Raw genomic sequence first — 114,950 nt, forward strand, 5'->3', positions numbered from 1 at the left:
GGCATGAGCTTAGTCCTTTTTTTTTTTTTTTTTTTTTAGTTTTTTTTGAGACAGAGTCTCACGCTATTGCCCAGGCTGGAATGCAGTGGCGCAATTTCAGCTCACTGCAAACTCCGCTTCCCAGGTTAAAGCAATTCTCCTGCCTCAGCCTCCCAAGTAGCTGAGATTATAGGCACCTGCCACCACGCCCGGCTAATTTTTTTTGGATTTTTAGTAGAGACGGGGGTTTCACCATGTTAGCCAGGATGGTCTCGATCTCCTGACCTCGTGAGCTGCCCGCCTCGGCCTCCCAAAGTGCTGGGATTACAGGCGTGAGCCACCGTGCCTGGCCAAGTTTGGTCCTCTTTTAACCCCACTGTGCCTCAGTGTCCTCTCGGGTGAGATGGGTGTGGTCCCACCTGCCTTCCTCCTGGAGCCTGGCTGGCCCAAGCAGGAGGCGGCGGCGCTCAACCGGCCTCCAAGCATCTGACGCCACATGAGACTCACCAGCTTATTTTTGTTTCTGGGTACTGGTCACACGACCTGCTCACCGGCTCCTTGCTCCCAGACCTTGCGCTCACCAGCACTGCCACCCACGAGGGCAGCATCATCACCTCCCAGTTACCTCCAAATCATCCCCCCAGCACCGCAGCCAGCTCAGAATGATTTGTTCTGTCGAGAGAGGGGCCTATCAATTATTTCTCTGGAGCAGCCCAGGGCCTTCCAGATGCCCAGGAGGGTCTGTGTCCCAGCTTTCCAGAGAAGGAGACAGTAAAACAGATAGCAATACCTGCGGGCACCCTGGACTGGCCCTGACCAACATTCCCCTTCCCGTGCCTGCCACCCTACAAAGCCCCAAAATCACTTACTTTTTTTTTTCTTTTTTTGAGATGGAGCCTTGCTCTGTCACCCAGGTTAGAGGGCAGTGGCGCGATCTCGGCTCACTGCAACCTCCACCTCCTGGGTTCACTGCCTCAGCCTCCCGAGTAGCTGGGACTACAGGCGCCTACCACCATGCCCAGCTTATTTTTGTATTTTTAGTGGAGACGGGGTTTCACCATATTCGCCAGGCTGGTCTCGAACTCCTGATCTTGTGATCCGCCCGCATCGGCCTCCCCAAGTGCTGGGATTATAGGCGTGAGCCACCGCACCCGGCCCAAAATCACTTTCTGATGCAACACCTTGTCCAACCTCCAAAGCCACCCTGAGGTGCACCTATGTCATGGCCCAGGAGACTGAGGTTCAGAGAGGGAAAGCCACTTGCCCAGGGTTACACAGCTCACCAGGATCTTGACTCCCAACACAGTGACTCCCCTACTCCCGTCCTCACACACGGACCTTCCCCTACTCTTGAGGGGGCTTTCCTGCCAGCACCCACACCCACCTGACCACCCGAAGACCCTGGTCAGAGGCTTCCCTGCCAGCAAACCCTCCTACTCCAGGCAAAGCATCAGGAAATGAGAAATGCCTTTTTTTTTTTTTTTTTTTTTTTTGCCTCTCTTACCCAGGCTGGAGTGCAGTGGCGCAATCTTGGCTCACTGCAACCTCCTCCTCCCCGGTTCAAGTGATTCTCATCCCTCAGCCTCCCTAGTATATGCGACCACAGATGCACGCTACCACACCAGGCTAATTTTGATATCTTTAGTAGAGACAGGGTTTCACCATGTTGGCCAGGCTAGTGTCGAACTCCTGGCCTCAAGTGATCTGCCTATCTCGGCCTCCCAAAGTGCTGGGATTTCAGGAGTGAGCCACCACACCCAGCTGAGAAAGGCCTTCTTTTTACCAAAAGTTCAGAAGCCCTACCACATTGGTTCCAGGTGTGACTTGGGCCCAAACTGCAAACCTCAGGCCCATCTGAGTCTTTCAGGGAGGACCGAATCCCATAGCAACAGGAAGAGCCGCGGCGCCAAGTTTTTCAGGGGGCCAGAGCATGTGCACAGAGGAGCCACAAGCACAGACGGCCGTTTGCACACCTGCAAGCCGTGGTGGGCACACAGGTAACTCCGAGAATCTACATGGGAAACCCAGCTAGACACACACCGACGTCAGCCAACCTGAGCCGCGCAGGAAGGAGTGGCCATGCCAGCTCCAGACTGGCCTGGCTGGAAGATCAGCAGGACGTGAGAGGCAAGCTCTAAAAATAGCCACCTCCTGGGACAATCGCTTGAGTCCAGGAGTTTGAGACCAGCCTGGGAAACACGGCAAAACCCCGTCTCTACAAAACATTTTAAAAAATTAGTTGGGCCTGGTGGTGCATGCCTGTGGTCCCAGCTACTAGGGAGGCTGAGATGGGAGGATTGCTTTAGCCCTGCAAGTGGAGGCTGTGGTGAGCTATGATTGCATCACTGCATTCCAGCCTGGAAGACACAGAAAGACCCTGTCGCTCGCTCGCTCGATCTCACACACACACACGAAAACACAGCCACCTCCCAGTGAAGACCGGAGAATGGTGTGACAGGCTCCAAGCTGGGCATGAGACTGTCCAGGTCCCTCCGTCCCTCGACCCAGATATAGTTCTCGGGCGTCCAGGGCATGACATCTGCCCAGACAGCATTTCCTCTCAAGGACCCTTGTGGCCACATGTGTCTCAGTGGGTCATTCAGGAAAACCCCGGTCCCCACTGTCAGCTGCCACCCGACAGTCCTTCCATCCTGCCAGGTCATTTCTGCACAAGACCACTCCTCACATAGAACCAGAGCTGCATGTGAGCCCTGGGGGTACCCACGGGGAGGGAGCTGCCGTTAGTGGGGGTCAGCTTCCCAGCAGCCTCTGGCACTCATCGACCCATCCATGCTCCAAAAAGGAGACCCCCAAATGGAGGTTCCTCGCTGTCCTTTAGGTCCTGCCCCAGTGTGTCCCCCTCCTCTGCTAATTGCAGTCATGACAGCAGCCAACAGGTCCTGTGCCTGCCTCCTCCAAGCCACACATGGAGCCTCATGGGGAAACTGAGGCTCAGACGTTAAGTGACTTGGCCCTGGTGACACAGCTGGTGGGCAGCGGGGCCTGGTTTCAAAGCCACGGTTCACATTGGAACCCTAGCTGCTCCTGGAGCAGGGATGTTCTGATGGGAGACAGAGGGCAGGACGTCTCCTCTCCCAGAGCACCCATGTTCCAGCCCTGCTGCTATTAATACCATGGGTAAACTCAGACGCTTCTCCTTCCTCCTCCCCTTGCCTTTTTTTGTCCAAAGACCGGAAAAGAGCAGGTCCACATCCCCCCCATCCCCCCGACCCCAGGGAGGGTCGGCCACTCTGAGCAACAAGGGCCACCAGGTTGGCCCAGTAACCAGGTATCCAAGGTTAGGCTGCCCTAAACCGCGCAGCTCCGGGCACTCATTCTCCCCCATCTGACCACGCAGATGCCCGGCCTTCGGGCAAGAAACCACGCTCTGATTCTCGCTATTCTGAATGCGCTTTGCAAAACCTCCCAGCAGCTGCATCGAGCTATTCATTAGCTGAGAGCCGAGACTTTCAGGCGGAACCAGACGGACGGTTTTGGGGTTTCTCACCTCTCAGTTTCCATTCGCTAGGAGGGGAAACCGAGGGCTTAGACCACAGGGTTAGTGACCTCCGGGCCAGACCCTTGGCTTCCTGTTCTCTCTCCTCACCTGCGAACCCCAAACTCCTCTGCCAAGTGTTTCCCTCCCGTGATGGGCGCAGAAAGGACGCACGTCCCTGCCCTCCCCGGCCCTTTGTAAAGTTTGCCATTTCTCGGTCCCTCCTCCCTCGCTTTTCTGGTTTTGAGACCTGTCTTACTTCCCTGCAGGGGTAAATATCCACCGTCTTCTCCCTCAGTCTCCTCGGTGAGGAAGCCTTCTCCCTCCCCGGCACATACACAGGCTTGGGGGAGCCCGGGGCGCCACGACATTCTCTGCGCCCTGGAGGCTCCCTGGGGACGTCCCGCACCCTCCTGGCTCGCCCCAGCCCGGAAGCGCCTTCTTTGGGGCGCCTGACTCTGGATTCCCGACCCGTCCCCAGGTTGCTCCCATCGGGAAGCGAGCAGGTCGCCCCGGCCTGGGAGGACGGCGGGGAGGGGGCGCGTAGCCCTTCCCTGGCCCGGCCTTCTCTGTGCGGGACGTGCCGGAGCTGTGCCGACCCCGGCGCGGCGCTGCACCAAACCCTCGCCAAGTGCGCCCTTCGCGTCTCCGCGGTCCCTGCGCGCTCGTAGCCGCCGCCGCCCGGGCGTCCTCGGGGCTTGCTGCGAGGGCCGGGCCGGCCCCGGAGCTGCCCCTGCTCACCCGCCCCGGCACGGAGGTCCCTCTCCGTCCCCCGCCCCCGAGTCTTCTCCGCGCGCCCTCCCGTACCTCGCAGTCCCGCGTCCGCCGGAGCCTGCAGAGGCCGCGCCGGGCACCGAGCCCCGGGCAGCAGCGTGGGCAGCTCGGCCTGGCCCGGGAGGATCGGGAGGTCCCGGTGACGTCAGCGCGCGGGGCAGGGACCGAGGCGGGCTGGACTGGGGCCGGTGTGGGGCTGCGAGTGGGACAGGAGGGCCACACCCCTCCTGGCGCTCAGTGTCCTGCCCCACTCCCTCCAGCTGCCCGCGGTGCAGCTCATGTGGGCCCCTCCAGCCTCCCAGAAACACCTGGGCAGGGGGCCCTAGAGCCTAAAGCCAAGCAGGTGAGGGAGGTCAGTCAGCCGGGGCCAGTTCATGCCTCCCCAGGTGAGAGGAGTAAACCAGGCTACCCGGCAAGGCGCCAGGTGAGGAGGTGAACCTGGCCACCAGTTAAGGCCCCAGGTGACCAGGTGAGAGGGGTGAACCAGGCCACCAGGAGAGTCCTCAGGTGAGAGGGGTGAACCAGGCCTCCAGGAGAGGCCCCAGGTGAGAGAGGTGAACCAGGACTCCAGGAGAGGCCCCAAGTGAGAGGGGTGAACCAGCACCGCCAGGAGAGGCCCCAGGTGAGAGGGGTGAACCAGGACTCCAGGAGAGGCCCAGGTGAGAGAGGTGAACCAGCGCCGCCAGGAGAGGCCCCAGGTGAGATGAGTGAACCAGCACCACCAGGAGAGGCCCCAGGTGAGAGAGGTGAACCAGCACCACCAGGAGAGGCCCCAGGTGAGATGAGTGAACCAGGCTGCCAGGTTAGTCCCATGGTCAGTGGCCCTGAGGATGGGCGCCTTGCTCTGCCCTGACCAGCTGTGAGCGCAGCCCTGGCCCTGTGCCAGCCACCAGGAGATGGAAAGGACTCTAAGTGTGGGAGGCCGGCAGGACAGCTCCAGACAGAGGCCAGAGGCTTTTTCCTCAGACTGCCCTTTTCCTCTCTGCAAACCCCCCCAGTGCCAGCTTCCCTCAGGCAGCCTCCCACCAGCTCTGCTTCACTGTGCAGAAATGCCCCCCACGCCCTCAGCAGCGCCCCACAGATGGCTGAGAGATTCGTCACCATCATCCCACACCAGTGCAAAGAATTTTTTTTTTTTTTTTAGCTGGAGTCTCACTCTGTTGCCCAGGCTGGAGTGCAATGGTGCAATCTCGGCTCACTGCAACCTCTGCCTCCCAGGTTCAAGTGATTCTTCTGCCTCAGCCTCCCGAGTAGCAGAGATTACAGGCGCCCACCACCATGTCCAGTTAATTTTTGTATTTTTAGTAGAGACGGGGTTTCACCTTCTTGACCAGGCTGGTCTTGAACTTCTGACCTCATAATCCACCCACCTCGGCCTCTCAAAGTGCTGGGAGTACAGGCATGAGACACCACGCCCAGCCACGAGGAATTGTTTTAAGCCTCAAGAAATAACAACACAGCTGGACTCGGTGGCTCATGCTTGTAATCCGAGCACTTTGGGAGGCTGAGGCAGACAGATCACAAGGTCGGGAGTTCGAGACCAGCCTGTCCAATATGGTCAAACCCCGTCTGTACTAAAAATACAAAAATTAGCCTGGTGCGGTGGCGGGTGCTTGTAGTCCCAGCTACTACTCTGGAGGCTGAGGCAGGAGAATCACTTGAACCTGGGAGGCAGGGGTTACAGTGAGCCGAGATTGTGCCACTGCACTCCAACCTGGGCGACAAAGCAAGATTCTGTTTCAAAAAAAAAAGAGAGAGAGAGAAAGAAACAACAACACAATACTAGGTGTCCAGTGTGCAAAATTTGGAAAATTATGAAAAATAAAAACAAAAAGAAGACCCCATAAGCCAATTTATGTAGAGGTAACCTCTCTTACCTTCTTGTCAGACATCCTTCTGATCCCCTTTTCCACCTCATTGAAATATATTTTTTAAAAACATTTTTTGGCCAGGTGCAGTGACTCACACCTGTAATCCCAGCACTTTGGGAGGCTGAGGTGTGCGGATCACAAGGTCAGGAGATTGAGACCATCCTGGCTAACACGGTGAAACTCCGTCTCTACTAAAAAATACAAAAAATTGGCCGGGCGCGGTGGCTCAAGCCTGTAATCCCAGCACTTTGGGAGGCCGAGACGGGCGGATCATGAGGTCAGGAGATCGAGACCATCCTGGCTAACACGGTGAAACCCCGTCTCTACTAAAAAAAAAAACTACAAAAAACTAGCTGGGCGAAATGGCGGGCGCCTGTAGTCCCAGCTACCCGGGAGGCTGAGGCAGGAGAATGGCGTGAACCCGGGAGGCGGAGCTTACAGTGAGCTGAGATCCGGCCACTGCACTCCAGCCTGGGCGACAGAGCGAGACTCCGTCTCAACAACAACAACAACAAAAATACAAAAAATTAGCCAGACGTGGTGGCAGGCGCCTGTAGTCCCAGCTACTTGGGAGGCTGAGGCAGGAGAATGGCATGAACCTGGGAGGTGGAGCTTGCAGTGAACCGAGATCATGCCACTGCACTCCAGCCCAGGTGACACAGGGCTCATAAAGAAATAAATAAATAAATAAAAATTTTTTGAGACAGGATCTTGCTTTGTTGCCCAGGCTGGAATGCAGTGGTACAAACGTGAGTCACTGCAGCCTCGACCTCCTAGACTCCAGCAATCCTCTTCCCTCAGCCTCCTGAGTAGCTGAGACTACAGGTACATGCCATCACACCTGGCTAATTTTTGAAACTTTTATGTAGGGATGGGATCTTGCTATGTTGCTCAGGCTGGTCTCAAACTCCTGGGCTCAAGTGACCCTCCCAGCTCGGTCGCCCAAAATGTTGAGATCACAGGCATGAGCCACCATGCCCAGCCTAAATACATATTTTAAGGGATTCACACCACATACTGCGTTCTACAGGCAGTCCGTGACTTCACACCCATCAATAGCCAGAAGTCCGTCTCCACATCCTGATGGTCTGCGCTGGACTCCGTGTCATGAATCTGTCACCTGGTTTAGGACATTCTGGTTTCTCCTGGTGTCTCACTAGCATATATCACTGTGATAAATGATATTGTTTTTACGGATGTTTGCACAGGTATCTGGTTCCCCCTACCTCAGGATAAATTCCTACAAATAGATTCTGGCTCACAAAGCTGCACTTTTTGACACGTGTTGCCGTGGGGGGATTTTCCAGGTTATTTCTGTTGGGGATGGAGAACTCAGAACCTGAGAAAAGATGAATTTTGTTTGTTCGTTTGTTTTTGAGATGGAGTCTCACTCTGTCACCCGGACTGGGGTGCAATGGCACAATCTCTGCTCACTACAACTTCCACTTCCCTGGTTCAAGTGATTCTCCTGCCTCAGCCTCCCGAGTAGCTGCAATTACAGGTGCCAGCCACCACGTCCAACTAATTTTTGCATTTTTAGGAAGGACACGGTTTCATCATGTTGGCCAGGCTGGTCTCGAACCCCTGGCCTCAAATGATCCACCCGCCTTGGCCTCCCAAAGTGCTGGGATTACAGGCGTGAGCCACCAAGCCTGACCTGAATGTTCTGTCCTAAAACTGCTTATTACAAAGAAATTGTGGAATACCCTTCTCCGGCCCCCCATGCCCCTCCCTGAATAGCTACAGGGATGGGAGCCACCGGAAAAGGGAGCATGTGTTGAGCCCGGAGTGGCAGTTCCTCCTCTGTCTGTTGGGTCAGCCCAGGAGACTGGAAGCCCAGATGAGTAGGGTCCCTCCTGGGTGCCCCAAGGTGGGTGGTGCCATGCCCAGTGCCAGGGTCCCTGGAACATAGAGGCAGCCTGCTGATGACCTGGCCTCTGCCAGCCAAGGCTTCAGGCAGCCAACGCACTGTCCACACTGCACCAGTGACACACTGGTCTCCATACCAGCAGACTGCACACCCCTTTCTGTTTGAAGCTACCTGGTCAGAGTCTATTCTAGAAAGAGGCAGTGATATGGGGACCCCTGTCCTTTCAGCGATGAACAAAGAGGGCTGCCCCCACCTTTGTCCCCATCACCATCCTCTGACCCGGGCACACCTGGGGTTAAAAGATAGCCGTGGTAGGGGAAGGGATAGCATTAGGAGATATACCTAATGTAAATGATGAGTTAATGGGTGCAGCACACCAACATGGCACATGTGTACATATGTAACAAAGCTGCACATTGTGCACATGTACCCTAGAACTTAAAGTATAATAAAAAAAAAAAAAAGAGAGCCGTGTGGCCTGGGGAAGCTGCTTCATCTTGCCCTGCCTCAGTTTCTCCAGGGTGGGTTAAATAGTGGCCCCCAAAAGATGTGCCTACTTGCACCCTCAGAATGGGACCTTATTTGGAAACTGAGTCTTTGCAGATATGGTTAAAGTAAGGATCTCACGATGAGGTCATCCTGGGTCGGAGTCAGGGTGGGCCCTAAATCCAACACAAGTGACCTTATAAGAGACAGAAAGAGGTTCCTCATTGGAGGAACGAGACAATGTAAAAAATAATGACTTTTTTTTTTTTTTTTTTTGAGATGGAGTCTCACTGTCACCCAGGCTGGAGTGCAATGGCATGATCTTGGCTCACCGCAACCTCTGCCTGCCTCAGTGCTTCTCCTGCCTCAGTCTCCTGAGTAGCTGGGATTACAGGAGCCCACCACCAAGCCCAGCTAACTTTTGTATTTTCAGTAGAGACGGGGTTTCACTGTGTTGGTCAGGCTGGTCTTAAACTCCTGACCTCAAGTGATTCACCTGCCTCGGCCTCCCAAAGTGCTGGGATTACAAGCATGAGCCACCACACCCAGCCAACAATGTTTTTAAAAGAGAGAGAAAGAGGCTGGGCGAGGTGGCTCACACCTGTAATCTCCAACACTTTGGAAGGCTGAGGCAGGAGGATCACTTGAGCCCAGGAGTTGGAGACCAGCCTGGGCAGCATCTCTACAAAAAATTGTAAAAAACAGACAGAAAGTAGAAGACACAGAGACACAGAGGAGAAGGTGGAGATGGGAGTGGTGCAGCCACAAGCCAAGGACACCTGGAGCCTCCAGAAGCGGGAATAGGCAGGAAGGACCTTCCCCTGGAACCCTGTGCAGAAGTTCGGCCCTGCCCCAGCCTTGACTTCAGATCTCTGCCCTCCAGAATTGACAGTCATTGTGGGCTGTTTGAAGCCACATAGCTGTGGTCATTTGTCACAGCAGCTGCAGGAAACTCATCCACATTGGAAAACAGGAAAATGCTTCACACAGGTTTTATAAGGATGAGGAAAACTCTCGCAGGGCCTTGGCACACGGAGTCCTAGGAAGCAGCAGCTGCTCACTCAGCAAACTCGAGCCCCTGCGTGTGCTGGGCGCGGGGCCGCGGGGGACAGGGGCTTGGCCTCTCTGCAGCTCAGCCCTGCTCCAAGGCCAGCAGGCAAGAGTGCAGGCAGACAGCGCTGTGGGGACAGAGGAGGACGGCGCTGAGGCTGACTTCACCACACAGCAAGATGAGCCGGGGTCGAGGGCAGAGATGGGGGCATGCCAGGTGGAAGGAACCGTGCGAGCAGAGGCCTGCCTGTCAGAATGTGTGCCGGGCTCTGGGCAAAGACAGGTGCAGGAAGTGGGTCAGGGCCAGGGGAGCAGGAGAAGAGATGAGGCCGCATCTGAGAAGGGGGGTTGCTGAGGGCCAGGGGCTGGGGGGTGAAGGGGCTCGGAACACAAGCAGGGGAGCCCTGCATGGCTCCAGCAGGGGTTTCCATAGCCTGACACTGAGGTCTCCTGGGTGCAGCAGGTGACGTCCAGGTAGGAGGCAAAGGGGTCTGAATCCCGGCCCAGGCAGGATTCACGGGGCCAGACCCCAGCACTGCCTGTGGCACTTGGGGTGCCCTAGCACAGAGTATAGTCAAGGCCTCCTCCCTGCTATGGGCTCCCTGCCTGTGCCTCAGTTTCCCCAGGCCTCCCTGGAGCTGTCACTGTAGCACTGTAGGAACGCAAAGCAAAGCTAAGGACCCTCCTATCGGCCTGAGGCCTCCTGGGCAGCCATTCTTCAAGGGACCATGTGCTGGGGGCCCACCTGGTGTCACCTCGTGCTGGACACAAGACCCTGACCCCTGGAACTGCAGTACCTGCCCCCCACCCTGTCCTGGGGTAGCTGGGGACCCTCTCAGGCCTGAGGGGAGGACCGGAGCTCCCCAGCACGAGGAGCATGCCACTGCAGGGTTGGGGCCAAGCAGGGCGAGCTCCCAGACAGGCTCAGCTGGCCCTGGCCCTGGCCCAGCCTCCCCGTGCCCAGCCTGTGAGGCCACCCTTTGAGCTTCTGGATTAGTATTCACGCCGGGTCCCCAGCTCTGAAAGTCCTTGTTCCCTCCGGAGAGCAGCCAGGGCGGCTGGGGCTAGGGGGATGCTCAGTGCAAAGTGACAGCCCCAGCCATACACTGGGGCCCTTAGCCCGCTCCCCCAGGACCCTTTCTCCACTGTTGGGGCTGTCCATGGGCTCCGCCAAGGCTGGGGGACTGGGAGGGAGGCCCATCTGTCCATTTCTCTGTCTGTCTCTCTCTCTGTTTGTGTCTCTGTCTGTCTCTGTCTCTTGGGGTTCTTGGTCTCTCTCTGTCACCAACTCCCTCCTCCCTCCATCCCTGTCTCCTGTCCTCTCGTGCTGCGTGCAGTCAGGGTCCCGGAGTAACTCCATGTGTAGTTTCTCCAATAGGGGAAGACACACGGGCCAGGCACATGGCAGCGAATCTCCCGTGACATCTCCCTGCACCACCCGTCCCTGGCGGGGTCTGTCTTGACTCTGAGCTGCCTGCAGACCTCCCCACAGCCCCCACAGTTAGACCCTAACAACAAGAATAACAAAGGCTTAGCTGGGCGTGGTGGCTCACGCCTGTAATCCCAGCACTTTGAGGCAGAGGCGGGCAGATCTCTTGGGCCCAGGAGTTTGAGAGCAGCCTGGACAACATAGCAAGACCCACCCGCATCTGTACAAAAAATTTTTAAAAATTAGCCGGACATGGTGGCATGCACCTGGGAGGCTGAGGTGGGAGGATCACCTGAGGCCGGGGAGGTCAAGACTGCTATGAGCCATGATTGCACCACTGCACTCCAGCCTGGGCAAGAGTGAGACCCCATCTCAAAAAATAATACTAATAAATAACAAAAGCTATGTTGATGGTGCCCATGGTCAGGCGCACGCTGGTCAGGCCAGCTTGGGGTTTTCGGGCCTGAGTGGCACCGAGCTCAACCGTGTCCCCGCTCCAGCCCTGTGTCCTCAACTCTGAAACGTGGTTCTAAGATGGATGGGATTTGCCACAAGGGGGCATCCATGGGAAGGGACGCAAACAGTTGGTACTCAGGGTCCTGGAAGGTTTCTGACCTGGAGGCTGCCCTGCCCGGCACCTGTGGGTCACACTGCTTTGGCAGATGCAGGGATCCTGAAGGCCTGGTGTCTGGTGATTTGGCCGGGCGCCCACCCAAGGCCACACTACGGACCATGGAAACCCCCTCGGAGTCCTCAGATGTGCCTGGCCCCTGGCTTGGCCAGCAAGGTCGCCAGGGAGGCCCAGCATCCCTCGGGGTCGCACCCTGGGAAGGAGCCTCCAGGGAGTGCGTGGGCTGCGCTGGGCCGGTCCATGAGGCGCGTGAGGGGCCCCAGCTCTGCAGCCAGAACCCACGGCCGAACCCACGGCCCAGCGGCTTCGTCCAAGTGGCCAGAGCTGGCCTGAAGCAGCCGAGACCTTCCTGAGCCATCACCTCTGCCTCCCACACACCCGGAGCTTGGGTCGGGGGTGAAAAGGAGGAGGGAGCCCCTACTCCTTGGGCGTCTCCAGCAACCCCAGCCGCAGAGGGGATCTTGGGTAGCGAGGAATAGTCGGGGTGCCCAGGACACGCCCGGCTCCCTCTTGAGGCTTCGCTGCCTGGGGCCACTGCGTGTCTGGACTCCTGGAGGAACCTGAAGAAGCCCTGTAGAAGCCGGGGTCTCCAGTGCCTGCTGCGGTGCACACCCGCCCAGCCTGGCAGGGCTCAGGGAGCCTGTGGGGCCGGAGACCCAGGCAGGTCCCCAGAGAGCCAAGTGCCTATTAATGGGAGCTCCGGAAGCAGCCCCCTGGTGAGACAGCTCTGGGGGTGCCACGAGCACCCAGACCTTCTCAGTGCCTCCCATCCCAGGAAACCATATCATCCCGGCCCTGCCCTCCTCCTCCAAGTGCCACTGTCACCAAGGAGCATCTAGTAAACCTCCAAAATCTCTCTCAACTGCCCGCCCCACCCAGGCCGGCTACAGACTCCCCGGCCTTCACACACCCCTTTCCAAGCCACTTGCCCCCAACAGGAAGCCTTTCAAAGACCATGTCTCACCACTGCCAGCTGTCAGCTGCGTCCCTCGGCGCTGTCTGCCCCAGCCTCACATCCCTAGTTCCTACCTCCGGAGTTCCTCTGCCTATGAGGCCCCCTGCACCCCCAGCTGGGCCTCCTCAAGTCGGATGAAGCCCCAGCCTCCTTCAGGGCCATGGCCCCTCACCACCTCTCCCGGGCTCCAGACTCCGTCCTTTCTTCCCTGGCCTCCTGGCCTTTGCCCGGGCTGTGCCCTCCGCCTGGAGCAGCGGCCTGGATGCCTTCCACCCCATGTTTAGGCTTCAGGCCCCACGGCTGCCTCTTCCCAGAACCCTCCCGGCACGCACTTTGACGACTCTCACAAGTACCTGTTCAGCGTCAGCCTTCGCCCAGGAGTACAGGCTGGGGACGAGGGCAGCGGCCGCCTCTGCCGGTCCTGTCAGCACCTAGTGCGATGTCCAGGCCACCGTGGGTGCTCAACCCGGGCGGCTGTGCTGCCGCAGGTCACAGCACCAATCAGACACCCCCATCCCCACACACACCCTGCACCGGCCCACACGGCCATCACACTCGGAGCACACACACTCATGCGGCTGCACTGTTGGTACACGCACAGGCGCACACACCCACACGCACAGGCGCACACGTGGGGGCATGCACGCTGGGGTGCCCTGACCTCCCCGCACGCCCTCCTGCAGCCGCCCCGGCCTCTGTCCTCACGCGTGTCACACACAGCCGGGCGTGCTTGCTCACGCCGTCCCGAGACGTGGTTCCAGCCGGCGCCCGGAGCTCGATCAGGAGAGCTGCTGTTGGCCGCCTCTCCCTGCCAGCGTTTGCCAAGCGGTTTCCATGACGACACATCTTGGCTCCGACAGGAACCAAGGAGTGTGGGGAAGAGGGTCCCCACGGAGGGGGCGAGGCGAGGCAGGAGGTCTCTGCGTCTTCAGGCTCCCGGCAGGCATGGGGGACTCCACAAGTGCAGACACCCCCCCAACCCCAAGGAGGCGGCTCTGGGATGGTCCCTCTGGGCTGCCTGGCACAGGAACTGACTTAGGTCACTCAGTCATTCAACAAACTTTCTGGAAGAGCCACTCTGTGCTCGCAGCTGGGGCTGCGATGCCGCCCAAGACATGGGCTCGCAAGAGGCTCAGAGTCGAATCCTGAGGTTAAACTGACGTCCCCGTCACCCCACTGAGGGTCCCATCTAGCAGGTTGGCCCGTGGCTCCCTGAGCCCCATGGCCCACCAAGCACCTTCTCAAAGTGGGGCTCCCCTCTGTGGTAGATCAATTACAAACATGACCCCAATGTCCCACTCCTTCCTGAATCACCATGCCCTTTGCCGTGTGACTTTGCCCCAACTCCTACCATAGAGGTGGCATCTACTTCCCCATCCTTCAATCTGAGCCTGTCTTATGACTTGCTGTGGCCAGTAAAAGGTGACAGCAATGACATTCCCAGCTCTGAGCTTAAACCTCCAGGGACATGTGTGCCTCGTCTGCTCTCTCCGACTCCTGCTATTGCACAAGAACGAGCTGGGCTGCTTTGCAGGAAGGCAAGAGGGCGATGGAGCCTGGGTCACCCTAGCTGAGGCCATCCGGGACTAGCTAGCTAGCTCCCAGCCGCCCACAGATGTGCGAGTGAGCCCAGCCAGAACTAGCCAGGCCCAGCAAGGAGCAGCAGTACTGCCTGGCCCTTCTTTAATACTAAGGAAATGTGAAGTCATGTGTTTGGAGCTATTTGTTACTCAGCACTAGCTAACTGATACCCCTCTCTCCAGGGCCCTGGCCAGCAGCTGCCCCACCTCAGCACAGGCCAGAGGCTCTAGAAGTTCCCAGGGGTGCTGAGAACCAGGCCATGGGGAGGGCTGGATTCCACTGGCTAACAGTGCCAGAGGGTGCCGAGGGCAGAGCTTGTGGGAGGGGGTTCCCATGTCAAGTCCGTGGCAGGAGCTACTGAAGCAGAAGCATGACTCTCCACTGCCTTTCTTTGTCTTGGTTTTTCCCCCTGTGAAATGGGCCCATCACCCTGTCCTGTCTCATGGGGCTGCCTGGTAAGGTAATGTGTGTGGCAGCTGGATGCGGATCAACTATGTGTCAGCGCTGGGCTGCAACCTAGGGATAGAGGCCCATTGCTGCCTTCTAGGGACCCACAACTGAGAAGGTGACATCACTAATCCCAGCTCACAGACTGGAAACAGTGGGGAGAGGAGGGCGGCTTGCCTGAGGCCCAGGACACACAGAAGCAGGTGGGCGTGGCCACAAGCCCCAGCTGGGTCTGAGCTGGTCGTTATCTTCATGTTTTTCTCCCCGTGATCACCTTTTTGGAAATATTATACTTCCTGAGATAACTGCACTTATGAGGTAATGATTGGTACAAGTTTATAGTCTCTCTTTTTTTTTTTTTTTTTTGAGATGGAGTCTTGCTCTGTTGCCCAGGCTGGAGTGCACTGGCGCGATCTCGGTTCACTGCAAGCTCCGCCTCCCGGGTTTAGGCCATTCTCCTGCCTCAGCCTCCCAAGTAGCTGGGACTACAGGCGCCCACCACTGTACCTAGCTAATTTTTTGTATTTTTTAGTAGAGACGGGGTTTCACCGTGTTAGCCAGGATGGTCTCGATCTCCTGACCTCGTGATCCGCCCGTCTCGGCCTCCCAAAGTGCTGGGATTACAGGCATGAGCCACCGCGCCCCGTCTTTTTTATTTGTTTGTTTTGAGACAGTGTCATTCTTTCACCCAGGCTGGAGTGCAGTGGCACGATCTCGGCTCACTGCAACCTCTGCCTCCTAGGTTAAAGCAATTCTCCTGCCTCAGCCTCCTGAGTTGCTGGGATTATAGCCACCACGCCCAGCTAACTTTTATATTTTTAGCAGAAACGGGTTTCACCATGTTGGCCAGGCTGGTCTTGAACTCCTGACTTCAAGTGATCCACCCGCCTTGGCCTCTCAAAATGCTGCGATTACAGGCATGAGCCACTGTGCCCGGCTCACTCCTTTTTTTTTTTTTTTTTTTTTTTTTGAGACAGAGTCTCACTTTGTTGCCAGGATAGAGTACAGTGGTATGATTTTGGCTCACTGTAAACTCTGCCTCCCAGATTCGAGTGATTCTCCTGCCTCAGCTTCCCGAGTAGCTGTGATTATAGGCGCCCGCCAATATGCCCAGCTAATTTTTGTATTTTTAGTAGAAATGGGGTTTCAGCATATTGGCCAGGCTAGTCTCGAACTCCTGACCTCAAGTGATCCACCCGCCTTGGCCTCTCAAAATACTGGGATTACAGGTGTGAGCTACTGCGCCCGGCTCACTCCGTTTTTTTGAGACAGAGTCTCACTCTGTTGCTAGGATAGAGTACAGTGGTGCAATTTTGGCTCACTGTAACCTCTGCCTCCCAGATTCAAGTGATTCTCCTGCCTCAGCCTCCCGAGCAGCTGGGATTACAGGCACCTGCCACCATGCCCAGATAATTTTTGTATTTTTAGTAGACGGGGTCTCACCATGTTGGCCAGGCTGGTCTTGAACTCCTGGGCTCAAGAGATCTGCCCCCCTCAGCCTCCCAAAGTGCTGAGGTTATAGGCGTGAGCCACTGCACCAGGCCCTGCAGTCTCTTTTCACCAGGCACGGTGGTTCGGCGTTACTGCCCGGGCCCTGCAGTCTCTCTTCACCAGGCACAGTGGTTCGGCGGCCCGGGGCCTGCAGTCTCTCTTCGCCAGGCGCGGTGGTTCGGCGTTACCGCCCGGGCCCTGCAGTCTCTTTTTGCCAGGCAAGGTGGTTCGGCGTTACCACCTGGGGGGCAGCTGATCCGCACTGTTTCCCCCGCTCTGAGTTCCCCCAGGCCAGAGCTGAGAGCCAGGCTCACCAGATCCCTGCAGGAGGACCTGGTATCTGAGTCCAATTTTCCTCCAGCACGAGGCCTGGCATTTAGTTACCTGCTATCTTGTCAGCTGTTCAGTGTTCTTGGCCTTTGGATATTTCACCCGGCGTGTTTCTTTTTTTTTTTTTTTTTTGAGACGGAGTCTTGCTCTGTCACCTGGGCTGGAGTGCAGTGGCCGGATCTCAGCTCACTGCAAGCTCTGCCTCCCGGGTTCACGCCATTCTCCTGCCTCAGCCTCCGGAGTAGCTGGGACTACAGGCGCCCGCTACCTCGCCCTGCTAGTTTTTTGTATTTTTTAGTAGAGACGGGGTTTCACCGGGTTAGCCAGGATGGTCTCGATCTCCTGACCTCGTGATCCGCCCGCCTCGGCCTCCCAAAGTGCTGGGATTACAGGCTTGAGCCACCGCGCCCGGCCTCACCCGGCGTGTTTCATTGTCTTCAGGGAAATGGCTGGTCCAGGCACCCAGCCTGCTGTCACCGGTAAGGGACATGTGCCCTGAGATGGGGCTGAGGTCACTGCTGCACCCTGGTGGGGCACACCAGCCCACGGCTGTGCCGCCCAGGAGGTGCCCTTCTGTCGGAGGGCATTTGTCAAAACCAGCAATGGTTCTCATTCTGTGGCCTCGTGGGGTCAAGAGGAGAGAAGTCAGGGCCAGTCCTGCCCAAAATGGGGAGTATTATAGAAAACCTTTCCTACCTTAAACTGAAAACCTAAAGGACTACACTCTTAGGGTAAGAATGAATCGGAATTAGCCCTGCTCCCTCCACAAGAAAGACACTTGGTGCTAAGAGAAGCAAAAAGAAAAAGTTCCTGAGAAGTTAGGGCAACAGGTCTTCTCCAGCACAGATTTGAGGCACTCAATGCGTTGTTTTGACACAGGGTATCTCTCTGTCACCCAGGCTGGAGCACGGTGGCGTGATCATGGCTCACTGCAGCCTCGAACTCCTGGGCTCAAGCAATCCTCCCACCTCAGCCTCCCAAGTAGCTGGAACTTCAGGTGCATACCACCATGCCCAGCTAATTAAAAAGAAAAGAAATACACCAGGTGCAGTGGCTCACACCTGTAATTCCAGCACTTTGAAAAGCCACGGCAGGTGGATCACCTGAGATTAGTTCGAGACCAGCCTGGCCAACCTGGTGAGACCTGGTCTCTACTAAAAATACAAAAATTAGCCAGGTGTGGTGGTGGGTGCCTGTAATCCCAGCTATTGGGGAGGCTGAGGCAGAACTGCTTGAACCCAGGAGGTGGAGATTGCAGTAAGCCGAGATCACACTACTGCACTCCAGCCTGGGCAACAAGAGTGAGACTCTGTCTCAAAACAAAAAAAAATGTGTAAAGATCGGGTCTTTCTATGTTGTCCAGGCTATTCTCAAACTCCTGGCCTTAAACAATCCTCCTACCTCAGCCTCCCAAAGTGCTGGGATTACAGGCATGAGCCACCGTGCCCAGACCTTTGAGGGGCTAGTATGTTTGGTTTACAGTGGCCTCCAGTGGGTAGTGCCCCAAATTACTCCTCCCTAGTGGACTCTACCTTCATCCTAGGCCTCAAAGAATCTCTCCATCAACATTTTTCAAAGCCAGTGAGCAGCACATAAAGATGACTAAGAACACAGGGAAACAGGGCACCATGAGTGACCTGCACAGGCTTCAGACACGAGGACGGTTGTGCACTGTGCCAGACACGGGTGGTTGTGTGCTGTGACCGACACTGGCCAGGTGGTCCTGTTGACTTGTTTCCAGGCACCCGGCCTAACCACAGTCCCCACGATCCTTCATAGCTGGACACAGCCACACGGCTCAAGTCTGGACAATGGAATGTGGGTGATGATGACAGAAGCAACCTCCAGTCCCAGCCCATAATAAACTCTCAAAGAAGTTAGTTAAAGGAGGGCCAAGTGCAGTACCTCATGCCTGTAATCCCAGCACTTTGGGAGGCAGAGACAGGTGGATGACCTGAGGTCAGGAGTTAGAGGCCAGCCTGGCCAACATGGCAAAACTCCATCTCTATTAAAAATACAAAAATTAGCCAGGTGTGGTGGCATGTACCTGTAATCCCAACTACTCGGGAGGCTGAGGCAGGAGAATCACTTGAACCCAGGAGGCAGAGATTGTCATGAGCTGAGATTGTGCCACTGCACTCCAGCCTAGGTGACACAGTGAGACACTGTCTCAAAAAAAAAAAAAAAAAAAAAAAAGAGGAAAGGGGGAAGAGGAGATGAGAGGAGGAAGAGAGAAAGAGAGAATATCTGAAAGGATAGTGGCTAAGAATTTTCCAGAACTGATGAAAACTACTAATCCACAGATTTAAGAATCCTAGTGAATTCCAAGCGGACCAAATAAAAAGAAACTCTCACCTACACAAGATAGTAAAATTGCTAAACACCAAGAACAATTAAAAAAAAAAAATCTTAAAAGCAGCCAGAGGAAAAAGAGAGTTACTTTGAAAGAACAGACGTTAGACTGACAGCCAAACTCTTGAACACAGCGACAGAAGTCAGGGGACGCTGGGATGTGCTGAACAAACCAACGCACTACAAGAGAGTAACTGCCTAGCTGGATGTGGTGTGGTGGCTCACGCCTGTAATCCCAGCACTTATGGAGTGCTAGGAGAATCACTTGAGGCCAGGCTGGTCTCGAACTCCTGACCTCAGGTGATCCGCCCACCTTAGCCTCCCAAAGTGCTGGAATTACAGGCGTGAGCCACTGCGCCCGGCCCCCAGGAATAACTTTAACCAAAGAGGTGAAAGATCTGTACACTGGAAACTGTTAAGACACCAATTTAAATAAACTGAAGAGGACACAAATAAATGGAAAGATATCCCATGTTCATGGATGAGAATGACAAATTTTTTTTCTTTTTTTGAGACAGAGTCTCGCTCTGTCACCCAGGTTGGAGGGCAGTGGCGTGATCTCTGCTCACTGCAAGCTCCGCCTCCCAGGTTCATGCCATTCTCCTGCCTCAGCCTCCCAAGTAGCTGGGACTACAGGCGCCCACCACCATGCCTACACCCGGCTATTTTTTTGTATTTTTAGTAGAGAAGGGGCTTCACTGTGTTAGCCATGACGGTCTCGATCACCTGACCTCATGATCCACCCACCTCAGCCTCCCAAAGTGCTGGGATTACAGGTGTGCACCACTGTGCCCGGCGACTAATATTTTTTAAATGTCTATACTACCCAAAGTGCTCTACAGCCTCAATGCAATTCCTATCAAAATTCCAATGGCATTTTTCACAGAAGTTGAAAAAACAATCCTAAAATTCATATGGAACCACAAAAGACCCCAGAGCCAAAGTAATTTTGAAAAGAACAAAGCTGGTGGCATCACATTACTTGCCTTCAAAGTATACTACAAAGTTAGAGTAAGCAAAACAGTATGGTACTGGCATACCAACAGACACACAGACCAGTGGAACAGAACAGAGTATAGAAATAAACCCTCATGATTAGTCTTTGACAAGGGTGCCAAGAATACACAGTGGGTAAAGGATAGTCCCTTTAATAAGAGAGGACCAAACTACTCAGGAGGCTGAGGCAGGAGAATCGGTCGAACCCGGGTGGCAGAGGTTGCAGTGGGCTAAGATTGCGCCATCGCACTCCAGCCTGGACAACAGAGCGAGACTCTGTCTCAGTAAATAAATAGGTAAATAAATAAGAGGACCTAGGGAGACTATCTCTACAAAGATCTTAAAAATTAGTTGGGTGTGGTGGCATGCACCTATAGTCCCAGTTACTTGGGAGGCTGAGGCAGGCAGATGGCTTGAGCCCAGGAAGTTGAAGCTGCAGTGAACTGACCATGCTACTGCACTCCAGCCTGGGCCACAGAGCAAGATCCCATCTGTAAAACAAACTAAAACATCACTGGGCGCAGTGGCTCATGCCTATAATCCCAGCACTTTGGGAGGCCAAGGCAGGCAAATTACTTGAGCTCAGGAGTTCGAGAGCAGCCTGGGCAACATGGTGAGATTTTGTCTCTACAAAAAAAATACCCCAAAAAAGTAGCCAAGCATGGTGACCTGTGACTGTAGTCCCAGCTACTTGGGAGGCTGAAGTGGGAGGATCACTTGAGCCTGGGATGTACAGGCTAGTGAGCTGAGATTGCATCACTGCACTGCAGCCTGGGGGACAGATCAAGACTCGAAAGAAGAAAGAAAAGAAAGAAAAGAAAAGAAAAGAAAAGAAAAGTAAAGAAAAAGAAAGGAAAGAAAGAAAGAAATAAAAAAAATAAATTGGCCGGGCGCAGTGGCTCACGCCTGTAATCCCAGCACTTTGGGAGGCTGAGGTAGGCGGATCACCTGAGGTCAGGAGTTCGAGACCAGCCTGGCTAACAGGGTGAAACCCCATTTCTACTAAAAATACAAAAAATTAGCCAGGCATGGTGGCGTGTGCCTGTAATCCCAGCTACTTGGGAGGCTGAGGCAGGAGAATCGCTTGAACCCAAGAGGCAGAGGTTGCAGTGAGCCAAGATCATGCCACTGCACTCCAGCTTAGGCAACAAGAGCGAAACTCCATGTCAAAAGAAAGAAAGAGAGAGAGAGAAAGAAAGAAAGAGAGAGAAAGAAAGGAAAAGAGAGAAAAAGAAAAAGAAAGAAAGGAAAGAAAGAAAGAAGGGAGAGAAGGAAGGGAAGGGAAGGAAAGGGAAGGGAAGGGAAGGGAGAAAGGGAGGAAGAGAGGAAGGGAGAAAAGGAGGAAGGAAGGAAGGGAGGAAGGGAGGGAGGAAGGAAGGAAGGAAGGAGAGAGAAAGTGCTGGGAAAACTGGATATCTACATGTGAATGAATGAAACTGGACCCTTGTCTCAGATCATTATTACTAAATTAACTCAAAATGGACTAAAGACTTCAATGCCATTTATTTTGAGTAGAAAATAAGTCATTTCTTTAATACATCAAAATGTGGGATTTCTTGACCTTGCTTCTCGTCCTGGCTTCCCCAGAGGATCCACTGGGCTGGGCTGGAGCCCTGGGGATGGCAGTGTCCCACGGAAGGACGTGGCACTGCCTTCCTCAGTCCTGAACCCCAGTGGCAGAATCTGGTTCTACTTAGTAGCAGTCAGCCTCATCCCCCTGCAGGAAGCCCCCTGTGGCCAGCATGTCCTGCAGGAGGGACTGGGGGCTCTTCTGCACGTGGTCGCTGCTCTCTGCCAGTGTGCTCCGCAGGCCCTCCAGGTCTAGGGACCTGAGCATGGCCAGCACAGCCTCAGGCTCCTGGTCCCCTGGGGGTTGGGCGTGCTCACCTGCCCGGCACCTCGGCAGGGCGGCCTCCACTGAGGCGGTGTTGGAGCCACCCCCGGCCTCCCGCAGGCTGCTGTAGGAAGCAATCTTGTCCCTCAGGAAGAGGAGGAGGTCACAGGACTTCTGCGCCACGGGGCGGTCGCAGTCAAACAAGGCAGAAAAGGCGAAGTCGAAGAGCCCCACGTGGCAGAAAGCCCTCAGTGCCTCGGTAAGTGGCCGGGCTGGGGCCACCTCGGGTAGGGCCACGGCATAGGGGCAGTGGGTACGTGGCGGCCCCAACGTCTGGCCCAGGAACACCAATGCCAGCTCCAGGCCCTGGGTGCGGACCTCCCAGTCCAGGTCCCGGCTTGCCGCCCGCAGCACAGTGGCCACAAACTGTTCCGTGTCCTGGGCCGCGTCGGCGTGGCCGTCCCGCAGCCACTCAGTGAAGACTTGCATGACCGCCCTCCGTGGGAAGCCCTCCGAGTCTACGGACAGGATGTGCAGGAGCTCCGGGAACAGGCTCTGGGGGACAGGGAGCGGGTGGGAATGGTCGGTGGGGCGGCAGGAGTGGGGCTCCCACAACAGGACCCCAGGGGCATCAGTGGGGCTGGCCCCGGACATGGGCAGTCTAGGGCCACACCCCACTCTGGCACCTTCCCGTGCTACGCGGTGAGCACACTGCCCTCCAATCCTGTTTACCCATCTGTCAAATGAAAGTAACCATGTCTAAGTGGAGGGGTGCTGGGGAGACCAGGCGAAGAGCACAGGCCTCATGCCCAGCAGAGCCCCAGGGCCTCGGCAGTCACTCCCACAGGTGCTGCCCACAGCAGCAGCTGCTCCCTCGGTGGATGCTGGCCGCTCACCCCCCCGCAAGCAGTCGAGCACACACGATGGCCAGGTGGGAGCTGCTGGCTAAGGAACCCGCCACCTCCTACCTTCTGGGCCTCTGCGTGCTCAGGGCTGGCAGGGGCTGGCAGCTAAGAAACCCAGCACTTCCTACCTGCCGGGCCTCTGCGTGCTCAGGGCTGGTGGGGGCGTGCAGGCCCCGGCTGGAAAGCTGCCCCGTGGCGGTCACTGCGCTCGCTCGGACGTAACTCTCAGGGTCCTGGAGGAGCTGCCGGGCCAGCTCAGGCACCTCTGAAGCCAGGAGGGCGCATCTGAAGTCGGCCTGTCCTGGGGGTCGAAGTGGCCACATGCAGCTGTGAGCGAGAGCCGAGCCTTGCCACCTCGGCCTCTGCCTCCACCCCCTTGTGGGCAGCCAACGTGGCCCAAGTTTCTAGAGCCAGCAAGAGGCTGCTGGTGCACCCCGGCTCAGTGAGCCCCCAACAGGCGGGAAGGCAGCTCCTCCATCTGCCAGCACTCACCTCCCCAGTGCCTGCTTAGCTGGGTCAGGAACTCGAGGGCGGAGTCCCTCACCTCCCAGCAGGGGTGGCACAGGCGTTTCTGCAGCACAGGGAACAGCTCTAGGGCGGGAAAGGGCAGGTCAGGGCGACCTTGGGGCCAGGCTCACCCTGCCCTCGGAGCCAGCTGAGCCTTTCCACCCAGTCCCTGCTGCCTCCACCCCTGCGACTCCAGCTCCGTTCACCCGTGAGGGGCTGCATTACCTCTGAGGAACTGTGGGATGAGGGGGCCAAGATCAGAGCAGCCGGGGGTCTTGGGTGAGCTCAGGAGCCACCTGAGTGTGGCCTGGAAGGCCTTCTTCAGAACCTGGAGCAGACAGGGCGGGCTGTAGGGCCACGAGAGGCGGAGGAGCAAGCCGTCTGCCTGTCCTTCTCACCTTCATCTGTGCTGCCCCCACTCCAGGGACAGAGATGGGGACAGGAAGTAGAGAGAGAGAAGGGTACACTGGGCTTCCTTCTTTTTTAGAGACAGGGTCTCACTGTGTCACCCAGGCTGGACTGCAGTGCTGTAATCACAGATCCCTGCAGCCTCCACCTCCCGGGCTCAAACAATCCTCCTGCCTCAGCCTTATGAGTAGCTGGGGCTAGAGGCACACATCACCACGCCCGGCTAATTTTTGCAGTCAAATGCTCTACTCCTGAGCTACACCCCGGGGCTAATTTTTGTATTTTTTTGTAGAGATGGGATCTTGCTATGTTGCCCAGGCTGGACTCAAAGTCCTGGGCTCCACGGATCCTCCCATAGCACAGTAATCACAGCTCTGAGCCCCACACCCCTCCTGGGCTGATTTTAATAAGGCAGAATCTGCTGCGGAACCGGCTTCCCAGACTGTGAGCAGGAGGAGGCGGCGGCAGCCCCCACCAGAAGACCCACCACCCAGGCAGCGGGATTTCTGCATCAAAACATGACCAATGACGCAGGGCACTTTTCCTTAGGATCTCAGGAGGCCCTGGGCCCTTCCTCCAAAGCTGTCCACTGTCTGCTCAGTGGCAGATGGCACAAGGTCTGTACCCGCCAGGGCCCAGCTCCGCGAGGGGCTGTGGAGTGGGCACGTTCACAAACGGCGCTTAGGAGAACCCAGAGCCCACGCCCAGGGCCGTCCTGGTACCACTTCATTTCCCTTGTCCAGAATTCCCTGCAGGCCGCCTGGCCAGCGCCCCTGCTCCCCACGGCCCCACACACCCCTGCACGCTGATGTATCTTCACCAACAAGAGGCCCTGGGCCCGACGCATGCAGCCACCTGCATCATGAAGCTCCCTGAGCAGTGCCTCTGTGGCCCTGTGTGAAGGCCCCGTCCCCAGGGGCCCGCATGGGGCCAGGGTGGAGTGGGGGGTGGGTCCCACTGCCTCTGCCTCCCTCTCCTCGTTCCCTATCCGTACCGTGGGGCTGGAGCCGGGGCTCTCGAGGCACTCCAGGAGGACAGCAAGCGCCTGCGTCACCAACTCCTGGGGGCCTGAGACAGAGGTGAGCGGATAAACCACCCCCACCTCCACCCCAGGGCCTTCCCCATCAACTCTGGGAAGGAGCAGGACAAGGCCTCATCCGCCAGCTGAAACCTCCTGCACGGCCCTGCCCCCCTCAGCCCCCGCCCCAGAGAAGAAACACAGAGGGACAGCAATTCCCAGGCGCCTCCGAGCAGAAAAGAGAGTGGGGGATCGGGTTTCGCCCAACGGCCAAAGCCGTACAGAACACACTCACCTGTCCCCTCTGACAGCGTCCCCAGGAAGTCGAGGGCTGCTCGCTGTACCCGGACGCAGCCCGCCAGGGTCCCACAGAGGTGGCCCCCCACACTGGAGGCGGGGGCAGCCGAGCCATCGCAGAGCCGCAGGACAGTCACTGCAGCCTCCAGCAGGGACGCCTGGGGCCACGGCGAGGGGCGCTGGGGCTGCGAGGGAGGGGAGCGTTAGCCAAGGTTGCGGTCCCACTGCTGACGTGGATGCAGGGGCGCTGGGGCTTTGAGGCGTGTGGGGCGGGGGACATCAGCCAGGGTTGTGATCCCACGGCCAGCGTGGACGCGGGGGCGCTGGGGCTGCGAGGGGTGCGGGGCGTCAGCCCAGGTTGCGGTCCCACTGCCGGCGCGGATGCTGCCGGGCCGCATGAGGGCGGGGCCGCACCTACCAGAGGCTGCAGCTCCTCCAGGTGAGCCAGGGTGCGGCACAGGAGGCCCGCGCAGGACGACTTGGAGGCCAGGAGTGCGTCCACCGTCGTGGCGTCGTCTGCCGTCCCGTCCAGCAAGCCTGCCAGGAAAGAGCTCCCTTAGAGAGCACTTCAGCCTCCCCACGGTCACCAGCCACCCCCCGGCCACCACTCGCAGCAGAGGCCAGGACCCGGGTGCAGAGCAGCGGCCCACCAGGGATGATGGCCACGTCCCCGGTCCCCTTTCCCCTTAGTGGGAAGCCTGGGTGTGACTAAAGTGGGGTGGGGGTGGTGAGTCTGATACTCCCATCCATCTCCCCTCCCCCAGCTGCAAGGACCCAGGTTCCGCCCTCCCAGCCCTCTCTGAGCGGGCGTACCTGGGGGTCCGGGGGCCTGAACTGTGGCCTTCAGGACACAGGCCAGGGGCTGGAGGAGGACCTGGAAAGCCTGGGTCCTCAGTGCCTGTGGGCTGGAGACAAACACGCAGTAAGCGCCGTGACCCTGGCCGCGAGGCAAGCTGGCTGTGCTAACATCCCCAGCAAGCCTGGGGCAAACCAGGGAGGGGATTGGGACACCTCGCCAAGAAACAGTTTCTCTGCAGGCCACTGGCCAGGGGATGCCATGGGACAGAGAGTGGCAGGGAGACAGACCTGACCAAGGAGATGGACCTGACACTCCCAATGTCCTTAGGGGCAGACACCGAGGGACCTCCAGGAAGGCCCGGCCATGCACCCAGAGAGAGGGGCAGTGCCCGCTCAGGGGGACAGGGACGGGGTGCCCCCAGCCTCCTGGGTGTCCCCAGGTGTGCATAGCGCCCACTTTGTAGGAGGGACCTGCCCTCATGTCTGGGTCCAGGTGGGGGCAGTGCCCGCTCAGGGGGACAGGGACAGGGTACCCCCAGCCTCCTGGGTGTCCCCAGGTGTGCAGTGTCTACTCTGTGGGAGGAACCTGCCCTCACATCTGGGCCCAGGTGGGGGCAGTGTCCCCACAGTGCATTCCTGCAAGGCTGGGTCTGCTCCTCCGTCCTCCCCCCATCTATTCTCCTAAACATTCGGAGACCCGGAGCTCAGAGCCGGGCTTTTTTTTTTTTTTTTTTTTTTTTGAGACGGAGTCTCGCTCTGTCGCCCGGGCTGGAGTGCAGTGGCCAGATCTCAGCTCACTGCAAGCTCTGCCTCCCGGGTTTCCGCCATTCTCCTGCCTCAGCCTCCTGAGTAGCTGGGACTACAGGCGCCCGCCACCTCGCCCGGCTAGTTTTTTTGTATTTTTTAGTAGAGACGGGGTTTCACCGTGTTAGCCAGGATGGTCTCGATCTCCAGACCTCGTGATCCGCACGTCTCGGCCTCCCAAAGTGCTGGGATTACAGGCTTGAGCCACCGCGCCCGACAGCTGGGCTTTCATGGTCCCCTTGGGCCCTTTGGGCAGCGGGTCCTGAGGTCACTTCCACCCCTAATGTGAGCCTACCTAGAACCCTGGCAGGCCATCCACGGCCTTCCCACCTGTCCTGACCCAGGCACTGCTGTTCCACCGCCCCCAGGCCCCCCACCTGCATGGTGTGCGTGCTGGGGAGCTCCAGCACCCCCAACCAAGGCTGCGGTGGGGGACAGGTGGGAGGGCAGCGGAGCGCAGGGCCTGGGCAGGACCATCCCGCTCTGGGCAGAGCAGCTCTGGCCATCCTTCTCACCTCTGGGGATCTCACAGAGCTTTTGTCTGAAACAATTATTCTGTTGCTAAAGATCCTGCAGAAGCCGCCAGCCCACACAACTGCCACGCGCAACCCACGCACGGCCCAATCACACCCCACACGGCCGCCTGACTGTCCCTGGTTTCTGGAACTCCCGTCTTGAGGGCTGCGCTCTCAACCTCCCTGCCTGCCCTGGCTCCCAACACCCGCCTCGGCACGAAACGCACCCCAGGCCATACCAGTGCTCGAGCTTCAGGATCCCCAAAGCCAGGGGTCCCACGTGGGTGGGGCCCAGGCAGCTCAGAGCCTGCGCCAGCATCTCCCACAGGCCGCCATCAGAAGAACTGAACACAGGAGAACTGCAGGGAGACCCCAGAGAGAGAAATTATTCCCCCATCCCCTAAAACCCCATTCGAGGCCTGGCTGAGACTGCCACGGCCCCAGCGCTGAAGGCGCCCAGCCCAGGACAGGCCTTTCCCCACGAGGGTTCCAGGGTCACCCCAGTGCCGCTTCACTGCAGGCCACATCCTCAGATAGTCTCTGGCTGCCAGTGGGACATGCCTGGGCATCATCCGAGGAAAACAATTGCCCACCCAGGCCCCCCAGCTGCGTCCCGGGGGCCTGACCGAGCCACACGGAGAAGCAGATCCACGAGCGAGTGTGCGGCAGGGATGGGGTCTCTCTCCAGCAGACAGGCCACGCGGGGACTCAGCCGCACCCACAGGGCTTCCGTCCAGGGGCTCTGGCAGCGCCCGAAGGTCGTGGTCAGGACGTTCAGGGCCTGAGTGACCTTGGGGGTGGCCGTGGAGCACAAGGACTCCTCCACGTGATCCGTGATCTTCTGGGCACACGCGGGCCAGTCATCCCCCTGCAGGCAGGGGTGCCCCTCGGCTCCACCTCGCATGGACAAAGCCAGGACATGTACCAGGAGCTGACTGGCCGCCGAGGCCACAAACAGGCTGGAGTCTCCCTGTAGGGAGAAGATGGTGTCGACTGCACCTGGGCAGGGGATGGGGGAAGACAGGAAAAAGGGGATGAGCCTCAATAGAGCCAGGGGAGGCAGACAGCAACCTTAATCCAGGACTCCAGGGTCTCAGGGAAGATGCAAAGAGCAGAGGGCACCCCAAGACGCCCCCAAATGCCCCTCCACTCAAAAGCAAAAGAGAACAGGAACGGAAGCTCCCTGGAGACAAGCACCTCCCCCAAGCTGAGCGTTAAACACACACAGCTTGTGATGCTTCCCAATTCGTTCCTTGTTGTTTTTTGTTCTTGCTGTTGTTGTTGTTTTGAGAAGGAGTCTCATTCTGTCGCCCAGGCCGGAGTACAATGGTGCAATCTTGGCTCACTGCAACTTCCACCTCCCAGGTTCAAGCCATTCTCCCACCTCAGCCTTCCAAGTAGCTGGGATTACAGGCACCTGCCATCATGCCCGGCTAATTTTTGTATTTTTAGTAGAGACGGGGTTTCACCATGTTGGCCAGGCTGGTCTTGAACTCCTGACCTCAGGTGATCCACCTGCCTCGGCCTCCCAAAGTACTGAGATTACAGGCGTGAGCCACTGTGCCCAGCCTTGTTTCTTGTGTTTTGAGACACAGTCTTGCTCTGTCGCCTAAGCTGGAGTGCAGTGGCTCAACCACTGCTCACTGCAGCCTCGACCTCCTGGGCTCAAGGGATCCTCTTGCTTCAGCCTCCTGAGTAGCCAGGACTATAGCCATGCGCCACCATGCCTGGCTCCCAAATAGTTTCAAAGACTGAGTCCTCACAGCTGATCTGTAAATGGCTGAGAAAGCCGCCTCGCCTCCTAGGGTCTGACTTGCAAACCAGAGGACACTGGACAGCAGTACTGTCACGGTGCATTCTTCACAACAACTCTGGTCTATGCGATTGTCTGGTCAACAATCGCATAGACCAGACGCTCAGATTCAGCAAGGTGCAGTGACTCCCCTGGGGTCACACAGGCAGGATGAGGAATGGGGTGGGGTGTGGGCGCACTCACCGTGGTCGGCCAGGAAGCGCAGGGCGCTGGGGTGCTGTGCCAGGGAGCGGAGGCCCTGGATCCAGCCGCTGCGCACGGTGGGGACGGCCCAGGCTGCTCGGCCGAGGGGTCCTGCCTCCCCAAAGAGCCCTGGTAGCAACTCCCCCTGCTGGGAAGCAAAAAATAGAGGTGAAGGGGGGCCGGGCGCGGTGACTCACGCCTGTAATCCCAGCACTTTGGGAGGCTGAGGAGGGCATATCACGAGGTCAGGAGTTCAAGACCAGCCTGACCAACATGCTGAAACCCCGTCTCTACTAGAAATACAAAAATCTGCCGGGTGTGTTGGCACACACCTGTAATCCCAGCTACTCAGAAGGCTGAGGCAGGAGAATTGCTTGAACCTGGGAGGCGGAGGTTGCAGTGAGCCAAGATCATGCCACTGCACACCAGCCTGGGCAACAGAGCGAGACTCCGTCTCAAAAAACCAAACAAAAAAGAGGTTAGGGGACCTGGCAGGTTTCCAGGGATGTGGAGCAAAGCAGAGATGGGTTTTCAGTTTTCCAGGGCTGGTGGAGGCACTTTTGGAGGACACTTTCATGTATGTATGTATGTATGTATTTATTAACAGTCTCACTCTGTTGCCCAGGCTGGAGTGCAGTGGCACAATCTCGGCTCACTGCAACCTCTGCCTCCCGGGCTCAAGCGATTCTCCTGTCTTAGCCTCCCAAGTAGCTGGCATTACAGGTGCCCCCACCACACCCAGCTAATTTTTGCATTTTTAGTAAAGACAGGGCTTTACCATGTTGGTCAGGCTGGTCTCGAACTCCTGACCTCAGGTGATCCGCCTGCCTCAGCCTCCCAACGTGCTGGGATTACAGGCATGAGCCACCGCGCCCGGTCTGGAGGGCACTTTCCTACCAGCTGCTAACAGACAAGGGCCCCCGGATTCACTGTACAGCAGCGCCCTAGGACATCGTGGACAGTCTGTCCTGCAGCACGATGGTGCCTGGGTGGGCTGCTAGGGAGTCTGCAGGTGCTTAATTGGGGGGCACCATGAATGGCAAGCTAACGGTACTGGATGTGCCTCCGAGCAACCTGGCGAGGGCCTGTGGGGCACCAAGAGAAGCTGTCGTGCTAGACGGGAAAGGGCCCTGAAGCTCACACCAGGCATCACCTGACAGACTCAGCGCTGCCTGTTTGGAGCTGGAAGACACGGCTCTGGAGGGCTCTCGAGCTCTCATGCCTTGTTGCTACGTAGAAATTCTTGGCTGGGAGCAGTGGCTCACGACTATACCCCAACACTTTGGGAGGCCGAGGCAGGAGGATCATTTGAGGCCAGAAGTTTGAGACCAGCCTGGGCAACATAGTGAGACCCCATCTCTACCAAAGATAAAAAATAGTTAGTCAGGTGCATGCACCTGTGGACCCAGCTACTCGGGAGGCTGAATGGGGAGGGTCACTTGAGCCCAGGAGGTCAAGGCTGCAGTGAGCTGCCACTGCACTCCAGCCTGGGCGACAAAGCAGGATTCTGTCTCTAAAAAACAAAACAAAAAAAAGGCCGCGTGTGGTGGCTCACGCCTGCAATCCCAGCATTTTGGGAGGCCGTGGGAGGCCGAGGCAGACGGATCACTTGAGGTCAGGAGTTTGTGACCAGCCTGGCCAAAATGGTGAAACTCTGTCTCTACTAAAAATACAAAAATTAGCTGGGCGTGGTGGCAGGTGCCTGTAGTCCCAGATACTTGGGAGGCTGAGGCAGGAGAATAGCTTGAACCTGGAAGGTGGAGACTGCAGTTAGCTGAGTTTGAGCCACTGCACTCCAGTCTGGGGTCTCAAAAAATAGTAATAAAATAAAAAATAAATAAAATTAGTTAATTTTTAAAAAAAGACATTCTCATTAGTCATTCATTCATTTGTAGGCTGGGTCGCTGGAGGTGCAGGATGTGCGGTCTCGTTTGGTCCTCATGACAATCCCATGGCGCGGCTACAACTTCCATCTCCGTCCTAGGAAGAGACGGAGGCCACGGCGCGGATATGACCCCCATCTCCGTCCTAGGGAGGAGCGGAGGCTTGCGGCCGTGGGCAAGGTCAGACAGCTGATCAGAGCTGGGAGCCAATCCCAGTCATCTTATTCCAAAAAACCTCAACTTCTTAGCCCCAGCATCACTCCGGGAGAATTTTTCAAAGGGGGCTACAGTCAGGGGTAAAATCATGCAGTTCTAGCGAGGACACAAGATCAGGGCAGGCTGCTGGGACTTGGGATGGTGATAGCTACAAATGCCCCACCTGGCTGCGGGAGGAGAAGGTTGCCCACCTCTCCACGGGACACTCAGGTGGGAGGCCCCAGGCTCACCTGAAGATACTGGAAGCAGTTTTCCTGGGCTGCGAAGGTGCCTGCCAGGCGCAGTGAGAAGGAGAGGACCCCGGGACTCAGGTCCTGGACTTTCAGCACATGGGACAGCAGCTCCACCAGGCAGGGGTGCCCCTGCAGCAGCACAAGACTGGACTCTGTGGGGACAGCCCAGCCCAGGGGTTACCAGGGGCACAGCACCAGGTGTCCCCCTGGATGACCGCTCTTCTCCTAGCAATTCCCAGACCCTTTTCTTGCAGGGTGTTAGATTTAGGGATCCAACTGGGAAAAAAATATCTGCAACAAATACGGCAAATGACTCATAATTTTAATTCGGTAAGGGCAGAAAAACTAGAAAGCCAACATCTTAACAACAGGTGAAAGGCGGAACATTTTCACCTTTCACAACAGGTGAATGGCCAGAAATGCTGAAAAAATGTCCTGCCTCACTGACAGTGAAAAAGAAATACAAATCAAAGTGAAAGACCAGGCTGGGCGCAGTGGCTCACGCCTGTAATCCCAGTACTTTTAGGAGGCCGAGGCGGGTGGTCACTTGAGCTCAGGAGTTCGAGACCAGCCTGGCTAATATGACGAAGCCCTGTCTCTACTAAAAATACAAAAAATTAGCCAGGTGTGGTGGCTCATGCCTGTAGTCCCAGCTAATCGGGAGGCTGAGGCAGGAGAATCGCTTGAATCCAGGAGGCAGAGGTTGCAGTGAGCCGAGATTGCGTCACTGCACACCGCACACCCCAGCCTGGGTGACGGAGCGAGACTCTATTCCAAAAAAATAAAATAAAACAAAAAGTGGAAGAGCATTTTCACCTTTCAAATTGGTACTTTTCCTTAGCGCTCTGTGCAAGGAGGTACAATGGAACAGGCATTCCTCTCTAGACGTGGCATCCTGTATTTCTATACCTAGCTACACTACTGCTTAAAAGCACCAGTGGCGAAAAAGATATTTTGAGGCAAAGGCTGGGAGAGTTTCCCAGTGAGAGGCTCTTGCAGAAATAATGTGGTTCAGTAAGGAGAGTGAGGAGCATGCAGAGGAGGAGAACCAGGCCAGGACTCAAAAAGCACTGAGTCCACCTGAATCAGCACCGCAGGCTGGGCGAGGTGATCATACCTGTAGTCCCAGCACTTTGGAAGGCCAAGGCAGGAGGATCACTTGAGCCCAGGAGTTCAAGACCAGCCTGGGCAACATAGCAAGACCCTGTCTCTACAAAAAAAATAAAATAAAATAAAATAAAAATTCGCCTGGAGTGGTGGCACACATCTGTAGTCCCAGTTACTCAGGAGGCTGAGACGGAAGGATCGCTTGAGCCCAGGAGTTCGAGGCTGCAGTGAGCTATGACTGCATCACTGTACTACAGCCTGGGCAACAGAGGGAGACCCTGTCTCTTAAAAAAAAAAAAAAAAAAAAAAAAAAAGGCGGGGCATGGTGGCTCATGTCTGTAATCCCAGCACTTTGGGAGGCTGAGGCAGGCAGATCACGAGGTCAGGAGATTGAGACCATCCTGACAAACACGGTGAAACTCTGCCTCTACTAAAATATAAAAAATTAGCCGGGTGTGGTGGTGTGCGCTTGTAGTCCCAGGTACTCAGAAGGCTGAGGCAGGAGAATTGCTTGAACTTGGGAGGTGGAGGTTGCAGTGAGCCAAGATTGCACCATTGCACTGCAGCCTGGTGACAGGGCAAGACTCTGCCTCAAAAAAAAAAAAAAACCCACTGAGTTCAAAACTAAAAAATCATTGTTGAAGGTTTTGAAACAAAATAGAATTAAAATAGTAAACAACAATAACAGAAGCTTGTGATGGCCTGAAGGTCAAGTGCTCTGAGATCCTTCAGTTGCCTGGGTAGAGAATGGAAAGTCTAATTAACTTCAGACTTTTTTAAAAAATCCAGTTCTCATGTTAAAAATATAAGGGTAACCACTAAGAACATAAATAAGCCTGTGGTCCCAGCATCTTGAGAAGCCGAGGTGGGCAGAACACCTGAGCCCAGGAGTTCAAGACCAGGTTGGGCAACACAGGAAGATCTTCTCTCTATAAAAATTCACTGGGAGGCCGGGCGCGGTGGCTCAAGCCTGTAATCCCAGCACTTTGGGAGGCCAAGATGGGCGGATCACGAGGTCAGGAAATCGAGATCATCCTGGCTAACACTGTGAAACCCCGTCTCTACTAAAAAAATACAAAAAACTAACTGGGCATGGTGGCGGGCGCCTGTAGTCCCAGCTGCTCGGGAGACTGAGGCAGGAGAATGGCGTAAACCCGGGAGGCAGAGCTTGCAGTGAGCTGAGATCCGGCCACTGCACTCCAGCCTGGGCAACAGAGCAAGACCTCGTCTCAAAAAAAAAATTCGCTGGGCGTGGGGGCACGCATCTGTAGTCCCATTTATACTGGAAGCTGAGACAGGAAGATCGCCTGAGCCCAGGAGGTCAAGGCTGCAGTGAGCCATGATTACACCACTGTCCTCTAGCCTGGACAACAGCGCAAGAACTTGTCTAAAAAAAAGAACATAAATGGAATGTATAACTTCAAAACCAGAAGAGGAAAGATTTAAAAAAAAAAAAAAAAGCTTTATCAATCTGATGGAGGGCAGAAAAGGAGGATAAAGGCACAAAGATAAGGCACAGGAAATTAAAAAATACAAAAGAATTCAAATCTAACAGTCGCCTCGACAAATTAAAGAGATCAAACTCATCTGTTAAAAGAAAGAGTTGCTGAGATTAAATTAAACACTGAAAATGAGCAATGTGGTGTTTCTAAAAGCAATAAAATGCAACAAAGGGAAAGGCTGGGAGCAGGAGAGAAAAAGACACAGTAGGCAAAGTCTAACTTTAAAGAAGCTGGTGTAGCAACAGTCATAGCAAACAAAATGGGCTGTAAAGCAAAAAGCAGTATTCACTCAGAAGAAAGTTCACTGATCATACAGAAAAGTTCCAGAAAGACACAACATTCCTACATCTAGGTATATCTAACCTAACGTCAAAACGTGTAAAGCAGCCTCAGCAACGTGGTGAAACCGTCTCCGCAAAAAAATACAAAAAATTCGCTGGGTGTGCTGGTGTGTCCCTGCAGTCCCAGCCATCCAGGAGGCTGGGATGGGAGGATCACTTGAGCCCTGGAAGTTGAGGCTACAGTGAGCCGTGATCACGCCACTGCACACTAGCCTGGGTGACAAAGCGAGACCCTGTCTCCAAAAAAAAAAAAAAAAAAAAAGCCAGGCACAGTGGCTCACATCTGTAATCCCAGTGAGAGGCTGAGGCGGGCAGACTGCTTGAGCCCAGGAGTTTGACACCAGCCTGGGCAACACAGTGAAATCCCGTCACTACAAAAAATACAAAAACTTAGCCGGGCATGGTGGTGGGCTCCTGTGGTCTCCGCTATTAGGGAGGCTGAGGTGGGAGAATCATCTGAGCCCAAGAAGTCGAGGCTGCAGTAAGCTGAGATCATGCCACTGTACTCCAGCCTGGACAATAGAGCAAGACTCCATCTCAAAAAAAGAAAAAGAAAAAAATATGTAAAGCAAAAACAAGGATGCAACTCAAAGAAAAGTCATGAATCCATGATCTTGGTGTAAGCTTTTTACACACCTCTCAGAAGCAAGCAAACAAATTAGCAAGAACATAGCAGGTTTGAACTAATGAACAAGTGTGGAAACTACACTCTTTCCATCAAGTACAGCGCAGGAGAAATGACAGAGGCTGGGAGGGAGGAGGAAACAGGAACTCACTGTGAATCCAGACTCGGTTTCTTTAGGAGAACAAAATTCGATTGTGCTGATGATTCCAGAGCCCTATAAATTTACTAAGAACTGCTGAATTGATACCATTCATTTATTTATTTTGTCTTTTTCTCATGTCAGACAGGTCACATACCGACATCATACCACGGTTCCACGGTGCCACATCTCACACATGCACCTGAACACTCAATTATCATGCTTAGGCTGGGTGCGGTGGCTCTCCACTGTAATCCCAGCACTTTGGGAGGCCAAGGTGGAGGGATCACCTGAGGTCAGGAGTTGGAGACCAGCCTGGCCAACATGGTGAAGTCCCATCTCTACTAAAAATATAAAAATTGGCCGGGCGTGGTGGCATGTGCCTGTAATCCCAGGTACTCAGGAGGCTGAGGCAGGAGAATCAGTTGAATCCAGGAAGCGGAGGTTGCAGTGAGCCAAGATCGTGCCACTGTACCCCAGCCTGGGCAACAGAGCAAGACTTGGTCTCAAAAAAAAAAAAAATTATCATGCTTACAAACTACAGAAGGATCTGGTACATGTTAAGTGGGTGAATTGCAGGGTATGCAAATTATATCTCAATAAAGCTACTGAAAAATACGTCTTAAAATGTGAATACAGGCCGGGCATGGTGGCCCGCTCCTGTAATCCCAGCACTTTGGCAAGCCCAGGCGGGAAGACTGCTTGAACCCAGGAGTTCTAAGCCGCCTGGGCAAGATGGTGAGACCTCATCTCTATGAGGAAAAAAAAAAAAAAAAAAAAGCTGGGTCTGGTACACACCTGTGATCCCAGCAACTCAAGAGAATGAGGCAGGCAGACTGCTTGAGCCCAGGAGGTCGAGGCTGCAATGGGCTGTGATCACACCATTGCACTCCAGCCTGGGTGACGGAAAAACCCTGGCTCAAAAAAAAAAAAAAAAAAAACAAGAAAGAAGAAAGTAAAGGAAAACTGACTACAAATTAGGCCACAGTTGAAGACCTTCAAATACCAAAACATCAAACTCATACAGTGAAATCTCTAGAACACTGAGAAAACTCGCCTGGGTCCTATGTCTCAATAAAAGTCTCAATAGCTATAAAGATTCAAAACATACATTTTCTAACCTCCATAAAATACATTAAAAATCAATAATAAAAAGACTGGAGAAATCCACATTTTGAAACTAAATGATACTCTTTTAAATAACTTGTGGGTGGAAAAAAATCAGAATGAAAAGCATGAAATACTTAGAACTAAATTACAACCAAAATACTGCATAGTAAAACTTGTAAGATGTTGCTAAAGTCATACTTTTAGAGCAACGCACTCTTAAATATATATACACACATACATATATACACATACATACACACATACATATATACACACACACATATATATATGTTTTTTTTTTTTTCTTTTTTTTGAGACAGAGTCTCACTCCATTGCCTAGGCTGGAGTGCAGTGGCGTTATCTCGGCTCACTGCAACCTCTACCTCCCAGGTTCAAGTGATTCTCCTGCCTCAGCCTCCCGAGTAGCTGGAATTACAGGCATGGACCACCATGTCAGGCTAATTCTTGTATTTTAGTAGAGATGGGGTTTCACCATGTTAGCCAGGCTGGTTGCCAACTCCTGACCTCAAGTGATCTACCTGCCTCAGCCTCCCAAAGTGCTGGGATTACAGGCATGAACCACCGTGCCTGGCCTTAAATGTATGTATTAGAAAACAAGGAAGACCCAGATATTTAGCTCAAAAGAGGGTAAACGGCACTTTGGGAAGCAGAGGCAGGTGACCGCCTGAGCCCAGGAGATCGAAAACAGCTTGGGCAATACAGTGAGACCCCATCCTAAAAAAAAAAAAAATACAACATAATTTAAAAATAAAATGAGTAAAAGAACAGGGTAAACCAAAAAAAGGAAGAATAGAAGAAATTAAAAACATGCGGTCCATCCCAACGCAATGATCAACCATGAGAATAAACATTTCCACACACAAATATTTATGTAAAAGGAAAGCCATGATGACACTATTTTTTTTTTTGAAACGGAGTCCATTCTCAGTCGCTCAGGCTGGAGTGCAGTGGTGCGATCTCAGCTCACTGCAACCTCCGCCTCCTGGGTTCAAGCCATTCTCCCCTCAGCCTCGTGGGTAGCTGGGATTACAGCGCATGCCACCATGCCTGGCTAATTTTTATATTTTTAGTGGAGACAAGGTCTCACTATGTTGGCCAGGCTGGTCTTGAACTCCTGACTTCAAATGACCTGCCTGCCTTGGGTGAGCCACCGTGCTGGACCTATGACACTACTTAAAATGATGAAAAATGAGAAATATAAACATCTAATAATAACAGTGGAGGGATTCAATGAATTATGGTCCACTCCTACAGCAAATAACATGTAGTCAATAACATTAACATATTACGTGGAGAAAACACTCACTATGATGGCAAGAGAGAAAGCAAGACACCAAAATTATATTTACGGTATGACCTCATTTTCTTCCCAGAAAAATACAGCTTTATCATGTGTTATGAAAAAGGCTGGGAGGAAATTAAAGGGTTGATGGTTTAATTTTCCTCTTTACTCTTTTGTTCATGTTTTAAAGAACATGAATTCTTTTTTTTTTTTTTTTGAGACAGGGTCTCTATCACCCAGGTCCGAGTGCAGTGGCACAATCATAGCTCACTGCAACCTCTACCTTCCGGGCTCAAAGGATCCTCCCATCTCAGCCTCCAGAGTAGCTGAGACTACAGGTGCGCCACCAGGCCCAGCTAATTTTTGTTATTTTTTTTTTTGAGATGAGGTCTCGCTATGTTGGACCTGGCTGGTCTCGAACTCCTGGACTTAAGCAATCCGCTTACCTCAGCCTCCCAAAGTGCTGGGATTATAGGTGTGAGCCACTGCATCCAACCCCTACTTTCATAATCAGAAAGAAAACAAACCTGATGTCTTAAACACACTAAATACAATGAGAACAACAATAAAATAAGTTTGTTCACGCCTTCCACAGAACTGAACCTTGGGATGCCCTGATCGTGGCTGAACTGGCTGACTTGCAAGCTCTAACTCTCCAGATAATTCTCTCGGGCTTCATCTTGACTTGCCCTCAGTCTGCCACAGATAATCTTTAGGAAGTGAAGGAAAGACATCTGATTTGCAGTTTCTGCCCTTCTTCCAGGACAGGGGAGTCCCCACCCGGTCCCTGCTCCCTGTCCCAGGCTCTGCGTCTGGTCTCTGGATAGACAGTAAACAGCAGCACCACCTCCTTACCTCCTTCAGTGACAGTTTTAAACCAGTCCAGCAGCTTCTCCAAACAGGTGTCATCTGCCACCGGCTGCCTGGGATCTACCAGAACAGCACAGAGAGCCGGGAGCAGCCGGGAGCATTCGGGGTCCATGGTGAGGCCGCAGTCCCTGCAAAGGCAATGTGAGAGCCAAACCTCAATGCCCACTGCAGATCCAGCTCGTTCTAGTCACAGCAGCCCGCCATGCCTGCTCAGGCCTGGGAAGAGGCCCCAGAACTTTCATCTCAGACCAGGAGAACCATGATCCCCAGACCAGAAGTCTGTTCTGCAGGGACGGATCAAAGCTTTAGTCTAGGTGGGGCCCCGAGCGCTGGTGCCGGGGCTGAAAGGGGCAGATGAGAGTCTGGCTGAAACCACTAGGCCTCCGGAGCTGAAAGTCTGTCACCCTTGGGCTTTGGTGCAGTAGGGGCAGCAGCGTGGTGCTGGCCCAGGCTGCAGGTGGGCCAGAGTCAGGGGCATCTTTGAGTTCCGGGGTCAGCCATGTGTGCAGGGGGATATCTATCCATGCCCCAGGGCCAGTCGGGGCTGGAAAGTGTCTGTCCCTCCCAACGTCAAGTGGTGGCTGCATTTGAGGTCCAAAAGCCAGCAAGGGGGTGCGGAGGGGAAGGGGCGACTGTCCGTGTGTCTGTCCCTCCCAGAGTTAGTGGTGGCTGCATCTGACGTCCTGCAACCGGCGGGGGGAGGGGGTTCGGCGGGGTGCGGGGGGCCCGGCGGGGTGCGGAGGGGAAGGGGCGCCTGTCCCTCCCAGGACGGGGTGTGCATCCGTGCGTCCGGCCTCGGGGGGTGGGCGGGGTGGTCAGTGGCTCTGTCTGACCGGGGCATCGTCTGCCAATGCCCGGGGAGGCTGCGTCCCGGGAAGAGGAACCCTCTCAACACTTTGGAGTCGGTTTTGGCCGCGGGAGCCAGGCCCGAGTGTCCAGAAAGGGCGCCAGACCAGGCGGCCACAGTCGGGCTGGGAAGCGAGCGTAGGTCGCGTACACCCCGGGCTGGGCTGCTTCCTGGCCCTCCCGCCCCCTCGGCCGGGCCTTGACCTCCGCACGCCTGGCTACCGCTACCGCGACCCCCCAGACTCCGCGCGCCTCACCGCTTGGTTCCGTCCTCCGCTGCAACCACCCCTTCCCCAAGGCTCCGCCTCCGGACTGTGCCACCTGCCAAGCTCAGAGGAGGCGGAGGACGGAGACGGCTGGCGTGGGGAACCGAGATAGCTCTCCTGGAGCCCCCTCTGGAAGTCTTGAGGGCTCACACTTGAAGGAAGGAGTTCAAGCTGAGAGGGACAGGCAGGCGCCAAGCCGGTCGCTCCGACTGATCACCCCCGCCAGGCACCCGGTGGTACATGCCGAGCATCCGGTGGGTGGGCGGGGCGTCCCGGGGGCGGGGATCGCTGAGGAAGGCGCGGCGTTGTGTCCGGAGGGGCGGGGCCTCGCCTGCAGGGGCGCCCTGTGTGTGCATCCGCCCGAGCGAGAAAACCACGTGCTGGAGAGAAGCGTCCTGATCTATGCACCAAAGCCCTTGGTTATTTGGCTTAAGGTTCTCAAATAAGGTCCTCCGCGGCCGCCCTGTGGCTCATGCCTGTAATCCCAGCCCTTTAGGAGGCGCAGTTGGGACGATTGCTTGAAGTCAGGAGTTAAGACCAACCTAGGCAACAAAGCGAGACCCTATCTCTTACAAGTGAAAAAAAAAAAAAAAAAAAAAGAAGGCGGGCGTGGTGGCTCACGCCTGTAATCCCAGAACTTTGGGAGGCCTAGGCGGGCGGATCACGAGGTCAGGGGTTCGAGACCAGCCTGGCCAACATGGTGAAACCCCGTCTCTACTAAAGATACAAAAATTAGCCGGGCGTGGAGGCGCGTGCCTGTAATACCAGCTACTTGGGAGGCTGAGGCAGGAGAATCGCTTGAACCCGGGAGGCGGAGGTTGCAGTGAGCCGAGATGGTGCCACTGCACCCAGCCTGGGCTACAGGATGAGACTCCGTCTCAAAAAAATAAAAAGAAAAGAAAGTCAGCCAGACGTGGTAGCACGCGCCTGTGGTCCCAGCTACTCCAGAGGCTGAGGCGGGAGGATCGCTTGAGCCCACAAGTTCAAGGCTGCAGTGAGCTGTGATCCTACCACCGCACTCCAACCTGGGCAACAGAGCAAGACGCTGTATTTTAAAAAAGCAAACAAGCAGAAAAATTAGGTCCAAAAAATTGAGTTCAAAACACCAACTGTGTGTTCTAGAATCTCAAAGCCAGTGGATAGAAAAGGCTCATGTTCCCAAAGCATTGTTTTATAGCAAGATTGTTGGGAGCAAACACCAGAAGTATTTAGGAAACAAAGCAGAATTCCTATGGATATTAAAATTAAAAAACTTAAAAGCACTGACTTTGCTGGGTCAACTTGTTTTATATTATTTATTTATTTATTTATGGAGACAGAGCGTCACTCTTTTTGCCCAGACTGGAGTGCAATGGCTCAATCTCAGCTCACTGCAACCTTCACCTCCTGGGTTCAAGCAATTCTCCTGCCTCAGCCTCCCGAGTAGCCGGGATTACAGGCGCCCGCCACCATGCCTGGCTAATTTTGTGTTTTTAGCAGAGACAGGGTTTCACCATTTGGCCAGACTGGTCTTGAACTCCTGACTTTAGGTGATCCGCCCACCTAGGCCTCCCAGAGTGTTGGGACTACGGGCGTGAGCCAGCGTGCCCAGCCATGCTGGGTAACCTTGGAAAAGCAACTTCCCTGACCCTTGCATGCCCTCCGCACACACACACACACACACACATACATCCTTAGAACTACATGGGTGAAAAGGTTTGAAATGCACGATTATCTTCCCTGAAATTTGGTTCCTCATTGTGAAATGAGATACTAATATTCACCCAGTTAGGTAATTGTGGAGAAAAGGAAACTTACAATAACACTGTGCTAAGTGCTTTACTTACTGTAAACTTGTATGATTCTACAGCAACTGTAGGAGAGTACCACTACCAGCCCATCAGATGAGGAAACTGAGGCACAGAGAGGCTAACTCATAAGACCTTACAGCTAGTGGGCTGGCATAGCTTGGATTTGAACCGAAGAGTAGTCTGGTTCCAGATTTGAATACTGTATTGTACAGGTCCACAATTTTTTTTTTTTTTGAGATGGAGTCTCACTCTGATATCCAGGCTGGAGTGCAGTAGTGCCATCTCAGCTCACAGCAACATCCACCTCCCAGGTTCAAGCAATTCTCCTGTCTCAGCCTCCCGAGTAGCTGGGACTACAGGCACCCACCACCCCTGGCTAATTTTTGTATTTTTGGTAGAGACGGGGTTTTACCATATTGGTCAGGCTGGTCTCAAACTCTTGACCTCAGGTGATCCACCCGCCTTGACCTCCCAAAGTGCTGGGATTATGGGCATGGGCCTCCGCACCCGGCCCAGGTCCACAATTTCTTATCTCAAACTTTTGGGGACAAATGTTTTTTCAGACTTCACAACTGTTCAGATTTTAGAAATGTGACGTGGTGGCCGGGCGCAGTGGCTCACGCCTGTAATCCCAGCACTTTGGGAGGCTGAGGCGGGTGGATCATGAGGTCAGGAAATCGAGACCATCCTGGCTAACATGGTGAAACCCTGTCTGTACTAAAAATACAAAAAATTAGCCGGGTGTGGTGGCGGGCGCCTGTAGTCTCAGCTACTGGGGAGGCTGAGGCAGGAGAATGGCGTGAAGCAGGGAGGCGGAGGTTGCAGTCAGCCGAGACCGCGCCACTGCACTCCTGCACTCCAGCCTGGACGAGAGAGTGAGACTCCATCTCAAAAAAAAAAAAGAAATGTGACATGGCACATGTACATTAAATATGAGATTATCAGCAGGGTGTGACACATACCCCATAATTAAACGTATTAATAGTTATTCAGGGCCAGGTGCAGTGGCTCATGCCTGTAATCCAAGCACTTTGGGAGGCAGAGGTGGGCGAATCACAAGGTCAAGAGAGCGAGACCACCCTGGCCAAGGTGGTGAAACCCCGTCTCTACTAAAAATACAAAAATTAGCTGGGCGTGGTGGCATGCACCTGTAGTCCCAGGTACTCGGGTAGCTGAGGCAGGAGAATCGCTTGAACCCAGGAGGCAGAGGTTGCAGTGAGCAGAGATCGCACCACTGCACTCCAGCCTGAGCCACAGAGCAACACCCTGTCAAAAAAAAGAAGTTATTCAGTGAAACTCACTCATGTACACCCCGTGGGATAAATAAGCACTATAAATAGCCTCAGCTCAGCGTTTTCTTCCCGGAGAGTTGAGGTTAGGACTGGTCTGGCCTTCCAATAAGTTGTGAAAGCCTTTTGGCAGTGTATGGAATTCAGAATCACAGATGAAAGGTCATAGATAGGCACGGCTCTATAATTAGGTAAGAGAAGGGCAAGAAGTTTGCGAAGCCCAAGGGTGGGAGAATGGCAAGAGGAGCTTATGCACAGGGAGCACAGAGAGCAAAGCGCCTGGATGAGACCCTGAAAGCAAACAAAAGTTTATTATGTGTGTTTGATTGAGGCAGGGTCTTGCTCTGTCGCCCAGGCTAGACTGCAGTGGTGCGATCATAGCTCACTGCAGCCTCGACCTCCTGGGCTCCAAGCGAGCCTCCCACCTCAGCCTCCCAAGGAGCTAGGACTGTAGGATGCACCACCATGCCTGGCATTTTATTTTTATTTTATTATTTTTCGAGAGACGGGGTCTCGCGACATTGCCCAGGCTGGTATTAAACTCCTGGGCTCAGTTGAATCTCCCGCCTCAGGATCCCAAAGTGTTGGGATTACAGGCGCGAGCCACAGTTCCCGGCCGCTTTTTCTCCCCCACTCTCAGCCCCGCGCTCCGTCCCGGGAACTCCGGGAGCTCTCCTGGTCGGCCGGCCGGCGCCCGCGGACTCTGCGCACGCGCATGGTCGCCCCAGGGGGAAGCGCAGGTTGCATACGGGCCCCGCGGGTCGGCGGCCTGGTTGCCATGGCAGCGGGGTCGCGGGCCGGCGCCAGGGAAGGCCCCGAAGCTGCGGGCTGCCAGGGCTGCCCGCGGAGCCCCAGACCCGGACGCCGGATCCCGCAGCCCTGAGGGGCGGTCGGGCAGCGCCGCCACCATGTTCCTGGGCACCGGGGAGCCGGCCTCGGAGACGGTAAGAACGGGCAAGGGGGCGGCCCCGGGCGGGCGTCCGCGAGGCCTCGGCTCGTCCCCGTCGCCCGCAGCCCCGGGGCCCCCCGCGGTGGCCGGTCAGGGGCGTGAGGACGGGACGCACGGCCGGGTGACAGCCGCCATTATTGTTACCGCACAAGAGCGCGCTGCAGGCCCCGCGCCGCCTGCAGCCTCGCCCGCGCCCGCCTTCGCAGAGGCCGCCGCTTCCAGGAAGCTTTCCGGGAAGCCGCGCCATCGCCTCTGGGCGCCTGTGAGTCGGCGGCCCGCCGGTGACGGAGCTCACGGTGTAAGTGCCTCCGGGCACCCCCAATTCAAGGCCAGATCCACGGATCCCGTGTAGCCCCAAGCCGTCGGGGTGGGAGGGAGGCAGCCCCAAGGTCTGGGGACCCCCGCTTGGTCAGAGGAGGCTTCCTGGAGGAGGGTGATGCCCGATGTACTCCCCAGGGCTAGGGTGCACGAGCCCTCGGTTAGTTCCTTTGCCCGGTAAACACCTACTGTGTGTTAGAGACACGGGAATAAGCTGCATTCCAGTGGGGGGGAGGGGGGAATCAGAGGAACAAGGTGATAAACAGGTAATTAAGATCGTGTCCGAAAGTGAGAAGTGCTGGGCAGAAAATGAAACAGGCCCATATGGCCGAGAGCCGTGGCTCAGGCAGGTAGTCCCTGCACTCTGGGAAGCCGAGGTGGGAGGATCACTTGAGGCCAAGAGTTCCAGACCAGCCTGGGCAACGTAGCAAGACCCCATCTCTACAAAAAACCATCACATTAGCCGAGCTGTGGTGGTGCCTGCTTGTAGTCCCAGCTACTCAGGAGGCTGAGGTGAGAGGATCACTTGAGCCCAGGAGGTGGAGACTACCCTGAACTGTGATCATACCATGGCCCTCCAGCCTGGGCGACAGAGTGAGGCCCTGTATCAAAAAAAAAAAAAAAAAAAGAAGAAAGAAAGAAAGCCCGTTGGGACGCGAGCAAGGGCAGTGAACGGAAGATGGGCATGAGCCTGATTATGGGGAGTCCTGCTGGCCATGCAGGGAATTTGGATTTTATTGGAGAAACAGAGGAAACCTTTGGAAGCACATTGAGGGAACTGTGCTCACCTTGTTTCCTCCTAAGGAGACCACAGGGCTCAGCACGGGTGCACCCGCAGTAGCAGCTTGGTGCTGCTGGCCCATTTGGAGTAGCTGAAGTTGCCTGCTTTTTCCCCAAGGCACCACTTCCAGTCTCAGCTGGAGGGCCTGTCTACACTGGCCTTCAGTTACTGCTTCTTCAACTTTAAGAACAGAACTGCTTGTTGTGATTATAAAAATATTTCGTGCGTATTATTTATTTATTATTATTCTTTTAAGACAGAGTCTCTTGGCCGGGCGTAATGGCTCGTGCCTGTAATCCCAGCACTTTGGGAGGCCGAGGCGGGCGCATCACGAAGTCAGGAGATCAAGACCATCCTAGCTAACACGGTGAAACCCTTCTCTACTGAAAATATAAAAAATTAGCCGAGCGTGGTGGCCGGCGCCTGTAATCCCAGCTACTTGGGAGGCTGAGGCAGGAGAATGGTGTGAACCTGGGAGGCAGAGCTTGCAGTGAGCCGAGATCGCGCCACTGCACTCCAGCCTGCCAACAGAGACTCCGTCTCAAAAAAAAAAAAAAAAAAGACCAAGTCTGGCTCTGCCACCCAGGCTGGAGTGCCGTGGTGCCGTCTCCAATCACTGCAACCTCCGTCTCCCATGTTCAAGCAATTCGCATGCCTCAGCCTCCCTTGTAGCTGGGACTACAGGCCCCCACCACCACACCCGGCTAATTTTTGTATTTTTAGTAGAGATGGGGTTTCACTGTGTTGGTCAGGCTGGTCTCTAACTCCTGACCTCAGGTAATCCACCCGCCTTGGCCTCCCGAAGTGTTGGAATTACAGGCATGAGCCTTTGCTCCCGGCGCTATGTAGATCTTTAATTTCTTTCAACAATGGTTTATATTTTTCAATATACAAAGCCTATGCTTTTGTTAAATTTATTCCTAAGCATTTTATGTTGTTTGATGTTATTGTATATTGAATTTTCTTAACTTCATTTCAGCTTATTTACTGCTTGTATATACAATAATATTTTTATATGAATCTTATATCCTGCAAACTTGCTGAACTCATTTATTATGTTTACTAGTTTTTTAGTAGATTCATTAGGATTTTCTATGTATAAAATCATGTTGTCTGTGAAGAGATAGTTTTACTTCTTTCTTTTCAATCTGAATGCATTTTATTTACTTTTCTCGCATTAATGTCCTGGCTAGAGACTCAAGTATAATTGGAATTGAAGTGATGAGAAAGGACAGCCTTGTCTTGCTGCTATTAGAAGGGAAACATTCCATCTTTCTCCATTAAATATTGTGTTGCACTGGATTTTTGTAGATGCCATTTATTAGGTTGAGGAAATTCTCTTCATCGATGATTGAGTATCTTTATCATGAATGAATGTTAGATTTTGTCAAATGTACCTTCTATATCTTTTAGAAAATCATATGATTCTTTTTCTTCATTCTATTAATATGGTATATTGACTGATTTTTGTATGTGAAACCAATCTTTTGTTCTTGGTCTTGGGGGGTGGTATGTGTGTATGTGTGTGCGTGTATACATATATACCATGACCAATTGGGGGTGTGTATGTGTGTGCGTGTATACATATATACCATGACCAATTGGGGGTGTGTATGTGTGTGCGTGTATACATATATACCATGACCAATTGGGGGTGTGTATGTGTGTGCGTGTATACATATATACCATGACCAATTGGGGGTGTGTATGTGTGTGCGTGTATATATATATACCATGACCAATTGGGGGTGTGTATGTGTGTGCGTGTATATATATATGTATATTCCTTTTCATGCCTACTAGCATTTTGTTGAGGATTTTTGCAACTGTATTCATAAAGAGTGTTGGTCTGTAATGTTCTTTTCTTGTGATATTTCTTTGTCTGCCTTTGGTATCAGGGTAATATAGGTCTCATAGAATGAATTGGGGAGCGTTCCCTTCTTTTCTGTTTTTTAGAAGAGTTTGTGAAGGATTGGTGTTAATTTCTCTTTAAATGTTTGATAGAATTCATCAATGAGACCATGTGGTTCTGGGATTTTCTTGATTTCTATAAGGTCAGTAGTGAGGCCCCTCTTTTTTTCCCCCCCTGTATTTTGGTAATTTCGTGTCTTTGGGTTTTTTTCTTGGCTAAAGTTTTGTCGGTTTTGTTGATCTTTTCAAAGAACCAACTTTTGGCTTCGTTGATTTTTCTGTTGTTTCTATTCTGTATTTCATTTATTCACTAATTTTTATTCCTTTTACTTCATTTGAGTTTAGTTTTCTGTCTTCTGGTTCTAAAGGTAGAAGTTTAGATTATTGGATTATTGCCTTGAGATCTTTTTTTTTTTTAATATAGGCATTTACAGTTCCAAATTGCCCTCTAAACACAGCTTTTGTGTTTTGATTACTTGTTTTTGTTTTTCAGAGACAGAACCTCACTGTGTTGTCGGTGCTAGAGAGCAGTGGGACAATCACAGCTCCCTGCAGCCTCAAACTCCCGGGCTTGAGTGATCCTCCTGCCTTGGCCTCCCAAGTAGCTGGGACTACAGGCATGTGCCACCATGCCTGGCGAATTTTTAAATTGTTTGTAAACACTGGGTGTCACTATGTCACCCAGGCTGGTTTCGAACTTCTGGACTCAAGCAGTCCTCCCTCCTCGGCCTCCCAAAGTGTTGGGATTGCAGGAATGAGCCACAGTGCTCAGCCTGCTTTTGTTTTTTTGCAGCTGGAGTGCAATGGCGCGATCATGGCTCACTGCAGCCCCAACTTCCCAGGCCCAGGTGATTCTCCCACCTCAGTCTCCTGTGTAGTTGGGACCACAGACATGTGCCATGATGCCCAGCTAATTTTTTGTTGTGTGTGTGTGTGTGTGTGTGTGTGTGTGTGTGTATACAGGGTTTCTCCATATTGCCCAGGCTGGTTTTGAACTCCTGGGCTTTGAGATTACAGGCTTGATTCACCACACCCGGCCCTGCTTTTGTTTTTAAGGTAGAAGATTATGTTATTTATTTGATGTGATCTTTTAAAAATATAGACATTTACAGCTGTGTGTTTCTCTTTGAGCTCTGCTTTAGATATAACCCGTAAATTTTGATTTTTAAAATTCACTCATCAGCCAGGCACAGTGGCTCACGCCTGTAATCCCAGCACTTTGGGAGGCTGAGGTGGGCAGATCACAAGGTCAGGAGTTCAAGACCAGCCTGGCCGACATAGTGAAAGCCCGTCTCTACTAAGAATACAAAAAAAAAAATTTGCCGGACATGGTGGTGTGCACCTGTAGTCCCAGCTACTCAGAAAGCTGAGGCAGAAGAATTGCTTTAACCTGGGAGGCGGAGGTTGTGGTGAGCTAAGATCATGCCATCACACCCCAGCCTGGGCAACAGAGCGAGACTTGGCCTCAAAAAAAAAAAAAAAAAAATTCACTCATCTCAGATATTTTTAAATATCCTTTGTGATTTCCTCTTAGGCCCATTGATTGTTTAGGAATTTGTTGTTTAAAGTCCAGGCCAGGCACAGTGGCTCTCGCCTATAGTCCCAGCACTTTGGGAGGCTGAGGCGGGCTGATCACCTGAGGTCAGGAGTTCAAGACCAGCCTGGCCAACAAAGTGAATGAAACCCATCTCTACTAAAAATACAAAAATTAGCTGGGTGTGGTGGCAGCACCTGTAATCCCAGCTACTCAGGAGGCTGAGGCAGGAGAATTGCTTGTACCCGGGAGGTGGAGGTGGCAGTGAGCTGAGATTACACCACTGCGCTCTAGCCTGGGCGACAGAGCGAGATTCTGTTAAAAAAAAAAAAAATATATATATACATTTGTGAATCCGTTTCTTTTGTTGATTTCTAATTTTCCTTGCTGTCAAAGAATATGCTTTGATTTTCTCTTTTGATTCATTAAGGCTTTTTTGTGGCCTATTGTCTGGTTTATATTTAATGTACACTTGAGTAGAGTACTTATTCTGCTGTTGTTTGGTGGAGTGTTCTGTCAACATCTGTTAGGTTTTTAGCATTTACTGATCAAGTCTTTCTAACTCCTTGTTGATCTTCTGCCTCACTGTTCTGTCTGTTAGGAACCTGGCCCTGCCAACACCTTGATTCTGGACTTCCAGCCTCCCAAACTGAGACACTTAATTTCAGTGTGAAGTCACCCTGTTTCTTCTGTTACAGCCACCCTGACACGGGCTGAATGAGCTTAATCTAGCGTGGAAATAAGTGGCAACCTCAGACAGTGCTTGAAGGAGGCAGAAAAGATTGGCCGTTTTGTGTGTGTGCGTGTGCTGTGTATGGTTGTGTTCTGCTGATTAACGGTATGGATCCTTGGACTGTTGTGTGATTTCAGGTGCGCGTGTGTGTGCGCGCGCGTGTTTGCGTGCGTGTGTGTGTGCTGTGTATGGTTGTATTCTGCTGACTGGAGGCATGGATCCTTGGACTGTTGTGTGATTTCAGGTGCATGCGTGTGTGCGTGCATGCGTGTGTGTGTGTGTGCATGCGTGTGTGTGTGTGTGTGCTGTGTATGGCTGTATTCTGCTGACTGGAGTCGTGGATCCTTGGGCTGTGGTGTGATTTCTGGTCCTGACTGCATTTCACCTCTTCCCTGCACTACAACTGGCAGACTGGAGGCAGCATGGCTGGAGGGGAGTGGTGGAGAGGGCAGCCGTTGTGGGTGAGATCAATGCATTTTGTTTTTTTTTTTTTTTTGAGGCGGAGTCTCGCTCTGTCGCCCGGACTGGAGTGCAGTGGCCGGATCTCAGCTCACTGCAAGCTCCGCCTCCCGGGTTTACGCCATTCTCCTGCCTCAGCCTCCCGAGTAGCTGGGACTACAGGCGCCTGCCACCTCGCCCAGCTAGTTTTTGTGTTTTTTAGTAGAGACGGAGTTTCACCGTGTTAGCCAGGATGGTCTCGATCTCCTGACCTCGTGATCCACCCGTCTCGGCCTCCCAAAGTGCTGGGATTACAGGCTTGAGCCACCGTGCCCGGCCTTGCATTTTGTTTACTACACATAAAATCTCATTCCTTCGTTGAATTTCAGGTCATTCAAAAAGTCTTCAAGATTTTCTTCACAGCGGGGAATAATGACAGATGTTTACAGAGAAAAGTTGCTGCTGCTTTTTTAGACAGTTTTCAACAGTTTCCCCTCCATCCGTTGCAGGCACATCCTTGTGATGCCCAGGGCGGACTTGGATTTTCTGATCCCCCGCTAACCTGTGTGTCCAGTCCCCGGCCTGCCCTTCCTCAGTTTTGTACATATTTGTAATACACTTTGCTAAAGGAAAACTTCTCTCTATAATTGTCATATGCTGTTTGTGCCTAAAAGGTCACCTATTTAATGATATAAAAAAATGTCAGTCACTGACTGATTTTTTTAAAGATTCCATTTATTTGGAATGCACCATCTTTCCTTTGCCCCTCGAAATGCAGTCACACTGCACTTGTGCCCTGGCCTATCTGTGTTCAGGGCACTGGATCACTCACTTGTGCCCTGGCCTGTCTGTGTTCAGGGCACCGGATCACTCACTTGTGCCCTGGCCTGTCTGCGTTCAGGGCACCGGATCACTGCAGCTGCACCCTATCCGTGTATTCATGCAGCCAGATATTTCTCATAGTTTCACACTGCTAGCAAAATTGGCGCTTCATGTACTATTAACCTTGTAGAAGATATGTTTGCTTTTCAGAATGCAGTAGCATCCCATTATGATACTACGCGGACTCAGCTATACCAGGGACAGGTAGCAGAAATGTCATCGCCTCCTCCCTGAGCTGTAGCACTGTTGGTTCATAATAGGGTATTCAGCTCTAACTTCCGGTGTCTGCACTGGAAAGCACCATACAATCTTCCGAGGGAGTTTAAACTTTTTTTTTTTTTTTTTTTGAGACGGAGTCTTGCTCTGTCGCCCAGGCTGGACTACAGTGGCACAATCTCGGCTCATTGCAACCTCCGCCTCCTGGGTTCACACCATTCTCCTGCCTCAGCCTTCCGAGTAGCTGGGACTATAGGCGCTCGCCACCACGCCCGGCTAATTTTTTGTATTCTTTAGTAGAGATGGGGTTTCACTGTGTTAGCCAGGATGGTCTCGATCTCCTGACCTCGTAATCCGCCCGCCCCAGCCTCCTAAAGTGCTGGGATTACAGGCGTCAGCCACCATGCCCGGCCGAGTTTAAACATGTTATGCTTTCTCTTGTTGGATTTCAATTTGAGTGAGGGAGTTAATACAGAAACATTTTTGTCTTCAAAAAGCTTCCTTTTTTTTTTTTCTTTTGCCATCCTAGTGCTGACATCAGACAGTGCAAGTTTTATTTCATTCCCTGGGCCAGGACAAAGTCACTGGAATAAGAAGGCAAGAACCTTTATGGGCCCAAATGCCTTCTCCTTGTAATGCATATGTTTTTGTTGGTTTTGGGTTTTTTTGTTGTTTTTTTTTTTTTTGAGCTGGGGTCTTGCTCTGTTGCCAAGGCTGTAGGCGTGGTCATGGCTCACTGCAACCTCGACTTCCTGGGCTCAAGCAATCCTCTCACCTCAGCTTCCTGAGTAGCTGGGACTACAGGTGTGTGCAACCACAGCCTGGCTTATTTTTTAAATTTTTGAGATTTTTTTGTAGAGACAGTGCCTCGCCATGTTGCCCAGGCCGAATTTACTTTTTAAAAGATGACTCTGACCAGTTCTTACCAGGAGACAGTCACAGATTCGTTGTGCTTTGATGTAAAGATGAATAAGAGTGAGAACATTTATGTGAAAATGAAATGCTTTCAGCAAGAACTGGTTTTGTTTTTTTTTTTCTTTGGCAAGACACAATTCTGTGGGAAATAGTGTTCCTGGATTTGCAGACATTTGCACGCCTTCTGGGCGGCGTTTTGTGTTTTGTTCCCCCCACCCACCCATTCCTTCTGATGAGACTGAGGAACTGGCCGCTGCCCAGCTGGAGTGTTCTGAGTGGCCTTGGAGCTGGATTTCTGGAGTTTCTGTTTCCGCAGCTGTGGACGGGCTGTTTTCACTTTTGTAAATGTGACTGTTGGAAGCCCAGCAAGTGCCGTCGAGTTACAGTGTTTGCCTCTCTTCCTCCAGGGAGATGACAGTCTGTCTGCAGTCACCTTTGACTCTGACGTGGAGACGGTGAGTGCCGCTGGGCATCAGCCGTGCACCCCAGGGCTGGTGGTGCTGCCCTTGCAGATTTCACTTGAACTCCTAAAATGGGCCATTCTCCACAATACTGTGTTGAGAGCTGGAATGCATATTCTGAATGCTACTTGGTGTTTGAAAAGTTTCCAGCCCTTCGTCAGGTTTAAATACCTGTGGTGATAACTTTAAAACTTTTATCCGGAAGTGAATCCTGAGCAGGGCGCCCATGAGGTGGCTTGCTAGTCCCTGGCCTGCAGCTGGTTTTGCCCTGCACCCCACACCCCCATCCTGACACTTGAGGGGAGGGGGAGAGCCCCTGCTAATCTGTTGGAAGGACTTGATGGGAGAAAGCAGACCTGGGCAGCCACCATCCCAAGCTGAGCCGCTGCCTGGCCTCCCAGCCTGGAAGGGAGAAGAGCAGGAGTGGTGTCTCATGGCCCAGTGGCACACTGTGGCCCCGGCCTGGGCTTTGGGTTTGTTTGGCAAGCTGTGCAGAGTAGAAAAGGAAGCGTGCCAATTGTTCTCGTATGAGCAAAAAAAGCTTTTGTTACTGCAGACGCAGATCTAGCAAAACTGCAGCTGGCAGAACGAACCCGGTGCCAGCCGATCTCGATTCCACTTTTGCTCTGTGGACTCCAGGGGGAGCCTCGGCTCCACTGTCTCCCTCCAGGGACCTCTGTCTGCAAAGTTAAGGATTTTCACTCCATGTCACAGAGGGCAGGGGATGCTCCCGGAGGAGGAGGAGGAATCCAGACCAAGCCCCAGGGAAAATGGCCCCTGCACAGAGCATGGGCTCACTGTTTCTGCGGGAGGGGAAGTGAGGAGACCTGGCTGCGGTACCCTTACCTGCCCAGTCTAGTGCAAGGTGATGAGGAAGTTCAGGTTGGAAGTGTGGCAGCATCTTACCCCGGCCATGGCACGACAGGTTGAGGGTCTCTAATCCGAAATCCAAAATGCTCCAAAAATGGAAACTTTTTGAACACCCTCATGAGGCCACAAGTGGGAAATTCCACACTTCAGTTACTTCACTCAAGCTTTGTTTCATGCCCAGTTATTAAAAACACCATCTAAAATTAGTTTTGTGCTGTGGGTATAACGTATACATGAAACATAAATGAGTTTTGTGTTTGGACTTGGGTCCCATCCCCGTACCTCATTATATGGATGCAAATATTCCCAAATCTGAAACCCTCTTGGTCCCAAGCATTTCAGATATGGGACACTCGCCCGGTAGTAAGCAGTGGAACCAGATCTGGACCCCATTCTGTGTGTGTCACAGGAAACCACCTTCCAGACAGGGTCTGCCTTTGCTGGGCCTTCTTCCTTAGTGAGCTTTGCAGTTGACTTGCATGCAGGAATTTCATCTCACCACCTCCACCCGAGTGGACAGAGGTGCACGCTGGGGCTCCCGAGCTGGCTGTGCAGGCTGTTTGGGCGGGGGCAGATAGGCCATTTGTGTGGGACCCTCAGTCTGAACGTCAGGAGCCTGGGCCCAGTGGTTTTCTGTAATTGGAACTCGTGCTCTGAGAGCCCAGCCCCGAGCACTGATGTGAGTGCGTTTTTCTGGGGTCTGCGTCGGGCCCTGCATGTCCTGTGCCTGGACCCTCCTTACGTCCCCGTGAGCTAATGTCCTCTTGCTACTCTTACACGACCCCTGGCCGTTTCTGAACATGGCAGGGTCTTGTGACACACCATTGTGGGAGCTCAGCAAGCCTTACGCCACTTCTTCTTTCTTTCAGAAAGCAAAAAGGAAAGCTTTCCACAAACCTCCACCCACATCGCCAAGTAAGTATGACCGGGCCTGCCTTCCCTCTCATGCCCACGTTCCCTGGTGTCCTGGAGAGAATGAAGGGTGTTTGCTTTGTACATTTAGGTAGCTGAGACCTGACGCCTCAGCCAGGTGGCCCCATTCCCTCTGGGGTCTCCCAGTTCAGACTGGGGTCTCCCCCATTCATGTTGGGGTTCACACTGGGGTCTCAGGAGCATGTGGAGTCCCTGCCAGTGCCACTGAGGAGCCCTTTCTCAGGGCTGAGGCAGCCATCCACACCCCCAGCCTTCCCCCGACAGGGCCTCTAGGCTTTTCGTTTTCTTTCTCCTGCTTTCTCAAAGGCTTACCTCTTCTGAATGCTGCCAGAGTTAAAGGATTTTTGACCTGGGATTTGTTCCTGAGAGTCAAAGCTACTGAGAAGGTGTAGTTGGTGCAGGATGAGTGGAAAGTTCTCCTTTTTCCCCTTTGGATCGCCCTGGGCTTGTTTTGCTGCCAGGGTTCTGTTCTTCCTCACCCTCAGTGGAAGGAGGGCAGTGTTTGCCATCCTGCCTGTCTGGAGGATGCCGCGGAGATGGGGTTAGTCCAGGAGGCCCCGAGGCCCCTCTGTCTCCAATGCCGCTCTTGTACTGCAGCCCATGTGCCGACCTTGTGCGTACGAATGTGTTCGTGACCCTGTAAATCCTAGGCCGGCGTCCTGTGCTGCCCCAAAGGCTGTGGCCTTCCCTGGCTGTGCCATCTGCAGATGTCTATTTTATATACACGTATCATGTATTTCAAAGGTTGAGTCAAGTATATGACGTACTCAGAGAATATAAACAAACTTTCCTACTGGCCCAAGGAAAATGTAATTAGAAAGGTAAATCCCTGCAAAGAAAAGAATGCATGTTATATGTTGTAAATCAGTGTAAACACTAGAAGGAAATCACCTAGCATTTTGGATTTTTGATGTCCTTTCTCTCCTTCCATGGAGAAAATTGAGAATTGATATAAAGTGAAAGGCCAGGACCAGGGGTGCCTCCTGACTCACACTTGGGGCCTGTTTTTCTCCAGGTTTCCGGTGCTGTGAGTGTAGGGACCATGTCTGTCCTGTTCACTCAGCCAGTGTTTTTCTTGAAGGCCTGGTCAATCTGCTTGTAGGTTTGCAGCTTCCACCGCATTCCGAGGCTTTTCATCGTCCTGGTCACCCTGCGAGGAGGGCGAGGCAGGCGATGATGTTTTCGTGTTTTCTGAGTTTGTCATTTTCCAGGCAGTATCAAATGTTGGCATGTCTCCACCACCCTGTCGCCGTCCTCTCTTCTTCCCTCCCCGCTTTTATCCGCGTGCATACGTGCTTTCCTGAGGAACCCTTCCTACTCGCCGATAAACCCACGCACTCTTAGGAGGGAAAGGTGATGTGTGGGGCTTTTTTCCGCTCACTCATTTACTTGTATAAATGACAACTTAAATCTTTACATTTTGGAAGAACTTGAGAATATCTCCGAGGCGAGGTTCTATGGTCCTGGGGTGAGTGAAGACGCATCAGGGTCCCTGCGCCTTTATTCCCTCGTTCAGAGTTACGGTGGCAAATTTCCCATACATTGTGAAACCACGGGAAAAACTTAGAAATTTAAACATTTTGGACATATTAGACTTAAATTTTCAGAACCTACTGACATAAACTTTGCAATTTAAGATATATAAGAATGTTTTAAGAGTGCCTTAGTTTTTGCGTATGTTTATTATCTTTTTTATACTTAAAGAGGTAAAATCTCAGATAAAGATTTTAAAACATTTCCCTTACTTTCATACAAAATCAAGAATGCTCTGAAAAAGTATAATTTTTCTCATTTCTTTTAGATATTTTACATATTAAGTTCTAAATATTGCTATGTCACTATGTAATGACATTAAAAATTTACAATGTTAAATAAAAAGAATACAAAATTATATGTTCACTATGATTGTGGCTATGTAGAAACATATACATATCTCTAAAAATTGGGGGTGAGAAATTAAATACTATAATAAATATTGGTAGAATTCATATATTTCCCGTTATATTCATCCCATTACGTTCTGTTCTTTTCTCTTTTCTTTTCTTTTTTTCTTTCGAGAAAGAAAAGCCTGTTACTCAGGCTGCAATGCAGTAGTGTGATCACAGCTCACTGTAGCCTCAACCTCCTGGGCTCAAGAGATCCTCCTGCCACAGCCCCCTTGAGTAGCTGGGAGCACAGGTGTGAGCCACCACACTCAGCTAATTTTTAGATTTTTTTGTAGAGACAGGGTCTTGTTGTGTTGCCCAGGCTGGTCTTGAATTCCTCGTCTCAAGTGATCCTCCTGCCTTAGCCTCCCAAGGTATTGGTATTACAGGCATGAGCCACCATGCCTGGCCCCGCTATACGATTTCTTTATGATAAAAGGTAGAGGAGAGATGCCGGCGTGCAGGTAGAGTAACTGTTGTTGAATTTTGCCGAATGTCTGACCAGAGTCCCCGCCCTCGCGGGTGTTTTGTTTTCCCATTTCTGTCTTTCTGAAGCTCGTGTGTTGAGCTCACGCATTGCTCTTGGGCACCTCTGAATCCACGTGTTGGCTTTTCTAGAGTCACCTTATCTCTCTAAGCCAAGAAAAGTGGCCTCCTGGAGGTCCCTCAGGACGGCAGGGAGCATGCCTCTGGGCGGCCGAGCGTCCCTGACCCCGCAGAAGCTGTGGCTGGGAACCGCAAAACCAGGTATGTGGTTGCCACACTGGAGGCCCTTCCTGCTTCAGAGAAGAGTTCAAGACATTTCAGGGAGGGCTTTGAGATGGAGTTTTTAATATTCCTTGTTTGAATTACATTGTCTTTAATTTTCTCCAAGACACTGAATAGACACATCGTAGTTTTATGTCATGCACAAATGTGGTTTCACCAAGTGGCACTTTAGCCTCCCTCGGCCCTGTGTGGTCTCTGCGTGGGAGTGGTGAGTTGGAGCCGGTTCCAGCCGTCTTACCAGAGCCAACTGTTACAGTCCTAGGAGTTTGGTGGGCTGGTCAGTGCCATGCTGGCTACTTGATATTAGACATGGTAGAAATATTTCTACTGTGGAAATAGGCAACTACTGTAATCAGGACTTTATTAATTTATATTTGGGAGCCGGTTATTAACCATTTACCAGCACACCACTGATGGCTGGTGTCTACCAGTGATTAAGCTTTCTTCAATCCAGGAAAGTTGATTAGAAACAAAACCTCCCATTGTGTGTGTTTGTACCTGTCATGTTAAACCCATGCACATTCACACCAGGAAGTCTGACCCAGGCCCTGAACTCACCCCTCACCTGGGAGCATGCGTGGACCGGCGTCCCCAGCGGCACTCCCGACTGTCTGACAGACGCCCTCAGAGTGAAGAGGCCACATCTCAGGCGCTCTGCCAGCAACGGTGAGCATGCCAATGGTGGCAAGGCCGAGGCCAAGGAAGAACAGGAAGGAAAGGATGGTCCCTGGGCTGGAGGCGTCCTTCGTCAGAGCGGGATTTCAGGCTTCATGTGTGAGCTCCGTCCGTGGGAGGTTTTGGGAGGCCGTGGGAACAGTGACTCACAAAACCCCGCCTGCGCCAGAAGGTAGCTTTCCTCGTGGGTGCAGAGACGTCTTGCCAAGTGTTATTTGTACCTCCCACCCTAAACACAGAGGCCTGCTTAAATTTATTCATTGAGTAAATGATATTAGGAACAAATAATACTAAATAAATAATGATAAAAAGTCCAAGTTGCACCAAAGAGAATCAGCTTGTTGCTGTGTTTATGTTCCTGCCTAGTCTCTTTTTTTGTTGTTGTTGTTTTTAGCAATGGGATCTCGCTATGTTGCCCAGGCTGGTCTCAAATTCCTGGACTCAAGTGATCCTCCCACCTTGGCCTCCTAAAGTCCTGGGATTACAGGCGTGAGCCACCGCGCCTGGCCTCTCTCTTTATCCATATGTTTCCCACCTATCCTCCTTAAGGAAGAACAGCTTCCAGGGTGTATTGAAAACCTCCTCACTGTACCCCAGGAATTGATTACCTTCCTGCTTTTACTGGTTAGGAGTTATCTTGTAGGCTAAAATTTAGAGGTTTAATATACTAGGTATCATTAAAACCAAAGTAAACATGACTGTTTTTACATTGGAATGGGTGTTGAGATGCTCTGTGCATTTTTTGTGCTTGGTATTTGTTTGTTTTGCTATTTAAATCTGAACATGTCCCTCCTCCTTCCGTGAGTCCCTTTCATCCTTTTACTGTCATTAAACTTGGTCTTCACATCTTTATTTATTTACTTTTTGCTTCATCTCTCTATATCTACCATTTTTGATTTTCTTGCTACTTGGGGAAGTATCATGATCAGTCCAAAAAACATGGAATTATTTTTGCTTTTTTATTTTTTTCTTTTTTAAAAGGAAATGTTATTAACTTCCAGGGTTTCCTTAAAGTATAGCCAATAATTCTTTCTACTTTTTAGATAGTCTTTGAAAAGATTTGTCTATCTTTCTCCAGGTCATGTCCCTGGGACTCCTGTCTACAGAGAGAAAGAAGACATGTATGACGAGATTATTGAGTTAAAGAAGGTAGTATTTCGTTTGTTCTCCATTGATTTGAAACAGTGAAAGCTTCCTATAACAATCTATTAGAACATCAGAGCCTGTGCTGGGAGGTGCCCAGATGAGAAGAGCAGGAGCGTTGGGGTTGAACCTGAGTTTGAGCCATGGCGTAGTACCCTAGGAGTTGGTGTGTCTGGTTAAAGGCCGTAGCACCAGCACGTAAAAGGCAGCAGAGCTCATGTTCCGTCCGTGTTCTCCTTCTCCAGCGTGATGGGGAAGACTGGATGAGGACTAGATAAACTTCAGAGTCCCCTTGTGTCCTGAGATTGGGTACTGTGATAAGGTCACTGGTAGAGTTATCAGTAACCTTCCATGTATGCCATGCTTTATGTTGTCAAGACATCTCACATGCCCTATCTCAGTTGCCCTCTACAGAAGTTCTGTGGGACAGGCAGGGCCACTTGTTACAACCACCATCTGCTGATGGACTTGAGACTCAGCGACGTTAGTAGTCTGTCCGAGGTCAACCAGTAGCAGAAGCAAGATTCAAGGTCACCTGCCTCCCAAGGCCAAGACTCTATATTACCCCATGGCCCCTCCCATTCATGAAAGCATGAACTGCATTGAGCTAGATCATCATTGTCACTGCCACCAGCACCGTTACCATCCCGCTGGCTCTCAATATCCCTACATGTTTGCCCTGGAAAAGTCATCTGTGTTCATTTCCTTCCATAATTTTAGTCTGTTTATAGACCTACTGTCTCCACCAGTTGATGTGTGTCTGAGTCACTGCGTTCAGCTGGGGCACCAGAGGGCAATAGGGCATTGGCAGCCTCACCCCCAGGGCATGGAAGAGGATCGGGAAGCCGTTTCCCCTGGCGAGCTGGGAAGAAACTGGGGAACCTGAAGTAGGCCGTTGTACAAAAGACAGCACCTTCTCTGTTGGCCGTAGAGAACAGTCAGACTTGAGGCTGTGTGAGAACACTCTTGCCACGAGAGCTGTCTGACTGGCCGTGCCGCTGAGGAGCAGGTGCGTGCCCTGGCCTTGGAGACTTTGAGCACAGGCAGCAGCTGCGTGTTGGGGATGTCACGGACGTGATCCTCATTCTGGTTGGAATGAGCTGAATGAACTCGGTGTGGACTGGGGGGTTATCTCGTTTGGGATTTTCTCAGCCTCTTGAATCTGTAGGTTTGTCTTTTGTCAGATCTGGGACATTTTCAGCCTCGAGTCTTGAGTTGTTTTCTCAGCCTTGCCCTCTTTGGTTATAGCTGCTCAGGTCCCTGGTCTCTGTTCAGTGTTTTCCCCTCCGTCTTCCTTCATGAAGATTGGGTAGCTTCGTTGTTCGGCCCTCCAGCTCACGGATGCTTTCCGCTGGCCTCTGCATCCTGCCATTGAGCCCGTTGTTGGGTGTAACCTTACTGTCTCTGTTCGGTTCTGAAATCTCCATGCGGCCCCTTCTGTCTTGGTCTTCGCTGAGACGCCCGCCCTGCCTCTTCACTTGTTTCAAGCGTGTCTGTCGTCGGTCACTGGCGCATCTTTGTGGCGGCTGCTGTAAGTCTGCGGCGGGATTCTAATGTCCCGGCCATCTCAGTGTTGACGTTGTAGCTTGTTTTTCTTCATTCAGGTTGAGCTATTCTTGGTTCTTAGTATAAAAGTGATTTCCTTGAAACCAGGACGCTCGGAGTGTTTCGTCGCGAGACTCAGACTCTTGCTCAATCCTGTGCTGTGGCAGGCCTCCTCTCACACTGCCCTGTGGGTTAAGGGAGCACTGCCTCACTACCACCCGCGAGGGTGGAGGTCCATTTCCCACTCAGCCATCATCAGCACCTGCTCCGGGACGGGCTCCTCATTCCCGCTGGGCAGGGCGGGAGTCTGGGCCCCTCACTCAGCCTCTGCTGCCGCCGCCCTAGCTGGGAGGGAAGGGCCACCTGTACTGCTTCCGCTCAGCCTTCGCCGATGTAGGGGTGGCCTTGCTGCCGCCAGGCGATGGTGGTCCTGACTCTGCACGGCCTCCTCTGGAGCCCCACCAGTGCAGGAGGGGAGGGGCCTGGGTGCAGCCGGACAAGGGTGAGTGTCCGGGCTCCCCACGTAGCCTGTGCTGTGGGGAGGACTGTGGCGTTTTCCGTGGTGTGCCTAGGGTAGAGCGGTTCCTGCCTGTCAGTTGCTGCCTTGTTGGTCTGTTCCTTTCCTTGTCTTCTGGCTGGAGAGAAGAGGCTTTGCGTGGGCTTTTATTGTCTGCATCCGTTGGCGTTTTTAGGCTGTTGGCTTCTCCAGCATCCAGCCCAGATGAGGCAGAAAGAAAACTGAAGGAGCTCCCTGCCATGTCGATCGCTGGCCCCCCAAGTCCCGGTCTGTCTGCCGCCTCCACCTTTCCAGTCTTAGGTTGCGTTACACATGGAGCGCAGGTGTTGAGTGGAACTGACAGGAGGAATTGGGAGGGGTGAATCTAGGTCACGCTCCTGGAAGCAGCAGTCCCATTACTAAAGCTCCCATCTTCCTCCATGGCTGGGCCTTCGCTCATTGACTCCACAAGCTGAGTACCGGCTTGCCATCATGCCTCCTGAATCTGTGGGTTTGTCTGCAGCGATCTTGCCAGCCGTGGATGTGGCTGAAGTGCCGAGCCACCCCCACGGGGTGCGCATTCCAGATTGTCTTTTGCTCAGAGGTCCAGTCTCTGGAACGCCACAGTCTTTTGCAAGAAGGCCGTGTGGGAGGATGGCTGGCGGTTAGATACAGGCTGACGCTGGGAGTTGGTGAGCTGTGGCACAGCCCAGCCTACATGCTGTTTCTTTCCTGGACTTTATCTACCACGAAAATAGTAGGAAGAACATAATTTCAAAGTATAGGATAGTTGTAGAGATTGAATAAACTTAGTTTTGTAAGAAATCGACTACACAGTGGTTTTTTTTTTTTTTTTTTGAGACAGAGCCTCACTCTCATCTAGGCCGGAGTGCGGTGGCGCAGTCTTGGCTCACTGTACCCTCCCTGTCCCAGGTTCAAGCGATTCTCCTGCCTCAGCCTCCCGAGTAGCTGGGATTACAGGCACCTGCCGCCACGCCCAGCTAATTTTTTGTATTTTTTGTAGAGATGGGGTTTCACCATGCTGGCCAGGCTGGTCTCAAACTCCTGACCTTGTGATCCACCCGCCTCGGCCTCTTAAAGTGCTGGGATTACAGGGGTGAGCCACCGCACCGGTCCCCAACTACACAGTCTTTTTTGTCCCCCATCAGGTCACCACAAATTGGTAAAGAATTTGTCCACAGATAAAGATTGGGAAGCACTGCCTTCCGCCTGAGCTGTAGCTGAGGATAAGCATTTGAAATGCATATTAGCCTTGGATGAGTTTTATTGATAAAAACGTGAACAAAACGGACTTTCTTGTGTGGTCATGGGAGAGAATGCATGGTGCGTCACCGTCCGGTCCCAGTGTTGGCGGCATTCTTTTCCCGTGTACTCCGTGGGACGGGGTTTCTCAGCACGGGTGCTGTTGATATCTTGGGTGGGACAGTTCTTCTCTGTGGGGGCTTCCTGCCCATCCAGCTTTCCCCGTCCCCACCCACTAAATGCCAGGCGTGCCCTCCGGTGCCCTCACGTGACATCCAGATCTCCCCCCACCCACCATACACCGTGCCAGGCAGCTTTCCAAATCTCCCAGCTCAGTGCTTCCCTGGGCCTGTGTGCGGTGTGGTGTGCATGGCTGTGTGCGGTGTGTGTGTAGTGGTGTGTGCATGGCAGTGTACGCAGGGACGTGTGTGTGGCATGTGCGCAGTGGCGTGTGCGGAGCTGTGCGTGGGGGACCTGTGTGCGGTGTGTGCATGGTGTGGTGTGCTTGGCTGCGCAGGGACGTGTGTGCGGCATGTGCTTGGCTGCCCGGGGACATGTGTGCGGTGTGTGTGCAGCAAGCAGTGTGTGCTTGGCTGTGCGTGCGAGGACGTGTGTGCAGCGTGTGCGCAGCAGCGTGTGCTTAGCTGTGCGTGTGAGGACATGTGTGCGGCTTGTGTGCGGCGTGTGCGCAGCAGTGTGTGGATGGCTCTGCATGGCCCTTCTTTTCTTCAGTCATTGCACATGCAGAAGAGCGATGTGGACCTGATGAGAACGAAGCTCCGGCGCCTGGAGGAGGAAAACAGCAGGAAGGACTGGCAGATAGAGCAGCTCCTTGATCCCAGCCGCGTAAGCTCCTGGTGCTTCAGGGACGGGGCGCGGGGAAGGTCCTCGGGGCATCTGCCAGCCAGCCCTGCTGGGGGCTACACAGAAGGCCGTTTTCATGTCTCAATCTGCTTACCACAGGGCACAGATTTTGTTCGGACTCTGGCAGAGAAAAGGCCCGATGCCAGTTGGGTGAGTATGGGCTGTGCAGGACAGAGCCTTTCCCCATACGCTAGTTATGGGGGACAGCCACAGCGGGGACGCCTTTCCCTGCAGCACCCACTCATGAAGAGTAGCAGGCGGGGGGCGACTGCGGACCCCCAAACCCTTCTCCACTGACACCTGGGGATGCCACAGGGAGGGGGTCAGCAGGCTCACCACAGAGGCCAAGCAAGACACTGTAGGAAAAACCCGTCACAATGGGCAACTTCTCCCTCACAGCTGAGAAAATACATTAAGCTCAACAAGTGCTCCCAGCACTTTGGGAGGCTGAGGCAGGTGGATCACTTGAGGTCAGGAGTTCAAGACCAGCCTGGCCAACGTGGTAAAACCCTGTCTCTACTAAAAATACAAAAAAGTTAGCCGGGTATGGCAGCCTGCTCCTATAGTCCTGGCTACTCAGAAGGCTGAGGCACAAGAATCGCTTGAACCTGTACGGCAGAGGTTGCAGTGAGCTGAGATGGTGCCACTGCCCTCCAGCCTGGGCGACAAAAAAAAAAAAAAGTGCTACAGATGTAAATCAGGGAGCCAGGGCAGTGATAAAGTCCTTCAGATAGATCCAGACCCCCCAGATACTATGTGACGATATGTAAGAAGTTGAATGAAATGGAAGGAGGGAAGACGTTGCCTTTCGGTGTGGTAATGCCATGGCGATCAAGGTAGCACAGTACACCTCCTAGGAGTCAAGGAAGTACTTTTCTAAAGCGGGAAATGCTGGAAGAAAACTGAAAGGGATACGATTTTGAGATTCTTGAACACAAATAATAAAATAACATGAACAATGTGATTAATAGATTTGATCATGTAAAATTAGAAGTGATGGAATCAAAACCCATGGGACTAGGAGCACCGAGATCACTGTCATGGGGGAGGGGAAGGATATTATGGATCAAAACAGCAAAGTTTTCTGTTCAGAATATACAAAAAAACCATACATCTCTAAAAAAAGCCGTCTCCTCTGAACTATGTCACAGATATAGAATGTAGAACGATTTATAATCATTACGTGTTTAAAGTAGATGGTGAGAGCCTGGTTCTGCACCTGGGATGGCACAAAGTAAATCCTTAACAAATGCCTGTAAGTAGCGGGTACTTTCATAAGGAAAGGGCTCCATATTTTTGTTGTTCTGGTGCTCTGTGTGTGTGTCTGTGGGGTTTTTTTTGTTTTTTTTTTTCTTGAGACAGGGACTCACTCTGTTGCCCAGGCTGGCATACAGTGGCAGGATCATGGCTCACTGTAGCATTCAGCTCAGGTGATCCCTGGCTCAGGGGATGCTCCCACCTCAACCTCCTGAGTACCCGGGACCACAGGCACGCACCATCACACCCAGCTAATTTTCTTTTAGTTTTGGTAAGATGGGGTCTCACGAAGTTGCCCAGGCTCATGCGATCCTTCTGCCTCGGCCTCCTAAAGTGTTGGGATTACAGGCCTCAGCCACTGCACCTGGCTAACGTTAATTTAAACTAGGAATTCTAGATCCTAGGGTATATGCAGTATTCATTATCATATGGCAAATTGTCCACCAGAGTGGCTGCGCCCTACCACATCTACTTGTCATCACCTGCCTTCAGGAAAACATTTGCAGATGTGCCTGAGGAGACCTGGCCAAGGATTTCGATTATTGGATTGACCAGAATTACAAAAATGTGCTACAACTGAAGTATGTGTCAGGCTACAGTGACAGGTTTTAGAGGATAGCCAAAAAAAAAAAAAAAAAAAAAGATTTTAAAAGGGTCTATTGGCCGGGCGCAGTGCTTCATGCCTATAATCCCAGCACTTTGGGAGGCCGAGGCGGGTGGATCACCCAAAGTCAGGAGTTTGAAACCAGCCTGGCCAACATGGTGAAGCCCTGTCTGTACTAAAAATACAAAAAATTAGCCGGGTGTGATGACGCACCTGTAATCCCAGCTACTCAGGAGGCTGAGGCAGGAGAATCGCTTGAACCCAGGAGGCGGAGGTTGCAGAGAGCCTGCACTCCAGCCTGGGCTACAAGAGTGAGACTCTGTCTCAAAAAGCAAAAAGTGTCTATCAATAGGAGAGACTGGATAGAGAGACTATGGGAAATAGTGTGGATTCACGGGCGCCAGCAGGGACAGAGCACCAGGAGGATTTGTTGAATGTCAGGAGAAAAAAAAAAAGATTCAGAGGGATGCGTGTGACAGAGCCCCGTTTCTGTGAGAACAGAGGGCCTGACTTCCCGAGTGCACACACACAGCCATGCACAGAACCAGGTGCAGAGGGGCATGCAAGCGGAAACAGGATTCGGTTGGCCGAAGATGGGAGTGGCCAGGTCAGAGTATTTTAGTCTCTATAACGTCTTCATTTTTGTTTTGTTTTGTTTTTGGTACGGAGTCTTGCTCTATTGGAGTGCAGTGGCGTGATCTCGGCTCACTGCAAGCTCCGCCTCCCAGGTTCACGCCATTCTGCCTCAGCCTTCCTAGTAGCTGGGACTACAGGCGCCCACCACTGCACCCGGCTAATTTTTTGTATTTTTAGTAGAGACGGGGTTTCACTGTGTTAGCCAGGATGGTCTCAATCTCTCGACCTTGTGATACGCCTGCCTTGGCCTCCCGAAGTGCTGGGATTACAGGCGTGAGTCACTGCACCCAATCCTGTAACATCTTCATTTTTTAAGGAAAATGTATTTATATATGACTTAACATAATTTATTTGTTTGTTTATTTATTTATTTTGAGACTGAGTCTGGCTCTGTCGCCCAGGCTGGAGTGCAGTGGTCAGATCTCGGCTCACTGCAACCCCGTGTTCAAGCAATTCTTCTGCCTCAGCCTCCTGAGTAGCTGGGATTACAGGCATCTACCACCATGCCCGGCTAATTTTTGTATTTTTAGTAGAGATGGGTTTTCACCATGTTGGCCAGGCTGGTCTTAAACTCCTAACCTCAGGCGATCCACCTGCCTTGGCCTCCCAAAGTGCTGGGATTACAGGCGTGAGCCACTGCACCCAGCCAACTAACATAATTTAAAATGACTTTAAAATCCAATGTAAAAGTTGTCTGTTCAAGCCTGGTGTGGTGACTCACACACATAATCCTAGTACTTTGGGAGATCAAAAGCAGGCAGATTGCTTGAGCCCAGGAGTTCAATGCCAGCCTGGGCAGCATAGTGAAACCCCATCTCTATTTAAAAGTTGTCTATTTAGAAGAAAAGAATGTTCTTTAAAGAATATAAGAATGTTATCTCCTCCAAGCAAGACATTCACAGAAAAGGAGGTGAGGAGGCCTCTGGAGCTGTTCTCCCTTCCCCAGATGGAGGAAAGCGGCTCCTCAGGCCCCTGCGGCTGCAGTCCCCTGTGGAGACTGAACTGGGTGATGCTAGGGGCTTCGAGTCTGTGGTTTCTCCAGCTGGTGATGGGGCTGCTTCCTTTATTTAATACAATCAAGGGAGCACCCTGCTCTGTCCCCGAAGTGTGTGGTGTGCTTGGGGAAGGACTGCCAGTCGGTCAGTGTGCCCACAATGGCTGCCACCTCCTCCTGCTCCAGCCGGTGTCACACCCCTGCCATTCACCCAGCTTTACTCAGGGAGAGGACAGTGGGGCCCTCCCTCTTCCCTGGGCCTGTAGTCTAGAAGAGAGGACAGTGCTGGAGGGAGGAAGGACAGTGAGGTGTGTAGGTGCTCTGGGAGGAGGGGACAGCCACGTCTACTGAGGGAGAGTGGGGGTGGCCTGCCTGATGGGCATGTTCCCCGGGCAGGTCATTAATGGGCTGAAGCAGAGGATCTTGAAGCTGGAGCAGCAGTGCAAGGAGAAGGATGGCACCATCAGGTAGGTGCAGGGCCTGCATCCTCTCCCCTGCCTCCTGCCCCCCTGTTCTGCTCGCTCAGACTCCAGCCTTTGTTCCTCCCCAACCCCTGTCCTGTGTCCTTACTCCCACCCCAAGGCCGAAGGTAAATATTAGCTGCCTCTTTTTAATTTTTGTATTGTCTTTGTTCCCTCTAAATATTTCCCTTCAACTTCTTCTTGTATTTAAGAAATACTTTCTCTCTGCTTGCTCTGTGGACCCCTGTATCTTTCCAGGATGAGGTTTCTGTGCTTCAGTCCTGCACCGTCCTTGTGCTGTTTTTGGTGTGGCTACTCGCATTTCTTTACCTGCCTTTCGAGTGTGAAGGGAAAGTCTTTCTGGGCCGTGTTTTGGTTTCTTTAAGGGAAACTGAGGCCACACATCCATTGCCTCATGTCTCCTGTTCGTACGATAGTTCCCACCTCGTGTCCTGCCCAATTTTGTCAACTTAAGTTTGCAGATTTCTTCTTGTTTCAGTGCAGAACCTCCATGACCTTACTTTGGTTTCTCTATCAGTGTCTCTATTTGAAGTCTACTCTCTGTTGAGAGTGAGGGGACAGCCTGACAGTGCCAGGGAAAAGGTGATTCTCTTCCTTACAAAACCAACCCCTCAAAGACGGCTTGTCCTCTCTAAGCTCCGAAGTCTTTCCTCACCATTAATCTAGTCTTTTAAAGACAGCATCTCGGAGAAGAATATCTCTAGGGAAGCTGTGTATTCACTTTGGGAAGCAGCTGGTCTACACAGGGGATGCTCTCCAGTGTGAGGAATTCTCCCATCAGGCTCGAAACAAGTCCCTTGTTCAAGGCACAAGCTGAGTGAAGGCCCATTCAGGCTTTTCCCTCCCATCCCGGGTCTCTTCCAAAGCCTCTCCCGAATGTTCTGGGAAACTTCCTCTTGCTCTGTCACCTGGGAACACTGGCACGGCCCTGTTAACACTGAACTTGGGTTTTCAGCAAACTCCAGGCCGATATGAAGACCACCAACTTGGAAGAGATGCGGATCGCCATGGAGACATACTACGAGGAGGTGCACTGTGCTGGGTGGTGGGGTGGAGGGCGGGCACCGTGCTGGGCGGCGGGGCGGAGGCCGGCACTGAGTTGGGGGCACCAAGTGGGAGGGGACCAGCGCTGGCCCCAGGTGGTGGATCGAGCCCAGGTGGCCCAGAGCTGCGCTCCTGGAGCCTGCTCCTGCTCCAAGCCCAATGGAAAGATGAAGTGCGACCACTTAGTTTTCGCTTCCGGCTGTAGGCAGTGTTCAGGACTGTGATGTCAGTCTTTTCAGAGAAGGTCTTCTCCATGCTAGCCTTGTGTTTTCATGCATTTCAATGTGGTATTTACAGGTGCATCGTCTCCAGACCCTCCTGGCAAGTTCTGAAACCACCGGAAAGAAGTATGATGGCCGTTTGTGAGCTGCGTTTTGTGTGTTGCCTTCTCGTTGTGGAAGCTCCTCTGAGAGCGTGTGGCTGTCACGTGGGTACAGCATACACTGCCCTCAGCTTGGCAGCGGTGCCAACACCGCACCTGTTCTGTTCAGGGTTAGAGTTGATACGTTTCCATTTGCGGTGTTCAGACTCCTCATAGTGACCACATGTTGACAGCCCACACTTGTTCAGTGCTGCCCGTGTTCGTTCTAGATTCTACATCCTGCCTTCTAGCTTAGAGCTAGAAAGTGCTGTTTCAAAGTAGATCCACCTTTTTAGGAAGAAATTGCATACAAGGACAAGTTTACTTTGCCACCTAATGTTTTCCTAAATAAGTTTATCAGGAGAAACACTGAGGTTCCCCTTGTCTGGTAGATCTCCCATATCCCTTTCCCAGCGAATGCAGCACCCGGCTGCCATCCGCGTCTGATGGCTGATCCCTGGCAGTGGCTTTGGCCGTGTCACTGGCCTCTGCAGCAGCTTGCTGATGTCACGGACTGCTTTCCTTTTTCTTTTTTTTCTTTTTTTTTTTTTTGGTTTTTGAGACGGAGTCTCGCTCTGTGGCCCAGGCTGGAGTGTAGTGGCTGGATCTCAGCTCACTGCAAGCTCCGCCTCCCGGGTTTATGCCATTCTCCTGCCTCAGCCTCCCGAGTAGCTGGGACTACAGGTGCTGCCACCTCGCCCGGCTAGTTTTTTGTATTTTTTTTAGTAGAGACGGGGTTTCACCGTGTTAGCCAGGATGATCTTGATCTCCTGACCTCGTGATCCGCCCGTCTCGGCCTCCCAAAGTGCTGGGATTACAGGCTTGAGCCACCGCGCTCAGCCTGCTTTCCTTTTTCTTTACCCCTAATCCTTAAAACTGGTTGGAAAACTTTTTCTGTAAAGGGCCAGATATTAACTACAATTGGTTCTCATTATTCAGTTACAAAGTGTCTGTAGGTTTTCGCAGTGCAGTGGTTATCACGTCCGCCTTTCAGAGTTATAAAGTCTCCATGAACATGGAATGAGCAAATACTAAACCACTGCTCCTAGGGGAGGTACAGGGCTCCTGCGAACTTCTGCTCACAATATTTTTTTTTTTTTTGGAAAATGTCGCCCAAGTTGGTGTGCAGTGACGCAATCTCAGCTCACTGCAACCTCCGTCTCCTGGGTTCAAGTGATTATCTTGCCTCAGGCTCCCGAGTAGCTGGGACTGTACAGGCATATGCCACCACGCCCGGATAATTTTTGTATTTTTAGTAGAAACAGGGTTTTACTATATTGGCCATCAGGCTGGTCTCGAACTCCTGACCTCAGGTGATCCGCCTGCCTCGGCCTCCCAGAGTGCTGGGATTACAGGCGTGAGCCACCGCGCCCAGCCTGGTCGCAACATTTTTATCAGCCAGTCAAAGTATAACCTGGCTAATGTGTGTCTGTTTAAAGACACCCTATTTAATAGTGATTGTGGATTAATTTTCATCAAACTCACAGCTGGCCTGAACGAGGCTTCTTGCACACACATAAGCATCTCCACAGGGGCCCACACAGCCTTCCTGAGCTTAGAGGCACTGGACAGCACTCAGACTGCAGTCCAGCCCACTCCAGGCAGCATTACCAGCAAACAGCACAGAAACGTGAGAGCCACAGCACCAGGCAGGCCACAGAAAGCACACTTGTTTTCACATGAGCTGAGGTGAGGAGCGGAGCACCACCTGGTTCAGCCCGAGCTGGGAACGTGCGCACCAGCGACTGGCATTTTTCATCACCTGTGCACGTGTGAGAATTCCCACACAACCCCCGTGCGTATTGATTTTGGGCTGACAGATCCATTTTAGCAGCAAGCACATTTGCAATTATGGGATCTGCAGATAATGAAGATCGACTATACTTTAGACCTTGTGGGCTACGAGGTGAAATCTGAGCTGTTCTGCAGGCACCTGGTGGAACAAGATACATTTCCACAACCCTTCTAGTGATGGCATGGAAAATACAGTACTGTTGCTTGAGTACGAGATTTTGTTACGCAGGTTTACCTTGCATAAGGATGGGGTTCCATTTTGGGTGCTAACGTTTTGCTTATTTAGGGTTCAAAGTTATTACTGCCTATTTGATTTCAAATACTCACCTGCAAAAGCCACTCTGAGCTCATGACCAACAGGGCAAGCTGTGGCTCACCTGCCCCTCGTTTCAAGCATGTGTGAAACCAGCTTAGCAATGCAAACCTCAGCCCACGATTTGGTTGTTCCAGGCCCCTGGGGGAGAAGAAGACGGGCACCAAAAGGCAGAAGAAGATGGGCAGTGCCCTCCTGAGCTTGTCCCGGAGCGTCCAGGAGCTCACGGAGGAGAACCAGAGCCTGAAGGAGGACCTGGACCGCATGCTGAGCACCTCCCCCACCATCTCCAAGACACAGGGTACCTTCCTGAAAGCCACTGCAGGAGGGAGGCCAGGGAAGGGCGGGGCATGGCCACTGGACAGTCACCACGAGGGCAGATGTGAACCCTTGAGCGATGCCAATTCCCACGTGCGCCAGCACCTGCCACGGGCCACGCAGTGTCCAGGGGATGGAGCCGCGAACGGATGCTGACAGACACCCCTCGAGGAGACAGTGCTGTGGGAGGGAGGGAGGAGCTGGGTCACATGCGTGACAGGTGTGTCAGGTGGCCGTGCCGTGGACGAGGGGAGGAGGACACGTTTTGGGGTGAGGCAGGTGGTGTGTGCAGCGGCAAGCAGGGTTGACAGGAAGGTGCCCCCAAGACAGTGACAGCTGAGCGGGACCCAGAAGGAGCGAGACAGCCATGAAGACGGCAGCAGGGGTGGGACAGGCAGGGCAGGGCTGAGTGCCTGGGAGACACGTGGAGTATGGCCCCTGAGGCCCAGTGGGGTGGGGCGGGGCAGGGTGCCATGGGAGCCTTAAGGGTGCCGTGGGAGTGTTAGGCAGAGGGTGGAGGGGGCTGTGCTGCTTCCCGAGGACCCCTGGCTTCTGTGCAGAGACAGGGATGGTGGCAGATAGAGGCTTCTGCACTTGTCTAGTCGGGCTGCTGGTGGCCTGGATGAGGGGAGCAGTGGGAGTGGTGAAAGGTGGTCAGGGTCTGGTTGCATCTTGTAGCCAGAGCTTAGGGAAACTGCAGAGAGGGTGTAGGCTCTGAGAGGGAGCAGCCAGGCTCCAAGGCTTTTCGTCCCAGCAACTGAAAAGACAGAGTTGCTGTTTCCTGAGATGGGGAAGGCAGAGGGGCAGGTCTGGGGAAGAGCCACGGGAGGTCTGAGTGTGTGGCAGTGCAGGCCAGGCAGTGGCTGTGTGGGAGTGCGGGGCAGAGGCCTGGTCTGGAGAGCCAAGCATGCGGGTCACCAGCACTCAGGTGGATCGAGTGAGCTCACCCGGAGTGAGAGGAACCTGGTGGTGTATGGTGGGGTGGGGGCAGCCAGCAAGGCAGAGGGGAGGAGTGACCAGCGAGGGACTGTGCATGCCAGGAAGGGGACAGGCTGAGAACCGATTATTGGATTTGGCAGAATGACAGTCATCAGAGATCTTGATGAGAACTGTCTTAATGGCGTGGCCAGGTGGAATCGGGAAAGCATGTCACCCTCAGATGCTTGGAGGCCATTAATACAGACATCTCTGCACGGTCCAAGGGACAGAGACTGGGCCCGTGCTGGTGAAACCCCCAGGGGGCCGGGACCTGTCAGTGTGGCTCTGCAGCCCCACAGGCTGCTCCGGCTGCAGGAGAGGAGCCTCAGGCCATACCCGAGAAGGGTGGCCCTGCTGGCAGTGCTCACCAGGAGCCGTTTGAAACCACACTGCTTCCCTCAGGTTATGTGGAGTGGAGCAAGCCCCGGCTGCTGAGACGCATTGTGGAGCTGGAGAAGGTGAGCCGGCGTCTCAGGGCCACTGTCCTTGAGGACCAGGGGCCTCATGCTGTGGGGACAGGCTCACGGGGTGTGGAAGGTGGCGCTGAGCATGGCACTGGCTGTCCGCCAGGCAGCACCACACACAGACCACAAGGAGACTTCTTCCAGGTGTAGACAACGCTGAAGGCAGCTCTCGCGCCCCTCGCTGGGCTGTGAGCTTCTGTGCGTGGCCGCAGGCAGACGCGCTTCGCACTGGAGCCCCTCACAGTCCAGCCCGCCTGTGCAGGCTGTGGGCTGTGCCCTGCCCGTCGACGACCAGGCACTGCCTCCACCACTCGAGTTGTGTTGGAATCCACAGGGAACTGTTGACCCAACTCCTGGTCAGCCAGAAATATTGGGAAGTGAACGTTTCCCCACATCCCCTACGCGACTTTGCAAAGTAGGAATTAGGCTGATTCTATTGGAATTGGACCTGTGTTTGGGGTTGTTTTTTAAGATGGAGTCTCACTCTGTCCCCAGGCTGGAGTGCGTGCAGTGGTGCAATCTCAGCTCACTGCAAGCTCCGCCTCCCAGGTTCAAGTGATTCTCCTGCCTCAGCCTCCCCAGTAGCTGGGACTACAGGTGCCTGCCACCATGCCCGGCTAATTTTTTGTATTTTTAGTAGAGACAGCGTTTCACACTGTTAGCCAGGATGGTCTCGATCTCCTGACCTCGTAATCCACCCACCTTGGCCTCCTGAAATGCTGGGATTACAGGCATGAGCCACCAAGCCTGCCTTTTTTTCTTTTTTTCTTTTTTTTTTCTGAGATGGAGTCTCACTCTGTCGCCCAGGCTGGAGTGCAGTGGCGTAATCTCGACTCACTGCAACTTCTGCCTCCTGGGTTCAGGCAGTTCTCCCGCCTCAGCCTCCGCAGTAGCTGAGATTACAGGTGCCCACCACCATGCCCAGCTAATTTTTGTATTTTTAGTAGACATGAGGTTTCACCATGTTGGCCAGACTGGTCTCAAACTCCTGACCTCAAGTAATCTGCCCACCTTGGCCTTTCAAAGTGCTGGGATTACAGTCATGAGCCACCGCGCCCGGCCTGGACCTTTGTATTTTAAATAGTAAATTGGAGCATCTGTGTTGTTTGGCCAAGAAGAATAAACCTAGAGGGAAAAACGTTTTTAAAAAATAGTTTTTTACATATTTACAGTGTAGAAAACTAGCCAGATACAATGACTCACACCTGCAATCCCAGTACTTTGAGAGGAGGATTGCTTGAGCCCAGGAATTTGAGACCAGCCTGGGCAACATAGCAAGACCCCATCTCTACAAAAATGAAAGCAATTAGCCGGGTATGGTGGTGCACACCTGTATTCCCAGCTACTTGGGAGGCTGAGGCAGGAGGAACGCTTGAGCCCAGGAGTTCAAGAATGCAACAAGCCGTGATTGCACTCCAGCCTAGGTGACAGAGCCAGACCCTGTCTCAAAAAAAAAAAAAAAAGGAGAAGTTTCTATAAATTGTGGGCGTTTAAAATATAGAACTTGTTGAGAAGTCAAGGCACCCGGAGGTGGTTCGGAAACACAGTGGGTAGCACGTCTGAGAGCCGGGAGAGGCAGGAGTGGAGGGTGGGGACGGGCTCAGTGGCACTTTGCAGGCAACACCAGGACGTCACTCGAGACTGAAAGCATAAAGGTTGAAAATGTCAGCAGTTCCAGGGGATAGGAGGGTAGATGTGCAGGGTCGTTTGAGTCACCTCCGCTCGTGCCCTCTTCTCTGTTTTAATGGCTTCTGCCCGCGCCTTGCCTCAGCAGGGGTCTGGCATGCCTCACTTCTGATTAAAGAGAGCTGAGCAGGGATCATGCTCTTCCAGTAGCCCTGTGCCCCACGGTGTCTCCGGGTAACTTGGGTCCCCTCAAAGCTTTCTCGTGGCCCTGCTGGAGACTCGGTTCGCCCTGGTTCGGTGTCCCTTTTCTGGGTTTGGTAAATAGAAAGTAGAAATGAGAACTAGCATCTAACACGTGCCTGTGTTGCCTCCAGAAACTAAGTGTGATGGAGAGCTCAAAACCACATGCCGCAGAGCCAGTCAGATCACACCCGCCAGCCTGCCCTGCATCCAGCTCTGTGCTGCACAGCCAGCCACGAGGGGACCGCAACAAGGACCACGAGCGTCTCCGAGGGGCTGTGAGAGACCTGAAGGAAGAGCGGACCTCCCTGCAGGAGCAGCTGCTGCAGAGAGAGTAGGTCCTCCCGAGGCCCCCCCCGGTGTCCCCACGGGAGCAGCTGCTGCAGAGAGAGTAGCTCCTCCCGAGGCCCTGCCGGTGTCCCCACGGGAGCAGCTGCTGCAGAGAGAGTAGCTCCTCCTGAGGGCCCCCCGGTGTCCCCACGGGAGCAGCTGCTGCAGAGAGTAGCTCCTCCCGAGGCCCCGCCGGTGTCCCCACGGGAGCAGCTGCTGCAGAGAGAGTAGCTCCTCCTGAGGCCCCGCCAGCGGCCTCGCCAGGGAAGCAGCTGCTGCAGAGAGAGTAGCTCCTTCCGAGGCCCCCCCAGTGTCCCCACGGGAGCAGCTGCTGCAGAGAGAGTAGCTCCTCCTGAGACCCCGCCAGCGGCCTCGCCAGGGAAGCAGCTGTCACTCCTTGTGGAAACTGATCTTCGCCGGGGTTCAACAGTTGTCAGTTTGGAAAACTGTTCAGCTCATAGTGGTCACTGCATAAATATTTTTATATGATTCTAAAACTTTTGTATGATTCTAAAACCACTTTTGGTAGTGAAATAAAGGCAGCTTTAGTGATAACAAGAAGACACTAACTGACCATATTACATTATCAAAAGCATGAGGGGTCGGGCATACCTGTCATCCCAGCACTTCGGGAGGCCGAAGTGGGAGGACTGCTTGAGGCCAGGAGTTTCAGACCAGCCTGGGTAACATAGCAAGACTCCATCTCTCCAAAAAAAATTTTTTAATTAACTGGGAGTGGTGGCTCATGTCTGTAGTCCCAGTTACTCAGGAGGCCACGGCAGGAGGATCGCTTGAGCCCAAGAGTTCGAGGCTGCAGTGAGCTATGATCATGTCACTGCACTCCAGCCTAGGCAACTGAGTGAGACCTCAACTCAAAAAAAAAGTGTAGGGAATGGTGGGAGAGCACATTTAAATCTCTCTACCCTGAATTCCAGAGAAATCTTCAAATTGTCTACTAGAGACGAATTAACTTTCATTGGTTTATGTAAAATCAGTTAGATTTTATGCAGCATGGTCTTAATTCAGTAATGTGTTTATGGGGCATATGATCTATTAATACATATGAAATAAAACATAAATGCTGCAGCCTGATGCCGTGGCTTACGCCTGTAATCCCAGCATTTGGGAGGCCAACGTGGCAGGATTGCCTGAGTCCAGGAGTTCGAGACCAACCTGGGCAGCATGGAGAAACCCATCCCTACAAAAAATACAAAAGTTAACCATTCGTAGTGACTCAAGCCGGTAATCCCAGCTATTTGGGAGGCTGAGGTGGGAGAATCACTTGAGCCTGGGCAGTCGAGTCTGCAGTGAGCTATAATCATACCACTGCATGCCAGCCTGGGTGGCAGTGAGACTCTGTCTCCAAAAAACAAAACAAAACAAAACCGAAGAAGACCTAAATGCTGTGAAATACTTGGTGTGAACATAGGGCTGGGAAGGCAGGGCCTCACCAGGTGTTCCGGAGCTCCATGACCTGTGGCCACCTGGCACCCAGCCTGGCTCCTGTCCTCCTCCTATTTGCGGCTCCTCTGGGCTCGGCTCCGCCATGAGGCAACCACCTCTATCATCTTTGGAATGATGTTTCTCTCTAGTTTGCAAGAACTACTGTGACTTGCCCCTCAGAGTGGCCTGTGAAGCAGCAGCAGGAGCAGGAGCTGGGAGCTGGTTAGTATGCAGGAGCCCAGGCCCTACCCCGGCCTTCGGAATGACACTGCATCCAGTGGGATCTGCAGGTGATGGGTTTTTTTGAGACAGAATCTCGCTCTATCGCCCAGGCTGGATTTCAGTGGCACAATCTGTGCTCACTGCAAACTCTTCCTCCCCAGTTCAAGCGATTCTTGTGCCTCAGCCTCCCAAGTAGCTGGGATTACAGGCATGCGCCACCACACCCGACTAATTTTTGTATTTTTAGTAGAGATGGGGTTTCACCATGTTGGCCACGCTGAGTCTGGAACTCGATCCAGATCTGCCCGCCTCGGCCTCCCAAAGTGCTGGGATTACTGGTGTGAGCCACCGCGCCCAGCCCTACAGGTGATTTGTGTGCCCTTTAGGGTCTGAGAACTCGGCCAGTGCCTCCCAGCCTGCTAAGTTCTCTGCTGCCTGCTGTGAACAGTAGAAGGCCAACCCGTCACCACTGTCCTTACCCCTCACATGAGGTCTCAGATCGCATTTATACCAATTGATAGGTCGTTTATAAAAATTAGTATTTCATGACAAGGTTTTCCAATTAAGCAGTCATTACAGAGTTCATAGACATCAGGTAAAAAAAAAAAAATTAAGGTAGTCATGAAAGGTAAATAACTTCTGGAATTATCTATGAAACTGTAAAGTGGCATGATAAGAGCCACCTCTTATTAGCCCTAACTGTGTGACAGGGGCTCTGCTAAGCACTCTAGGGTTTCTGGCATTTAGTAGAGACTTGCAGACCCTGAGCAGTCAGGGCTCGCAGACAGCGTACAGTCCATCTGAGACTCGGACAGAAGTCTCCGTTGAAGGCCAGTGTGTGGCCATCACACCGCATGGGACGCAAGAAATGCATCTGGGAGCGGTTCAGCTGGAGCCCCACACAGGCAGTCACAGGCAGTGGCACGGTCTAGGCAAGGCAGGCCCCTGTCCCATTCACGAACCCCGCGCCTGCCTGCAGCACCCCTACGCGGGTGCGAGGTCTGTGCCAATGAGTGGTGGCTGGAGGGGCAACTCCCCATTCTATGGCCTGATGACAGGGCCTTCTCTGGCATCGTCCTGTTGATCCCCTGCACACAGCAAGTGCTTGGTTCAGGGCAGGCAGGGCCCTGAGGTCTGTCCTTGGCACTGTGTGATTAGAAATGGGCCTTTTGGCCGGGCACGGTGGCTTAAGCCTGTAATCCCAGCACTTTGGGAGGCGGAGGCGGGCAGATCACGAGGTCAGGAGATCAAGACCATCCTGGCTAACACGGTGAAACCCCGTCTCTACTAAAAATACAAAAGTTAGCCAGGCGTGGTGGCGGGCGCCTGTAGTCCCAGCTGCTCGGGAGGCTGAGGCAGGAGAATGGCGTGAACCCAGGAGGCGGAGCTTACAGTGGGCCGAGATTGTGCCACTGCAGTCCAGCCTGGGTGACAGAGCAAGACTGTCTCAAAAAAAAAAAAAAAAGAAATGGGCCTTTCGTGGTCCTCCTGCCCCCGCTGTCCTAAGGAAGGGTTGAGCACTGTCACTTTTCAGAAGTGCCTTCCTGCTCTGACATAACCTCTAGTTTTCGTGAACGCTGATGAGTCTCCTATTCTGTGTGTGCAGTTTGGAGGTGAAGCAGCTCCTGCAGGCGAAGGCTGACCTGGAGAAGGAGCTGGAGCGTACAAGGGAGGGCGAGGAGGAGAGGAGAGAGAGAGAGGAGGCTTTGAGGTATGTGACCTGGGTCAGGGCTGGAGAGAGGAGCCAGGCGAGTCTGCACTCCTGCCACCACTGCAGCCCCCCGACGCATCTCAGCTTCGCTGCCAGCCGGATTTTTAGAAAGGCCACACCTCCCTGCAGTCTTTCCCGGGTTTTCTGTCACCCAGTTCTGGAATAACCTCTTGATGCTGAGCAGAGCCTACCCTCTGGCATCGTGGCCACCTCCCAGGGGCATCCTCTGCTCTGGCTATGCCAGCACCTGCCCCTTCCCAATGAGCCATCACACTGGCCTCTGGTCAGAGCCACCCTGGTGTGGGCCACGTCCTCAAGAGGGGCCGCCTGTGCCCTCAAAGTAACGCCATTCGCGAGATCCAAGAAGCAGCACCCACCCCACGGTCCATCAGCTGCTGGGGGACAAACACCCTGAGATCGACCACACAGAGGCGCAGAGCGGACGGCAGTCCCGACAGGCCTGGCCTGGGGACCCTCAAAAGCGTGGTGCTCGGCAAAGAAAGCCAGACACAAAAGGCCACATAGCGCACGATTCCGTGCGCAGGAAACATCCAGAACGGGCGGACCCACCTGAAAGTGCTGCTGCTAGGGGCTGGGAGGGGAGCGGGGACTGCTGACGAGCATGGGTTCCTTTCTGGGGCGATGCAAATGTTCTGGAACTAGATAGGGGTGGTAGGTGCACAACATTGTGAATATGCTAAAATTCACTGAATTATACACTTTAAAATAGTGAATTTTATGTGATGAGTCTTAACTTTTTAAAATGCACAAAAAACTAGGTTAGAAATCTGAGCAGACATATTTAGCACTCAGCATAATTAGTAAGACATAGATTACTGGAATGAAGAAAACCTTGGCTGGGCACGGTGGCTCATGCCTGTAATCTCAGCACTTTGGGAGGCTGAGGTGGGCGGATCGCAAGGTCAGGAGTTCAAGACCAGCTTGACCAACATGGTGAAACCCCTTCTCTACTAAAAATACAAAAATTAGCTGGGCACAGTGGCAAGTGCCTGTAATCCCAGCTACTCAGGAGGCTGAGGCAGGAGAATCACTTGAACCCAGGAGGCAGAGGTTGTAGTGAGCAGAGATCATGCCACTGTACTCCAGCCTGGGTGACAGAGTGAGACTCCATCTCAAAAAAATTTTTTAAAAAAAGAAAGCGTTTCATTTTCAGGAGAAATCTGACTGAATTCTGTCAGAAGGCTAGAATTAAAGTAAATCTGAAAGAGCACATGTGCAGAAATGAATTTTTTTTTTTTTTGCCTTTAGTACCTGGAATGAACATCTAAATTGCAGTGCCTTCTGTTCATACTATTTACTAAAATGCCAGTGATCCCTGCTTATTTATCTCAAATGCGTGGGCTCAAGTGATCCTCCGGCCTCGGCCTCCCAGAGGGCTGGGATCACAGGCGTGAGCCCCCGCACCCGGCCTCCTACTTACTTATCAGTCACACAATGGATTCTGTTTTTAGTTCTTAGCTGTTTCAGGAGAGGTACTGGGCCCTGGGGGGTCCTCAGCCCTGGCCTCGTTGGGCTTCCAGCCCAGAGCAGGAGACAACAGGATGTCCCAGCCTGCGATGGGGTTTCTGGTGCCGTCAGGTCATAGCTGGGGCCCAGTGGCTCAGGGAGACGTGACCCCACCAGCCCTCTACAGGCTGCCTGGAGTCCCCCTGTCTCAGCATGGACCACCCACCCCACCCTGGCCCTGCACCAGCCTTCATCACATAGTGACAGGTGAGGCGTCTTATTTTTCCCTTTCTGCCTTAGAGAGGAGATTCAGACGCTTACCAGCAAGCTCCGAGAACTGCAAGAAATGAAGAAAGAAGAGAAAGAGGATTGCCCGGAAGTTCTTCATAAGGTACGGTAACCGTTTGGCTGAGTCTCCCGTCAGGTGTGGTGAGACTTCCGCTGGTCATGACGGTTCCGACCGTTTCCCTGCCCAGAGTTTTTTCTAACCATCCACTGAAAATCCCACTCCCTTTTATCATCACAATTGATTTCTATAACTCATGTCGTGTGTGTCGAAGTCCGACATTTTGGATTAATTGACTGTCAGCAAATTGACTTCTCGAACTGATATTTGAGTCTCAAGGCTGGTGAGTAAAGAGTTAACGAAAGCTCAGCCATGTGGAGGGTGTAGGTATGTGGCCGGAGCTGTCACTGAGAGGCAGGAGGGGCTTGGGGGAAAGACAAAGGCTCAATCAGGCCTCTGCATGGAACTAGGCCTGCGCCGTCTCCTCTCATCTAAGTTCCAGAACACGAGGCCGGCAAAGCCTCAGCGGGGACTGCCCTGTGTGTGGAGTGGGGCTTCCTCTGCCCTGTCTGCAGAACACAAGGCCAGCAAGGCCTCAGCGGGCACTGCCCTCTGGGTGGAGTGGGGGTTCCTCTGCCCTCTCTGCCGTTACTCAGCTGTGGACGGGTTGAACATGAAGTGACTGTTAGCAGGGACCCGGCAGGTGAGCAGGGACCCTAGGCGGATGCCCTCCTGCCTCTCCACTCCCTCCACGTGTGTGGACGCTACCCAGGGGCAGCTAGTCGAGGCGGCGTCTCTGTGTCTCCAAGGTCCCTGGCTCTCTGCTGCCTCCCTGGAGGGTCACAGCCATGCTCTGGTCACCATGGCCAGTGCTGCCCGCACTTGCACTTCTGGTGGCAGAAGGGCGTCCTCACAAATCCCCTTCCAGTGGGTAGGATCCTTTGGAGGGCAGGTGTGAGCCCATGCATGTTCAGGCAGGAAGCAAGGAGCTTGGCGTCACCATCCTGGGGCTGCAGTTCGCTCTAAGAGGGGCTCGTGGATAAAACCAATGGAACTCACCACCTGTGGTCCCAGCTGCTCGGGAGGCAGCAGTGAACCAAGGTCGCACCACTGCACTCCATCCTGGGCCACAGAGCCAGACCCTGTCTCACTAAAAAAAGAAAAGAAAGAAAGAGAGAAAGGGAAAAGAACAATGTCTGAAAGCAGAGAGAGAGGAGAGACAGAGAGGGAAAGAAAACAAAAATGTCTGAAAATACTGCTGAAATACAGCCTTTTCTGTGTCGTGGGGTTATAAGCCTTTTTTTTTTTTTTTTTTTTTTTTTTACTTTCTTTTAGTGTTGTCTGAATTTTTCGTAATAAGCATGTATTAGCTTTGTGTTATTTTCCTCCTCGGGAAACATTTCTCTTTTAGAGAACAGGAAGAGTGGGATTGAGTGATCAGCTCTCTGAGTGGGGGAATCAGCTCTTAGCATTCACGTGGGAATGATTAATTGCAGGTTAAATGGAGTGACAAGAGTGGGTTTAAGAGTTGCCTCAAGGAATTTATAAGCATGTGAACATTTAGATTTTTTTTAACTGTCTGTAGTTGTGTGAGTAAATGTTCATTTATCTTCTGAGGAGCTGATTTTACCTTTCCGATCACATTGGCACGGGCCACGTACTAACAGCTGATCTCACTTTAGCGGAACAGAGGCCTGAAAATGTGTCAGGACTGAGGGAAGATGAGGCTCTTCTTAGGGTCACAAAATCGGAATGTGGAAGCCCAGGGCCAGAATGCTGGTGCCAGGCAACTTGGTGCCACAGCTAAAGGGATCTGGAAACAGCTGGCTGTGTGGATGTACCCAGGGCATCTTGGTCAGGGATGTTAAGATGTGTAGACACGCAAGTGACTGTCCTAGGAAGTTTACACTTCCAGGTCCCTAGAAACAGAAGGCAGGGCATGCAAGGCCACGCGGGAGCAGCACGTCGGCCCGGAGGCCGCAGGGATGTGCAGAAGACCTGGGCCAGGGCCTTTATCATGGGAAGGAGCGGGAGAGGTGAGGTGAGCTGGCTGGTTAGGGCCAGCGGGCTGGAAGCTTGAAGAACAGCAGGACCACAGGGTGGTCTTGAGCTGTCCCGCACCTGGCCCTGGGTGATTAAGGCTGAGGAATATTGCCTCCTGGAGTGTGGGGCCCAACGCAGGAGGCGATTCTGAGTGTGGGCACTGGATTAGTTGCTCGCATAGGATGGCCGTGCCCAAAGGCAGGCCCTTCACTGTCTAGGAATTGGCCAGGCCCAGAGGGGCATCAAGGCCCCAGATGCCCAAGCGTCATAACACACAGATAATGAAAAGCCAGTGCAATCCGTTCTGTGTTTGTTCAAGTCTGTGGACAGGCCACCTGTGCCCGCGCCTGGCCCAGTGTGCACTGGGAGCGGTCTTGTGTCTCCTTCTGGGGAGGGCTTTCAGCAACAGCATGCTTTCCACCGAGCTTGCATTCTTGACATGAGAGGCCTTTTCATTTGTACTGGGTAGTGTCCTGTGGATGATACATTTGGAGTCATCAGTGTTAGAAATCATAATTTTTCTTTTTTCTTTTTAGAGACGGTCTCATTCTGTTGCCCAGGCTGGACTACAGAGGCACAGTCATGGCTCACTGCAGCTTTGACCCCTGGGCTCAAGCGATCCTCCTGCCTCAGCCTCCTGAGTAGCTGAGACCACAGTGGTGTGCCACCACACCCGGGTATTTTAAAAATTTTTTCATAGAGATGGGGTCTCGCTGTGTTGGCCAGGCTGGTGGTCTTGAACTCCTGGGCTCAAGAGATCCTCCCTGCTTGGCCCCCCCACATTGTTGGGATTACAGGCGTGAGCCACTGCACCCAGCCTGAAATCGTGGTTATTTCAATGGTCGTTATAGCAATCCTGGCTTGTTTCTACCTTAAAAAACATGGTAGAAATATATATATTGCCTTCAATCCCAGAAATCCCATGTTTATAATTTAAAGTGTTAAACTAGAAAACAGAAAAGGACCCCAGAAAAACAATTCTTGCAGGAACAACATGTGACCGAGTGTAGTGAGTGTGTGACGGCCGTGTGAAGAAGCGTCCTCTCTCTCCCAGAAGGTGTGGCCAGAGTTGAGGGAGTTTAATGAGAAGTGTGTCTGCACGTGTGTGCTCGCCTGGACACTGTTTCTCAGCAGTACAGGAGACCGCTGTCATGTGGCCTGCGGACCAGTGTGGAACAGCTCTCGCCACATTCATAAGACTCGCCTGATAAGCCCAGCCGCACCATGCAGAGTAATATCCTGTCCCCTTGCCGGGTACTGCTCGTCCCTGCCCTGGCTTCATCGTCCTCTTACTCCTTCAATTTCCTGCAGGCCCAAGAGCTCCCAGCTCCCACTCCCAGCAGCAGGCACTGCGAGCAAGACTGGCGGCCGGAGTCCAGTGAGGAGGGGCTCCTGTGGCCCCGCTCCCCCTGCTCTGCTGGGAGAAGAGACGCCGCGGCCAGGGTGCTGCAGGCCCAGTGGAAGGTGTACAAGCACAAGGTGAGGCTCCCCAGGGCAACCCGGGCTGCTCCCTGTGAGTCTTCGTGCTCCAAGGCAAGCCACGCACTCTCTAGGAATGACTAGGCCTGGGGGGCCAGCCGGGCCCGAGGTGTCCGAGTACCGTAACATACAGAAAATAAAAACCTCATTCACACACTGACTCATCCGTTCTGGGTGCATTTTGTGCAATACTGAACATCTCGCCAGATTTCTTTTCATACAGTTTTCTTCCAGAACTATTCGAAAGTAAGTTTTAGATGTTATAAAATATTAGCATGTATCTTCTAAGGAAAAGTGTCTTCTCCTACCTGACCACAGCACTGTGACCGCACCTCAGACTGTCACAGCAGCTTTATATCCTCACCTACCGGCCCTTCCTATTCACATTCCCCAAACATCCCGAGATGCCGCCTGCAGCTCTCTGTTTCCCACCAGCATTCAGTCATGGCGGTTCTCAGCCCACCTCCCACCAGAGCCTGGGGGTTGGTTGGTTACATCTCCTTAGTGTGGTTCACAGCAGCCCCCACCCTTTCTTTTCTTTAACGAACGGGTCACCCTGGCCGATTTTGTTTGTTTGTTTTTCTGAGACAGAGTCTTGCTCTATTGTCCAGGCTGGAGTGCCGTGGCACGATCTGGACTCACTGCAGCCTCCGACTCCCAGGTTCAAGCAATTTTCCTGCCTCAGCCTCCCAAGTAGTTGCGATACAGGTGCCCGTCACCACGCCAAGCTAATTTTTGTATTTTTGGTAGAGACAGGATTTCACCATATTAGCCAGGCTGGTCTCGAACTCCTGGCCTCAGGTGATCCACCCACCTTGGCCTCCTAAAGTGCCAGGATTACAGGAATGAGCTACCACACCCAGCCTTTTTTTTCTTTTTTCATAGAGACAGGGTCTCACTCTGTCACTCAGGCTGGAGTGCAGTGGCACAATCGCAGCTCACTGCAGCCTCGACCTCCCGGGACCAAGCAATCCTCCGGCCTCAGTCCCCCAAGTAGCTGGGACTACAGGCAGGCACCACCACACTTGGCCAATTTTTGTAGAGACGAGTCTTGCCATGTTGTCCAGGCTGGTCTTGAACTCCTGAACTAAAGCCGTTCACCTGCCTCAGCCTCCCAGAGTGCTGGGATTACAGGTGTGAGCTACTGCACCTAGATGTTTTTTCTTTTTCTTTTTTTTTTTTTGAGATGGAGTTTTGCTCTTGTCGCCCAGGCTGGAGTGCAGTGGCATGATCCTGGCTCACTGCAACCTCTGCCTCCTGGATTCAAGCAATTCTCCTGCCTCAGCTTCCCAAGTAGCTGGGATTATAGGCGTGCACCACCACGCTCAGCTAATTTTTGTATTTTTATTAGAGACAGGGTTTTACCATGTTGGCCAGGCTGGTCTCGAACTCCTGACCCCAGGTGATCCACCTGCCTTTGCCTTCCAAAGTGCCGGTATTATAGGTGTGAGCCACTGCACCTGGCCTTTTTTTTCTTTTTAAAGACATTTTCTTTCTTTCTTTTTTTATTTTTTTTTAATTTTTTTTATTGAGATGGAGTCTCGCTCTGTCGCCCAGGCTGGAGTGCAGTGGCCGGATCTCAGCTCACTGCAAGCTCCGCCTTCCGGGTTCACGCCATTCTCCTGCCTCAGCCTCCTGAGTAGCTGGGACTACAGGCGCCTGCCACCACACCCGGCTAATTTTTTGTATTTTTACTAGAGACGGGGTTTCACCGTGTTAGCCAAGATGGTCTCGATCTCCTGACCTCGTGATCCGCCCGCCTCAGCCTCCCAAAGTGCTGGGATGACAGGCGTGAGCCACCGTGCCCGGCCTAAAGACATTTTCTTTGGCAGAGAGCAGGCCAGTGTGTTACAGAATGTTCCCTGTCCTGGATCTGTTTCCTTGTGGGGTCATTAACTTATTCCTCTGTCCCCTTAATTTCCCATAAATGAGAAAGAAGGTCTCCAGCTCTGATTCACCCAGGTTTGCTTTTGGCAAGAATGTCTCACATTGAGGCTGTGTACCCCCATCCCCTCAGGCCGGCCCGTTTGTGTTTCTTACCTGGTCATGGCTGCTGGCTTTCGCTATTTTTTTTTTTTTTTTTTTTTTGAGACGGAGTCTCGCTCTGTCGCCTGGGCTGGAGTGCAGTGGCCGGATCTCAGCTCACTGCAAGCTCCGCCTCCCAGGTTTACGCCATTCTCCTGCCTCAGCCTCCCGAGTAGCTGGGACTACAGACGCCCGCCACCTTGCCCGGCTAGCTTTTTGTATTTTTTAGTAGAGACGGGGTTTCATTGTGTTAGCCAGGATGGTCTCGATCTCCTGACCTCGTGATCCGCCCGTCTCGGCCTCCCAAAGTGCTGGGATTACAGGCTTGAGCCACCGCGCCCGGCCGGCTTTCGCCATTTTAAAGAAACGAGTTTCCCTTGGTAACTAGCCAGCAGTTTATAGGGGACAGCTTGGCCTCCATGAGGTCCGTCCCCACCACCTTTCCCCTTGTGGCCTTAGTGCCCTTCATGTCACAGCTGTCTTCGTCTGAAAAGCAGTTTCCTTATTCGAGGGGCCAACTCATGGTCCTCCCAAAAGGGTGGGAGAAAACTTAGTGACTTCCCTTCAGGTGCTGAGCAGATGCTGGCTTGTCTGTCTGTCTGTCTCTCTCTGTCTCTCTCTTATTCAGTGTATATATTTCTTTGCTTCCATCTTACATTCTGTTGGTCCTTGTACTCGGTTCCTCCTTAATCTCCCAAGGGACAGATCCTGTGTACAGTAGTACAAATGTGGGCTGTGCACTCTGATGACTATGGAAAATCAGCCGGCTGATGTACCTGTTATCTGGCCGTGGCCATTCCATGCCCTTAAGTGCATATTGATTATTTTGGCATCAACATCTGGGAAGGACTTCGTTCACATCTATAAGAACACGTGCTCCGAGAGACCCTCTCTGCTGACTGTGATGCTGTGTGTCAGCTGCAGCCACAGAAACTTCCCAAGACACCCAAGGGTGACTGATGACCAGTCAGGTTGAGGCCAGTGATCCAGACCCCTGAACCAAAGTCCCCTTCATAACATCCCCAGCAGGCAGCCTCAGCCTCCGAATTCTGGGACTTATCCAGAAAGGACAGTGGTCCGGACACCTGTGATGTGAGAGGGCTCTCACACTGGGCCCACATCCACCTCCTTAGCTGCACAGCTTGGCCTAATGGAGTCTCCTCTGCACAGCCAGAGGACCGGCACACAGCACAGACACATCCCTTCATCTGCAGCTCAGGCCACCTCGTGACTCCCGGAGAATTCCCGCCATCCTCATTCTGCCTCTCACTTTCGTCCTCCTTACAAAGGCGTTTGTTTGCTGGGCCCTGGCAGCTCGGGAGGGAGGAGCCAGGGCAGCCAGGCCTCTTGTTAGCTTGATCGACGCCTGTTGGCAAGATCAAGGGCTGAAAACCACTGTGTGGGGAAACATTCATCCTTCTCGTGTTTATTCATGTATTTTTTCTTTCTTTCAGAAAAAAAAAGCTGTTCTGGATGAGGTAAGTGAGGTTTATTTCATCAGTTTCGAAATACGGATTTGTATTTTGTTATAAAGTAGGTGAGGGGATATTTAAAGATGCGTTGAGTCCTTTTCTTTTCTTTTCTTTACTTTTTTTGAGACAGAATCTCGCTGTGTGGCCCAGGCTGGAGTGCAGTGGTGCAACCTCGGCTCACTGCAACCTCCGTCTCTTGGGTTCAAGCGATTCTCCTGCCTCAGCCTCCCTAGTAGCTGGGATTACAGGTGTGCACTGTCACACCCGACTAATTTTTGTGTTTTTAGTAGAGATGGGGTTTCTCCGTGTTGGCCAGGCTGGTCTGCAACTCCTGACCTTAGGTGATTCGCCCATCTTGGCCTCCCAAAGTGCAGGAATTACAGGCATGAGCCACCATGCCCGGTAAGTCCTTCTTTTCAAGAAACCATCCCAGACCCCAACATTAAGTATAACATACATAAGACATAGAAACATCAAATAAATATTTGGATAATTTTCCACTTTCAAAATCTCTTCATTCATTCCTTTCTTCCATTTATTCTTTTCATGCACATTCACTGATCACCAGCCCTGCATAGGACAGTCTCAGAGGCTCTGGGACTCAGAGGCTCAGACACACAACTGAACAAGTGGTTACAGCCCGGGGTGGCGCTGGGGGCGGCCAGCCCTGCACACAAAGGCCAGGAGGTCCCTGTGAGGGGTGACATGCAAGATGGGCCTCATGGGACACATGTCAGAGCTCGCTGCACCAGGAAGTGAGGGGAGGGTGTCCTAGCAGAGCCGGCGGGATGAGGAGTCTGAGACAGGGCGAGGGCGTGGAACTGGAATGGAGGTTGAGTATGTCACCCACAGCTGAGAACTGACAGATGGATAAACAGTGCAGTTCCAGCCATGATCCTTTTTAGAGAGGAGCTAGAAAGTGAGATCTTTATTTTGCTAGAATCCTGGTGGCCTCAGATGCTCGCCTCTCCTTTAGGGCCCCTTCGGGGACAGCAGTGTATTTCCACTTAGACCGCGGGAGAGGCCCCAGCCCCAGTCACTCAGTGCGGCCGCCGGGCCACAGGGCTTCTCACGCTGCCTTCTTCCTCACCAGCAGCTGCTTCTCCGTGGTAGGGCAGACCCTGCACCCGCTTGTCCTCACACTCCCCCGGTGTATCTGATGCCAGCAGGGTTGACAGCTCTGCCATCAGGGCGGGGCTTGCCTTCCCCCTGCCCCACCCATTGTCCCCTTCCCCTTGGCCACATTACTCATCCACAAGTGTTTGCTGGGCTCCTGCCATGTGCCAGGCACGTGAGGAGCTTGTAACAGACCAGCCAGACACTGTCCAAATTTCACGGGGTTCATACTCTGCAGTCAGGACAGCCAGAATGGTCACAAGTGTGGGTGGCGCACCAGGCTTGGTGGCCTGTGCGCAGTTGCAGTGGGAGAATGTTGGCATCTGAAAGCCAGGTCACAGCCGCGTGAGCGCCCTCCATGAGCAGGTAGCTGGACTGCCCACCTGGCTCACCACACTGTCCCTGAGGAAGGGCCCCCTGCTCGCCACTACCCTAGTCTTCAGCCTTCGGTTCTGCAGCCCCTCCATGCCTGGCCTCCTCGTCCCTGAACCTGCCCCACAGCCACACTCTTGTCCATACCCATCTGACACATCTGCAGTGGCAACTTCCAACATCCCCGTCTCTGACAGTCTCTCCCATCCTCCAGCAGCCCTCAGGCCCTCATCCTGAGGTCTCCAGCACGTCAGCCTCCCACCTGCCCACTCACCACAGCCTGCCCAGGCTCCCGGCCCCACAGCCGGCTGTGGTTCCTAGCACATGCCCCTGCCTGGCATCTCACTTTGTGGTTATTCTTGCCGGCCTCCCGTCAGAATGCAAGCTCTTTTTGCCACAACACCTCTGGTGCCTAGACTAGCGCCTGGCATGTGGGAGGCATTCGGTAAATGCCCTCCAGCGAGTGGGTGAGGGGACCCGGGCTCCTCGGCCAATGGGCCAGTCAGTGGTGGGTGCCGTCTCCCCATCCTGCTTCTCTCCCTGGCGCCCCCCCATGCCTCGGGGTCCTCATCTCTAAAGACAGCAGTGAGGCTGCCTGTGTGGGGCTGTGGTGGGCGTGGGGTTTGCCAGTGTGTGCGCAGTGTGTGGTGTGATGGAGATGCATGCCCCTCTCACCCCTCCGGCTGGTGCAGAGCCCCCTGTACCTGGCAGCCGCTTTACCGGACGCTTCTGGGCAGCCTCCATGTGGTCACCACACTGTGGCGGATCGTTCATTGTTGATAGCGAGCACTGCCTCGCCCTCCCCTGCGGAGCTCTTTTCCCACCCCAGCGTTCTTCCCCTTGCTTTAAGACAAAACAAAGGTGCTTTCTGTTCCAGCAGCGGCAAGCCTGCTAACCTCATTTGGCGTGGGGCTCGGTGGGCATGCTTGTCATTCTCCTAACGTGTTTGAGAGCTGCCCATATCAGGCTGGGAGGGCTCACAGGGCTAGAGGCAGATTGTTCAAAAATAAGTGCTTCCCCGAAAATGGAGCGTGGACTTCTCACGGAGTGAGATAGAGTCTTACTGTGTCACCCAGGCTGGAGTGCAGTGGCCCAATCTTGGCTCACTGCAACCTCTGCCTCCCAGCTGCAAACGATTCTCATGCTGCAGCCTCCTGAGTAGCTGGGACTACAGGCATGCACCACCACGCCTGGCTGATTTTTGTATTTTCAGTAGAGACAGGTTTTTACCATATTGACCAGGCTGGTGTCAAACTCCTGGGCTCAGTGGATCTTCCCACCTCAGCCTCCCAAAGCACTGGATGATAGGTGTATGCCATGCCCAGCTAATTTTTTGTAGACACAAGGTCTTGCTATGTTGCCCAGGCTGGTCTGAATTTCCTGGCCTCAAGTGATCATCCTGCCTCAGCCTCCCAAAGTGCTGGGATTACAGGCATGAACTACTGCACCCGGCCACATTTCCTAAGAAAATCATTTAAGATTAAGCTCAAAGGATAAATTATTCTCTTCAGATCACTTTAGAGGTCCTGTTGCCCCTTGCTTGATTTAGAAAACGTATATGGAAAGTCGATGAAACCAGTAAACTATTCCAACCCGGAAAAACGCTCCAACGTGAAAACATAACCATGTGTGAAATACCAGCTCCTATTAGCCACTGAAAGGGACTGCAGTGAGCAGCGAGCCCTTCCCATTCCCAGAGTCCCCACCGTGCTGACAGGCGCCGCGCCCTGTGCTCCCTGGGGTGCCAGTGAATGTCTCACGGACTGGGGTGAGTGGGAGTGCGGAAGGCTCTTTGGGAGACTGGCTGCGCAGCAGTGAGAGGAGTTGCGTTCCTACCGCCGAGGCAGCTCTCCCCTCGGCGCCTCCCTCTCGCCCGCCGTTGCCCCGGGCATTCACATCCGCTTTTCTCTCCCTGCTTCCTTCCCTGACAGGCAGCTGTGGTGCTTCAGGCAGCTTTCAGGGGACATCTGGCGCGGACAAAGCTCTTAGCAAGCAAAGCATGTGGCTCAGAGCTGCCCAGCATGCCAGGCCTCCCAGACCAGGTAACGTCGGGGCGCTGGACATCCCAGTGGCCATCTCCAGAGCTGCTCATCTCACACTCCATCCACTGAGAAAGCCCAGGGCACCTCTCAGCCTCCACATCCCCGCCCGCCCACCAGGCATCCCCTCCACTCCATCCCTGGCCACGCAGGCCACACAGGCCCCTCTGCACAGGCCCCGGATGGGTATGGCATTAGGGCCAGATTGCCTTGAGCTGCCGGAGAGTCAAATAGCTCCATGAAGATGTAGCTAAAAACTACCAAAGATAGACACAGGCCATGCCAGCCCCTCCTCTGTAAGGAGGACCAGGTGTTTGTTTAAGAATCCCTACAGTTTAAAAATTCAGAACCCGCTGCCAGGAGGCTGCTCACTGACCAGCAATTCCCGGGAGGCAGGGCCACCTGAAATGGAAACTGAGCTCTGCCCGTCTCCCTTACACCCAGGGTGTGCCCGGGGCCGAGCACCGGGAGCCAGCAGGGGGCTGCCAAATAGTCGTCTTCCCTACTGTCCTTGCGCCCCAGAGCTCTCCCGTGCCCCGTGTTCCAAGCCCCATCGCCCAGACCGAGGGCAGCCCTGCGCAGGAGGAGGCCATCGTCATCATCCAGTCCGCTCTGCGGGCACACCTGGCCCGGGCCAGGCACAGGTGAGTCGGGGTCACAGGGATGCCCCCTGCGACACAGACGCAGCGCAGGAGGCTGCCCACTGCAGTGGGCACAGAGCACTGGGCGCAGGGCATGTAGCGGGAACTGGAGCATCACCTGCCGCCTGCCAGCGGGACCTCAGTTTGGGGCCTGAGTAAAGGCTTCGCGTCGTGAGGACTCCCTGCTGCACCACGGACGTGGAGCGGGCTGGAAGTTCTGATCCTCGGGAGCCTTTCCAGAGTCGCTTCTTCCCTGCTGGGAGGAGATAAGAAGAGGAGCTTCAGACACCGTGTAGCTCAGGTCGCCATCAGTCTGGCCTGGCTTTCGGCTGTGCTGATACGTCATCCCTTTGAAAGAAAACTGTGATGTGACCTCAGTGTTGGACATGGCATATGACAGGCGACACGTATGGGGTCTAGATGGCAGCGTTCCTACAGGCCTCTCGGTGGATTTGCTAGGACTCTCTTGGTGTCAGAAATCAAAACCCCTTGAAGTGAGCCTGGGCAGAGGGGGAGTTTAGAGTAGGGGGAAGAGACGGCCCCACTCCCTCACCCTCCTCTGCTTCACCCTGCGTGGGGCTTGTTCCCCTCTTATCACAGACTGCTCTGGTTCTCGGCCTCCATGGTGGAGACGCGCAGCCACCCAGCACTTCCAAGTGAGCAGTTTCTCCCTCCAAGGCCGCATCTGCATCTCGTGGTCCTGATCCCATGTGGCCTGGGACACACCATGGGCTCAGGAGTCGGGGACCCGTCGCTGGACAGCGAGCCTCAGCCAGGACGTGGAGGGCCATGCAACCTGCAACCACGTCCCTGGGGAATGGCAGCTGGGCTGACCCAGACAGGAGACAGGGAAGGGAGCCGTCTGAGGCCAGCTTATAAAACCGAACTGGCCTGACCTCAGCATGGTCCCTGAGGAGATGCACAGGGGACGTGTCTGAGGCTCTTCATAGCCGGACATTTCTGGACCCTGGGTACATCTCGGGTACAGGGCTGGCCGTGGGGCTCAGGGGTGGCTGTGTGTTTGCTTTCACTGGAATACTTGCCTCCAGGCAAATTAGTGAAGCCTGTCGTAAACCTCAGAGAGGCTTGTACTCTCTAAAGGCAGAATCAGCTGGCATTTTCTTTTTTCCAGCGCTACCGGTAAAAGAACCACCGCCGCAGCTTCTACGAAGAGGAGATCAGCTTCAGCCACACACGGGGACACCTCCTCCCCACCCTTCCTCGCAGCTCCTCCTGGTAATTTCATTCATTTGGATTCTGGCACCAGGGCAGCTGGTCTGCTGAGGTCCCAGCCAAAGAGTGGCCACCTCCAGGAAGGCCGGGCTGTGTCAGGACGGAAGGGAGGAGTCTCTCATCTGGAACTGCCTCTGAAATAAGCGTCGCTTTATGCCAGGAAGGCCCCCAACAGAGCCCCCCTTGGCCCAGCTTGTCCCTTGTCCCTGGAGCTGCAGAGGTCCTGGCTGCCTTTATTTTTACTCTCAGCTCCAATGGGACCCAGGTAGCTTCCTCCTTCGGACCAGCATTTCTCCCGTTTGTTTGTTAAGTAAAACTGTGTTATTGTTTCCTTTTCTATTTTGTTAAAGCCCAAAAACAGTCAATGAAGAAGCCGCTGGCGCTACAGGATGCCACACCCTCGGGTGAGGCCTCATCCCTGCTCTGCCGCAGCTGCCCGGAGCTGACGGGGATGCCCCAGCAGGGCCCTGCCTTTCTCTGGCCGTCAGTCCCTTCATGTGCAAAGTAGAGAACAGGCTAGACAGCTCAAAAGCCGCTCTGCACCCCCAAATCTATGCTGCTCTGCGTAGACCTGAGATCCCGTGTCTTATCCTGCAATTAGAAACCCCTCATTGACGCTTCCTGTAAAGGGAGGATGAGTGCAGAGGCACAGTGTTGAGACACGGGACTGTCGGGAGATGGAGAAGGGCAGCCTTGAGACCCTGTTGAGGAGTGTGGCGTGCAGGGCTATGTCGTGTGGGTAGTGTTAGGTGAAGGGCTTTGCTGTGCTGAGTCCTTAGCTCTCCAGGGTGGAGTCAGGGAGGGAGGAGACAGAACAGCAAGGAAAACCACAAAGGAAGAGGCTGTTGTGAGCCCAGAGGATGAGGGTGATGAAGGCCGGGGGTTAAGGAAGGGTGAGGCCTGCCCGGGACCCTCACGCCTTAATGAGAATGTCCCTTCAGGACGGGCCCAGGGAGGCGGCGGCCCCCCAGCACCGCTCCAGTAAGTGCGGGGGCCCATGGTGGGCGGAGGCCTTGCTTTCTTAGGAGATCCCTCCTGTGTTGACGCGGAGTCACGGAGTCGGGAAGAGGCCGTTTTGGGGCCCACATCAGACCTGGAGCCCGAAAGCCTTGCCTCCCCAGCGGGTCCTGTTAGGGGCTGTGTCTTAGAGAGTCTCCTGCACGAGCTAAGAACTATATACCACGTTTGACCTGGAAATACCACAGATGAAATCACGTTTTTTTCTTTTCAGTCATTTTTTAACCTAGTTTTGTCAGAGCTAGAAAACTTTGAACTTTGATATTCGCTCCAAAACCTCCATTTGTAAAGCTCAACAAAAAGATGAGCCACCTGGGGTTTCGGGGAGAATGTGCAGACACGCAAAGCCGTCCGGCCGGCCTGTGACTCACGGGCTCTGCAAAAGGTTTTCCACTGTTCTGCCGGCTTCACCAGACCCTGCGTTCGGTGACCTTTAGAGGCTTTGATCAGGGGCTAAAGCGGGCCTTGGTGCTGCCCTTCTCTCTTGCGAAACGCAAGTGATTTTGAAGGGGCAAGTTCATCCCAGTGACCCAGGGATTCGGCTTGATTGACCTAAGGAAGTGTCTCTGGGAAAAGTATAAATCGAGCTTTTGTTTGAGCTGATTGGTGGTTTTTGAAGATTAGCATGAAAACTGTTTTTAATTTCCTAAGGTTCCCCTTTAATATGAATTTTCTTGGAAGTTGCAGGAAAAAAAAGCTGACACAGTTACAGTATCTGCAGCGTGGCCGAATTGCCATTTCCTTCCCTTTTTAACATCTCACATCAGCAGTTTGTTACTTTTTTACTTTCATCTTTCAAGACAGTAAGAGTCAGGCTCCCTGGCGAGGAGCTCTGGGGCTGCTGGTGTGGTAGGGCCGGTCCCTTCTTCAGCTCTGGTACCCACCCCCATCCTGTCTGTAGGTGGCTTCCCATTCTAGAGTGGATTAAAAGTTCTGAACACTCTAGATGCTTATGAAGGAAGTAGCATCCAAGGGGGAATGGCCAAGCAGCTTGCAGGCTCACAGCAATCCGTGCCTTGCCCCCTCCTGCCTTCCATACCAGTGGCCAGCGAGTTAACAGGGAAGCTGGCTTTTTTTTTTTTTTTTTTTAAAGATGTGGTCTCACCGCGTTGCCCAGACTGGTCTAGAACTCCTGAGTTCAAGCCACCCTCCCACCGCGGCCTCCCAGAGTCCTGGGGTTACAGGCGTGAGCCACTGCACCCAGCAGAAACGCTCCTATGCACAGGTAGCCGCCCGGCCAGGCCCCAGACTCTTGGGCTGCTGCTGTGGGAACGACTTCCGGGGAATTCCTCCAGCGCAGACTCCAGGTTCCTCCGTGCTGGCAAATGTCTGCTTTTGCAGGAGTTTGGATTTGGGGAATGGTGATACTCAGAGCTGAGTGTGAAGGTTAGGAGAGCGAGGCTTTCTGGCAGGTGTGTGAGTTGGTCCTGCGGTCCTGTGTGCCCCATGGCTTACTGCTTCTGGGGGTAGCCACCGTCTTACCTGCCGGGGAAGACCAGACAGTGTAAGGGTGTCTGTGGTGGCAGCTCCTGAGGTCAGCGTGGCTGACCCGTCTCCCTGTGGTTCATTTCCGCAGACCCCTCTCCCGCAGGGCCGCAGCCCGTGGCACCTCCACCTGGGGATGATGTCAACTCCGATGATTCCGACGATATTGTCATCGCCCCGTCTCTGCCCACGAAGAAGACCTTTCCAGTCTAGGTCCCCGTCACTGTCTCCATGACGTGATGGCAGCACTGCTGAGGACACAGGAGCCACGACTGGAAAGATAATTTGTCGTGTTAGGAGAAGAATGATACCTACTTAACATCTCAACATCGGCGTCGTCTCTCTGTGCTTTTGCTTGTGGAAGGAAACCCAAATGCCTTTACTTTATTCTCCGGGGAGGGCCAGCGGCTCGCATCCCCCTGGTCTCCAGCTGCAGCTGGGATGGTGGGTTTTCAGTGCCGACAGACACGTCTGCCGTGAGCTTGCGGACACCAGGGAGCCCTGTAGTGACATGTTATCTGACCACTTCGCCACCTGCCCACGACCTTGACCATGAGGAGCTGCTGTCCGCAGCTAGCGCCGACACCACACCCCCTCTTCCTGGTGACACCCACAACAACCAGGATTTGCTTCGATCTTGGCCCAGTAGGCCAGGCAGAGGCGCCCCGCTGTGCCTTAGGAAGGTGTGAGACCGGCTTCCCCCATCCCCACAGCAAAACACGGCATGTCCCAAGCCAGTGAGGAGCTAAAGACACCCAGGTCCCCAAATGAGCCTACTCCATGCCCCACCTGCCCACACCATCCTTTCCCATCACCCTCGCTACCCCCTGGAACACCGCCCTCCAGAGCTGCCCTTCCCAGGAAGGAGTTTGGTTGGATTCTGTCACTGTGGAGATAAAGTCTTTTCTTTAATTCCAAATTATAATCACAAAAGCAGCATCACACTTGCTTTTGAGAACATCAGGGTGATGTCTGTTCCCAAACCGGCAGCGGGTGCCTTAGCCTCTGTGGGGCTACCCAGGGGAAGGAGAGGAGAGGAGGGTGAGGAGGCAGGCTCGCCGTTCCAAGGGAGAGCACAGGCTCGTGGTGGGGTGTGTTGCATGTGGTGTCTGGGACAGTCCCCATCACCCCACGTATGCGGCCTCTACACTCCCAGCTCCACTGCTGGCCTGGGCTGGGCTGGGCTGGGCGTGCGGAGCCTGGGGAGCCAGCGGCTGCGGAGGCCTGGGAGGAGCCCTTGGAGCCAGCGGCTGCAGAGGCCTGGGAGGAGCCCTTGGAGGCAGCGGCTGCGGAGGCCTGGGAGGGAGTTCCTGGGGGAAGCGCACAATGTCTAGTGCCCATCTCTTGCTTTTGTGTGAGATTAGCCCCTGCTGGGGCGTCAAGAGGAAGAGCCTTAGACCTGGGCGGGCCTTCAGGGGCATCTAGACCCCTGCACAGCCCAGGCCTAGTGTCTGCATCTCCATAGCACCCCTGTGGGGACTCCTGCCGGGGCTGGCTGCTGTCTCAGGAAAGACCCAATGTTAGAAAGCCCCTTCCTACGCAGCCAACGGCTTCTCCCAAGGCTTCTGTCCACTGGGACAGGCTAACCCCTGGGCACCTCTTCTGCCGCATGGCTTCTTTCTGAGTCACCCAGGCTGAGCCTGGGGCGTCCTCCACGGCAGTCAAAAGGCCGATGGCCCCAACACAGTGGCTTGTAGAAGAGAGAGAGTAGGCTCTGCATGTCCATCTGCCCTGTGGGAGGAGGACACAGGTGTCCCCAGTGTAGCCTGTCCTCTTCCAGTCAGGGATGGAGCCCCCCAAAGTGCAGGACCCGCCCCACCCTGCGGTTCGCAGCCTGGCTCCTCTCTCCACTTAGGCTCTGTTTCTACAGTGGGTGGAACTGAGTCAGCGGGGATCCTGGCTTGTGTACGTCTTTTCCTTATTTGGTCTGTGGGTTGTCAAGTCCATTTTTTTTTCCACTGAACTGGCTGGTAACTTGACAGACTGTGTAACTGATACAGGCCCCCTGCCTTCACCCCACCTGCCCGGGTCCACTCCCTGGGGCACTGTCCCAGTCATCCCTGCTTGCCAGCTCAAAGCTGCAGTCCTAAGAGCCAGTCTACCTCGAAAGCCCTGAGAAAGTGAGACACCTGCATGTTCTCTGGGGGAGACTCTCCGTTCTCTTGTGGCAGCTGCTCCCTCTTGTTAAACCAAGCTGTTTCTGTGGGACATGCTCACTCTTGGGAACCAGTGGCCTAGAGCTTTGGGTTACAGGTATGGAGAGGGCGTTCCTGCCTCGGGCTTGGCGGAGAATGTTGCATACATAAACCACCATGTCCTCCTTTGGTGCAGCTGGACTGCTCTGTTAAAAGCCAGCGTCTGTCTTGAAGCTCTCTGGGTAAATGGCAATGCATTCTCAAGCCTGTGTCTTCAGCTGATGCCCAGTGTCCAGTGCTGGTCACCAGTCCCTTTTGCTGGGGACAGCCCGCCCGGCTGTTCTGTGGTCCTGGAACACTGCAGTGTGGTTTTGTTCCTTGGAGACAGCACCAAGCGGAGAGGCCTCCTTGCCCGCTGCCCCAGGGCCTGGGGGCCAGGGGTTCTGGTCCTGCAGGAATTTAGGCAGGAGGGGAAGAGAAGCCCATGGAGCCATGGGAGGGGTGTCATGGGCGTGGCCTAGCCATGGGCGGGGCAAGCTGTGGGCGGAGCCTAGTCATGGGAGGGGTGAGCTGTGGATGGACGGGACTGAGCCATGGGAGAGGCAAGCCATGGACGGGGCCGGGCTGTTGGAGCGGTAGGTGGAGTAGGCTGGGCGGAGCTGCTGGGGCTGCTGGCAGGGCCTGGGAAAGTAGACAGCTCCCAGGGGAGACTGGAAGTCAAGAGTGAGTCCCCATGAAAGGGACCTCTGCCCCAGCGTTAAGTGCCAAAGAAGGTCCCGCCCACCACTTCGGGGTAGACATTGGCGGCACGTGTTGCTCACGGTGTCCTGATTGTCACTGCAACGCCTCCACATCACCTTGAACTTAAAGAATGGCAGCAAAGCTGTATCTGCTATCAGAGGCTGTTAGGTAGCCCAGCTTTAAACTAACATACTCTTTCTCCATAGCATGCCCTTTAAACAAGCAGACACAGAAAATGTCCGTCTCCAGGGCCTGGCCCCACTGTGTTGACAGCAGCCACACCTGTTGAGCCGACACTGCTGAGGCTGAAGCTGGCCCCAGTGCAGGGGGCTGGTGAGCCACAGGTGCAGCTACCCGGAGGTGTGCTCTCCCCTAGAGTCCTGTCCCCTCCCCCTCCCCTGAGGCCTATTCCTGCTGCTCTCAGACCTCAGCAGAGGAACCAGCTGGAGGGCTCCACAGACATCCTTGGAGATACAGGAAGCTTTCCTGGCACAGGGCACAGCTCTTAGGAGGCGTTTGTAGGACGCTGTCTCCCCAGCGTGTCCTGCTCATCCAGGAGGGGGAGAAAGAGGAGGAGGCTCCAGGCTCAGAAGCCAGGGACAGATGGCCTATTATGACCAAACTGAATCCAGGTAGTGCCATGACCCTGGGTGTCCCTTGGTTCACGTCACCCACCAGACACAGCTGCAGAGAGAGTGCAGGGAGGGGCTGGGACCAAAGAGACCAGAAACCAGCAGAAAGGCGGCAGAAATGAGGTGGGTGTGCCTGGGGCACAAAGCTAGCACCCGGGAGATTTCAGTGGGGTCCTACAGCCAGTTTCTGTGCGGACTGTGATGCCAGAGAGGCGTGCAGCCTCTGGGCAAGTCGGGAGAGGGCTGGGGTGGTCCCCACAAGGGAGAAGAGGTGGAAGGGCCAGAGAAGACCGCCAAGACCACCGTTTCCCCAGGCATGGGGTGAGTGACCTGACTGTGAGACTAGCGGGCAGAGCCAAGCAGAGCTAAACTCCAACCCAGGGCCCAGTGTTGGACAAAGTAGCTTTTTCTTTGCTCGCTTGTCTGTGTATTAAGAAGAGACTAAAATAGCCAAACGACACTGGTCGCACGCTCTGGCTGTGGTCTGTCGGCTGAATGTCTATTTTTGTCTCCTGACAAGAGACATGAGGACCATGCCCTTGATCCCTCCAACAGACCAGAAACCCCCTTCCTTGCAAAAAAAATAAAAAATAAAAAAGCCAGCTGCATTAGGAAGAGATAGCCCAACCTAGCTCAGATCCACCAAGATAAGCACAGCAAAGCTTGGCTGCATTTTTGAGGAATAAAAACCTTCTGCAGAAAGCACCAGTAACCTTTAAGATCTGAATGAGATTCTAGTATAACCCGTCTAAACGATTGCAAAATTTCCCCTTTGGTTTTGGAAGCAGCCCTTGCTCTCACGTGGCTCAGGGACTCTCTGAGGACCAGGAGTTGACACCCAAACCCCGCCGTGGGTCCGAGCCAGCTATTTCTCAAGGCTCCCACCTCGCCAAGCTCCCAAGGGCCTGCCGGCAGTGCCTACACTGTGCCAACTACCCTGTCTGGTACAGACCACGGCTGGGTAAGCACCCTCAAAAGCAACAGAAACGACATCTGGAAGCTGAAATGCAAAACTGTCGAGATGGCTTAGGAGAGGAAGGAGCGGACCTGCTGGTCTTTGACATTTTGTATTTACAATTATTCTAATTTTATACAGAACGTCTAGGCAGATCTTTTGGAAGGGATATATGGTTTTCATCTTGTGCAACTCATTGTTCTCATTACTGGCCTTTTACATAAAAAGTTGTTTTGCAGGGCACCTTGATTGCCTGTGAAGCTGTCCCTTTACCTCCAGGTGTGTTCCTGCTCCATGTGCTCAGGCTGCACAAACGATGTGCTCCAGAAACCCCACTTCTCCGGGCTTCTGGCATTTTGCTGTGGTCGTCGTGCAGGCTTGGGGTTGGAGAACCAACTGGAGGGACGGGTCCCGCCGCCAGCTCCCCGCCACACGTGAACTCGGATACACCTGTTGACACCCCAGTCCCCCGTCGAATTTCAGATCCTGAGATATGAGGACACAAAAATGTCCGTGCATGAGGCAGTCATTTCTCCACATGTGATTTCATTTTTGTTTCAGGAGCAGGGAAAGAATAATTTCCTGAAGAATCAAACACAGACGGAAACAACCAGAAGGAGCTGATATCTGGGTTTTGTTTTCCAATATTTTGTTGCATGGGACAAGGTGCATCTGTGGCTTTGCGTGCTTGTGGCTGCCTGCCCTGGGGCCCTGAATCCTGGGTGGAGTGTGTCTGAAGCCTCCATATTTACTGAGGTTGGCTCTGGCATTTGCCCAACCCCATTTTCTCTCTATTGATCTCATATATATGTGTGTGTGTGTGGAAATATATGTACATTTTTAAATTGAGATAGGGTCTTGCTGTCTTGCCCGGGCTGGAGTGCAGTGGTGCAATCATAGCTCACTGCAGCCTCAAAGTCTGCACCCAGCTGCCCAACCACTTTTTAAAAAATTTCTGGCCAGGTGCAGTGGCTCACGCCTGTAATCCCAGCTCTTTGGGAGGCCGAGGTGGGTGGATCACGAGGTCAGGAGTTTGAGACCAGTCCGGCCAATATGGTGACACCCCGTCTCTACTAAAAATAGAAAAATTAGCCGTGTGTAGTGGCGCACACCTGTAGTCCCAGCTACTCAGGAGGCTGAGGCGGAAGAATCGCTTGAACCCAAGAGGCAGAGGTTGCAGTGAGCTGAGATGGCGCCACTGCACTCCAGGGTGGGTGACAGAGCGAGACTGTCTCAAATAATAATAATAATAATAATAATTCTGTAAAGATGGGGTCTTGCTGAGTTGCCCAGGCTAGTCTTGAACTACTGGGCCCAAGTGATCCTCACACCTCAGCCTCCCAAGTGGCTGAAACTACAGATGTGACCTGGCTAATATAAAAAATTTTGGGGGTGGGGGACAGTGGCTTACACCTGTAATCCCAGCACTTTGAGAGGCCCAGGTGGTGGATCACCTGAGGTCAGGAGTTCGAGGCCAGCCTGGCCAACATGGTGACGCTCCGTCTCTACTAAAAATACAAACATTAGCCGGGTGTAGTGGCACATGCCTTTTTTTTTTTTTTGAGGCGGAGTCTCGCTCTGTCGCCCGGACTGGAGTGCAGTGGCCGGATCTCAGCTCACTGCAAGCTCCGCCTCCCAGGTTTACGCCATTCTCCTGCCTCAGCCTCCCGAGTAGCTGGGACTACAGGTGCCCGCCACCTCGCCCGGCTAGTTTTTGTATTTTTAGTAGAGACGGGGTTTCACCGTGTTAGCCAGGATGGTCTCGATCTCCTGACCTCGTGATCCGCCCGTCTCGGCCTCCCAAAGTGCTGGGATTACAGGCTTGAGCCACCGCGCCCGGCCTGGCACATGCCTGTAATCCCAGCTACTCAGGAGGCTGAGGCAGGAGAATCACTTGAACCCAGGAGGTGGAGATTGCAGCGAGCCATTGCACTCCAGCCTGGGCAACAAGAGCAAAACTCTATCTCAATAAATAAATAAATAAATAAATAAATAAAATAATTTTTTGGTAGAGATAGGGTCTTGCTATGTTGCCCAGGCTGGTGTCCAATGCCTGGCCTCAAGCGATCCTCCCACCTTGGCCTCCTGAAGTGCTGGAATTACAGGTGTGAGCCACTGCGCCCTGCCCCGAGCCCATCTTTACACCCCGCTGGCCTGTGTGCTGTTCTGGCAAGTGGTTCATTTGTAGACTTGCACTTTGCAGAGGAGCTGGTAGGGCCTGAAGGAGCCTGTGGCATTGGAGAGCATGGTGCACCAGGCACTCGCCCGCTGCAAGCTTGCTGCCACTGCAGCCACCAGCTGTGATCTCCCTGAGGGGTTCAGACCCACCAGCAGAGAGGAGGTAGCCTGTGGGGGCTTCTCAGCTAGAGCTGGCGAGAGAAGGAGAGAGAAGGTCCAACCTCAGGCCTCCACCCGCCATGGGCCAGGGTGTGGATAGCCATGGAAGTATGTGAGCGTGGACATCCGTGCACACAGGCACAGGCACACGGGGAGGACCCTCTTCCTCTTCCCCATCCAGCCCGCTAGTTTTTGGTGCTCCCAGGCATGCACTCAGTACATGAGGGCCTCCTCAAAGACCGAGTGAGAGTCACCACAAGCTCTTGCCAAGACGGTTTTAAATATGAGATTCCTCCAAGGTCCCCGGGGGAAATAGGAAAAAAAAAGAAGTAAGCCTCTGAATCCCTCGCTCCTTTCAGCACTGCTGTCGGGCTTGGAATATGAATGACGGGCTGCGGAACGGGGTGGTGTGTCTCTGCATGGGTGCCAGCTAATGGCCTTTGGCCAGCACCTCCCCTTTGGATCCTGGGAGTCGGGCCCAGCGACAGCCCCGAGGGCCAGCCCCATTAGATGGGGCCTGCCTCAGGAACCTGGGGACGTTTCCATGGTGCTGTGTGCCTTTCTGAATAAGAAGAGGGGGTGCCCCGAGCTATTCGGTAGTGAAACCCCAGAGCAGCCTGGGATTCAAAGGAGAGAGTCCAGCGCTGCCAGGGCTCCCGCGGCTGCCATTCATGGCAGCCCTGTCTGGGGGCTTCCTCCCCACAAGCCATTCCCTTCCCAGGCCCGGCTTGCAAAGGAATGAAAGCAGGGAAGGGTGTAAGTGGGTGGGCCGGGGCGCAGCTCACATAAGATATACAAAGGGGGCTGATTCCCGCTCACTGCAGCCTCGCCTGCCCCATTCCCTTCTCACACCCACTTCCCCCGCCAGCACGCTGTGGGCTGCTGGTTCCACTCCGCTCACCGCTCCACCGCTCGCCGCTCCCCTCACCCGGGAGTGCACCCTTCCCGCCTCATCACTCCTCCCTGCTTTCGGGATTTCTCTTCTGCTCTGGCACCCAGTCCTACCCTCTGCCTTTTGAGTATGGGTGTCCCCACGGCTCCGTCCCCAACACCCCGACCTGCCTGAATCGTCCACTGGACGTCCGCACGTTCATATCCCAGATGCCTCCAATTCAGCTTGGCTCGGCTTCAATTTATCTTCCCCCGTGACCCTGCTCCCTGTTCAGTAAATGACATCACAAGCCACATGGTTGTCCCTGCCAGAAACCCAGAGACCATCCCTGTCTCCCTCCCCTTTCTCACCAGGCCCCACCTGAGGCTACACCCTCAGCAGCCCTCAACTCTGCTGCCACAATCTGCAGTGAGGCCAGGTGACCCCACCAGACAGTTCCCACGGGCTCCAAGACAAAACCGAACTCCTGAACACGCCAGACTGCTGCATGTCCACTCACACAAAGACACGTGCACACACAAAACGCCACAATGCAACATATGTGCAAACACCTGCACATGAGCAGACGTATGCCCACAAACACATGCACACACATGAAACAATGCAGACTTGAAAATGCACACAGAATCAACACGCACACACCAATGCATGCACTCTCAGATACACATACACAACACACTTCGCACAGACATACACACACACACGTACAAACACAAACACATGCAAACATGCCTGCAAACACACCTGCAAAGACAGAAACATACACCAATTTGCATCCCACACACACGTACACACAGGTACACACAAACACACACAACATACATATAAAACACACATGCACACACAAACATGCACACACACACGTGCACGTGCACTTGAAGCTCAAGCCAGCCTGAGCTATATGAGGCTCCACTTTTCCAAAGAAGAGACAGCAGAAAAGAAAGCCCGTCTAGCCAACTTGAAAGTATGAGCTTTATATAGGTGTGGACGAAAGTGTCAGATGCCAACTTGTGAATAATTAATATGTTAATTTGGTCACACATCATGCATATTTAAAGTCATAGCTAAAAGAAGACACTGGTCTAGGAGCAGGCCTCTGGTGGTGCTCCTGGGACTTGGCTGCACCAGCAACTTCGTCCCCGTGTTTTGGATCCTCTCACACAGTTTCCCAGGCACGACATCTCCACTTCCATCTAAGCTGTTTGCAATCCACGTGACGACTGAGAAATCTGCTCATGCTGGGTGTAGCGGCTCACGCCTGTAATCCCAGCACTTTGGGAGGCCGAGGCGGGCAGATGGCTTGAATCCAGGAATCTGAGACCAGCCTGGACAACATAGTGAAACCCTCTCTCTGCAAAAATACAAAAATGAGCTGGGCATGGTGGCATGCACCTGTGGTCCCAGCTCCTTGGGACGCTGAGGTGGGATGATTGCACGAACCAGAGAAAGTGGAGGTTGCAGTAGTGAGCCAAGATCGCGTCATAGTACTCCAGCCTGGGCAACAGAGCAAGACTCTGCCTCAAAAAAAAAAAAAAAAAATCTGAACAGGGTGTGCCATAATTGAGCATTTCTCCCCAAGCCACAAGTGCCAGTGTGCTGAACCTGAGGACGGCGGCCCAGGTGGCAGTGACTTTATGATCACGTTTCCACAGTGGAACTGCTGGCTATATTTTTAAACGTTTTAAAGGCTGATTCACAAAGACAGCCAATGCTTGCAAATGTGAGGTTCTACTCCTGGAAAAATGACTAATCTGAGTTAAATTTATTTCTGACATCTTTTTAGTGGATTCTGCCAGGCGACCTCCATACACATGGCTCCCAGCTTTCACACGCCTCCCTCGGTTCCCATACAGTGTGTGGCTGTCAAAATAAACTAATTGAGAGCCTCATGCAATGAGATACTTTCTAAGGACTTAAGAAGGCAGTTCCCTGTTTTCTGAAGGATACTTTTTAAATATTATTATTATGTTTTTTGAAGACAAGATCTTGCACCCCAGGCTGGAGTGCAGTGGCACAATCACGGCTCACTACAGCCTTGACCTCTTGGGCTCAAGCAATCCTCCAGCCTCAGCCTCCCACGTAGCTGGGACTACAGGTGTGAGCTACCATACCTGGCTAATGTTTTCATTTTTTTTCTTTTATTTTTGAGACAGAGTCACGCTCTGTCGCCCAGGCTGGAGTGCAGTGGTGCGATCTTGGCTCACTGCCACCTCTGCCTCCCGGGCTCAAGCGATTCTCTTGCCTCAACCATCTGAGTAGCTGGGATTACAGGCACACACCACCACGCCCAACTAGTTTTTGTATGTTTAGTAGAGACGGGGTTTTGCCATGTTGGCCAGGCTGTTCTAGATACTGCTGGCCTCAAGTGATCCACCCACCTCAGCCTCCCAAAGTGCTGGGATTACAGGTGTGAGCCACCGCGCCAGGCCTCATTTTTATTTTTGTAGAGATAGGGTCTTGCTCTGTCACCCAGGTTGGAGTGCAATGGTGCGATCATAGCTCGCTGCAGCCTCAACCTCCTGGGCTCAAGCGATCCTCCCACCGCAGCCTCCTAAAGTGCTAGGATGACAGGTGTGAGCCACCAGGCCATGAAGGATAATTTTTTGCAGGGAAGGGGAATTCCCCCTCTCTTCTATTTGAACTGTCCCAGAATGAAACCAGGGCCTTCTTCACCCTTCAGCCTCAGCCTGCAGAAACTCCCTCCAATGCCAAGCTCAGTGGCCTCCCAATCTCAGTCAGCCCCTGCCTCATCCTCCCACCTCCTAAGCCCGAGGCTCCTCCCTTTTTGACCCTGAGGGATGCTCCCGCTCCCATGCCTCCCTTCACATATTCACCTGGCTCTTTCCCATGGACCATTTCTATTTTACAGTCACATTTTGTTTCTTAAAAAAGATACCTGGCCGGGCGTGGTGGCTCACACCTGTAATCCTAGCACTTTGGGAGGGCGAGGCGGATGGATCATGAGATCAGGAGTTCAAGACCAGCCTGGCCAAGATGGTGAAACCCCGTCTGTACTAAAAATACAAAAATGAGCTGGACGGGCCGGGCGTGGTGGCTCAAGCCTGTAATCCCAGCACTTTGGGAGGCCAAGACGGGCGGATCACGAGGTCAGGAGATCGAGACCATCCTGGCTAACACGGTGAAACCCCGTCTCTACTAAAAAATACAAAAAACTAGCCGGGCGAGGTGGCGGGCGCCTGTAATCAGCTACTGGGGAGGCTGAGGCAGAGAATCGCTTGAAGCTGGGAGGCTGGAGATGCACTGCACTCCAGCCTGGGGGACAGAGGGAGACTCCGTCTCAAAGAAAAAAAAAAGATATCTAACACATTATAAAAAGAAAAACAGAAAAGTATAGAGTAGCCTCATCTCCCTCTGGCCCCACTGATTCTGGGGTCCCGGGCTTTTGTCTTGCCTCCCCACTGCTACTAGGGAACTCAATCCAGAAACGGGGTGAGCCATTCCTCAGCCCTTTGCTCCACAAACATGCTCAGGTCCCACGTGGCACCCTGGATCCCATCAGCACCTCCACGCGGCACCCCACGTCTGCCCTGTCTGGCCCCCCCTCCAGCCACACACCCCTGACCACGGGCCTTTGTGGAAAATCCCTCCCCCACCTCCAGCTGGCCCCTTGCCTGTGCCGATTCTGCTGCCAGGAATGTCTTTCCTGTGGAGCCGGCCCGGATGACCCTCTGCTGAGAAGCTTTTCACCATCAGCTCCTCCTCCCTGTAATCTCACAGCACCCAGCCCGTGCGTGTCTTTTAGTATTTATTGCACCTGAGGGCACTTTGTACGGACTATTTTAGGGTTTATTTTGTCTGTTTGCAACTAGACTAAGCTCTGTGAGGACTGGATCTTTGGGGCCAGGAAATATTTTTTTTTCTTTATCTTTTTTTTTGGCAAGGTCTCATTCTGTTGTCCAAGCTGGAGTGCAGTGTTGCAGTCATAGCTCATTGCAACCTTGAACCCCTGGGCTCAAGCGACCCTCCCTCCTCAGCCTCCCGTACTCGGGGACTACAGGTGTATGCTCCCACACCTGGCTAAGTTTTACATTTTGTTTTATTTTTTTGCCGTGTTGCCCAGGCTGGTCTCAAACTCTTGGCCTCAAGCGATCCTCCTGCCTCGACTTCCCAAAGTGCTGGGATGACAGGCATGAGCCACTTCACCCACCCTAAATTCGTTTACTCACCAAATATTCACTGGCTTAGGTGCGGAGAACCCAAGTTTGGGGCAGACCACAGCCAAGGGCCCCCCTCCAGGGTGGTGGGGACACAGGTGGTTTAGACCCAGACACTAGGAGTGTTGGGGAGCAGTTCTGGTCTCCCAGAAAAGGCAGTCGGGGCTGCGGCTGAGCAGGTGGGGAGGCAAGTGTCTTCCAGGCCCAGGGAGCTATCAGCCTCTTTCCAGAGGAAAAGGGAGCAGGCCCCACCTCCAGGAAGAGCCCCAAGGTGGCCAGACACAATGGGTCAGGTGTGGCAGGGGTGACAGGGCTCAGGAGGGACACAGAGGCCAGGCTGGGGGGACCTTGCCCTGAGAGCTGTGGGAACAGGATTGTATTTGCATTTGAGAAGGGGAGGCTGGGAACAGGAAGGAACATCATGGGCTGATGGGGAAGCACGTGCGTGCTGACCCCACAGAGGAGAGAGCCCAGGGCCCCCGGAAGGGGACAGCCTGGCTGTTGGCCAAGAGACGCAGAGGGGAAGGAGGCCTGGCCAGGCTGGGGATATGCGCAGAGGGGAGCACATTCCACTACCCCTCCCCATGGAATGGAGCCACATCCCGGACAGCTCCTCCTGCCCCAGCTCCTCCTTCCCCAGCTGCTCCTGCCCCAGGTGCTCCTACCCCAGCTCCTCCTGCCCCAGCTCCTCCTGCCCCAGCTCCTCCTTCCCCAGCTGCTCCTGCCCCAGCTCCTCCTTCCCCAGCTGCTCCTGCCCCAGCTGCTGCTGCCCCAGCTCCTCCTGCCCCAGCTCCTCCTGCCCCAGCTCCTCCTTCCCCAGCTGCTCCTGCCCCAGGTGCTCCTACCCCAGCTCCTCCTGCCCCAGCTCCTCCTGCCCCAGCTCCTCCTTCCCCAGCTGCTCCTGCCCCAGCTCCTCCTTCCCCAGCTGCTCCTGCCCCAGCTGCTGCTGTCCCAGCTCCTCCTGCCCCAGCTCCTCCTTCCCCAGCTCCTCCTCCTCCTCCTACTCCCAGCTCCCCCTGCTCCTCCTACGCCCACCTCCCCCTGCTCCTCCTGCCCCCATCTCCTCCTGCCCCAGCCTCTCTGTACTCACAGGGACCCTGTGGAGCAGAGAGGGCTTTCTGGGGTCCACTGAGGCTGGGCTGGGCCCCCAGAGCTGGGCCTCCACTCTAGCCCGACTGATGAAGCCCAGCGGGGCCTCGTGCATCCCACATCCTCCCTGCCAGGCTGCAGACCCAGCTGGGAAGTCTAGGAAGGAAAATGGGGGTCCTGGGCCTGCAGGTGGAAGAATTTGGCCCAGGGTTCCAGCCAGCACCACCCCGACAACCCGCCCCCCACCCCCTGTTGCGGGCGACCCGTGGTGAGCCTCAGGTTCACAATCTGTACCCAAGGGCGTGCTGGCTCTGTATCTGGGTGGCTGTGAGCCAGTGGGCAGGGAGGGCCTACGCCAGCCAGCAGAGCTCTGGAAGAGCAAAACGCCGTTCATCCCAGACACACACCCCAAGCCCAGGGTTCATCCCAGACACACACATCCCGGGCCCGGCCCTGGCCCTCATAATATCGCCATCACCACCTCGCTTCCAGAAGCCTCTGCCTGCTCCTCTCCGGAGCCCTGCGCCCCTGCACTGCCCCCCGCAGCCCAGGAGCGATGTGGAGGCTTTGCCAGTCCTGGGAGGACTCTGGACTTGGTCCTGAGGCCCTGGGAGGCCAGGGAGGGGCTGGCAGGGGCGCAGCAGGCCAGATTCCTTGTCAGAGATGAAGCGGGAGGTGAAGAGAAATTCAGGACAAAGGGCAGGGCCCTGCTGCCCTGTGCTCCCGGGGACCTTGAGCGAGACACTTCCTTTTCCGAGCCTCCAGAGCTGAGACTGGCAGGAGTGGAGCTGGAGAGCCCCTCCTGAACGGCGGCTGGCACTGGGTGTGCCCGGAGGAGGCGGCCCTCCCAGGGGCGGGATGGTGACGCCTCTGAGGGGCTTCTCCAGGTGGCCGCAGACATCTTCACATGACCCAGAAAAGGCCCCACCTCCTGCCTCCAGACCTGTCCCATGAGATGAGCCCCTCTGGGCAAGTAGGCCCCCCCAGAGTGGCCCCTAGAACTTCCCTGCTTGTCCTACGATGGGGGCTGGGCAAGGGGTGGGGGCCGCAGAGGGGCTGCCTGTCACCCACCTCCACACACAGCACGTCTCCCACGCCGAGCCAGGTCTCCAGGGTGGTGTGTTCTGGACAAAGCCTCAGGGGTGCTGGGGGGCCCGCATTCCCTCCTAGGCCCCCTGCCTTGGAAATGGCAAGTCAAGGGGAGGATCAGCTCCCCAGAGCCAGCAGCCTGCCTGGCCCAGTGAGGGAGACCCTGGGTTCCCTGGGCTCCCTGAGCCCACCCTGACCAGAAAACCAGCCAAGGAAGCTGAGCTGGCCTTCCCCCATGCCTGGGGGAGTGAAGTTTGTCGGATCCAGGCTTTGAAACCCAGAGGGTGCAGGACACTCCCTTGCCCAGGCCAGACAGAGACACAGTGGATGTGGGTTGAGGACAGGGTCCCCCAAGAGGACATGAGGCAGAGCACGCAGGTTATGTGGGGCCTGGCCTTGGACACCCCTTTTCCAGCATAATCGCAGTACCCACCCAGGGAGGGAAGCGTGACCTTCCTCCTGTTACAGCTGGAGAAACGGAGGCTTAGAGAGTTGCGTGGTCAAAAAGTCTCTGCTCTTGGACAGGGAGCAGTGTCTCCTTGGCAGCTCAAGCCTGTGACAGCCTGTGGGTCCTGTGAGAGCAGCAGGCGGGGCTCCCGAGAGGGAGGTAAGAATCCATCCCCCCACCCCTCCCCACCCACTCTGCCCCAGCGCCTCCCTCCACGCCCACTGCTGGCCTGTTTCTGAAGGTCGGTGAAAGACGTCTTATTCACCAAGCTCAGGCAGCGGGGTCGGTGGTCCACCTGCCAACAGCAACTCAGCCAGCCTTTGTCACTAATGCCAATTGCAGGCCACAGAGTGGCCAGATATCCCCTCCCACTGCTCCTGGAATTGAGGCACTGGAGGCCACCAGGAAGAGATGGTAGTACTGGGTCTTAAAGAATATCCTGCTCAGACGCAGCCGGCTCCCGGCACCCCCAGAGCAGGGATTTACTGGCAGACAATGAACATCCCTTGAAAGCATCAGAGCATTAACAAAGCTTTCCCCATTTCATTTCTGTTTTGTTTTGTTTCAGTTTTGTTTTTATGTTTTTGAGACAAGGTCTTGCTCTGTCACTTAGGCTGTAAAATGTGGTGATATAATCACAGCTCACTGCGGCCTCGACCTCCTAGGCTCAGGCGATCCTCCTGCCTCAGCCTCTCAAGCAGCTGGGATTACACGCATGAGCCACCACACTCGGCTCATTTTTGTATTTTTAGTAGAGATGGGATTTCCCCATGTTGGCCAGGCTGGTCTTGAACTCCTGACCTCAAGTGATCCACCCGCCTCGGCCTCCCAGAGTGCTGGGATTACCCGTGTGAGCCACCGTGCCTGGCCCTTTCCCCATTTTGGAGTCCCTAGTATCTACTGTTTCCCTCTTTCTGTCCATGTTGACTCGTTGCTTAGCTCCGGCTTGTAAGTGAGAACGTGCGGTGTGTGAGCTCACTTAGGATGATGGCCTCCAGCTCCATCCATGTTGCTGCAAAGGCCATGATTTCATTCTTTTTTTTTTTTTTTTTTTTGAGATGGAGTCTCGCTCTGTCGCCCAGGTTGCAGTGAATGGCGCGATCTCGGCTCACTGCAAGCTCCATCTCCCGGGTTCATTCCATTCTCCTGCCTCAGCCTCCTGAGTAGCTGGGACTACAGGCATGCGCCACCACGCCAGGCTAATTTTTGTATTTTTAGTAGAGACGGGGTTTCTTCGAGGTCTAGATCTCCTGACCTCATGATCCGCCTGCACCGGCCTCCCAAAGTGCTGGGATTACAGGCGTGAGCCACCGCGCCCGGCTGATTTCATTCTTTTTCTATGGCTATTTTCTTGATGAGTCAGGGCTGTGGTTTGGGATGAGTCTCTTCCCTTCTCAGAGCGTCAGTTTCCCCATCTGTAAAATCGGTGACATGGGTTCCCAAAGGGGTCATAGCAGTTGGGCCAAGCCTGACGTAAGTCCCAGGTCTCATGACTCTCAGCACAGTGCTCATTGCAACAAAACCTAGCTGCTGGGTGGGGCTGCGTGGACAGGCTAATTTTTCAAATGTTTTGTAGAGATGGGGTCTCCCTATGTTGCCCAGCCTGGTCTAGAACTCCTGGCTCTAGTGATCCTCCTACCTGGACCTCCCAACACGATGGAATTACAAGCGTGAGCCGCCATGCCTGGCCTCAGGGCACTATTTTCTGTTTTCTTTTTTTTTGAGATGAAGTTCCGCTCTTGTTGCCCAGGCTGGAGTGCAATGGTGTGATCTTGGCTCACTGCAATCTCCTCCTCCCAGGTTCAAGCAATTCTCCTGCCTCAGCCTCCCGACTAGCTGGGATTACAGGCATGTGTCCACCATGCCCGGCTAGTTTTGTATTTTTAGTAGAGACAGGATTTCTCCATGTTGGTCAGGCTGGTCTTGAACTCCCGACCTCAGGTGATCCACCTGCCTTGGCCTCCCACAGTGCTGGGATTACAGGCGTGAGTGACCATACCTGGCCTCAGGGCACTGTTTTCAATCTACACTGGGCTTGGGACACACAGACCCAGAGACCCAGTCTTTTTTTTTTATTTTTTATTTATTTATTTTTATTTATTTATTTATTTATTTTTTTGAGGCCGAGTCTCGCTCTGTCACCCAGGCTGGAGTACAGTGGCCGGATCTCAGCTCACTGCAAGCTCCGCCTCCCGGGTTTACGCCATTCTCCTGCCTCAGCCTCCCAAGTAGCTGGGACTACAGGCGCCCGCCACCTCGCCTGGCTAGTTTTTGTATTTTTAGTAGAGACGGGGTTTCACCGTATTAGCCAGGATGGTCTCGATCTCCTGACCTCGTGATCCGCCCGTCTCGGCCTCCCAAAGTGCTGGGATTACAGGCTTGAGCCACCGTGCCCGGCCAGAGACCCAGTCTTGATAGTCTTATGTGGCAAGTAGGGAGGTTCTGAATGAAACACTCGACTTGAGTGATGAGACTTGGGGCAGAATTCTTGGCAGCTCAGAGACCATCCCTACTGGTCTCCTGGCTCCCAGTGGCTTTCTGGACACGACAAGGCTGCTGGCCAGGTAAGCCCAGATAAATGAGAGGTGCTCACATCCTCGCTCTGGCCAGGTCTGCATGGCTTGCTCTGTGGTCCTCTTGGGGACCACGCTGGCTGGCATCTCTCCCAGCCTCCAGAGCTCCGGGCTGGTTGCCTCAAACCCAGATTGAAAGCGGTGCTTCTGTGGCTCCCCTGCGGCCGAGATCCATCAGCCAGGTGTCTGTGGTCAGCCAGGCCCAGGCTGGCTGTGCGACCACAGAGTCACCCAGCCTCATCTCGGCAGGCGCCGGGAAGCCCAGCCCTGCAGCCTTCTCTTCCTGGCCAGTGAGGGCCGTCTCCACAGAAAATGTGAACCTCTTTGGATGGGGCCCAAATACAGGGAATTCCATTGTCCTGGCTCCCGCCCCAGCATCTGGGGGAGCGGTCCAGGCCTGGCCACGCTCAGCTCAGGCCTGGCCTCTCTCCGGTGCCTGCAGGCCTTGGGACAACCGTTCGGGAGCCTGAGCCTTCCTGGCGTGGGGTAAAGACCCTGGGAACTCCTGACCTCGTTGCCCCCTTCCCTCCGTGCCAGACTGCCTCAGCAGTCTCTCACAGATTTCTCAGGCCTGGTTTTTACTCACAATCCCTATTTCACTCGAAAGAAAGAAGGGAGGGAGGGAGAAAGAGAGATAGGAGGGAGGGAGAGAAAAAGGAAGGAAGGAGGGAAAGATGGAAGGAGGGATGGAGGAAAGAAGGGAGTGAGGAAGAGAAGGAGAGAGGGAGGGAGAAAGGAGGGAAGGAGGGAAAGAGGGAAGGAGGGAGGAAAGGAGGGAGGGAGGGAAAAAGGGAAGGAGGGAGGAAAGGAGGGAGGGAGAGAAAAAAGGGAAGGAAGGAGGAAAGGAGGAAAGGAGGGAGGGAGGGAAGGAGGAAGAGAGGAAAGGAGGGAGGAAGGAAGGGAAGGAGGGAGGGAGGAAGGAAGGAGGGAGGGAGGGAAGGAGGAAGAGAGGAAAGGAGGGAGGAAGGAAGGAAGGAGAGAGGGAGGGAGAAAGGAGAGAAGGAGGGAAAGAGGGAGGTGGGGGAAGGGAAGGAGAGAAAGGGAGGGAAGGGAGGAGGGAAGGATAGAAGGGAGGGAGGACAGAAGGAGAGAGGGAGGGAAGAAGTGGGGAGGGAGGAAGGGCCCCTGGAACTAGGCTGAACCCTGGTTCTCTGACCAGCTCGTGATTCTCAAGGCCTCCCATGCAATGGCGGGGCCCGGGCCTCAGCTGCTCCATCTGTAGAGTGGGAGTGAAGTCCAGCCTCCAGTCACAGTGGTTGCAGGACAGATGGGAAGAACCACATAGCTCTGGGCAGTGACTGTCAGGTCAAAGCAGGCGGGATGGTAGGGGGAGCTTCCTCCATGCCCCATCCCACACTAGATCCTCTCTCTGGCCTTCTCTCCTTTAACCTTCCTGGAAGCTGGAGGGAGGGACCCACGGAGTTTCTCTTTAACACCTGGATCCCAAGCAGCGTTGCACGGCGGTGAGGTAGGGACTCTGGCTGTGTTCTTCCAGAACCTTCACTGTGGGCCCCTTATTCTCTCCACCCTGGATCCCTTTTACCAAATTCTTCCTCCACAGGCCCCTGAGGAATAGATTTCACAGCCCAAACACACTGCAAATATTACTCAGTCACCAGCACCTTTTCATCCCATACCAATCAGAGGCACATGGTGGCGGTCACCAGGAAGCTCTGAGAAAGCCGATGTATTCGTTTCTGGATTTGCCGTGACAAAGCTCCACAAACTGGGTGGCTTCAAGCACAGACAAGCATTGTCTCACAGTTCTGGAGGCCAGAAGGCCGAGATCGAGGCAGGGGCGCTCTGAGGGAGGGAGGGCCCCAGGCTTCTCTCCCAGCTTCTGGTGGCCCCAGCAATGCTCGGTTTTTGGGGCTGTGGTGGCATCGCTGACACTCTGCCTCTGTGTTGACAGGGGGTGCTTTCCTCTGTGTCTCTATATCTCTGAGTCTGTGTCCAAATTTATCTTTTCTTATAAGGATACCATCTTTGCATTAGAGAACATTCTAATCCAGTATCACCTCATCTTCACGGGATTCCATTTGCAAAGACCTTTATTTATTTATTTATTTATTTATTTATTATTATTTTTTGAGATGGAGTTTCACTCTTGTTGCCCAGGCTGGGGTGCAATGGCATGATCTTGGCTCACTGCGACCTCCGTCCCCCAGGTTCAAGCGATTCTCCTGCCTCAGCCTCCCGAGTACCTAGGATTACAGGTGCATGGCACCACGCCCAGGTAATTTTGTATTCTTAGCAGAGATGGGGTTTCTCCATGTTGGTCAGACTGGTCTGGAACTCCCAACCTCAGGTGATCCGCCCGCCTCAGCCTCCTAAAGTGTTGGGATTACAGGCATGAGCCTGTCACCCAGGCTGGAGTGCAGTGGCACGATCATGGCTCACTGCAGCCTAGATCTCCGAGGCTCAAGTGATCCTCCCACCTCAGCCTCCCAAGGGGCTGGAACTACTGTGGTGGCACAAGCCTAATTAAATTGTTCTGTAGAGAAGGGTCTCACTGTGTTGTCCAGGCTGGTCTCAAACTCCTGGCCTCAAGCAGTCCTCCTGCCTCAGCCTCTCAAAGTGCTTGGATTTCAGGTATGAGCCACTGCGCCCAGCCCCTTTCTTAAAGAAGGTGACATTCATAGGTGCCAGGTGTTAGGACTTGAACATATCTGGAGCATAATTCAATACACTACACCTGAGTTATCATTTCTTTCTTTCTCTTTCTTTCTTTCTTTCTTTCTTCTTTCTTTCTTCTTTCTTTTTTTTTTTTTTTTTGAGATGGGGTTCTCGCTCTGTCACCGAGGCTGGAGTGCAATGGCGCAATCTTGGCTCACTGCAACCTCCATCTCCCAGGTTCAAGCGATTCTCCTGCCTCAGCCTCCCGAGTAGCTGGGATTACAGGCATGTGCCACCACGCCTGGTTAATTTTTGTATTTTTTTTGTAGCGACAGGGTTTCACCATTTGCCCAGTCTAGTCTCAAACTCCTGACCTCAGGCAATCCCCCCTGCCTCGGTCTCCCAAAGTGTTGGGATTACAGGCCTGAGCCATCACGCCCGGCCCTGAGTTGTTTCACATAATGTCTGCATCAGACTTTCTGATTTTATCAAAAGAAAAGGCACAATTTTGTGAGGCTTCTGGAAACAGGGGAAGGAACTCATGCACCCCCTGCCTGCATGTGTGTACCCTGGCAGGGTTGCCAGGCTGGTGTGGAGGGCACTGGAGTCGGGGGAAAGCAGGAGGTTCTGTTTGTGGCCATAGGAGCTGCTGCCAATAGCAGGAACCAGAAACAATCCCAGGCCATGAGACAATTTCTGCAGCTGGCCAGGGACTGCCCTGTTCATCCCTGGAGTTATGTGACACAGAGTCGCATAACTGACTCTGACCTCAGAGTCAGCCCGGGGCACGGGCCGTGCAGGCGATCCCCTGGCTGTGGAGATGAGGGCACAGGCTGGATACTGGAGCAGTGTCAGGCTAGGAGTGGGCGTCCTGCCTACGCCACCTGTTCACAGTGAGCAGTCAGCTGGTGCCAGAGAAGAGGACTCACCGGCCAGGTACCAACCCACCCCAAGGAGGTAGGCTTGGTCTTAGGGGGGTTAGGGGGCTTCTTTCTGCCTGGAGCTCTCAGCATCCTTAGCATTGGAGAGGGAGGAACCTGAGCCAGTACCCCTGCCTCACCCTGAATTACTGGCTCTTCGACCGGTAGGGATGGAGAATGCAATCTCCCAGCTTCTGCCCGGCTGTTATTTCCCAACTGGGTGGTATCTCTAAGTTATCCAGCGGGTGGAAACCGCAGCTCAGCTAGGCCTTCTTGTCCGGTGCTCTATCACAGGAAAACAGGCTAGTCAGGGCAGTCGATGAGCTGAAGTCCAAGTCTCCTGGGAAGCCACTGCCCAGAACCATCCCTGCCTGCAAAAAGCCCTTCCTACCAGGAAAGGCCTGCCCGCCCACAGAAATGGCCAAGCTGGGCACAGCAGATGGTGGAGACCGGGTGTGGAAACCTGTTTCTCAGCACACAGGAGGTCCAGGAATAAGGCCCCAGGTGGTGAAACAGAGCCAGGATGCAACCACTACCCTGGAATGGGGAGGGAGGCATGCACCGGGGCCCAAACGCCGTACTATGTCCATCCTCCTGGCTCTGGCAGCTCCCATCTCCCCTTTAGCAGAGGAGGAGGCACAGGCATGAGGAGGCCCTGTTAGGAAATTTGGCCGTGTGACTCCAAAGCCCATGATGGACCCTCCCTGGCAGGTGCCTGAATTTTTAGACCCCAGGATGCCAGAACAGGGCACCGTCTTCGTCTTAGGTCTTGACAAAAGACTCAGCCTTCCCCAGAGGAAAGGCCGGATGGGGACTGAATCTACTTGCGGATCCACTTAACTATTGTACCTTAAAACAAAAAAATTTTTTGGCCGGGCGCGGTGGCTCAAGCCTGT

The 114,950-nt window shown here is 53.7% G+C and overlaps 2 protein-coding genes and 1 pseudogene across 24 annotated transcripts; 1 reads left to right on the forward strand and 2 right to left on the reverse strand.

The window, feature by feature from the left end:
• Window positions 1-21,222: 21,222 nt before the first annotated feature.
• On the reverse strand, window positions 21,223-39,512 carry BRAT1 (BRCA1 associated ATM activator 1). Of its 8 annotated transcripts, none has more exons than XM_033193791.1 (14): window positions 39,253-39,481; window positions 38,135-38,277; window positions 31,150-31,304; window positions 28,821-28,968; window positions 27,451-27,823; window positions 27,064-27,183; window positions 25,521-25,612; window positions 25,126-25,244; window positions 24,706-24,892; window positions 24,387-24,460; window positions 23,210-23,312; window positions 22,970-23,068; window positions 22,606-22,778; window positions 21,223-22,127 (listed from the first exon to the last, which is right to left on the reverse strand). In XM_033193791.1, exons 2-14 carry the CDS (start codon window positions 38,259-38,261, stop codon window positions 21,432-21,434), a joined length of 2,466 nt encoding a protein of 821 aa, XP_033049682.1. In that variant the 5' UTR covers window positions 38,262-38,277; window positions 39,253-39,481; the 3' UTR covers window positions 21,223-21,431. The 8 variants fall into 8 exon arrangements, with proteins under 8 accessions (XP_033049682.1, XP_033049678.1, XP_033049680.1 ...); XM_033193787.1 differs by having other exon boundaries at window positions 27,052-27,183; XM_033193789.1 differs by having other exon boundaries at window positions 27,052-27,183; window positions 28,821-28,965; window positions 39,253-39,468.
• LOC117073916 lies at window positions 35,005-35,100 on the reverse strand (annotated as a pseudogene).
• Window positions 39,513-43,024: 3,512 nt separating the features above from the next.
• Window positions 43,025-94,434, forward strand: IQCE (IQ motif containing E). 16 transcript variants are annotated; one of them, XR_004433170.1, is made up of 24 exons: window positions 43,025-43,284; window positions 43,442-43,587; window positions 51,425-51,472; window positions 53,218-53,263; window positions 55,762-55,953; window positions 56,506-56,640; window positions 57,728-57,798; window positions 61,829-61,942; window positions 62,060-62,110; window positions 65,848-65,918; window positions 66,889-66,961; window positions 67,275-67,324; window positions 69,583-69,746; window positions 71,144-71,199; window positions 73,206-73,384; window positions 73,723-73,743; window positions 76,673-76,777; window positions 78,545-78,635; window positions 81,885-82,052; window positions 85,532-85,555; window positions 88,969-89,079; window positions 89,521-89,720; window positions 90,850-91,931; window positions 93,544-94,396. XR_004433170.1 is itself a non-coding variant. In XM_033193796.1 (23 exons), exons 1-23 carry the CDS (start codon window positions 43,249-43,251, stop codon window positions 93,663-93,665), a joined length of 2,169 nt encoding a protein of 722 aa, XP_033049687.1. In that variant the 5' UTR covers window positions 43,027-43,248; the 3' UTR covers window positions 93,666-94,434. The 16 variants fall into 16 exon arrangements, 6 of the variants coding, with proteins under 6 accessions (XP_033049691.1, XP_033049693.1, XP_033049690.1 ...); XR_004433169.1 differs by having other exon boundaries at window positions 43,026-43,284; window positions 55,825-55,953; XR_004433165.1 differs by lacking the exon at window positions 43,442-43,587 and having other exon boundaries at window positions 55,825-55,953; window positions 89,599-89,720.
• The last annotated feature ends 20,516 nt before the right edge of the window (window positions 94,435-114,950 follow it).

This window comes from Trachypithecus francoisi, unplaced genomic scaffold, assembly GCF_009764315.1.
Source record: "Trachypithecus francoisi isolate TF-2019V2 unplaced genomic scaffold, Tfra_2.0 Lachesis_group4, whole genome shotgun sequence".
NCBI lineage: Eukaryota > Metazoa > Chordata > Mammalia > Primates > Cercopithecidae > Trachypithecus > Trachypithecus francoisi.

Coding starts and splice junctions, on each gene's coding strand:
- BRAT1 (XM_033193787.1), bottom strand. CDS start 38,261: ATGGACCCCGAATGCTCCCGGCTGCTCCCGGCTCTCTGTGCTGTTCTG. Junction 27,824..28,820: donor GCGCTTCCTGGCCGACCACG/GTGAGTGCGCCC, acceptor TCCCCTGCCCAG/GTGCAGTCGACACCATCTTC. Junction 24,893..25,125: donor TGGAGGAGCTGCAGCCTCTG/GTAGGTGCGGCC, acceptor CCTCCCTCGCAG/CCCCAGCGCCCCTCGCCGTG.
- IQCE (XM_033193796.1), top strand. CDS start 43,249: ATGTTCCTGGGCACCGGGGAGCCGGCCTCGGAGACG. Junction 61,943..62,059: donor AGCTCCTTGATCCCAGCCGC/GTAAGCTCCTGG, acceptor TGCTTACCACAG/GGCACAGATTTTGTTCGGAC. Junction 65,919..66,888: donor GAGAAGGATGGCACCATCAG/GTAGGTGCAGGG, acceptor TTGGGTTTTCAG/CAAACTCCAGGCCGATATGA.